This window comes from Podarcis liolepis (genome assembly GCF_965112155.1).
Source record: "Podarcis liolepis genome assembly, chromosome: 12".
Classification (NCBI taxonomy): domain Eukaryota; kingdom Metazoa; phylum Chordata; class Lepidosauria; order Squamata; family Lacertidae; genus Podarcis; species Podarcis liolepis.
Genome location: NC_139563.1, coordinates 27,398,521 through 27,542,699, shown reverse-complemented (window position 1 = coordinate 27,542,699; position 144,179 = coordinate 27,398,521). Strand labels below are relative to the sequence as shown.

The 144,179-nt window shown below is 42.3% G+C and overlaps 1 protein-coding gene across 4 annotated transcripts; it reads left to right on the top strand.

Moving 5' to 3' along the window:
- The first annotated feature begins 35,560 nt into the window (after positions 1 to 35,560).
- On the top strand, positions 35,561 to 143,534 carry CDK6 (cyclin dependent kinase 6). 4 transcript variants are annotated; one of them, XM_083467712.1, is made up of 9 exons: positions 35,561 to 36,727; positions 44,158 to 44,262; positions 46,253 to 46,747; positions 69,381 to 69,516; positions 84,396 to 84,563; positions 104,018 to 104,127; positions 123,405 to 123,455; positions 131,129 to 131,264; positions 131,909 to 143,534. In XM_083467712.1, the coding sequence occupies exons 3-9, from the start codon at positions 46,515 to 46,517 to the stop codon at positions 132,053 to 132,055; spliced, it is 981 nt and encodes a 326-aa protein (XP_083323838.1). In that variant the 5' UTR covers positions 35,561 to 36,727; positions 44,158 to 44,262; positions 46,253 to 46,514; the 3' UTR covers positions 132,056 to 143,534. The 4 variants fall into 4 exon arrangements, with proteins under 4 accessions (XP_083323838.1, XP_083323835.1, XP_083323837.1 ...); XM_083467709.1 differs by lacking the exon at positions 44,158 to 44,262; XM_083467711.1 differs by lacking the exons at positions 35,561 to 36,727; positions 44,158 to 44,262 and adding an exon at positions 37,717 to 37,959.
- Positions 143,535 to 144,179: the final 645 nt, after the last annotated feature.

Here is a 144,179-nt window from a genome sequence, read left to right as displayed (position 1 = left end):
ATAATCACGGCAACTAATAACTTTTGGCTTTAATATAATGGCTCTGTAGACTTCAAAATATTGGCAAACGTTCTGGAAGCCAGATTCAAATCGATTCTCATGAGTCTTATTTCCCCTAAATGAGCAACACTATAAATATGCTGGTGTCATCCAAAGATGGAACACATTGTTAAAAATTATTACTTCAGGAAATAAAGTAAGCATCAACAGCTTCAGCCCCTTTGCTGCTGCAAAGCCATTTGCTAAATACATCCCAAATTTCCTATACTACATATTATATCCATTCCAGTAGTTAAAAATAAATTTTCCTGGACAATGAGAAGAAATACATATATCCTGACAGTTAATGCTAGTCTCTGGTCTCGTAGATTTTCATGGATAGTGTCAGGAGTGGTTGGTGCAGCAGCAGCAGCAGCTCCCCACACATATTGTCAATCCTGCAGAGGTGAGCCAAGCAGACTGGGCAGGATAACCCCGCTGGAGAAGAAACTCTGTACAGTATCATAGGTCTGTAGGAATCTGCTTTAAACCAAGTCAGACCACTGGTCCATCTTACTCAGTACAGTGGTACCTCGGGTTACAGATATATCAGGTTGCAGATGCTTCAGGTTACAGACTCCGCTAACCCAGAAATAGTACCTTGGGTTAAAAACTTTGCTTCAGGATGAGAACAGAAATTGCACGCTGGCGGCGTAGCAGCAGTGGGAGGCCCCGTTAGCTAAAGTTGTACCTCAGGTTAAGAACAGTTTCAGGTTAAGAACGGACCTCTGGAACGAATTAAGTTCTTAACCCGAAGTACCACTGTATTGTCTACATGGACTTGCGTGAGGGAGCAGGTGGCGCTGTAGTCTCAACTACAGAGCCTCTTGGGCTTGCTGATTAGAAGGTCGATGGTTTGAATCCCCATGGTGGGGTGAGGTCCCGTTGCTCTGTCCCAGCTTCTGCCAACCTAGCAGTTTGAAAGCATGCCAGTGCAAGTAGATAAATAGGTACCGCTGGTGCAGGAAGGTAAACAGTGTTTCTGTGTGCTCTGGCTTCTGTCCGTTACGCCAGAAGTGGTTTAGTCAAGCTGGCCCCATGACCTGGAAAGCTGTCTGTGGACAAACACCGGCTCCCTCAGCCTGAAAGCTGAGATGAGCACCGCACCCCATAGTCGTCTTTGACTGGACTTTATCTTATCCTACCTTACCTCACATGGACTTGCGAGGCCTACCTGGAGAGGACCAGGATTGAACCTGGGGCCTTCTGCAGGCAAAGCAGATGATCTGCTGCTAAGCTATGGCCCTTCCCCAAAGGACAACCTTGACCAGCTGGAAGATGAGGGTGTGGTGGTGGCACATTTAGAGAAGAGCAAAAACGGAGGAGGAGTCACTGAAAAAGAAAAGAGCAAAGCGATGGGCAAGCCTTGACACAGCAATTTGGAACACCATGTGAAAGGAAGGGGAAAGGCAGCATTTCCGCAGCTAGCTGCCACAGTGGTGAGACAAGGTGGGACCATCTTGGCTGAGAGTCCTGGAAGACCTGCTTCCTGTCTTGCTGACCTTTTCTCCACCTGATCAGGGAGGGGCCCTGACTGACTCCACCTACAAAAACTGAGGCTGCTGAGCACACTCTTGGGTTCGAGTATTGTTTAGGAGGGTTGTTGCTGTTATTGATATTAATTTTTTGTGTCATCATTTTTAGATCCTATTGTGGTTTAGTATTTACGTGGAAATGGTTCCGTTTTGTTGTGTACTTTTGATGTGTTTCATTTACTGTTTATGACTACTTTTGTTATATTTGTAATTCTGTAAATCTTTCCGTATTGTAAGCCGCAATCCAAAAGAAGCATACAAATAAAATGAGGAGGAGGAATTAAAGGATTCATCAGGCTTCCTCAACCTCAGCCCTCCAGATGTTTTGAGACTACAATTCCCATTATCCCTGATCACTGGTCCTGCTAGCAAGGGATCATGGGTGTTGTAGCCAAAAACATCTGGAGGGCCGAGGTTGAGGAAGCCTGGATTAACTGAAGGAAGGAAGAGGCTACATGCACACCTGATGACAGAAGCAAGATGCTTAAGAAAACAGATCTCGAAAAGGGCTCTAGTGATGAGAAGAGTTCCGAATACATCCAAATAAAGAGCCCACCAAGGTTCTTGTTCTGAAGACAAGAGAAGCCCATAGCACTGAAGACCCTTTGAGTCCATAGTTGGAGGTTTGGAGATGTCACAGGTTTTTCTATAGAGTTTCTTTGTGTATAATGCACCTAATTATGCTGGATGAACCTCAAAAAACCTTGGAATCTAGGTAATAAAGACAGCCTGCTGCCATATGAACTTGCTTAGTTATATCTTCTTTGGAGGCCCTGCTAAAACAGCACCAGTTTAGGAATTAGGTGGCAACTAAAGCCAGGGCCTTTTCAATTGTGGCACCTCAGTTGTGGAATGCTCTCTGCCTAGGACCTTCCTTGATGGCCTTTTAGGCACCAGCTAAGCATGCAGCTCTTCACAGAATAGAACTTGGGACTTCCAGTGTTTTTCCTTCCTGGGTTTGGATGCATTTCTGCAAGTGTGCTTTGTTGTTGCTGTGTTTTGCTGCTGTTCAGTTACTATTTACGATATTGCAATGAACCACCTCAAAAACTCAGGTTGAGAAATGGGATAGGAAAAACAAACAAACAACATCGGTCAGTGATAAAGCGCTTTGGCTTTAAAATGACATCTGCCTGTGATGTTATTTCCTTCCTGAACTTGATAGCGTAATTGTAGACAATGGTCCATAAGAAGTGAGTGTTATGCAGAACCCAGTGCATGCAGAAACAGGGTCTTGTATGTGGCTCACTTCCCCTGCATTTGCAAGAGGCTATTGCAGGGGTAGCTATACTGAAATGACCTCCAATCAGGAATCTGCAGGTACAAACACAGTGTGCTTGTTATCGTCCTTCTGACTTGAACTTTCACAAAATACTGTGTGTCTATAGACCCATCCACGATTTCATTTGTCACAGGATTTCTAGTATTTTGAATTGATGCACTATTTTGTTTTTCTTCCTGCTGCTTCCCTGCCTACTGCAGAACTGAAGCAAAAGGGAATCTGCAGAAAACCCAAATACCCACCCCCACTTCTGAACCACTCCAAAAATAGCTCCTGAGTGGGATTTCAAGTGCATCTTCCTCCTCCCACCCAGCCTCACCAGGGCACTTCCTCTCTCTAGGCCTGGGGACCTCTAAGCGTAGACGTTGTAAGTACACATTCCATTTAACATTGGGGGATTGGCAACACTCCTTTGGGGGTGGGTGCACGCTGCAAGAAGTTCTCACAACTCCTTCATCATGACACACAGCAGCAGCACAGCAATCCACCTCTCCCTCACCAAGCCCAGGCACCTCCAGGCATGCACTTGTTGCAAGGATGGATTTCACTTTAATTGTGGGAACTGCGGGAACAGGCTCTGTGCACCCCGTACTTTGAGCTTCTGTTCTCTGTTCCTGCATGTTTCATAGCAGGGAAGTCGCCCTTTCCCCCCAGCCTCTGAGGCACATGTGCTGGTTCCATCCGTGGTGGCAGAAAGGGAGGTGGGGCAGGATGACATGTCTTCGGCCCCAGAAACATCAGTCGCCATATCCTCCAGCTTGGAGCAGGAGGGAGGAGTTCATTAGCACAATATAAAAGAAGACACTCAAGGTGTTTATCAATGAAATCGGAGTCGAGAGTGGATTTCATGCTCTTTATTCAGCTCATAGTGGTGAGGAGGAATGGAAGTTCCCCCAGGATGTCTGCTTTATATACATTATTTACACAATGGGCCCCACGTGATTAGCTAGTTCCGGGATTCACCTGTAGGCCAATCAGGTTGCGGATTCACTTCCATCTGGAGCTGGATTGGGTGGCTCCTGTGGAGCAATCAGACTGCTGCATTCTGGATCCTATTGTTCTAGGACCAATCAGACTGCTGCATTCTGAATCCTATTGTTCTAGGACCAATCAGACTGCTGCATTTTGGATCCTATTCAACTCAATGCATAACAATTAACTTCTGCATTCTTTAACTTCCACGTTCTTTGCATGCAGCGATGCTCACTGCACATGCCACACTGAGCCCATGCGGTCACACATCACCACACTTGGAGCGTGGGTTGGCCAGGGTTCAACTCACAGCTCGCTTTCCAAATCACAGGTAGAATTTTCTCATTGTAGGCGAAAATCAGGTCATGGCCTGCCCCAGAGAACACCTGTGCCCATGGTCCATCTTCAGCACCAGCACTTAAGGGTGGTGAATTGCCTTCTGGGATGCCTATCCTGTCTAGGCAGTCCAGGCTGAAGCTGAGGCATCAGAGCTGTAGCAGAGTTTACAGTTCTTTAACTGCCTCCTTTGGGGCAGGGTACTGGCAGGGTTGGAAGGAAAACGGGATCGGGGTCCAATTACCTTTGCTTTAAAATAAATGTTGAAAAATGCTCTCCACAATCATAAAAAAACACATGTTGCAGAGATCGTGTGAAACAGGCAAACTCGACCCTCCAGCTGTTTTGGGACTACAAATCCCATCGTCCCTAGCTAACAGGACCAGTGGTCAGGGAAGATGGGAATTGTAGTCCCAAAACAGCTGGAGGGCCAAGTTTGCCTATGGCTGGTCCAGATATTGGCTGCAGGGGTTCATGATTGTAAAAAGCAACTCGCAGTTTCAAAGAAAAGAAGCACACAGAACAAACTGAGTTTTTGCAGGGTGGATCTGAACAAGCTGTCGGTTGGCCTCCACTATGCTTTGCATTTATAATTAAAGCAAATGTTACAAAAACCACAAATTTGTCTCCAGTTCTATGTCAGTTTCCCAACCACTGTTCCGCGGCACACTAGTGTGCCGCGAGATGTTGCCTGGTGTGCCGCGGGAAAAATTAAAAAATTAAAAAGATTTTTTTTTTAAGTCAAATTTTCGATTGGGGCGCCGTCACTAGATGACCCCTGGGGTTCCCTCCCTCCCTCCCGCTCTGCGCCTCCCTCCTCCTCCTCCTCCTCCGGGGAGGCCCTTCCTGGCTCTCGGCCAAGGCTTGGCGGCTGCCACTCACTCACTCGCTCGCCCACCCGTCCCTCCATCCCTGCACCCGGCCTCTCCCCCTCCGTCCCCGGCGCGGGGGCTGCCGGGATCTGTAGTCCCCTCGCCCTTGGGCTCTGCGCCTGCGCGGGGTGCGCGAACTACGTTTCCCAGCGTGGCCTGGCGGGCCGGGCATTTTGTTTTGTTCTCCCGGCCATGGAATGAGCGCAGCGGCGGTGGCCGGGCGGGCAGGGGCTCTTTCGCGCAGACCCCGCGCAGCCTGCCTGCGCTCCCGCGGAGATCGGGCGGCAGGATGGAGCCCGGGGATCCCCGCGGAGGTGGAGCGGCGGAGGCGGAGGCTGCCCCCCAGGTAGGGCTGCGTCGGGGGGGTTTTATTTTTGCAATGCTGCATCCGCGCCGGAGGGGACGCATCGGACCGCAGGGAGACCGCTTGGCGGGCGTGCAAGGCAATGCATGCGTGCAGGCGTTGCATGGAGTGCAGTGCAATGCAATGGCAACGCGGCGCCCTGCATGCATGCATGCAACTTCCACCGGCGCTCCGGACTTGGCAGGTGAGGGGGGTCCCCAGTGGGCGGCAGAGAGAGCCGGGAGGGCGAAGGGGAGCCGGGGGGGGAGCAGCGCTGTTCCCCGAGCCAAGCCCGGGGGGAAACTTCGGCGTCGTTGCGCCGGGTGTTGGAAGCGGAGGCTGGCGGGGGCCCCTCACCTGCAAAACCTGGTCGCCTCTCATATATTTCGTGCATTGCATTCATCGCCCGCTTTCTCCTCCAAGGAGCTCCCGGGGGCGCGCGTGGTTCTCCCCGTGTTATCCTCGCAACAACAGCCCTGCGAGGTGGGTCAGGCGAGTGGCCCAAGGGAGCACCCAGGGATTGTCCTGGCCAGGTGGGGTGATTTGAACCCTGCTCTCTGCCCGGTCTTTGTCCTCATTTAGCCCCCACATGTGCATGACTGTGGTTTCCCCCCCTCGTCTTGGCTATGGTGTGAGTCTGTGCTGTTAATTAATGGGGTTCTGCCTTCGGAGAAGATGAGCCAGCCCTCAAGGAGGTGATTATGTAATTTGCTAGCAATTCATGTCCCTCCCGGCGTGACGCTGCGCGCTGACGTCACGGGGCTGTAATGGTGGTGTGCCTCGAGATTTTTTTCATGAAACAAGTGTGCCTTTGCCCAAAAAAGGTTGGGAAACACTGTTCTATGTCATCCAAAGGAACAAAACATCACAGAGCTGCCCCTCAGAACTTCTCATTGCAGTCCAGATGTTATACTACAACACCCGTCATCCCTGAACATTGGCCATGCTCGCTGGGGCTGATAGGAATTGGAGTCCAACAGCATCTGAATGACACTCCAAAAAGAACATCGGTTTACAAAACCTATGCGCTTCCATGGAAGGTGGGAATGCAGGTGGGGGAAGTTGGTGGGAGGTTTTATGATTGCTGTAGGTGGATGGGTGAGTTTTTACTCATTGGTCACTTTTCCCATGGGGCTGCTTCTGCAAGAAGCCAGCTGTTTGTGGCCAGTGTATTATAGAGTTTGCTCTACAAGATAGGCAGAGGAAGCTGGAGAGCACATCTGGGAATTGCCTCTTGCCTTGTGTCAATAATGGTTATGCCTGATCTGGACACTAGTAGAGTTGTCCGCCAACAGCTGTACAGAAATAGAGCTGCAAACTTGCGTTTCCCCCCACTTCCTGTAGGGGGCAGGGTGATAGTCTTTCACTGTAGGAAGGGGAACACCAACACACACACAAACACACAACCAGCAGTGCTGTGAAACAAGATTATTGCACCTCTATCCCTCTTCCCTTCCCTTAGCTGGAAGAAGGCTGCCTTCTTCAAGCTTCAATGGGTGTTGCTTTCCAAAAGTAACTGTGTGTGTGTGTGTGTGTCTGTGTGTGTGTGTGTGAGAGAGAGAGAGAGAGAGAGAGAGAGAGAGAGAGAGAGAGAGATGCCTAACTATCAAAAGCTTCCTATCATTAGCTCCCAATGGTGAAACATCAATTGATCATCCTGGGTTATTCGCTGGCAATCAGCCAAACAAACAGATGTTTAGCCAACAGGTGTAACAATATGGGATTGCTAAATAACTCCTGCATGGAGCTGGCACCCTAATTTCATTTTGTGACGACTCTCTCATGTTAAACCTAAACCTGGCTATTAAAATCTACCTTCTGCTTTCAACTCTGTACCACCTTACTGCGCTTTTTGGAACTTCCTACTCTAATACTGAAACCCAGTCATACTGTTTTGTCTATATATCCTCAGGTGAGTTGCCCTTCCCTGCTGCACCCTTTTAATGGAATTTCTCCTGTCAAGGCACAGCTTTCCTGCAGCGTCGCCTTATCGCAAAAGCATGATCAGATCTTTTAAATAAAAATAATGATAGTAATGATAACCCACTCTTCTACATTCGCACTCAGGGCAGTTTACAACAAAATACCAATAAATATACAGCAATAAGGCAATAAAATAATCCCATTAATGCTGCAAGCAGCAGTTCTAAACCCAAGGCAAACAAAATATGGAGGCAACTGCAGAATAATCAAACACTAAAACTCTGTCAAAATATGTTTTTATGACAGGTTTTATTGTCACTTTATCACAAAGCTCAGTCTGTGATTCTCAGGCAAAATCTTGCCATATCAAAACAATCCATGTTTCATGATTCCTCAATAAAACAATTTCATGATTTGTGTAATCTCCTGTGGTTGTTTACGTAACACTTTGTTACTAGGCTGATCCTTTTTCTCCTGCGGTGGCACCACTTCAAATTGCAGGTGAGGAAACTGTACATTTGCATGCCTACAAGACTAAGATCAGCTTGTCCTTGGTATGCCAGCTTTCCACAAGCAGGGATATTTTCAGAAGGGGAAACATTCAAAGATGCAACTGCGGCAGGTAGGTAGGGGTGGGTGGGTAGGTGCAGTGCTTTCTCTAAAAAAATGTTTAGGGGCAATCTCATTTTGACTCAAGAAAATCACCATTTTATAGTTCAAATTGGGGAAAATAACCACCACACATCCACATTCCACACTGCTTCACACATTAAACGCTCACTTCCGTCTGAGACTCAGGAAATACTGGGAAAGGAAATAAAGCCGCCATCAGAGGTGGTAACAACGAAACTGACCAATCACTGGGCTAGATTCCAATTCCTACTTCACACATTAAGCACTCGCTTCCGTTTGAGAGTCAGGAAACACCGTGACAGGAAATGAGGCCGCCATAGGGGGTAGCAATGGAATCGATGATTCACCATGCTATTCAACAGAACTGACAATTCGCCGTGCTAGAGAAGAAACTAAAATTTAAGTATTTTTTAGTTTCTTCACCTGTTAGATTCACAAAATGTTTAGGGGTATGCGTCCCCCCAGAAAAAAGCGCTGTGTGTGTGTGTGTAATTTAATTTTTCCTTAGATAACAATAACAAACAAAACAGAATGAATGGATACCATTTCAAGACCATCAGTCGTTCAAGAATATAAACTTTCTACATGAAATGGAGCAACACAGTCCTATCACTTAACAATGAAGAAAGTCAACTAAAAATGTCCTCACCATGTATTGATGTAGATTGCCAACCATGTTCTTCATGTGAAATCTATGCAATAAAGCAAAAGCAATATGGCTTAGGTCCAAGATATCTGAAATAACATATTCCCATATATGAACCTGCCCAGATTTTGAGATCTTGGGGGAGGTCCCACGACCCTCACAGGCATGCTTTGTGGGAACACAGAAGATGGCCTTCTTGGTAGCTGCTCTCAGACTCTGGAACTCCCTCCCCAGAGAAGCTAAACTGGCTCCCTCCTTGCTGTCCGTCTACCAGCAGATGAAGACTTTTTTGCTCTAACAGGCTTTTGGGAACTGACTGCTTCTAATTAAAGGGCTGGTGACGTGCTGTTTTTATTGTAATTATTTGTATTTTTTAAGCAGATTTTATATATGCAAATAGTTTTGACTTTACCAATGTCTAATTATTTTTTTAATGATGGGGTTTTTTCGTTTTTCGATGCTTCCTGTTTTTATCTGTAAGCTGCCTTGAGTCCTGTGAGGGGAAAAGACAGGTTATAAATAAACACATAATAATAATAATAACAATAATGCCAGCTTTCATTAAGAACAGTCTTGGACTGTCATTCAGTTTCTTCTGCTTTAATCATTTTTCCATTAGTGCAATTAGCCATAATTGTTGGTACCACTTCTCCATCAAGTTATTTAATGTTTACCAGTGGTTATTTTGGCTGCAACAAAGAAAAATTCCAAGAGTTCCTTATGCAAATCAGCTTTCCCTGCTCCAAAGATGGAGGATCTGGCTTAAGTGGTTGGCCAGTTATTTGTCCAATCTCACTGGTTCGAGAAACCTCTTTATTCCACCACAAGTGAAAATAGTACGTTTCTCCTCACATCCCCACTAACACATTGGACTGAATCCTGAAATCCTATTCAAGGTGCCAGAATTCAGTTAATACCTGTGAATTAATTTAAAACAATTTTATTTAATGTGACCGGTACAGAGTTGAATGAAACTTCATTTGCTAGCCCACCCCACTTAGTGGAATCAATGGTGGCATCTAGTTGTTCTCAAGTTGTTCTATCCAATCTTCTCAGTTTTTGTAGCAGCACCTTTCTGAAAGTGTTCATGATATATTTTTGTTGTATTATATTGTATTTTTGTTGTATTATACTTTCAAAACCTAGTCAATGGTCCAATAGCCTGCTTCTTGACTTTGGATATTGATAAGAAGTGCTGCATTTGGTGGGATTGTAGCCAAGTGTATCAGGTATTATTATTAAGCTTTTCCTGAATTTGAAGTTGAGTGTGCATTAATGGTGATGCTCCTGAATAGATATATTTTGCCATATAAACACCAAAGTCTTCCCACCGCCAAAATTTCTGAAATCTTGATAGTAGAAGTGCGAGCATATATTTTTTTTCAGAACACATGAGTCGGCTCCAAGAGTGGCCAGGCTCAGTTTCATTAACCACTTATTATTATTATTATTATTATTATTATTATTATTATTATTATCATCATCATCATCATCATCATCAAATTTGTATATCACCCTTCACCCAAAGATCTTGTGGCAGTTCACCATGCCTTTCCTCCAGTTCCCCATACAAAAGTACAGCTCCCATGTACCTGGCCATGTGCCACAGGGTAGGATGGGAGCCTTTGGCCCTTTCCATGTATATCTGTCCAGATGTCCTGGTGCCAGTCCCAGGAAATATTCTCTTCTGTACACAGCTGCCCCATGTGGTGAGCTAACATGCTCCAGCCCTGGACTGGCTCCACCCACCCAGGCTGGCTATTGGGCTCTCTGAGACATAGAAAAGGCTTCCTGTTTTGGCTGCGATGCTGGATGAGCAATAAGGCCTTCCTGGTTTTGGTGTGTTTCTTGGCTCTGCCTTTCTGTCGCAGTGCTTGCTTCACCTCTCACAACTTGGACAGTATCCACAATGAAGCTATCCATAATCTGAATGTTGCAGAGTGTTGGTTGGAGGGAGCGAGTTTATTGTGACCAGTTAATAGGTGGATTGTGGGCCTGTTGAAACCACTGTAGATTTTTTTTAAGGGCCTCTTTTCTTGCTTCCTAAGGTTGCAGTGATGGATCTTGTGCCAGCAAAGCAGTTTGAAGACCAGCGCCTCTGAGCATGAGTCATTATTTCCTCACTGATACCTATCTGGAAGTCTCATTACTTGTGCAGTATTATTTATACATACAGTCTTATTTTTCGTTGGAACCAAGGTAACTGCTTGCATGTTTGACCTGCTCTTTAAAAAAAGACACTGCTTTTGAAAAATATAAACTGTCCAGAAAGGTAGCTGTGTCAGTCACTTGCAGTAAAAACAACCAAAGAGGTTTGACGCACCTCAAGAGACAAATGCAGCCACGTTTTGAATACAGATATGTTGTTTTTCCAGTCACGTACACAAATCCATTCGCACAGTAACATTATAAAAAGTGAAAACTGGAGAGGGGGAAAAGGGCAGTTAGTTGTCACCCAGTATTACCACATCCTCACAGCTGTGACAATACAATACTGTGACAGTTGGAGTATCAGTTACTGCTGAAGTAATAAATGCCACACAGTGAATCCTGGACAAAAACCTGTTTTACTTGTTGATGTGTAAATTAAGGCTATGTTCCTTTTCATTCAAACACTTTTTTTTCCAGCCACAGAAATGCTTCACAGTTGACTAAGGAATGTTTGTCCAATTCCTTTAATAAGCCCTTTGATGTAGTGATGTAACAGTGAGTAGGCACTATTTAGGGACAACGGAAATACAAGGAGTCCTCATGGCAATCAAAGTGTGCTTGGGAAGGGCCATAGCTCAGTGGCAGAGCATCTGCTCTTCATGCAGAAGGTCCCAGGTTCAATCTTCAGCGTCTGGTAGATAAAGGCTGGTAGATACTCCCTACTTGGAACCTTGGAGAGCCTCTGCCAGTCAGTGTAGACAAAACCCTGAACTAGATTGATCAATGGTGTGGCTCATGGAATGCAAATTCCTATGGATGCAATGAATCTGAATCTGGAGTGCAGCAAGTAGGACAGGACCCTAGTCCAACACACTACATATTACACTATGCTGGCGTCCCAAGGCATTTGGGTGGGTGACTGCGTCATGGAACTGGATCCAGGCAGATACACACAGTTGTTCCTTCCTGGTATCAGTGTATATAAAGGTAAAGGGACCCCTGACCATTTAGGTCCAGTTGTGGCCGACTCTGGGGTTGCAGCGCTCATCTTTCTTTATTGGCCGAGGGAGCCGGTGTACAGCTTCCAGTCATGTGGCCAGCATGACTAAGCTGCTTCTGGTGAACCAGAGCAGCGCATGGAAATGCCGTTTACCTTCCCACTGGAGCAGTACCTATTTATCTACTTACACTTTGATGTGCTTTCAAACTGCTAGGTTGGCAGGAGCAGGGACCGAGCAACGGGAGCTCACCCCGTCGCGGGGATTCGAACCGCCGACCTTCTGATCAGCAAGTCCTAGGCTCTGTGGTTTAACCCACAGTGCCACCCGCGTCCCATATCAGTCTATACAGATTTTTTTTTTATTTGGAAATTTATTTCATGCCTTTCTGTTTCTAAAGAAACACTCCAGCGTAAAATGTAAAGACAATCAAACGTTTAGAAAATGATCTACGTAGACCACTTAAGATGGGAATCGCAGCAAAAATGTCACAGAAAACTCAGGAGGCATTAAGGGGACATCAACAGCTTGATGGGCCAAATGCCTGTCAAAATAACAAGATGGGTTGGTAAAAGCAAAACCATCCAAGGTAGGGGACAGGTCTCCCTAGGCAGGGATTTCCACAGCCTAGTCCAGGGGTCTGCAACCCGCGGCTCCGGAGCCGCATGTGGCTCTTTTACACCTTTGCCGCGGCTCCGGGGCGGATACTAGCGAGGGGAGGAGGCGCATTGTGCGCCCCGACACTCCCCACTGTGGCGGGCGCTGTACTGGCTGTGACGTCGCATGGGGGCAGTGCGTGTGTTAGTCACGCACCGTCCCGACATCACCTTCCCGCCCGCTGTCAGATTGCGGCTCCGGAGATATATTTGTTTTAAATGTCGCAATGGTTTTGCGGCTCCCAGTTTTTTTTTTTGCCTTCGGAAATGGGTCCAAGTGGCTCTTTTTGTCTTAAAGGTTGCAGACCCCTGGCCTAGTCTGAGCCAATGAGAAGGCTGTCTCCAGCATCCCAAGCAACAATAGTTCTGATGTTCAGAACCATAGGAATGCCTCTCCGATTGTTCTTCATTGGGCAGATTTACATGGGAAGAAGCAGTTCTTTAGAGCAGTGTTCTCTGACCATGGGTTCTCAGGTTAAGGTGGTTGGGGATGATGGGAGTTGTAGTCAAATGTTATTTGGAGATCAGAAGTTGAAGAGCACTACTTTGGAGAACCTAGTCTTCAGTACTGGGCATGAAACTATTCTCTGTACCTTGCCAGGAGCTGGATCATGTCCAACCCCCGAACCCCAAAGACCTTGCCTCTTAATCCAGAATTTTAAATAACCACAAACATAGAAGGGAACCTTTGTAAATACTTGGCCAAGAGGGTGCACTTATTGATTTTGCCTTCTAAGCAGAAATGGGTGGACATGGATGGTGGAGGATGCATATTAACGAATCAGAGATAAGAAAACAATGTGATACAGTATTCTGTGCCTGGGTGTGAACACGGCCACATCCCGGTGTTGCTGTTTTGAGGGGTTTTAATCGCAAAGTGTCTAATCAATTTAGAGTAAGTGGCAGGCATCTGGCCTAGTTCCCAGGGTCTGCTTTTCTCAGAGAAAAGAAAGGATTCTGCGAGACACAGACAAGAGGCATCATAGTGGCTTCTTGCATTCCAAGCATTGCATCAAAGATTAAGTTGGAATGGTTTTGCTGTTTGCTGAAATCTCCTAGGTGTTGCAGACTACATCCCCTTTTTGGGATGTGGCAATCCAGGTGGAGTTTCTTTACTCAAGGAGACCTTTGTGTACAGAATGGCATTCAGAGCCTGTGAAGGACTAGGTGGAGATGGTATGGAATAAAAGGACATTTTGACTGTTGATTTTGGAAGGCAAGTGGCCGGGCTGCAGGGAATTTTGCACTGGAGCCGGTCCTGAAGAACAGGGCCCACCCAAGAACCGTTTTACATGCATTCCAGAGGGGAAAAGCAAAGATAATCTACTTAGCCCGGACAAAACCTCTGCAGTTTGGGTGTCTAGAAATAACAAGCAGATAATTACATGTTATTTTTAGCCTTTCTTCCTTAATCAGGCTGTAATACATATAATGGCTTCGATCCAGAATTTAGAGAAGACCCATTGAAATCAATGGGGCTTAAGTTAATCATAACTGTCTTAAGTCCTGTTGATTTTCAGTGGGTCTACTCTAAATAGGACTCTAAGTCTAGAGCCAACCCACAGTATAAAATTTTAATACTTTGATAGTCAGCCTCTAGTCTTTGTCCTGAGTGCTAAGCTCGTGGCACAGATACTCAACACATTGACCCCTCTATTTACCGCATTGCTTCATTTACAAGGGAGTACACTCCATCCAACACAGTCAGGTCTACTTCTGAGTAAACATGCAGAGAATTGTGTTTGACAACTCTCTAAGGGGCTCACAATGTTTCACTAGGACCACACCAACATGCCAATGAAACACACACACACACACACGGGGGGGTGGATGTTTGGTTGGGTTTGGGGAATTTTTTTGATTTTGTTGCTTTTGTAATTTTTACAGTTTTTTGTTTGTATTGTTTTATTGGTTTTGTTTGTTTGTTTAAGGTGTTATTTTGTTCTTAAGGGGAGGGGTCAGGGCTGCCGGGGAGTGGGCCCCAGCCCACAAAATGGCTGGGGCATGTTCCACAGGGGGGGATGCACTGGGACAACCGATCTCAGTGATCACGGGTAGGAGGAGGAGTTACGCTAAGATTAGACCATGTCATTACAGAGGGGGCAGGTTTAGTCGTTGTCTGAGGACTATTCCTGCCTCCGGGTCTGGTCCTGACCGGATGGATACTAGAATCAGCAAGGGATACCCACATGACCTGAAGGTGCTGCTGTGCAATGCCAGGTCAATGATTCATAAGACCACTGCCATCCATGACTTGATCATGGATGGAGGATTTGACCTGGCATGTGTAACAGAGACTTGGTTGGATGAAGCAGATGGGCCTGTCCTTGCCGCTGCTTGTCCACCAGGTTTCTCTTACGCACAGCAACCCAGGTCATGTGGGCGGGGAGGGGGGGTTGCAGTGATTTTTAGGAAGTCATTAGTTTGCACCAGGCGTCCTATTGGGAAGACCCAGTTTTCCAAGTGCATGTTCTGGAAGTTGGGCAAAAGGGGCAGTACAGGATTCCTTTTAGTGTACCGACCTCCCCGCTGCACCAAGGATTCCCTGCCCAAGCTGCTTCAGGTCGTGGCGGATGTTCTCCTGGAGATACCTAGTTTGGTCGTCCTAGGGGATTTTAACATCCATGCCGACACGACCTTACAAGGGGCCGCTCAGGACTTTGTGGAAAGCATGGCCTCCATGGGGCTGTCCCTGAATAAGTCTGGCCCAACCCATAGCCGCGGACATGCCTTGGACCTGGTGTTTACCTCTATGGATGTTGGTGATCTGACACTAAGTAAAAGCGAGACGAAAGAAGTGCCATGGTCAGATCACTTCCTGGTGCAACTGGACTTCTCTGCGACCCATCCCCTCTGCAGGGAGGTGGGACCAATTCGGATGGTCCGCCCCCGCCACTTAATGGATCCAAATGGTTTCCAGAGAGTGGTAGGGGATGCTTTATCCCATGTTGATGGCCTTTCAGCTGATTCCCTGGTGGCCCGCTGGAATGCGGAGTTAACCAGGGCTATTGACTGTTTGGCTCTGAAGTACCCTCTCCGATTGCATGGAGCCCGGACAGCCCCGAGGTTTTCCACGGATCTGAGGGCAATTAAACAATCGTTGAGACGGCTAGAGCGCCGGTGGCGGATAACTCATTCAGAATCTGACCGGACACAGGTTAGAGCTCAACGTCGAGCCTACCAAGTGGCGATAGCGACGGCAAAGAAGAATTTCTTCACTGCCTCTATTGCATCTGCAGAAAACAGCAGCAGGAGACTTTTTCAGGTGGTTCACAATTTAGCAGAACCACCTGCAACATCGGGGCCTGGTACGGGCCACATGTTCTCCTGCAATGATTTTGCAAAGTTTTTTGCAGATAAAATTGCTCAGATTCGGGAAGAAGTAGACTCCACCGTGGGAGCAGGGCCGGGGTGGGAGAGTGCTAGAGACCTGTCTAGACAAGTTGCGTGGGATCAATTCCAATCTGTTACCTCCGAGGATGTGGACAGGCTGCTTGGACTAGTGAAGCCAACCACCTGTCTCCTGGATCCTTGCCCATCCTGGCTTATAAAAGCTAGCCGGGAAGGACTGGGCGATGGGCTTCGTGGGGTGGTGAATGCTTCCCTCCGTGAGGGAGCCTTCCCAGACCCGCTGAAAGAGGCAGTTATTAAACCGCTTCTTAAAAAACCATCTTTAGATGTGGCCACGATGGCCAACTATCGCCCAGTCTCAAATCTTCCATTCTTGGGCAAGGTGATTGAGCGAGCGGTTGCTGAACAACTCCAGGCACGCCTGGAAGAAGCGGACCATTTGGATCCCTTCCAGTCGGGATTCAGGCCTCATCATGGGTCTGAAACTGCCTTGGTCGCACTGGTTGATGATCTCCGGCGGGCTAGGGACAAAGGTGAGAGCTGTTTCCTAGTTCTGCTGGATCTCTCAGCGGTGTTTGATACCATCAACCATAACATCCTTCTGGACCGTCTTGAGGGGCTGGGAGCTGGGGGCACTGTCATACAGTGGTTCCGCTCCTTCCTCCTGGGTCGTGTTCAGAAAGTGGTGGGGGGGATGAGTGTTCAGACCCCTGGCTCTCACTTGTGGGGTGCCTCAGGGTTCTGTCCTCTCCCCCATGCTTTTCAACATTTACATGCAGCCGCTGGGAGAGATCATCAGGAGGTTTGGGCTGGGTGTTCATCAGTATGCAGATGATACCCAGCTCTACCTCTCTTTTAAATCAGAACCAGTGAAGGCGGTGAAGGTCCTGTGTGAGTGTCTGGAGCCGGTTGGAGGATGGATGGCGGCTAACAGATTGAGGTTGAATCCTGACAAGACAGAAGTACTGTTTTTGAGGGACAGGAGGCGGGCAGGTGTGGAGGATTCCCTGGTCCTGAATGGGGTAACTGTGCCCCTGAAGGACCAGGTGCGCAGCCTGGGAGTCATTTTGGACTCAGCTGTCCATGGAGGCACAGGTCAAATCTGTGTCCAGGGCAGCTGTTTACCAGCTCCATCTGGTACGTAGGCTGAGACCCTATCTGCCTGCGGACTGTCTCGCCAGAGTGGTGCATGCTCTGGTTATCTCCCGCTTGGACTACTGCAATGCACTCTACGTGGGGCTACCTTTGAAGGTGACTCGGAAACTACAACTAATCCAGAATGCGGCAGCTAGACTGGTGACTGGGGGCGGCTGCCGAGACCATATAACACTGGTCTTGAAAGACCTACATTGGCTCCCAGTACGTTTCCGAGCACAATTCAAAGTGTTGGTGCTGACCTTTAAAGCCCTAAATGGCCTCGGTCCAGTATACCTGAAGGAGCGTCTCCACTCCCATCGTTCTGCCCGGACGCTGAGGTCCAGCGCCGAGGGCCTTCTGGCGGTTCCCTCATTGCGAGAAGCAAAGCTACAGGGAACCAGGCAGAGGGCCTTCTCGGTAGTGGCGCCCACCCTGTGGTACGCCCTCCCACGAGATGTCAAAGCAATAAACAACTACTGACATTCAGAAGACATCTTAAGGCACCCCTGTTCAGGGAAGTTTTTAACATGTGATATTTTACTGTATTTTTGGTTTCTATGGAAGCCGCCCAGAGTGGCTGGGGAGGCCCAGCCAGATGGGCGGGGTATAAATAATAATAATAATAATAATAATTATTATTATTATTATTATTATTATTATTATTATTATTTGAATGACTTAGTGCCTGCCATGAACTGGCAAAATGAAGGGAAGAAGAAGATCCCGGCAAGGGGTGACTGGGACACACTGGGGCAAGTAGGGGATGAGGGAGGAAGTACTCACAGGGGTGACAGAGGATGGCGAAGTGATGGAAGTCAGTGCATAGGAACCAGAGCAGCAAGACCCATCTATATCAGGAAGGGTTGCTGTGATTCCTCTGCTGGAATAGGCTTGGAACAGGTGAGGGTCATGTTTCTCATCAAGCCCAGTTGCTGCAATCAGCAGGCAAAGTACAAAAGGGAAGCAGAGGTGAGGCACTGTGTCTGCTCACCTGACCATGTTGATGGGCCTTGGCTTGGATGCTCCTGGACCTCTATGGGACTGTGCTTTGGGTTTGACAGTACACTGTATCCTGACGGCTGGCCTTCAGACTTGGCTACTTGGATTGCGTTTCTTCACCTTTGGACTTTGCTTGTGTGGTTTGGCCCCTGGATTTGGACTTGACATACTGGCTTGCTGCCAGGTAGGCCAGGGGTTCTGAATAGTGCCCAACCATGTACTTGATGGAACCTCCTTTTATATCAACTGGCCTGGGCCCTGAAATTAGCTGGGGGGTGGTATTCAGCGGGTACAACTTGCTGTGTGGTGAAATGGAATAGGGTCTTCTCGGTAGTGATGCCCTTATCATGGAATTCCGCACCCCTTGGAGGTACAACTGGTCCCTCCTTGCAGTCTCAGGCTTCCAATACCTGGTCAAAATGCATTTTTTCACTGTCTTGGGTGAAAGTTGAGTGCTTGATTTAATATTTTTCCTATAATGTACTGCTGTTGTATTTTTCAGATTTGAAGTTTCAGTTCTATTGCTGTCTCAGTTTTAAAAATTTGTATATTGGTCTTTACTGATAGGCGATTTTTGACGTGATGTTTTGTGAACTGCCCTGTGATCTATTCAATGAAGGGCAGTCCATAAGATCGCAGTGAATACATCATATGTAGAATAAACCCTCAGCTGCTGGTGGTGTAATAACTTTACAAACCAGCTCCTAGAACCAACTGCCTGCCAGGAAGCTCCATTGCTGCTAAGCATGTAGGCATCAGATTTTGTGTTGACCTCCACGAGGTGGCTGGACAGCCCTCCTGCTGGTCACTGCTCTACCTACCAGCATATAACCATGATTGCTTGGTTGGGCTACTGCTCTCAGTTACATCTGGAAGACCAGGAACAGGACCGCCACTTCCATTCATTCAAACGTAGACACAGAACTGCCCCAACCCATACAACTTGAGGGTCTTGATTAGATGTTATAGAATTCCATTCAAATAAGCATTCAGAGATACTTGTGGCCTTTAACCGATCATTCCTAAGTGCATTGAATACAATGAGTTGTAAGTGCAGATGTAGGGAGAATGAGAGGAACTAAATTTAATATGACTTCTAAGAAGCAGGTCACACAGGAATGCAATAATGTCTGAAAATATATAATACTATAATAATAATTTATTATTTATACCCCGCCCATCTGGCTGGGTTTCCCCAGCCACTCTGGGTGGCTTCCAATGGAATATTAAAATACAATAGTCTATTAAACATTAAAAGCTTCCCTAAACAGGGCTGCCTTCAGATGTCTTCTAAGAGTCTGGTAGTTGTTTTTCTCTTTGACATCTGGTGGGAGGGCGTTCTACAGGGCGGGTGCCACTACCAAGAAGGCCCTCTGCCTGGTTCCCTGTAACTTCACTTCTCACAGTGAGGGATCTGCCAGAAGGCCCTCAGCACTGGACTGAGAGCCAGTGTGGTGTAGTGGTTAAGAGCGATAGACTCATAATCTGGGGAACCAGGTTCGCGTCTCCGCTCCTCCACATGCAGTTGCTGGGTGACCTTGGGCTAGTCACGCTTCTTTGAAGTCTCTCAGCCCCACTCACCTCACAGAGTGTTTGTTGTGGGGGAGGAAGGGAAAGGAGAATGTTAGCCGCTTTGGGACTCCTTTGGGTAGTGATAAAGCGGGATATCAAATCCAAACTCTTCTTCTTCTTCTTCTACCTCAAAAGATGTAACGTGCATGCAGCTGTACATGCATAGTACTTCTCCAGGTGATTTGAGAACCCTGAAAGAAAAAACTGATTTGCCAATCTCACAAAGTCCTATGCACATACATATAGTCAAATACATTGGAGTTAATTTCAGGGCTTATCATAAATGCATGAAGGCTGAGTGCATCCCGTGCTATTTCCACTCCTTCATTCTCCATCCACGTACTTATTACAGATAGGTAGCCGTGTTGGTCTGCCATAGTCAAAATAAAAAAATTCCTTCCAGTAGCACCTTAAAGACCAACTAAGTTAGTTCTTGGTATGAGCTTTCGTGTGCTCATACTTCTGTTTCAGTCTGCTTCAGTATCTGAAGAAGTGTGCATGCACACAAATGCTCATACCAAGAACTAACTTAGTTGGTCTTTAAGGTGCTACTGGAAGGAATTTTTTTATTTTCACGTACTTACGTAATGCCTGAAAGGGGCTTTCATCTCTCTGCAATTGATGACACATATCAACATGTAGGAACTTACTGAAAAGCATTGTGTGTGAAATTATGTGAAGGGTTATGAAAGTTCTGTCTGAAGTCTCATCTATGGTGGCTCATTTACACAATACAAGACACCACCCTGATATTTTAATTACTGACTAATGAACATGTTTGTGTGAACTCTAGTCAAGAAATGGCACATCAGTGAAACCTGAACAAAGACAGAATTCCTTTGCTGCATTTCCTTGTCACAGAAGTTTAGGACTGACTGCAGTCAGGGGTGGAGGAAGGGGGTGCGGTGGGGGCAAGCCGCGCCAGGTGTCACCCCTGAGGGGGATGACAAAATGCCGGGCAGCACTCACCACAGGGCCTGCAGCGCGCCCGAGCCTCTCTCCTGGGAGAGACGCGGTGGCTTGGGCGCAGGCAGGTTCTGCGCTGCCAAAACGGTCTGCCTCCTCCGCCTCGGCTGTAGGACAGCTGAGTGGGATGAGGCAGGCAGACTCTGGAGGCCCCGCCCTTGCCCCACTCCTATGGGCAGCTTGCCCCACCCCTGGACACGCCGCCTCAGGCACCCAAGCGGCTTCCTCTGCTGCTGACTGCAGTAGCCTGCAATCATATTCCCACTTACCTGGGAATAATACCCATTGAATTTAATGGAACTTACTTCTTAGTAGACATATATATAGCTTCCTTTTTTTTTTAAGGCCCATGAGGCCACTTTTTGTTAACAGGGGAGCTTCTAACAGTTGACACATATTCATTGTTTTGTATCATTTTATTTAAGCAATTTAAATACTGCTTAACTATAATAGTATTTAGCGGTTTTCAAAGATACAATGCAACAAATAAAAATCAGTTAAAACTATAAAAATCAAGCTTCAGTTGTTACATTGCTTGCTGGAGTTGAAAAGTCTGCAGTAGTCACCAGAAATTCAATAGGGGTCTGACCTGTCCAAACCATGCCTGAACCCAAATTGAAAGAGATCAAAATAATTTGTCTCCTCCAGGAATTCTGGTAACTGCTTGGCCACCACCCACTGCCCCACCTTACCCCCAAAAGGGGTACAGTGGAACCTCAATTTACGTACGGCTCTACTTACATACGATTCCAGTTATGACCTTCAGTAGGGTCCCCATACCACCCCCGAAGCTGTGGAAGAGGTGCTGCCTGCAAGAGGCACAGCAGGGCGCACTGCAGCCCCAAACCCCACCGAGGAACTAATCTGAGGAAGTCCAGAGAAGAACCTGGCCTGGCAAGGAAAGCAAGTGACCCTGGCCGAAGTGAATCAGCTCTTTACTGACCCTTGCCCCACCCCCAGCTTGCCCACCCACCCTCAGTGCACGTAAGGGAAAAAAAGTTAAATTTTTTCATCTACAATACTGTCTTATTTCTTTTATAGTACAGTACATTGATTATTGCCTTAAGTTTATGGATCTATGGTCTTGTTGGAGAGTAAAATCCACATTAAATTGCTGTTTTAGGGGGTGTTTTTCATCGTCTAGAACGGATCAATTCACTTTTCCATTACTTTCTATGGAAAATTGCACCTCTACTTATGTACGTTTCTTGTTATGACCAGACCTCCAGAACAGATTGTTTGTAAGTAGAGGTTTCACTGTATTTGAAACTGGGTGGTACTTATAAACTCTAGGATTCAGGTGTTGTTTTTTTCAGGAGTGGGCACACTACTGACTGCTTAAGTCAGGCATCACTCCATCACATAAAGATGCATATAATGACTCTCTAATTCCTTGTAATGTTTGATGCATTTACAGAACAGCAGCTGACAGCCCAAATAACACAGCATATATGGGTATAATATATATCTGCAATATTTTAAATTGTTAATTTCTACAAAACCAAACTGAGCAGCCAGAAATAATTGTATCCTTATTTTAACTCAAGCTACAGACATACATTTTAACATCTTATAGGGAGTTTTCAATTAAGTTTGTGGGGGTTAGCCCATAAAGTCTTACATTTCTCATGTCCCATGTCACAATTCACGTTTTCATGACAATCCATAAAATGTTGAAATAACACTAGTCTCAGAAACACGTGTTGCTTCTGCAAAGTGCAATGCAGTCAATTTCTTTCATTTTTGCTATGGTCAAAGTGCTTGGATGATTCAGTATAACCATTTCCTAAATGCTCAATACTTTAAAAAAATATTAAAAAGGAAACCAGCGATGATGTTTTGCTCATAAACTTTGTAATGAATGTGTTGGAAAATAACAGTTCTGGAATTATAGTGTTGGTATAATGACTCAGACTACATTAGTTAGTGCATCAGCTTTTTTTCAACCCATACCTATGAACCAAAAGCATTCTATTGATGCATCAGTGGTGAATATTTAGAAACAAGATGGCCTTATCAAAACTGTGCAATGCTCAGTATATTGGATTTCCAGCTATTCTCTCTGCTCAGCCAGCTCAGGCTTCTCTGGCACCTTTAACACAGCAGTGGATAACCTTTTTCAGCTGAAGAACCACATTCCCTTCTGGGAAAAGCCTCACAGGGGCCAGAAGCAAATGTGGGCAGAGAAATGAATGCTAACTTTACCTTTGCACTGTAGGCTCATTTCTACTCATGCCCCTCTCTATCCTCTATCCAGGTAAGCATGAAGCATTATCTCAGAAACACTGTTATTGTTTAGTTGTTTAGTCGAGTCCGACTCTTCGTGACCCCCTGGACCAGAGCACTCCAGGCACTCCTGTCTTCCACTGCCGCCCATAGTCCAGTCAGAGTCATGTTTGTAGCTTCGAGAACACTGTCCAACCATCTCGTCCTCTGTCGTCCCCTTCTCCTTGTGCCCTCCGTCTTTCTCAACATCAGGGTCTTTTCCAGGGAGTCTTCTCTTCTCATGAGGTGACCAAAGTACTGGAGCCTCAGCTTCAGGATCTGTCCTTCCAGTGAGCACTCAGGGCAGATTTCCTTCAGAATGGATACGTTTGATCTTCTTGCAGTCCATGGGACTCTCAAGAGTCTCCTCCAGCACCATAATTCAAAAGCATCAATTCTTCGGCAATCAGCCTTCTTTATGGTCCAGCTCTCACTTCCATACATCACTACTGGGAAAACCATGGCTTTAACTATACGGACCTTTGTTGGCAAGGTGATGTCTCTGCTTTTTAAGATGCTGTCTATGTTTGCCATCGCCTTTCTGCCAAGGAGCAGGTGTCTTTTAATTTCGTGACTGCTGTCTCCATCTGCAGTTATCATGGAGCCCAAGAAAGTAAAATCTCTCACTGCTTCCATTTCTTCCCCTTCTATTTGCCAGGAGGTGATGGGCCCAGTGGCCATGATCTTCGTTTTTTTGATGTTGAGCTTCAGACCATATTTTGCGCTCTCCTCTTTCACCCTCATTAAAAGGTTCTTTAATTCCTCCTCACTTTCTGCCATCAAGGTTGTGTCATCTGCATATCTGAGGTTGTTGATATTTCTTCCGGCGATCTTAATTCCGGCTTGGGATTCATCCAGCCCAGCCTTTCACATGATGAATTCTGCATATAAGTTAAATAACCAGGGAGACAATATACAGCCTTGCCATACTCCTTTCCCAATTTTGAACCAATCAGTTGTTCCATATCCAGTTCTAACTGTAGATTCTTGTCCCACACAGAGATTTCTCAAGAGACAGATGAGGTGATCAGGCACTCCCATTTCTTTAATAGTGTCAGAATGACCGCTCCCCGCTTAAAATGGGGGGGCGCCCTTTGCGTGAACGCGCGCAGCCCTAGATCTGGAGTGGCCCCATCAGCATAGGCTTGGCTTTGCCTTCCCTCAGGTGGGATACCTGGAGGTCTCCGCCTACCTCAGTCAGTTGTCCAATCCCACCTGGGGGGAAGCGTTGCCAAGGAGACCAGGCCAGGTAGGGGAGGGATTACCTGCCCACACAATAGAGGGAGGATCTTACCTGGGAATCCTCCCTTGGCTCCAGAGCTTCTCCCACCCTACCCACCCTCAGTTAATGTCTTCTTTTGCAGGTTTACTTTTCTTCATAGGTTTTGCAGGTTAACTTATCTTCACAGGTATGTGGGCGCTGCTACATTAAGGTCGCTGTTAAGGGCCGGAAAGGAATTTCCCTGCATTGGCAGGTTTCGCCTTTTCCGTAGCAAAACGTCACAACTTTGGCGGTATCAGGCCTTGGGTGGAATCCTTTAGTCCATCTTCCTCTTTGCGGCGGCGATACCAGGGTTCCCCGTTAAAGGGGTTTCTGAAGGGAGGCTTTGACCATACGCCGAAAGGTCGTCATTGCTCTCCCCTGCGGCGGCGGCGTAACGGGGGCAGCTATCTCTGCTTGAACATATGTTCTCCAGAGCCGGCCCATCCCCCCCCCCCCACACACACTGGATAACCCTGAAGCTCCCTAGGTCCCCGGCTGGGGACTGGGGAGGGAGAACGCCCAATGCCTGAGCCAAGGTGTACCCACATTTGAAATTTAATAAAGTTGTGGCCAATTTAATCCCATAGCACGTTGTCTTGAGTCGTTATTCCACATGACGGGGGGGGACCGCTCGGGATCTGGGGACTCCGCCTGTCCACGCAAACACTAGAGCCACACAAAAACACATGAGGGTGCAAACCAGAAGGTGTGACCTGGGAAAGTTTGTGTGTCTGGGAAGGGTATGGCCTGAGGAGAATCCCAAGGACAAGACAGCGAGGCCTGGAGGTCACATTTGCCTCCCAAGACTAAGATTCCACACCCCTGCTTGGTGAAAATTTGATCCACAGAAACTAGATGCATTTATCAGGTCATAATGGTAAATGGGATCATCTGGCAGTTGCCAACGTCCAGGGGCACCAATTTGGGCTCCAGATTGTGGGTGCCCAGCAGTGCCCACATGTTCTCTAGCTTTCCTGGATTCAAGAGTTTTGTGTGGCTCAAAATTTTGCATGCTTTCAAGCTAGCAGAAATCTGCCGAATAATAACGACCAAATATCACCTTACCTGTTATAAAGAGCTCATTCAGTGGTTTAGAAAATGCAATTGGTCTCTAAGGAAGCCATTTGAGCCTCGAAATGGGAGTAATTTATATAAAGAATCAAAGGTGCGCCTAACATATCATTAAACTAGCAGCTGTTCTGAAAACAGAAATTTGTCTGCAGTGAAAATACAACCTGATTTTTATTTATTTGTTTTGTATTTTAAAGGACACATGCAAGTTTTGGCACCGCCTAATCAGCCACCCTTAGCGCAGATGCAGGAAAACAGTTGAAAGTGCAATGAAACACCATCTAACTTGTAAAGATAAGGAGAAATGATAAAACAATAACTACAAAGCTGGCAGATATGATGCTTCTCTGGATTTACATGTGCTTTGAGCATATGATTAAAGAAATTAAGAAGCCAAGGAAATGCACAAAAGACGTATCTGTTCTAAACATTAATTAAAGGATTAAAAAAAAAATAGAAATCAGCAGGTGTTCCTAAAAGTAAACACAGATCCATTCTGGGATTGTACACCTGTTAGCTTTGAGAAAGAGTTATGGTTATTGCATTTATTGTTAGCAATCTGAAGGTGCATGTATTGTGGTAGATTTTCTTCCCTTATTTCTCTAAATATCATCAAATAGAAACTGGGGGGTAGGGAATGCCCACCATGCCTTCGCAAACGTTTATAATCCCCTAAAATGTTACCTAATTAGCAGAAATGGCCATGTGATAGCCAGAGTAATAAGATATGATCAAGCCTGTGAGATGTCAAACTGACTGAATGGGGGCACCTGGTTAACATCTTGCATTAGAAACCGCAAGAGACATCGAGGAATCTAATCAGCTTATGCAGAATTTGCTCATTAATTGGAAGGACATGGTCACATTGGGCATCAGAAAATCTCCTTTATTGCTGGCAGAGTTGCCGCTTTGAAATGATTTGTGGCAATATGTGACACATATGAAAAGTCTTAGGGCAGCTGCTTTGCATCCAGAAGGTCTCAGGTTCAGTCCCTGGCAGCTCCAGACAGGGCTGGAAATATCCCATCTGAAATCCTGGAGAGCTAGATGAACCAGTGGTCTGACCCAATGTAAGGCAGCTTCCAATGTTCCTGGAAATATACATGGGAAGACAGGCCAATTGCAAAAGGGAAACCTGAACGGTCCCTTTGTATATTTCCTGCTAGAATCAGAGTATTTGCTATGGTGTAGATAATAAACAAGAGGTTTTGGAGTGGGGTTCTTATGGCACGCACTTATTAGACCAATACAATGCTGGAATAATTAGTCAGGGTATAGAAAGAGCTTTGAATAATGGAACGCAAAGTGATATTTTGCGGTGTGGGGGAGGTAATAAGGCTCTTATCAACTGCAGGTGGGTCTTTACCCCCTCTTGAACTCCCTCCCAGTACATTGAACTCAGGAATATGCACATCTTAAAAGGAAAGAATAGTGGCTGACAACCATTTAATGCTCGGGAGAGACTCTCATTTAAACTGTAAGCATTTCCCCCTCCTCTATAGTGCATAGTTAGTTAGGCATTGGGGCCAGGATGGAGAAGGAGCTGAAGAGAGAGAAAAGTCCCTTTCAGTCTCTATTTCATGGTTTTCTCGGCAGAGAGGTAGCCCTCACGTTTTTGTCAACCAATGTCTCCTCTTGCCATCATTGTGTTTGGAATCCCCCCACTGGACTGACAGCATGGATTTCAGTTCCTCACAGCAGGAGACAAGCAGTCTGGAAGCCAACTAGTAGGATGTCTTTGTCGCCATTTGACAATTCAGAGGAGGACAAAAGTTCTCCTGCAGGTTAGGAAGATGGATTTGCTTACTATTTGACCAAAGCAGATTTTATCCCTAAGATCGCCTAGCAGCGCAAGATGGAAAAAAAACCCCAGACAGGATTTGCCGTCATATTTGCTCCCTAAAGAACATGGACTTGATTTTTCAGTTAAAACCACATTTGCCAGCTATTCAGATTATGCCCATTATTGACCTTCATCTGTTGTGTGGCAATTCCTTATTACATTTATATTCCCCTCTTTTTCCAATGAACTCAAGTCTCTCCGTTGGCTCAGCTGGGACCTACTGCCATTTGGCTCCTCCCTTCCCAGGATGCCTCTGCTGTGACCATTTCACCTAATCCTCGTGTTATTTTCTTTCTTCAACACCATGACAGGGTTTATATACCTGGATAGGATTCTGTTCCTTTTTCTTCCCAGTTCTGTTTTCCTTTGGAATCATGCCCCTTAAAACTGCAAACTTATTATAAAATGAAAGCTACCTCAAGTACTTTGGCAGAATATATTTAAGTGTAGTAAGGAAATGAATGAATATGTAAGTGAGAGGCATGCGCCCCTAAGCGGGGCCAGAAGAGTTCGTTCGCTGTTCTTCTGCTAACTGTATGAAAGAAGATTAGTGATGGCTGACAAGCTGGAACACTATATCCCATACCAGATTTTACCCTCATGGAACCTTGGTAAACCCTGAGAGGTCTGTGGAGCCCAGTTTGAAAAAACACAGAGATTGGTTTGGAACAGTTAAAGGCCATGATAGTAATTCCACCTCCACACCCTGCAAAGTTATAAGTTTCCATTGTATCCTAAGCAAGGAAAGCACGAGAGATGCAGGAACACCTGTCATTTAGCAGTTAACTGCAATGATATCATGTTCTAAGTGGCAGGTGTTAAAGTAGTATGGTTACTCATAAAGGCTAAGAGCGTTCAAGGACTGGGTTACTACAGATTAAAATGTCTGTTTGAGAGGGCAGCGTTCCAAGCTCTGCCCTTGCACACTGACATGTAAATCCTTTGGGAGCCCATATTTAATTTATGTTAATAAATTGGTTTGAGACTGAATTGTTCTTCGTGCCATTCCTCATTTTGATCTTCTATTTATTTTTGCAAACCAAAACCTTAGGAGAACCCTTTCAAAATAGAATGCTGAGGCCAAAGTGGGGTGACAACACTGAGGTCACATCTGCACTGTGCATTTAAAGCAGTATCAAACTAGTTTAAATAGTCATGGCTCCCCTCCATCCCCCAAAAAACCCTGGCAAGTGTAGTTGATTAAGGATGCTGGGAGTTGTTCGGAGACCCTTATTCCCCTCAGAAAGCTAAGGTTTGCAGAGTTGTTTAACAAACAATCCCTCTTCTCGGGGAGCTTTGAGAATTGTAGCTCTGTCAGAGGAATAGGGGTCTTCTAAAAACTCTCAGCACCCAAACTACATTTCCTGAGATACTTCAGAACTGTTCAAGTGGTATAATAGTACTTTAAATGTTGGTGTGGATGAAGCCTGAAGAAGAGCAAAAATCAGCCATTATTGTATTCCTTGGAAACTAGATAGAGGCTTGATTTACAGAGGTGCGATTTAATAATTTTAGATGCTACACAGTGGTTTTAGTCTCTCTCTCACACACCCCACTCTTTATAGAGTAATGTATATTGTTTCACTCACTTCAAAGCATTGTTAAATTGGGGGACCAACCTGTTCATTTTACTAAGTAGAACCCTTGATTTATGCTCCCATATCCTGCCCTCATGGTACCACTGCAAGGTGAGGGGGTTAATATTGTAAAGGGTCATTCAGATATTGCAAATGAGTTACTAGGCAATAGATTTTCCTTAAGAAATGTAAATTGGGATTAAATTGTGATGGCAGGATGTATGTCAGTATATGCTCTCCATATGTCCAAATAAGTATTCGGAAGTTGCTTTGAATAGTGTACTGGCTAGAGACAGGGGGGATTGGGTTCAGTTTACCCTTAAAAAAATTATACCTAATTCACAATTTTTGAAACAATATGTGAATCAAAGCAGGCATCTTTTGAAATTTGCCCTCTGAATTTCACAATGCAGTTCTCTCTCTCTCCCCCCCCCCATGCATATACTAAAGTGTACATAAGAATGCTTATATTTTTGGAACTAACATGAGCAGGTGAAATAGTAGGTGAAAGTACATGGCAAAAATGTGTATATTAAGCAAAATTGCATACACAAATGTGTATGGGGGGGGGAATAAACAAAAATGTGTATGAATTTTCATTAGGAGCTTTCTTTTTAATTGCAAACTAATGTGGAGAACTGGAAACTGGAAAGATAAGAAACTGAAATAGATAGATTCACCTACTCAAATGTAGAGAGGGCAGTAAGGGCTTCGGTTTATGGAATAACGGGGGACAGAGAGCTAAGTTTCCACCACTGAAGTTTTAAGTCTCTTCATCACTGAAGGTGATGCACCACGCTATTTGTGTTGCCTGCCTGTTCCAAAGAGCAGGAATATAATATATAAATGCATGGACATTCATGCCATGTGCATTTGATGTCTGTGGTTGTAGATAAGTAGCCCATAGATTAAGTCTAACATCTGACTGTAAAGATTTCTATATGTTAAATATATATTACCTTCCTGACATAAAATTCAGAAGATTGTCATCATATCATTAAACGCCTAGCATAAATAGCCTGTTTCATGCAGAATTTGAAAGTGGATTGAGACTGTGCTTTTGCTGTTGAGACATCTAATAAACCATACATTGAAGGAAAATTCTAAATATCTCCACCTCGTTTTTTCTAAAGGGGAGAACAACATCTCTTCCCTAAGAGTTATTCTCATTCCACCAGTTCATTACTAGACAATTATGCAAAAATAACAGAAAATTATTACAGGCAGCGAAGTAGGTGGCAGTTTGTTCATTCCATATATGTTTGGGTACTGTGGGTTTAGATGACAAAGTTTTCTTTTCCTCCCCTGCATGAAGAAGCAGAGAGGGAGGGATTCTTTCCAGGCTATGACAGTAAGAAAGTCAGCTATTTTCCAGGGACGTCCCTGATTTAGAAAAGCCATCCGGTCCCAATTTTCCTTCTGCTTTCATTGGAGAAATGTTGGAAGGTATGGAGTTATCCAACCCCTGAGCCATTTGAAGGCAATCCTGTATAGGGAAGGTTTTTTTTTAATGTTTTAATGTTTTATTATGTTTTTATATATCTTGGAAGCTGTCCAGAGTGCTGGGGCAACCCAGTAAGATGTGTGGGGTATAAATAGTAAAATTATCATTATGGAAAAGACGTCCCTATTTCCATCAGAGAAATGTTGGAGGGTATGGGATCCCAAAATAGACTGTTTAGCCACAAGGTTGCTTGAAAAGGAAGCCAGTAGTGCCTTCCCCTCCTCCTCCTCTGTTCCCCCTTGCCCCCCATTCAAGGTGAGCTTTGAGAGCCATCAGTTATAAATAACATTTATCTTGTAGCTTTTATGGTCCCACAAGACTCTTTGTTGATCTTGAACTCAGCCAGCAATTGTTGGTGAAATGGTCTACATCAGCGATTCCCAATTCTACATGGACTTCCCGTACTCCCTGCTACCCACAAGAAGAGATTTCCTGGACCATTGTTTTTGTTAATAATGATGATGGTTTTATTTATCACCCCTCCGCCTTCACCTTAAGGTCCCAGGGTGGGTCACAACTCTTAAAAATACAACAGTAAAAACAGTTTACACAACTTAATCACAAAAAATGAGCGGGTCCTAAAAATATAGTACGTCTCAGTTGTCAAAGGCCTGGGTAAAAAGCTGTATCATTCACTTTAAAACTACCAGTATAAAGTGAAAACACTTACGGAGGGAGGAGTTTCACTACTTCGGTGCTGCTACTAAGAATACTCTCCTGAGCCACCACCACCTTGAGCTTTTGAGGGCAGTTAGTCATCTGCTGATCTCTAAGGAAGGAGGCAGTCTTTTGGATATCTGGAGCCTAAATCGTTTAAAGCTTTATACACTAATGTGAGCACCTTGAATTGGCACCAGATGTGAACTGGCAACCAATGCAGCAATTTTAAAACATGGAGGATATGATATTTAAATGGAACCCCAGCCAGTAGTCTAGCTGCTGCATTTCAGATCTGTTGAAGTTTCTGAGTCATCTTCAAGGGCAGCCTCAGCACATCGTAATAAACCAATCTGGAAGCTGGCAGAGTACAGTGGCCAAGTCATTTCTGTCCAAAAGGGGTTGTAGCTGGTGAACCAGGTGTTGAATCCAGGAGTACCCTGAAGTCCTTGGTGCTGTAGCCTTAGCGTTTATGTTCTACCTAAGCTTCTATCCAACTCCACATTATGGATCTCATCCTGTCACCACCCCACCCCCCAAAAAGCTGGAGAACTAATAATAGGCTGGCCCTACTATTGGGCAAATTGAGGAAACTGCCCTTAAGCAACTGATTTGGGATGTCATGAAGTTATTTAATTTATTTCTATTTGCTTTTTACTCTCAGGGGAGGAGAGCTGTTTGTAGGTTGTTTGTTATTTTCCTTAGGTGCTATGATAACTTTAGCCTTATTACTATGCATCTTGGCTAGTGGGTTGGGGGCAGGCATTTCCTGCTCTGTCTCAAGCACTGAAATTACTTGGGCTGGTCCTGGAACCATTATATTGCCTTGTACTACAAGTGAGAAACTTCTGTAGGGTTCAACGACTGCTCCAAATGTCCAAGAACTTGCAAATGCAAACTCAGAAGGGCCACCCACCTACCTCAGCAATGCACAGTACATTTATTTTGAACTCAGAGGCAATGTCCAGAAGCTACTTCCAAACACAGTTGCAAACAGCATCCATCTTTGACCTCTCTGTCTACAGCTCAAGAGTTTGTGCAGATGGAACCACCTGTGTCTATTACATTTCAGTGCATCAGCATCTTTGAATCGGAACCCCCCTTTCTATGATTTGACAACATGAATTTCATTTCTTGACTGTGCTGTTGCCCTTTAGTGCGCTGTCAACTCTTATGATGGTGGTCTTCATAATGATGAACATCATTAATAGGTATTATATAATTACTGAATCACCCACCCAGATGGTCACAGGTTTTTATAGCATTCTATATATAATATATATTTTTGTACAATTTATTTTTGTACTTGGAATGCCTTTACAATTCGTTTCTGCACCCTCAGTTCTTTTTCCATAGATTCAGTTTTCACATATCTGCATTGCATTTACCAGATGGATTAAAAGGTATTAAAGAAAAGCCTTAAGGGATGTATTATTATCTCCATGCAAGGGAAAGTCGGCTGGTGTTAATGGGAGTTAGATGTCTATTGCCACATACAGGATGACAGTATACTCGCTGGAATGCAGATGGAAGGCTTTACATGTGGAAAACACACCTTCCTGTGCTCACAATGAACCTCTTTTTGTTTGGCAACTTGGCCAAAAGATTCTTAACTACTATTATTAAATAGGATTTAAGTCACGGGGACTTCCGAGAGCACTGCCTGCTGTTGACATGCTGGTTTGATTTAGAAGCATAATGCTACAAAACAGTTTATAGTTAGAGTACAGTAACACCCTATTTAAAAATAAATAAATTTAAAAGTATACAATAAATTACCCTTATAGACAACTATTAAATTAAGGATTGGGATGGAGGTTGATTGTGGGACATGGAAGGCTATAAGAAAAGGGACACATGACAGAAGATTCCTTGCTCCCCAGTGAAGTGTAGTGTTGAGCTGTGAGGCTCACATAGAACACTGGAGTGAAAATGAATTTTAAAAATTATGTGCGTGGTGCATACAGGACTGGAAATCATGCTTATGCAAGGAATGTGTTATGCACCTATGGCTGTGTTATGCAACAATGTGGGGATTAACTAAGGAAGCTACTATACTGAGTTAAATCACTGGTTTATGAAGCTCAGTACTGTTTGCAATGATTGGCAATAAACTTTCAGGATTTCAAAGAGGAGTCTTACCCAGCCCTTCCCAGTGATGCAGAGGGATTGAAACAGGGATCTTCTGTAGCAAAGCAGATGCTCTACCACTGAGCTATGGCCCCCTCCCCCAAATGATGCCCCTAGACCTTGTAAGAACATGAAAATGGTCATGCTGGATCCATTCTACTCTATCTTGTTTAGTATTTAAAAGTCTAGACTAGAATTTCAAAGCATTCCAGTGTCGTGGTTGTGCGCAGGGACCTCTCCCTCCCAGCTGCAGCAATGTGAGCATACCCACACCCACACCCACCCAAAGCTGGGCTTTCCCCAGAGCATCACCCAGTGGAACATGTCAAGGGAAATATCCCTGTGCATGTATGGAAGTGCTTTCTGCTTGCGCACAGAGGTGGATTCCAGCCTCTTGTTTCCTCTACCACTAGCCAAAGATGCCTCTGGGAGCTTATAAGCAACAACTGAAGGTTATAGTTGGCACGTCTGTTATCCAGTTAATTGCCTCCTCAAGGTGATTTTCCATAAATGAATTGCAAACATCATTTACCGAGTTAGGAGCCTAGGTAGCTGCCTTATACCAAATCCATCAGTCAAGCATTGTCTACATGGAGATGGGAAGCTGCCATGTATGCCATCTTGAACACCTTGGAGGAAATGTGAAATATAAAAGCAAAAATAAGTAAATAAAACCACCTGCTACCTGGTCCTTCTAACTAGAGATACCAAGGATTGAACGTGGACCTTCCACATATGTAGTATATTCTCTACCACTAAACCATGGTGGTTCTCAAGGGTCAGAACTGTAGTTTCACAAATCTTTGGGGCATCAGTGGATCATTGTCATTACACAGCCAAAGCTCACTTTATGCCTTAACAAGCAGCATAATTTTGCAAGAGCATCAGTCTATTTTTTATGAGGTTGGGGTTTTTTTGTTCAAATAAAACTACTGAAGTAGATTTTAATGTGTGACTGTTGGAGAGCTTGGGTTATTATTCTATATTCAGTTTTGGTTTTTTTCTGTACATTAATAACAAATTTAATATAATATCACCACCTCTGTCATTCAAAATGTTTATTTCTGGTTTTAAGAACTTGGCACAGTATAATTAGGGTTAGAGAATGTGATGTCATTCAGATGTTGTTGGACTCAACCTCTCACCAGCCATAACAACAATAATAATAGTATTTATATGCTGCCAATCTGATTGGGTTGCCCCATTGGCAGTTGGAGTCCAACAGCTTATGGTGGCCAGAGTTTCCTCATCCTTGTCTTAGCTACTATTTTGTACTTGGCTCTGGATGATGGCCCTTCGGGTTCTACCACCACCAACATATCTCCCACAATGCTTCAAAAATGATACAAAAACTTTAGCACATTATTATTATTTTTTGACATAATTGTAGGACATGCATTATGTCTTTAAGCATCTGCAGTGAATAACATCTGTGGCATTCTACAGCCACAGGACAGTTTTCCTACATGGGGAAATACTTTATGTATATATTGTAACATGAAAAAGTGCACATGGCTCTATTTGTTCTCATGTTGCAGCACCAAAACTCATTGTGCAATGTCACATGTTTTAAGTGCTGTTTTCCTGCATGGAACTTTATCTCTGTTTTTGCAGCTCTCCAAATAAGTTACATTAATTTCTTGGTTCCAAAAATCATTTTGGGAGAATCAGAAATGTTTGTATCGGCAGTTCAGAGCCTATTTAAATACAGAAATCCATGTTTTTTCTTTTTTAATTCTTATTATAACATGGTGAAAGACAGCAGGCAGGAATAGTTCATTTGCTTGCAAATTGTCGCTTCAAGAAACAAATTTCTTTCCTTTCCCCTTGCATGAACAAGCTGGCCATGAAAGAGTTCCTATTCCCCAGAACAGGAATATAAAAGCTACCTACCTGTTCCATTATTCAACTGGGAATAAAATATTTTCCAGATTGTATCCACATAATATTATGTTTTCCAATTTTATGCATGTTTATTTGAAAATATGCCTCATGGAGCTCATTGGGATTTACTCTTAAGTAAGTCAACAGGATTGCAACTATACAGCATGAGCCTATGCATGTTTACTCAGAAGAAAGTGCTACTGAGGGCATTAGGGCTTACTTCCAAATAAGTGTATACAATAGGATTGTTCTGTCTTTCTATGTCCCCCAGAATGGTAATTGTTGTGGTTACTATCAATACACTGGAGGCTGATTTATGGGGTGGATTATGTGCATCCGCAATAAAGAAAAAAATGAAATGCATTCATAGAGTTTCCACATACATTATTTCAGAAATCCTTACAGCAGCCATACATAGGTCAATATTAATTATCCCCATATTGCAGATTGGTGGAATCTGGGGCACCTAATGAGTTAATATCTGAGGTGAGATGTGAGTTGAGCCTGAAAGTCCCTGCTTCATAATAGCAAACTATTTTCACAGCAACCATGACCATCAAATTAATACTAAAGGAACCAAATTAATACTAGTGATGATTATAATATATGCTAACCATGACAGCAACAACAATCATTTATTTATTTTTGCATTTGTACCACACAGAGCACTCCGGAGCAGTAATGATAATAAATGTACAGCGCTGAGCACTTGGTAGCAATTATAATAAATGAATATTTTCACATTTGCTCCCACAAGCAATGATGATAATAATAATAAATATGTTTGCATTTGTACAGCCCTGAGCACTGGGGACTAGTAATACTAAGAGCAGCAATATTTGCAGAAGCAGCAAAAATAATATTTGTGCTGTACAGGGTACTTTGTAATAATAATATAATAATGTAATATAATAATAATAATGCATTATTATTAATTTTTTTCCGTTGTACAGCACTGAACACTCGGTAGTAATATTACTAATAATATAGCAGTAATAGCATGATCGCGCCTGTACAGCCCCGAGCACCAGGGAATAATACTGACAATAAATAACGTTTGTGTGTGTTTTTTTGCATTTGCGCAGCCCCGAGCACAGCGAGCAGCGCAAGCGTGTCGGGCTACCTCCGCCCGCGCTCCTCCCCGCGGCGGAGGGCTGCCTGCCTCCTCTTCCCCCCGGGCTGCCCCTGCCCCGGGGCGCCTGCTCCTGGCCGTTGCGCTGGCTGCTGCGACCCTTGCGGTATGTGACTGCTTTTGGCAGCGAGCACATGAAGGATTTCATTGAGTGTGAAGACAGAGAGCAGAGACAGAAAGCAGAAGGAGGCGGCCGCTGCCTTTGTAGTCGGGGAGGAATGCGGAAATGTTGAAGCACTATGTCAAACTTTTTTGAAACGGGGTCAAGTCACATTCAGCCAGCGTGGGAAACGGAGGGGGAAAAAAAGTGGAGGCGAGGTGGGGGGAAACTCTTCTACTCCTGCTGCTGCTGCTACTCCCAGACTGAGCACAGACTGAGCACAGGAGCAGAGAGAGAGAGAGAGAGAGAGAAGCGGCGGCAGGGAAAGAGTGGCAGCAGGCAGGCAGCGTGGAGAGCTGGTGTAAGAGCCCCGCACTCTCGGGAGACTGATCGCTGCAAGGCTTTGATCAGCCCCAGAATAGTTAGCACAAACCTCTCTCTCTCTCCTTCTTCTCCCCCCCCCCAAGGGAGGGGGGAGGAGGCGAGATCCTCTGTGCATTAAGGTGCAGCCTGCCCTACCGCTTGCAGGAAGATGCGAACTCAGGGCAGAGGCAGAGCCCCAGAGGAGACGCTGCGACTACCTGTGTGGCCCCGCCACGGTGCCTGCTGAGACCTGAGCCTGCAACCTCAGCCACCATCACCATGTGAACGCTTCGAATCCGGTTCGGTGCCGCTGCTTGGACCCATCATTCTTATGAGATGCTGGTTATTTAAGGAAAAAAGAGGGGGAGGGAAACCTCTCCCCCATCTTTTCTTGTTTTCTTTTCTTTTTCATTCTTTCACCCCCTCCCTTTTTCCTTTTTTTTTTTTTTAAAGCCCAGCTCTCCTGGAGATCACTTTAGGTGGGAGTTTTCCTCTGAAGACCGAGGCAGTTCCAGAGCAATATCAGGTACTTTGGAAAGTGCCCATGTGCTCTCCTGGGTAGACCCTGTAACTTAATGCTCCACCAATTTCCTATTTGGGGGTGGGGGGTGGAGAGAGAAGTGGGTGGGAACAGGAATCTTTTCCTCTCTCCCCCCCCCACCCCAAGATCTCGCTCTCCGCCTTTCAGACATTCCTTATTAATTTGCAGATTGTGCCGGATCGAGCCCACCCACCCATCCCGGAGAGAAAAAAAAAAATTATTCTGCCTTTCTCCCACTGCGTGCATGCTGTATAAGGGAGCTGCTTTGGGGTGGTCCTCGAGCACGTTTTCTATGAAATGCCACGAAGGGCGGGTGTGTGTGCGCGCATGCATGGATGTGGGTGGGTGAATGAGGACTCATGCGGGCATTCTGGAGTCGTCTTGATCCTGGTCTGAGTATTTTGGGGGGTGGGGGCTGCCCGCCCGCCCGCCTGGGGAGGCGTTGTTCTTGTGGAAATCGCTTACCACGCATACTCGGCCACCCCCACCCCTCCCGATTCCTCCAGTTTGGGGGGGGGGCGCGCGTTGCAGTGCGAAATGTTTAGGGAAGAGGGGCTCGCCCGCCTTTGCCGTGCAGTTGCAAGGCGGCCGGGCGAGCACGCAGGGCACCAGGCTCGCGCATGCATTCTTCATGTGACTTGGGAGGGGGGCAAGTTGCGGTGTTAACCGAGCTCGAAAAGGAGCTCGGAGGGAGGAAAGTAACAACCCCCCCCCCGACCCGCACCAGGATGTGCGTTTCTTATAAGAGACCGGTAACTTTCCACTGCCAACCGGCCCGTTTGCAGCCTCCGGTAGCGGCTTCTCGCGCACCTCCCTTGCAGCCAGTCTTCTCCGGGGCTTGCGGGCTCCCTCGCCTCAGGCAGGCGCGGCGGTGTAGCCGCAGGCCCCGCCCCCTGGCGACCCCCCACACGCAACTCCCTCCCCCCCCCCCGCTCTCCCCGCGCGCCCCGCGTTCCCGACCTCACACAGACACGCAGGCAGAGGCCGCCTGGTCGGTTGGGGGCGACCTCCATCCCAGAGGCACCCAGCGGCCCCGCCCTCCCCCGGGCCGTTCTCTCTTTCTATTGGCTGACGAGGCGCTTCCCTCAGAGGATCCTCTTCTTCGCTCGCTCGGGGGCACGTGGAGCTTTTCCCCTTCCCCTCCCCACCGGCCGCCTCTGCAGTCGCCACTTTTCGCTTTGCTGGGCGCGCGGCGCTATTCGTTTTGTCCACCTCAGGTTTTTTTATTTTATTTTATTTTATTTTAAAAAATGGTATATATATATCTATATATGTGTGTGTCTGTGCGTGTCAGAATGCCGGGACCTCAATTTCAAGCCCAGCAGGGCATGGTGTGAAGGTAAACGAGGCAGCAGCCAACCTTGCTTGGAAGCTATAAGGGTGTCCTCGATAGGAGGGAGCATGGAAAGTTCCGTAGTGGGAGGAAAAGTGGGATATAAATATAAATAAATAACTTGGGAATAACAGAGAGAGAGAGAGAGAGAGAGGCGTTTAACATGCACATGGGTCCCTGTGCCTCACTATAAAATAGCCACAATAGGCCAAAGGTTTATGGGATGGGTTGTCAAAATGTTACTGTTCAACAGGCTTTTTTCCCCTTTCTTTGGCATTCCCATCTGAAAATGGCGCAGGTGGTCATAGCAGTTACTTCCATAAATTGGAGGGGGAGGGATAATGTAAGCAGCCACTATGATCTGCCTTTGCTAGATGGTACATTGTTCACATGGCTGGACTTATTTCTCTGGGCAGTTACTAACTGGTTAGCTGGCCTCTATAATGCCTGAACTGGCTCAAGGAAGGCATAATGTGAAGTGTACACCTACCATTTCAAATTTAAGCTCTACTGCTGACAGTACTCAGTTATTTGTTGTTTCTGGCATATGCTCTAAAAATAATTTTCATATCTAAGTCTTGAGTTGGGGGTTTTTTGTTTGTTTTTTGTTTCTTGCACGTGTGATGCAGATGTAAAGTGTACTTTGGCAAGAATGTGCATTCAGGTTGAAAAAGGCTTCTGTTTTGCATCCACCTTAGAAACATGGATGCATTTAGACAAATAGCAAAATATAGGCTCAAAGGTGCTTTTACACATGCCGCATGTGAGATTGCTCTAAGGCTGCCATAGAGCAGTTACTCTAGAATAACTGTTGTCATTGTTACTCAGATGTTTCCAAAGCTCGGGTAATAGAACTCAGCCAGAGGTCGAACATATGCACGCGCACACAATTACATGGTCTTCGAATGTCATATAACTCATATGTTACTAAAAATGAAATTACATGCACGTGTGAAATGCAAGAAAACTATTTTCACAGAGGACCATAGCTCAGTGGTAGTGCACATGCTTTTCATGTGGAAAGTCCCAGATTCAATCTCTGGCGTCTCAAGTTTTAAAAAGAGGTACCAGGTGATGGGAAAGACTTCTGCTTGAGACTCTGGAAAGCTGCTGCCTGCCAAAGTAGACAATATTGGGCTAGTTGGACAAGTATTTTGACCTGGCATAAGGCAGCTTCATATCTCCCAAACAGAAGTGATAAAGTAGGGCTAAAATAATATGTCAAAATAAGAACTATATCACACAATTGGAGGTTTTAAAAAACTATGTCAAATAATTGCATTTCAGAACAGAAATAGAGTGTCTATAGTTACCACAGAAAAAGTCTTAATTTTGTATTGATCTGTTGTGGTCACCTGTGAAGACTAAAATTAGCATGCCATCCTTTTTACCACTATTTAAGCATTCCAAAGACCAGTTTTCAGAATAATAACAGTTTTGTTCCCAACACAATTTAAATCATGCTTGACTTCACTGCCAAGATGATGAGGAAGACAATTTATTTAATGTATGAATTGTTTCGCAAAGCAATTTACAACATAATGGAAATATATATGAAACAGATACATATATAAAAAGTTAAAACAATTGCATGTATGAAATCACACATACATACATACACACATACATTTTAAAACAACAGAACATACATAAAATCAATTCAATACAGGTACCAACTAGGATAAAGATCTCAGTTATTTCAATAAATGCATTTATGCTGTGTGCTGGTTCTCATCCATGTGTGAGAATTGGTGAGTAAATGCAAATATGAGTTTTCTAAATAAATCCAACCTGAATGTGATTGTTTTAGTTTGGATAAAAAAAGTTGGTGAAAGTGATTAGTAATTTTCTACTAAGTGGGCTTTTGAAATATAGAGAATATAGAGTATGCCTTCTTATGCTGTCGCTAACAGGTAAATGACATATAGATGAGCCATGCTCCAGACAGAACTATTACTACTCATCAATATTGTACTGGGAAGAGAGAAGGAAAATGTTGAAGTAAACACCTAAACATGAGGGTATTTTATGGTAATCATCCTGTCTTGCTAAGTGTTTTTGTTCACATTGATCTTTATGTCTGAGAGTAGACAGCAATTGGTAATTGTTACTTATCTCTTGTCTTTCTCGTATGGCATCTTCCTTGCCGCTGAATGGTCACAGCCATTTGGGTATAAGACTTTCAGACATTGACACCACTAACGTTATCACAAACATTTGTAAGCAAAATATTGTGAGCACCAGAAAGAAGCAATGTGGTTTCTCCGGAGATAATAGTTATCCCTACCACAAACCAATATGTGAACTAAAATGTGGGCACTGATAAGTGGCAACTGCCGTGCTGTTAGTGTTAATGGGAGAACTACCCAATAATTTGGTTCATTCAGTTGAGTTCTCTCATGAGCCTATATGTCCATTCTACAACATGTTAAACCACTGTTACATACATTCTGTGCCTTACTGGAGTTCTATAAGGAGTCCTGAACTGCTGGTTACTTAAGGCTCTATAACACACCATGATAAGATATAAATATCCATCTTTATGTGTTCTCTACTCATTTCACGATGTGTAGCATCTGCCTAGTTCTTAGAACTGTTTGCATCTTCATCTAGCTTCATGTCAATTAACATTGTTGTAGTTCTAGTAGGTGTCAACAGCTACTAGCCATGATGGCTATGTTCTGCATCCTCTGTCAGAGGCATCTTGCCTCTCAATACCAGTTGCTGAGAATGGAAGGTGGGCTGAGTGCTATTGCACTCATGTCTTATTTACAGGCTTCCCACAGGCATCTGATGGGCCATTTTGAGAACAGAAAGCCGGACTAGATGAGCCATTGGCTTGTCTAGTAGGCTCTTCTTATGTTCTTATTCTTAACCTTCCTTCACTTCACCAAGTTCCCTTTCATCTCATGGTACAGATGGATGCTTCATACAATTCGCAAAATGCTCTTAGCATGGCCTTGTGAAAATTTACCATATGCCTCACCCTGCTTTGGAATATATTTTGAAAAAGTAGTTGAACTGGACATGGCGAGCTCATCTTCTATGTTTCTGTCCCTGCCCAGTTTGTGACACTTGTAGCCCAATTCTATGCATGTTCACTCAGAAGCATCCCACTGTTTACATTAGGGTTAATTCTTAGATAAGAATATGTAGAATCACAGTTCTAGTTTTTCTCTTCCCCTTCTAGCACACTGATGACATCTCTATAGAACAAGGCATGACAGTGCATGTCCACATTATAAACTTGATCATTCTTATTTCCAAGAATTCTGGGAATTTTAGTTCAGTGAAGTTAGTGGAAGCCTAAAGACCTGTAACCAAAATCCTCAGACGCTCATAAAATTACAATTCCCAGAATTGTTTTTGGTAGAACATGTGGCATTTACACAGTAGGTGTCTACATACAACAAATGGAGGGTGGCAGGAGCTCCATATCATCAAAATTGGAAGGGATAATGAAACATCTATTCTGTTGATTAAAATAGAAGTGCCATGAATTTACTTGAAGTTAAAATCAGGACAGAGATATTTCAATGATATAAAATTGAGTGTTTTACCTAAAGTTCCAAAGAAGACACACTTGATTTTAACTTGATCCTCCTAATCAGCTAAAATGTGCCATTTAGCTATTGGATAAGCTGCTGTGGTGTCATGGACTCTTCATAAACCTTTGAATGGTTCAAGAAGTTGTCAGCAACAAAGTTCTGTCAGTTGATCTTAAAATATGGGAAATGAAAGCCTACATTGGGGGAAGGAAGACCACATCCATTACATGGAGGCAGGATCTTTTGGCAACTCATGGGTGCTAGGAGGGGAAGGTGAAAGGTGGGAAGGAAACAAAATGAGAAGAGAACCAATGATAGAAGAAGGCAAAAAGTCAGAGAGCCCAGAAGGTAGGGTAGACTAGATGGAGGATGTAGAAGGTTGAGGGAAGGAGAAACTTGTGTGAAATACAGACTTGCGAAGTCGTACAATACTTAAAAAGAAAGCACAAATGACAAAGGCAAGCAGATCTGCGAGGAAGGCTGTATGGAGAAAAGAGTGAAAACAAGATTAGAGGAAAAGTAGCTGAAGGACAAGGGACACACCAATTGTAGATCCAGAAGCAGAGAATTCTATTAGGGAGGTGAAAGGCAGGGCCAGTGTTGGGAAAAACCAGGGGGAAAGCTTACCCAGGATCTTAGAGGCTGGTGGGTTCTAAGTCCAGGAGCAAAACAGGAGAGGCAGATATACACTTGATGAAGAAAACTCAGCTGCATAACCCAAGAACATTGGAAAAGTAATGCTAAAGGCTTGCTGTATATATTTTTCTAAGTTGTGGTTTTATTGCCATCCTTCATTAGCTTTGTCTAATTTGTCTTCCAAAACTGACTGCTTTGATTTCTGTTTTTTAATTTATTTGTAAAATGTTGGCCAACAGTTTGAGAATTGCTACATTAAAAATGAATGCAAATAATTGTTTTTCAAAATGGCTCCTTCATGATAAGATTAAGATTGGCTGTTATGAATAATATTTGATACTTGGTTATGCTTTGGTTAATCATTAGTATTTGAAAATAAAGGAAAGTTGTGGACTGTAAGTAGGCAAATTTGTTGCTATTCATTACAGTGGTGCCCTGCAAGACGAATGCCTCGCAAGACGGAAAACTCGCTAGACGAAAGAGTTTTCTGTTTTGGAGGTGCTTCGCAAAACGAATCTCCTAAGGTATGGGCTTGCTTCGCAAGACGAAAATGTCTTGCGAGTTCCTGCGGGGTTTTTTCCCTCCCCCCCTTTTTCTAAGCTGCTAAGCCGCTTATCAGCTGATCCGATAAGCAGATAAGCCGCTAAAAGCGCTAATCCGCTAATCCGTCAATGGGCTTGCTTCGCAAGACGAAAAAACTGCTAGACGAAGAAAATCACAGAACGGATTCTTTTCGTCTTGCGAGGCACCACTGTACTTGAAAGATGGGTTTGCTGTAGCTAGTCATAATTAAGCATTGATCTTGCATAACAACTCTTAAATTAAGAGATAAGAGACTTGGCCTGCTGTTGCCACAGCTTTGCTGGATTACTTTGGTCAAGCAAAGTGACCTCTTGGTTTTCATTTTTCCTTCTTAATCTTAATTTGGTTGAGGGATGAGAAAGAACAGAAATCTATCTATCTGTACTACTGTCTGGCTTCCATAATTTTATCATATTTTTTCATTTAGAAATGATCCAGTCCTCATCCAAATATGCATTAACAAGTTTTGAAATGTATTTGTATAAAAAATATACCACTTAATATATAAAAAAATTTCTGAGTGGTTTACATAAAAACAATTTATTATTTTTTAGATGAATCCAGAGGAGGATCCAAAAAGTATTACTGAATGTTTATCATAATAGGGCAAGATACAGAATTAAAAGTCTTGCAGGCTGCAGTGGGAATGTTAAACACTCTGCCATGATTAAATTTCTCCCACTTAAAGCAGTAAGATTTAACTGTGCTTAACGTTGCTTGGATTGTGCTCCATTTTTAGCCACAAATGATAAAATTAACAAAATAGTATATTCAGTTTCAATCGAATAAATGGAACTACAGCGGTTATATATTACCTAATCTGAAAGAGCATAATATTAATGTAAAACTCAGGCTTTACTGGTACAGGCTTTTGTGAGATGGCTGTACCAGTAAATGGGATGAGGGGTTATATCAGCAATGAAAAATCAATTGCATGATTCAGAAAATGAAACTTTATATCCGCCTAGTTAATAATGCATGTTCAGAATTTAAGTACTCATGGTCATTGTGAGCCATGTGTCCTAAAGATTTTGTCAAGTACTGCCAGCTGTGCAAGCAGTTGCTGAAATGGTCTCAGACTAAACCTAAGCCCATCTCCTTTCTATTTAGTCTGAGTACATGTTGGTGGATCTGGACACTTGTCATGCATGTTATACCGACTTGCTGATGAGATTGCATGGGTCTACCCTTGAAGATGTTTCAGAAACTTTAGCTGGCATGAGGCACTAGACAGCTACCAATTTGTTTCTTAGCCCAATTTAAGGTGACGGTTTTGCCCTGTAAAGCCCTAAAACACAGTATTCTGATTATCCCAGGAAGTGTCTTATTCCGTGTGTTGTCCCTCGAGAATTGAAACCTGCAGATGAATCCATCCAGGTTCTGTCCATTCTGGATGGTAGGTTGTATTTCACAAGAAACAGGTTTGTTTTCTTTTTTCTGTAGTGACCCTGGACCTGAATTCCAAGAGGTCTTTCTCTTTGTTTGTTAAAGGCTAGGTGGACTTTTTAAAATTTTTATTTCATCAAACCTTTGGGGTTTTAGGGGTACAGCTTGTGCTGTTGTTTTTCCTGGTGTATTAAATATATTTTTGTATATTTATTGCTGATTTGTGTTTGTGACTTGGCTTAGATGGAGCAGGAAACCCACATTTTGGTTTCAACTTCCAGGCATATAATAGGCAAACCATGGTTTAGTGGTACTTGTCTGTTTAATTTTCTATCTGGTCAAAACTTGGGAGGTGTCCATTGGGAAAGACAGCAACACAGGTTGGTTGTTGCAGCACCACGGATAGCTCCTAGTGATCAACTCGCTCCAACAAGGGTTGGAAGCAGCAGTCCACTCCATCTTAGCTCAGGGCTTATCAACACTTAAAATTTTGCCCCACGCTTTCCAGGCACAGGCCCACGCTTTAAAGCTCTGTGTCTAAAGTACTCTTTTTTTTCACCCCAGAGCGTTCCTTGAAAAAATCTGCTTGGACACGGAGAGTGTGGATAAAAGGTCATTGTCGCCTTGTGGAAAACAGAGTCTCTTAAAGGGCCAACTCTAGCATAAAGACAGACACTTCTCCAGCTTTCCATGGCCTCCCACTTGGCATGTTTCTTAATATAAGAATGTTTTTGAACCAGCAAAAATATATTGCACCATTGGTCTTGTGTGATACTGTGGGGGGCACTTGGTTCCTCAGACCAGATGCTTTGGGGAGCTCTTTCAATGGGCACCTGTTTACCAGGTTTAATGATCTGATCACCAACATCTGGCTTAGGAACTTTGTATGGCTCCTTAGCTGGTAGCACTGTAGCCCCTGACTTGGTGTTCTGGTCATTGCTGGACAGTCCCCCTGAGGCAGATCAGTGACCCTAACTGTGCTTTGTTGGTTGTCTGTGAATTCAGTTATAACAGCAAACCCCAGTTAGCCTTGAACTTGTACATCATCGCTCCCCATCTAGATTTAGCTGCGTGGAGGAGGTTAGAAACATTTTCTTCCATTTTCAGCTAACCATGGTTTATCTTTATGGAACCAGGAACTACCGCTTATCCAGACAAGCATGTTTAGTTGCCTCCTAGCCATGCAATACTTTCTGTGCCATTCAGCCAACCCACAGGTTTAGGGCAAGGACGGGAATTTCTCCCTAGCATAGCATTGTACAACATGGAAAAACTTTTTTTAAAACTTACTTGCAAGAGAACAATTTGTTAGCAGGCAGTTGCATCTGCTGAAGCACAGAAATATGTCTAGGATTCTTTATGTCTTCTATTATCAGATGAAGACCTAATGAGACACACATACCTCCCCAAACCTGCCTAACACTACCAGTTGTTTTAAATAACATGCCAGTTTCTTGCTTGAGATCAGACAAGCAGGCACTCCTGACAGGGTGTTTTAATTGGTGCACCAAGACTGTGGAATAAATTCCTATGAAGATCTGTCAGGCTATCTCTCTTTTCATTATTTTTTTTTTGCTATCTATGGAATACTTGTTTGTTTCAATGTGCCTTTGATTTGTGAGTTTTCTGCCATTTTGCTGTGCTTGTGTTTTAATCTGCTGCTGCTTTACCTGCCATGTTTTTAATGATGGTTGTTTATTTCTGGAACCAGACTAAATTATTCTGAATGAACTGCAGAATGCACATTTCTTAATTTTTATAATAAAGTCCAAGTGTAACATTTAACTTAATTCAGTTCACAGAGCACAAATATTCTGTCCCCTTGATCTGCATCCCATCGCCTCTTGTAATTGCACTGTTGAAAGGGCTCATTTCACTTAAATGTGTGCAAGCCAGTTGTATTACATATGCCAACTAAATGTGCAGACAAAGTGTTTAATGGCAATATTCTATTATGGAAGCCGGTGGAGAGATACTCCTAATACTAATTATGTTCTCTTTGGTGGTTATTTTTTTGTCCCTTAGATCTCATTAGCTTTACAAAGATAATGATTCCAAAGACTACCATATAATTGCCACTGGCTAAGCAAGAAGGCTCACGTGGGCATTACTACTGTTCTGGAAGGGTGCAAGAACCATCCTGCAGGCTGGTCCATCTGTCAAAATATCTGGACACCCTGTTCCAATAACAACTAAGGACTGATTTGCACATAGGGAACAAGGGCAACAGCCACAGCACCTGAAACACCACAGAAAGAAACTGGGGAAGAAAGAAAGCGGTGTCACCATGGAGAAGGACAGCATGACCCTAGCTGATCAACAATATGAATGTGTAGCTGAGATTGGTGAAGGAGCCTATGGGAAGGTGTTCAAGGCCCGGGACCTGAAGAATGGTGGACGTTTTGTAGCACTGAAGAGGGTGCGGGTGCAGACAAGCGAAGAGGGGATGCCACTTTCCACCATACGTGAGGTGGCTGTATTGAAGCATCTGGAAACATTTGAGCATCCCAACGTGGTCAGGTGAGGAAGGTGCGGGGGGTGGGGGTGGCAAGGCATATGGCCAACTGTATCCCAGTTATACACTTTGGGTGTTCTGAGCATCATGTTTTGGGTATGTGGCTTGATTGAGCACTAGAATAGTTGTCTGAAATGAATTTGAAGTTTGCTCAAGTGTATGTTTTGCCAACCTGCCTAACCCACCTTTTCTTGAGCTCTGCCTCCCACGCATTCAAACATCCATCTCCAGAGGCATAGGTGTGTGACTTAAGTATTTGAGTGGATGGGCATGGAGCCACATGTAAGCTGTGGTCTTTTTCAGCACAAAAAAAGGAAGAATAGAAAGAGAGAAGCTCTTTTGTCCTGGGTATTAGTTGTGCCTAGTAAAAGCTGGTGCTATTTTAGCGCTACTAAACACTGCCTATGTGGCAATAAGAGTCTTTTATACTAGGCAGGAAAATTCTGCAGTTTTAGAAAGCTCAGAATTTGTTATTGGTTTCTAATGCTTAAAATGTTGAAAGTAATATGTAAAATTCAAAATGAACATGTAAATAAAAATATTAAAGGTTGAAATCTTGCTCAGCTGCAACCTTAATTCAGGCCACCAAAATCTCTGCCTGATTTTAGAAAAACATTTCCAAAAGATGCTCAGACTTGCCCTTCATGTCTCAGTGTGCCTAAGGTTCAGTCTAAAGCATACCTTAAAATCATGGTCGGTCATGGGATAGGTGGTGGTCTGGCAAGTATGTTGGACACAAGCCATCTAGTGAAACAGAACCTCAATTGATTGACAGATGGTATAGAACTCAGCTGTATGTGGCCTGGAAGTACATTACTTTTTAATTTTTTTAAATAAATTCATACTCCGTCCTTCTTCCCAAAGGAGCCATTACTTGTTAGTCCACAGTGGTAGTCCCATTTCTGTCAGCAATTCTTGTTCTTCATCACTCTGAAGTTTGTTGATTGTGGGAGAAGTCAGAAAATAGAACTGACTCATTTTCATTATTGCTGCTCTGATACATGACAACTTTAGTTTAGTTTTGTTCAAAACAGTGCAAGGCTGCCTGTCAGCAAGCAGACAGTCTTGTGTGTTCAAATCTACATTATTTTCATTGTGTTCTTGCTGGTAATTGTGATAGCTGGGGAACAGGACTCGTTGACCACTTTCATGGGTGTAGTCTCAGTACTTTTAATCATACATTTCTTCAGATGAGTAACATGTTAGATATGTGATAATGTGAGGTTCAAGTCTGAATGGTGATTAATCATAGAAAATCGTGCCCGTACATACCAAGAATCATGATAGAATTTGGAAAGAATCAGGCTTGGGAGTTTTTGTGACATCTTCTAAGCAACTCTCAAGTATATAATTAATCCATTATAAATCTTCACATTGAGTGTGTTATTTTGGAAACCATTAAGATAAACAGTAACATTTGTGTTTACAAAGTAATTTTATATGTGCAAAGTCAAGTAGGTTTGAAAACCCTTATTTTCTGCCTTTTTTAGATGCAGTGAAAGATCTGTCTTGTCATTAGGAAGACTGGGTAAACTGTAGTTTGTTTAAGATGGTGGATGGGATTATTTTGTGCAAAAGATAATTTCATCCCACCCAGTACTGCTGCTGATGATCAAACTCCATTTATTTCAGTAGAGTACAATCTAGTTAAAACCTGTTAATTATTACTTTCTGAGTGCAGTTTTCAACTAACTGTTCATCTACCTCATACTCATATATATCAAGCTTTTGTAGGAAGTTAAAAGTCTTGCTGAAATCCAAATACAATTAGGATCTTTTTCTACTAAACCACTTCTTTATTTAAATAAAGAAACTGCGTTGGTCTCATATGACTTCCTCCTAACAAACTCTGTTGGTTATTTGTAATACCATTTATTCTTAAACTACCCAGAAACTGTAAAATTGACATATTTAAAGGCCTTGTACAGTGACTGCATACAATTTATTTATAGTAATACCTTTGAATGACCAAAAATATTATAGTGGCATACAAAAAAATAATTGAAACATCTTAAAAAATAAAATAAAATCATAAAATACAAAATAAATGACCAACACTCAATCAAATTAATATTGTAACAGTTTAGAAGGCTGAATGTTTATTTCTTCTAAAACAAAGTTTAGAAGGCCCATCATCTTAAAACTAATTGATTATGAGGCCTATTTGTGAGGAGGTATCTCAGGGTTGTATCATTAATCTTCACTAACAATAAAATAAAGAAGAGAAAACATATTGCAACAACTTGTGTCATTCTCTATTACCCTCTATCTTCCATATCTTTAGATCAGGGTTTCCCAAACTTGGGTCTCCAGCTGTTATTTTGTACTACAGGTCCCATCATTCCTGGCCCTGCTAGCTAGGCATGATGGGAGTTGTAGTAAAAAAAACTGCTGGAGACCCAATTTTGGGCAACCCTGTTTGGTTCATATAGCATAGTATCCAACTAAGTTTTGGGTGTTCTCTTATTTTAGATAACTTTATAATCCTCTTATTTTGTTATATATCTTTTAGATTTTAGCCATTAACTTAAATACCAGATTGCCCTTTCAAATAATCAAATGAGGCCTGAGTCTCCATGTCCTTGCCATAATCCTCAATCTGATGGCCCTGCTAGGGTGAAAGTGCTGCATCCCCAGGTCCCTTTGCACATCATGGAGCTTTGGACTACAGATGTTAACTACATCAACAAGATCACTTCACCAAGATAAGGCACAGAACGAACACCCACGTTTTAATTCCTGGAAGAACCTCAGGTAGCAGGACTAATAGAGCTCTCTGCGCAGGATCTTGAAGAAATGCTCTTTCATATAGCTTTCCTAAATGCCAAACACTATCGTCTAGGTACGTGCAGAACATAAGCAGCCTTACGTAATCAATCTGACCCTAGAAACATTCGCAACAGAATCTGCAGTTTAGAGCACTATGAGCTCCCTTGGAAAGAATTGTCCGGGTGTAAATGTTCTGTGTTTCACCTTTCCCCTACATAGAAAACCAATCAGTCTTTTGTCTAAATGTCTGTTTGGCATACCATGGACATAAGCACATCTTACTGTGTTTTGTTTTTTAAGAATCTTGACATTTCAAATGTATTTAGTAAGATAAACTTAGTGTATCCAGCCCAGAGTTCAAATGAGAAGATGAAATGCTTAATTAGCCTTTATTGTGCACAGTAGATAAATCTGGCACAAATATGTCCACTAGTTATGTAAGTTACTGCTGCTCTGCTTGCGGAAAACATGAAGTATACGTAGACAAAGGAGAGACTTTGCCAGGAATAAATGACATATTGGATTCAGGAAATTCCTGTGTGTAAAATTAGGAGTATTTCCTGCTGTAATGCATCTGTAAGAATTCTTCTGATTATACTTGTTGCATTCAGCTCCATTAGCTTGCATATACTAGAATCTGCATTTATAGAATATGAGTCAGAACTGGGATATTTTAAGCTAAATTGCTACATTTTCAATGGAGAATTTATTTGTTTGGACCATAGGTCATAGCAAAAATCGTAATTTGCATTTCAATTAAAGGTAGTCACTGAAAGTTTAAAGCGTTCAGTGTCTTCAAGTTCTATAGGCAGATAATACCTATGTTTGCAGTTTCCCCTCCACTTGACTCTTGGAACTTTGTTTTCTCCTAGAAATATCGTGTTAAATGTTTTAAGGAGTTATTCTCTAAGCTTTGGGTACACAAAAAAGCCATACTAGAATGCAGTAATCTGAGCTCTGTGCTTGTTGCTTAGGAAGCAGCCCAAAATGCTGGTATATGTAGCTATTTCTAGTAAAATTAGTTATGTGTGATGGAAGCAGTGATTTCTAAGCTCACAAAAACACTTGGTGCACAATTTCTTTTTTGGGAAAACAACCTATCTTTTTCCTTTTTTGTTTGTTAACTCCCAAGGCACCAATTTCAGAAATTAGCTTCAGCTCCAAAATCATGAATCAAGACTACATGAGATATTGTATTACCATGTCTCCTAAAACATGGGAATACAACCTCTAGGGAGGCCAAAAAGTATTGCTCCTATTCTTTGTGCAACTTTCCAAAATAATAATAATAGCCACAGGAGCTGAAGAAAATGGTTTTACAGAGCTCTTGCGAACCATATTGTTTCCTGTCAGGTGTGCCAGCAACATGGTTGGACCTCCCCATCCAATGATGGCCTCTCAGTATCATCACCAACCACTTTACACGTGGTGTGATGACCATACAGAAGCTTTCACAACCTGAAGCTGAAAGGAGTTTCAGTCTAAACCATCTGGAGGGTGCCAGGTTGACAAAGCTGCCTTGCGGTATGGCTTTGTCTGAATGATGACACAACTTCTCTCACTGTTCCTGTCAAGCCACACCAGACTTCTGAAATAGGTGGGCAGGTCTTGGCATACATACTGGTTAAAGTTTTGCTTTGAGGTTGAGTGTTGCTGGTGCCTGATAGGTTAATGTGCCAAACCCCTCAGGACTCAATAGGTACCATTCGTTTCTGTCTTAAATACATGAAACGATAACACACACCCAAAAAATTACCCAAAAAAGGGACTGTTCAGGAGGCGCACTCAAAAGTGATGACCTTTGTGATGTAGATTGGCAGGGATTCTTGAAGACTCTCATTTGCTCCTTAGAGGATGTTCTGTGAAGAATCAGGTGCCAAACAATAAACAGAAAGAAAATTACATAAAGCATAATTGGAAGAGCACAGGAGACATGAAGATATGAAGATAAGTGTTTTCTCTGCCTCCCAAATATGTGTGTTTGGGTGTATTATTTATATATTTATGGAGAGCTAGAGAGAGATTTTCCTAAGTGCTCAAAGCAGTTCACATATAATTATCGCAACAACTCTGTATGGTCACCATAATTATTCCCTTACTGTAGACCGTCTGAGGCTAAGTCTAAGAGACAGCAGCTGAGCTGACATTTGCACTAGGGACTTCCAAGCTCATCATTTATATTCCTAACCAATATTTGACATCCCTTTTTAGATGGTAGTTAGCACCCTTGCTGTATGGGGAAGAATCTGACAGTATTTCTTCTTTCTGCCTGGAGCCTTGATCAGAATACCTTGAACGGCATATATAGCTGCTGTGGAAGTCTAGTTAGTTGAACAGTGTAAACAAACAAACAAACAAACAAACAGAATAACATTATTGACCTCTTAAAATTTAGCTATGATGGCTCCTTCTGGGATTGCCTTTTGTCTTTTAACATTAGGAGAAAGACATTTGTTGTGAGCATCTTAAGTGGCATGGCTGTTTTTTGTCTGCCCCTTTAATTATCTTCTAACTAATGTCTGCATTTTGTGGTGTTCTCTTTTTTGAAGTTAATTGTTACTGTGGTAGGTTTTCCTACCCCTGCCTGAACAGCTGTTGAACTTTGAATTCCTTATGGTTGCTGTTGTAGCACACGTGGACTGATTTTTATGCCAATTCAGTGTTGTTCATAAGACCCCATATCAAGGTTTCACTGTCATCTTGGATCCAAAGCAGTTCTTTCATGTGATCTTGTGCCTTTTGAAGACAACTGCTTTCATACAGTCAACATTTCTTCCACATGTTAAATGCACAGCAGTGAGCATGGGCATTTATATTATAATGATAATTCTATTGGGTTGTATCTAATGTAGCAGTAGGTAAAATGTTCCATTAGTGCAAGGATTTATGCTTGCGCAAAGAAACTTTTTCCCTACCTCAAGGATAGTTGTTGTGTCCTGCACACATGCAATAGCAGATGCCTGAATACATAGCTAGTTAACCCTATACTCCCTAAATAAGTTGCAACAAGGCAATGAGCCTCTTGCACGTTTGAATCCACACGATGGAGTGAGCTCCCGTTGTTCTGTCCCAGTTTCTGCCAACTTAGCAGTTTGAAAGCATGCCAGTGCAAGTAGATAAATAGGTACCGCTGTGGCAGGAAGGTAAACGGCATTTCTGTGCTCTCAGGCTTCCGTCACTGTGTCCCGTTGGCACCAGGAAAGACCAGGAAAGTTGTCTGTGGACAAACACCAGCTTCCTCGGCCTGAAAGCAAGATGAGCGCTGTACCCCATAGTTGCTTTTGACTGGACTTAACCATCCAGGGGTCCTTTACCTTTACCTTTTGCCTGTTTTACATTCCCATAATATATACAGGCAGTCGAGGACAGTAAATTCCTTGACATAGCCCAAGAAAGAGTAGCAAATCAGAGCCTTTTATCTTTTGGGGTTTAAGGGTATTTAGGATGGTCATTTACAGTAAAAGAAATTTGACACTGCTGTGTGCAGGAACATCTGTCTGTATCACTATAGGACTGTAGTGCCTCCCAAATGGCTAGCAAGCTTTCTTAGAATTAAGAAGGATCATTACTCTTGGTGCATTTTTTAGAACTCCATTTGTCAGCAAAACATATGTGTGCTTTACTTTGTGTTCTCTACGTAAACTCTACACATTTTGATGCAATGATGAACAAGTGGTTTTAAAATATTATACATATGGGCTTAGAAAGGCACAAGAGTCATATGTAATTAATATATAGCGTTTTCCTGAACCGAAAGAAGACATTCCTTTGCTTAGATAAATTATTCAATAAATATGTTCCATATTATAATAGCAATAATGTTGTAATGAAATAAGCATTGGTAACATTTTGAAGTGCTATACATTTGAGCTGAAAAGCACTTGCTATTTATAGGAAAAAATGTTTTGTCAGTTTCCATGGAGAATGGTGTGGTGTGGTTTTAAGTTTTCCCCTGAGAAAAAGGTTTTAAAAGGAAATATTCATATGGCCAAAACTCAAAATGCTTCTAAATTAACTGCCATAGTTCCTGACTTACAATAAGTTTTTTCATAAAAGTGGTAGACTGACATATTAGCTGCATACAAATAAATATAAATAACTACATTGATATTAAGATCATTTCTGCTATACAGCGTTTACAAGTGAATTGGTGCCAATGTCTTCATTGGTCCAGTTTGCATGTCAGGGTGAACCATACCTAATTGTTATTTGCTGTTAACACACCTTTCAAGGCTCTTTTGTCTCATCTTTGCTAGTGTGCAGAGGAAACAAAATACAATCCCTTGCTTAGCATTACAACTGAACCAGAGATTGTGGTTTGTTTTGCTCCAACAAAACATGATTAAGGCAAGAGCAAACCTTGGCTACAGATCCTGGTTCTTTGGGAGTAAAAGCAACCAGAAGCCTGGTTCAGACATAATGCTAAGCCAAGGGTCATGGTTTATTTTCTCTGAGCACGAGCATAGTATAATAGAATTGTAGAGTTGGAAGGCATCCAAAGGTCATCTCGTCCAACTCCCCGAAATGCAAGAATTTCAGCTAGACCATATATGAAAGATGGCCACCCAGCCTCTGTTTATAAACCTCAAAGCAAAGAGAGTCCACCACCTCTCATGGGAGTCTGTTCCATGGTAGAACAGTAGGATGGAAACAAGTGACCAAGAGCTAGGGATTCACAGTAAACTATATTAGTGTACGTGGCAACACACAAATATTTTTCTGGTTTTAGAAGAGAGAAATATATATTTCCCAAATTATCATACACCATCTTATGTTGGACTGTCAGATCTGTGCCAAGTAACAGAAGAGCACAAAATCCCATTTTTATCATGCCACGGAAAGTATAATTTCTGACAATTTCCAGGGACAGGATTTATCATGAGCCCTCTGCATGATAGTATGGCTGGGAGTTGGATTTTAGGGGATCAGGCCTAAACCGGAAGGGACCTAATCTCAGTGGCAGAGCAAAAGCTTTGCACGCAGAAGTTACCAGGATCAATACCTGGTTTATTCAGATGCAGTAATTAGGTAGCAGGTGATGGGGAAGAGACATGTGAGGCCTCTGGGACCCCAAAGGGCTACTCTGAGTGGACAGTGGATTATTTTTCTTACAATGAAGTGGTATATAAATTTTAGTAAATAAATGTTCACTTATCATTGTCAGTGAAGTTACCACAGCAGAAGTCATTTCTAATAAAAGTTAAAGGGCACACGTAGACCTTTAATTCTTGTAAACTCTTTTGTTGATCCTGGAGTTTCCACTGAAAAACTGAGTCAACTAATTTGGGAAGGAACCTGACTAATATAACCAAGTGTGCATGTAGGTTATGATCAGAAAGTCACACAGTTTTAAATAGTCATTTTTAGCTTTATAATACAATTTGATAATTCCTAGAGAAGGTGGGGCTGCTGAAAAGAGAACAATAGGAAAAGAAAACAGATTTTGGTGTGCCCATGTTGTTGTAGGCATTCCCCATGTTTGTTTATTGAAGATATAAAATGAGTCATTATCACTTTATTTGAATCTTGTTAATCTAACCTCAGCAGAATGAAAAGACTTGCTTTAAAATCGGATATATATATATTTTCTTGCCATGAAGTGTTGGGTAGTTTTAACATATGTAGATGAAACTCTACAGATGAAACTTGGGTAATGACTCAAAGTATCTGTTGCTGTTTAATATTTCTGAGGAATTCCCCTCTCAGAATTATCATGATATATACTGGCTGTGTCAGCTTTAATGTTTCCCAGACTAGCACATTTCTTCTCCAAGTGTTGTGTGAATGCATTTCCCTGCGCATGGGTTTTGTTTCTCTCAATCTTTCAAGCTAGACTTATAGTGTAAATGGGAGTTCTGGAAAGAGGGGGGAGGATTTTGCATCTTTATTCCCCCCCCCCCACATTTGATCTGGTAGTTTGCATACAGCTGCTGAGTAGACAGTTACCTTTGAAAGGAACATTTGGCTGGTTTAATTTGATTAGAGCAAGCCACCTCAATCATTTCTTAACTAATAGTGCTTTCATTTTTGCCTGGCAGTAGGAGTTGGGAAAGTACTTACTGGTAATAAGATATTGGGGGAAATTACAGAAAGTGACACAAATGAACTAAATGATAGAACAGTTTAAGTGGAGTTTTTATTTTATTTTAAGTCTACACTAAACCCTGCTTTAAAAAAAAAAACTTTTAGAAAGCAGATTAAGTTAACAAATGTACTTTCTCTTGGGCAGGAGGGGAACCCCAGCAAATTAAGATCAGTTTGAACGTTTCAACAAGAGCAGAGATATTTTGTAATGCTTCACTTCAAAATTTGAAATAAAAATTGTGGGAAGATAAACACACACACACACACACACACACACACACAGAGAGAGAGAGAGAACAAATTCACACTCTTTCCTACCTTTTTGTTGGATAGCCCAGTTGTCAAAGCACTGCATCAGAAATCTCACTTCAAAATTTACTTTTAAAAAGCAAGATTAAAAGGCAGTTTATTTTATTTTATCCCCATACATATGATTAACAATCAGAGTTATCAGAGAGAAGCTGCCTGATTTTATTTCCCAATGAAATGAACTTAGTGAACTGGAGGAGGAAGAGTTTGAGATTAAAGAAATTAATTATGGGAAATTAGGAAGCGCTATTTTTTAAAAAAGTCAACAAAAGATGCAGAGGGTGGACATACTGCACATTTGTGATTAAAATGGTTTATAATGTAGAAGTGATTTTAATACGTTTCAGAAAATTATCACAATTGCAAAAAAAGTAATTCTGTATTTGACGGCAAGGTTACAAAGTTGGGAGGGTATCATTATTTCTGCTGTAGCCTTGTTAGAGACTTTGAGTTATTAATTTATTGGATTTTTGGTCCGCCCAGGCAGTATAAATATGCAACATTAAAATCAGTTAAAACAATTACAATTGGGATAACAGGGTGTTTCCTAAAAATCTGCCAAGTTTTAAAGGACATGGTAAAGAGTTGCTTCTTCAGGATATTCAGAATGACACATTCATCATTGGAAGTTTCCTTATTTGACTCTATTTTACAAATTAAGTATTATCCTTTCTGTAGTTCAGTGCTTCCATAAGAAAAATAAATTATTTTATCAGTTAACAATGCAAAATAAATTTTATTCTTTTCACATTCTTCCAAGCAATGCTAGTGATTCTATGAAAAAGTTGTACAGTGGTGCCTCGCAAGACGAAATTAATTCGTTCCGCAAGTCTCTTCGTCTTGCGGTTTTTTCGTCTTGTGATGCACGGTTTCCCATAGGAATGCATTGAAAATCAATTAATGCGTTCCTAGGGAAACCGCCTTCAGACCAGGTCCGGGAACAGTCTGTCCCCGGACCTCTTCTGAAGGCTGGGGGGGGGGGGACAAGGGCTTTTCTTCCCACCCCCAGCATTTTAAAAAACCCCGGGACAGCGGAGGACTTCTCCGCTGTCCGGGCGATCTTAAAATGCTGGCGGGCGGCATTTTAAAATCGCCCCGGGACAGCGGAGGACTTCTCCGCTGTCCGGGGCGATTTAAAAGCCCCTGGGAAGGCAGGCAGGGGGGACAAAGACTTTTGCCCCCTGCCAGCCTTCAGAAGAGGTCCTGGACCTCTTCTGAAGGCGGGCGGGGGGCGAAAGTCTTTGCTCCCCCCGCCTGCCTTCAAAAGCCCTCCGGGACAGGCAGGCAGGGGGGAGCAAAGACTTTCGCCCCCCGCCTGCCTTCAGAAGGTGTTCCCTCCCCCCCGCCCGGCTTCGGAGCACTGGGAGAAGCGATCTCCCCGCAGCCCCTTGCTTCAAAAGAGGTCCGGGGGCAGCGGGGAAGAAGCGCTGCGCTTCCCGCTGCCCCCGGACCTCTTTTGAAGCAAGGGGCGGTGGGGAGAAGCGATCTCCCCGCAGCCCCTTGCTTCAAAAGAGGTCCGGGGACAGCGGGGAAGAAGCGCTGCGCTTCCCGCTGCCCCCGGACCTCTTTTGAAGCAAGGGGCGGTGGGGAGAAGCGATCTCCCCGCAGCCCCTTGCTTCAAAAGAGGTCCGGGGACAGCGGGGAAGAAGCGCTGTGCTTCCCACTGTCCCCGGACCTGGGGCTGCGGGGAGAAGATCGCTTCTCCCCGCCGCCCCTTGCTTCAAAAGAGAAGACCCGCTGTCCCCGGGGCAAGCTTCGTTTTGCGAAGCAAGCCCATAGGGAAATTTGTCTTGCGAGGCAACTCGAAAACAAAAAAACCTTTCGTTTTTCGTCTCGCAAGGCGTTCGTCTTGCGGGGTACCACTGTATTTTGATTACAGTACATAATCAAAAGCTGCCATAGAATTTAATTTTTCTTGTGCATTAATAATGCTTCTGGGACTAATTATTCCCTCATTAGCAACCATGGTTTTGCTCCTGCCCTTTGAGACAACATTTCATCACTTCACTAAGCCATGGCTTTTTGAAACAAGCTGCAAATTAAGCTCTCACTTAAGATACAGTAAAACTTGCTTGCCACTGTCAATCTTAAATAGGATGTAATGTTTATTGATATCAATTGATGTGTCTTCCATGTATGGAGGCTTTGCCTAGCTGCCTTATAGATGGTTGTGCCAGCCATAACTCATCTGTGAATATCAAAAGCCCTTCAGTGCATATCTTGCCCCATTTTCTTCATTCTTCCAACTCTACCCCCCTCAGTTACCTAAAGGTCTGCTGCGTTCAGTGAGACATGTCTACTCAGAAGTATGTCCCAGTTATTTCAGTGGGACTTACTTCCAGTTTCTGGTAAGTATGTATAGGACTGTAGTCTAATGACCCCACCCACTGTTCTTTGCAGGGGCTTATGCCTGGTTCCCAGAATTTCCCTGTAGTACCAACACTTTGTCCTCAAAACTCATCTTTCTTAAAGAAGTCATAACTCCAGGGGTGAGGAATCGCAGGCCGGGCAGGAAGGTTTCTCATTCTTCTCTTGAGACTCTCCCCAGTGAACTCAGCTGAACTTACTTTTGAGTTGAGAAATACAGAATTGCGCAGTGAATTTATCTTATCCCAAACTCAATATTTAAATATGTATGTACTGTATATTTTCCTCTCAAAACGAGTATTTAAATGTGTATTTTTATTAGTTTATAACTGCTGATAACATTTGGAGATGTATGAAATCTTTAGGGTAGCTAATTTCTGATCTATGCATTAACTGGGAAGCGTGGGTCGAGTCATTTCATATAACAATTTGCAAAGAACGAATTTCTCAGACATCCCTCAATTCACAGTTTGTGCCTGATCAATCAATTGAAGAAGACATCTGAGCAGAAAAGTAGATGCGTGCTGAAATTATTATTGTTCATTGAATAGGTCCAGCTGCCTCCTAGGATAAAGTGTTGGCTATAGTGACATCTCACTAGGCATGCTTCTCCTTAAACTATTAAAAAGAAAGAAAGAAATATACCTCCAGACAAAAATGATTAAGAAGGGTTGGCATGTCTGGGAAAGAGTGATGTACTGAAAAAGCAAGAAGGGAGGGATGGAAAGAACACATTATTGGGCGCTGTTTCCTTGATGCCTAACAATGAGACCTTTTACAGGGCTGGTGACATGGTGTGTTAATGAGGCACTGGCCTTTATAACTCTTGGGCACAAGCTGTGGAAGTGAAAATTAGTTTGGTGGTTTCAGCCTAGTCCCTACCAGACATTTGTCTCCATCCCCAAACCACGGTAGAATTTGGCAGTCAGGACAATGACACCTCAAAAAAAGTCTAGGGCTAGAGGAATCAGTACTGTGGAGATGCCCAAAGGCAAAACTGTGTACTGAAAGATTGCCCAGGCTGACCTTACTGGGTTGGCCTTGATCCTGAGCTGTTTACTTCATTTTCAAAAGAACTCGCTTGTGTGCACGCTTACATAGGAATAAAACAAAGAGTATAATCTGTCCAGACCTCATCCTATGAACCCTCTGCTGCCCAGTAAGATGCAATATAACAACTTCCTTGCTGGTGCAGTGCCATCACCTGTATATTACCTTGTTCACGCCTCCATGCATACCTATTGCGTTCTCATCATTTGATTAACCAGCAGTTGATGACTAGCAGCTGAATGTGTGAACGTGACACCACTGGGATATGTTGACACTGGATGGTCTGAAACTCCTGTCTGGTAAATAGACAATGATGGTTTGTTCATGGGTGCAAGTCATTTCTTGGTTCTGCAGGTAGGGTGATGAACATACATGTGAGAATTGGCTCTGAGCTGTTCTGCACATTACCAAGTTTCTGATACTGTTCTGTGTCAAGTGAGGTACTGCATGTTTAAATGGTCCACTAAATCAAGATTTTGCTGGCCATGCAAAAATACCCCAGACTTCCTCCTGATTTGCTTATATTCCATATACAGGAAGATTGGGGTTTTGTTTTGTTTTTTGTTTGTTTACATAGGGGGTATTCAGACAAGCAGTCCCTCATCTACAGTCTGAAGTAGTGCAGTCTCAAAACCACTGTGTGATCTGACTTACACGGGATGTACAGATCAGTTTCCTCAGAATATTGTTTTAGCTCAGTGGCATGCAAATAGTTTTGTCTCAAAAACAGGCACCAGTACCAAATGGAGTTGAAAAACAAGAGAGAGGAGGCCAGAAGCCTCTGGTCAGGTGGGATGGAGCTGGTATGCTAGTTTCCTGGCAGGTAGATTACTACTGCTTAATGGGAGGAAGCGGGGCACGAAAGGTCAGCACAGTGCAGACACACTGGCAGGAGTGCCAGACTGACTCCACCAATGCTTTTGCACTGCACCAACAGGCCCCCTACCTGTATCCCTCCCCGTAAGCAGCAGCTGCCCACCTGCTAGGAAATTGCCACAACTCTTCCTTACCTGCCTGATGAATTGTTTCTGGAACAGACTGGGTGCATTTTTGCACAGAGCCTTTCTTTCCCTCCAGAGATCTTTAGACTCCTAAAAACCTGAGGCCACAGGTGATGCCTTATTGGTAATGCTGATAATTCCTTGCCACTGCCAAGGAAATGGCAAAGGAGCAGGTAGAAAGGGAGAGAGGAAGAGGGACTGCAGCTGGGAACCCGACATTTCTCCTTGATGTTTCTCTTGCCTTTCTTAATTTTAATTGTTGTAAAGAATGAAAACATACAATAGGTTGTATTTACGGCATTCAGTAGGCAAATCTTGTATTAATTTGGATGCATTTCTCTTTATTATACCTGCACATAATGTAGCCTTTTGAAGCAAGTTTTTCACATGTTCTGGCTTGTTACAAAGTTATAATAAGCAGAAAATGGGTGGGTAGGAGGGGGAACCCAGAAGTACTTTTGAGTAACTCATTATTCTTAACATAGTAGGCAACTGTTATGGAAACACATCTGTAGGATTTTCACAGTGGATATAAAAAGGATACAGTTTGTAATAAAGAATTCTTACCCAAGCAAGAGGGTGTTTCTCATGGTGTTTTCTGCTTCTTCCAGAAATATTTGGCAGAGACATTGCTAGAAGTTGTTTTGTAGTATTAAGGCCTAATACATGTTCTACTTAAAGGTGCTCAGTTTAGATAGCATTTGTGGCTGCAGTTGTAGATATTTATGCTCAATTAGGGACAGAAGGGTAAAGGGTACTTGTTCAGTTTACTGTCTTCAAAATATTTCAAGATCTTCAGAATGTTCTTCCCACTATTGTTAGTTCAGAGGTGCTGACACTGGGTATACCTACTACAGTTTTAAACCAGTTTTAAACCTGGTATCTATCTCCCGGAGAATCCTAGCAAGTGTACTTTGGACAGAGTGTTGTGCTTAAAGATCCCTAGAACTACACATAAACTCCATCAGGAGTTCAGCTGAAAAAACCGCAAATTGTATTCTTAAATTCTTCAGAGCACAAGTGGGCTTCTTTGTCCCCGCAGCTCTAAAATTATACAAGGCCAAAACTTTGGCACAACTCCTGTATGGTTCCTTTTTGGGTCTGCCTTCCTCTGCTTTCTCCCCCCTTGAGAGAGTTCAATCTAGACTTCTTAGAGCTCTCCTCCAAGTCCCCAGATGTGTCTCAAACGCATGGGTGAGATTGGAAACTGGGATGATGAGAGTGGAGGCTTGCATTTGCTTAACATCAATATACAAATGGCTGACATTGAATCTGCTCCCCCGAGGGATAGCCCCACTGATCCTCTGCTACCAATTCTAGTCAGGCTGGCAGACTGCAGTTCTGAACACCCTCCAGAAACTGGGTTTTGCCCCTCAAGCCCTTCTAAGTCTGGGCTTGGACCAGGCAAAAGCCACGGTCAGGCAAAGAATATTAGATACTGAGAGACAACAGGACTGCGCAAGGTGCCCCGACTATAGAATTGGAGAAATCAAGAGATACATAGCCGCACCGGCAGCATATCTCTCCTTTCTCGTATCTAGAAATGCAAGAAGGGCCTTTACACTTGCCAGAAGCGCGGCTCTTCCCTCGCCGGTCCTGGATGGAGCCTTTAGAAAAGTCCCCTATGCCCAGAGACTTTGCACCTGTCCATTGGGAGAGATAGGAAGCCCAGAACACTTAGTCTTTAAATGTCCCTTTTACGAAGAGGCACGCAGTAAGTTCATTGATCCCCTACTGGTGAGGCTCGCCGACCTCCCGCAAAAGCAAAAACTTGACCTTTTGCTGTTAGGCAAAGACCAGAAGAAGACCTGGATGGTCGCCAGATTCTGTGTGCAAATCTGTAGACGCAGACCATCGCCCAACTCAGAATAGTCTGGCATGAAAATCCCCAAACCCGGTTCCATGGGTGACTCTGAGTCAACTCCCTGTTGCACAGTGTGTCTAAATTCATTGTTGTACATTGTTTTAATTGTCTGTTTTACTGAATGTTTTTATTTGTTTTTAGTTTTTATCTGTTTTAATTATCAGTTTTGTTTTTTATCCACTTAATATTCTATTCTCTGACTGACTGCTGGTCTATGACTGTAAAAAACTTATTACCGTATTTTTTTTGCTCTATAACACGCACCCGACCATAACACGCACGTAGTTTTTAGAGGAGGAAAATCCGTAGGCATGCCACCCGTAGGCATTTCCTCCATAACACGCACAGACATTTCCCCTTACTTTCTAGGAGGAAAAAAGTGAGTGTTATGGTGCAAAAAATACGGTAATTGATAATTGAATCCCTAGAACTATAGTTACTTGGGAGAGGGCATTCATGTTAATACAGCTAAATCCATAATATAGTCTTAGGATTGGGTACACATAGCTTCTTTGCACACAAATTATATACAATGGCTGCACGCACAGGTTGGCACTCCCATGGATAACCATATTGTGTGAACTGGTTAACCATGCATATTGGCATGTAACAACTCCCACTAATGCAGCTGCTAGAAGTGCTTCTATGTCTGTGGGAACAGTTGCTGGCTATATTTGTGATTGGCTAACCTACACCATATATTTGTCTTAGGGAACTAATGCCTGGGAGACAGACCGATGTGTTCCTAAAATGTGTTTTGTGAAGGAGTGAAACTTCAGGGTTTGTGTACATGTTGCCCTGTTGCTGTATGTAGAACCAACAACTCCATTTGTAATTAGGTAGCTACACACTTATTGCACACTCTCTAAGGAGAGGCTTGAAGTAACTGAGAACTCTGTTTTGCTGTGGACAGATGCTGATGGCTAGTACTCTGGAGTAAATGAGAACAAAAGCCTAATGTGTGCATAATTCCACAATGACAAGACCAATCTTTAATTGTTTTACCTTCCAATCTACATCCTGGTTGGGATTAAGTACTTTGATTTAAATGAACTTGTTGAATTCTATGAGACTAACAACCTGATGCACATTGCTCTCCATTGACCCACATTGTATTGCTGAGAAAGTGAGCATAGTGTTGCAGCTTAAACTGTATTAAAACAAATTATATAATTTTATCTTGGTTGTGGAACACTAGGTAGCCCTACTGGGAGTCTTTAAGCTCCACATAAGCCCTTTGTCAAGAAAAAGATATTCAGAAGATCTGCAGGTGTGCATTCCTTTGTCTTGAACAGAGGGAGTTAGGATTTTGAATATGTTACAATATTGTACACTGAATGCATGCACTTGGGAAGTGGAGTCACACCTGCTACCCCTCCCCTCTCCTCCCCATTCAGCATCGCTATTAAAAGAGCCTATTCATGTACAAACAAACTATACCTGCATATGCTCTGTATAAATGCAATTAGAAACCATGCTTTAGATAGGCATATCTAAAGTCTTCTAGATGTTGTTCTGAATGTATGTGGAGAACACATGTAGGTACATATGCAGAGGCATTATGACTCTGAATACCAGTTGGTGGGAATCACAGGTGGGCAGAGCCACTGTGAGAACAGGATGCTGGACTAGGTGGACTGTTGAACTGATCCAGCAGGCTTACCTTACGTTCTTCGGTTTTTAAAACACGTTCATTGGGCACCAGTGGAAATGATCCTGCTGCCCCCCCCCCCATTCAATGTACAGTCGTACCTTGGAAGTCGAATGGAATCCGTTCCGGAAGTCCGTTTGACTTACAAAATGTTTGAAAATCAAATTGCAGCTTCTGATTGGCTGCAGGAAGCTCCTGTAGCCAATCAGAAGCCGCAGAAGCGCTCTCGGAAGTTCGGGTTCCAAAAGAACGTTCGCAAACTGGAGCAATCACTTCCGTGTTTGCGATGTTTGGGAGCCAAAACGTTCGAGTTCCAGGGAGTTCAGGATCCAAGGTATGACTGTACACAATTATAACAGTCCTCTTGTACTCAGAACCTGACAGTTTGAATTGACAAACTTGTTCGAACAGATTCACATGTGGGTAGCTTTAAATGGTATTCCTAAGGCGTGGTATTGAATTATTTGGATCTCAAAATATCAAGGCAGATACCCACATTTTGTTTAAAAAGTATATTATACAGTTCAGTAAAAAAAAAGAAATTAAAATAAAGCAAATAGCTGTAATGGGAAGTTTTTATTGTTTGATGTTTTACTGTGGTTTTATACTTTGTTAGAAGCTGCCCAGAGTGGCTGGGGCAACCCAGGCAGATGGGCTGCATATAAATTATCAATAATAATAATAATCATCATCATTATCATCCCTGGATACCAATTGCTTGATATAATGAAATATTGATATGTATAATATTTGTGCTTTCAAAGTGTCTCATAGAATTTATGAACAAATTGTGGTTGCCATCATTCTGCAACCTGGTAGCATGGCTTGTCTGGTGGTAACTTTCTCCAGGGCAGTTTTGGAATCCCAGTCATGAATTCCCTCCCCACTGAATTGTGGCTGCTGCCACCTGGCCCCAATCACATTCTTTCCATGGACAGTGAAAAACATATTTATTTCTCTGAGACTTTGGGGAAAGTGGCCCATTATTTATTTCTGATGAATTGTGTATAGCGTGGATTAAAAATGTAACAAAACAAATAAAGTCCCTCCTCACACTTTCCAGAAAGTAAAATAGATATTTGGATTTCAAATAAGCTTTGTAACAACTCTTGAGTTCTACTCCATATTTGTTTGCTAGGTGCATACAAATATGCCGGGGAATTATCTCATGCAGATCTCATTGAAGTTCCTTAGCAGTGCTCTCTGTACTGGAGAGGACCCTGGTGGATTGTGCCCTTGGATTTTTAGCCTGTCCTACGCACTCAGATTCTGCAGTGAGTACTCAAAATACTCAGTTTGACAGGGAGGTTGATCAGTCACTAAAAGAACCCAGCCACAGAAACTTGGCCAGAACAAATCATCCTCCACTTGCTTGCCATGCACATGGGTAGAATAATAATAACAAGCCAAGTAACTTGGGCAAGATGTTAAAACATATTGTAGTTTAATGTTACTTGTTAATTAAACTTATACCACTTTTCCAGTTGTGTATTTCCCAAGATAATTCATCATGACAACATTATATGATGAAACAGAATGCACAACAAACATAAATGAATGAAAACAGTAACAATGCCACCAACCCCCAAATCACTAGCACTATACAGTCAGGAGCCAGAGGTGTAAAACCCTTTACAGCCAAGGGACCTGGCAGCCGTAAGCATTTGATTGACCTCTAGAAGAAATGTGCAGAATATTGATGGTGTTCACATTCTACACAGAGGAATCTTTTTTAAAATTCTGCATTAGGTGAAAGAGTAGCTTTGCCAATGTATTAAATACTTGGCAAAAAAGGTGTTTAAAAATTAAGTAAATGTTGTTTAACAGAAACATACAGTTGGAAATATTTTCCAATGTTTATGTTCAGATCTCATACCTGCCTGGCTCCTCTATGTTTGTTTACTGTGATACATGATTTATATAAATATATTGCAAATTATTAACTCCTGACAAATTTCAGGGAATTTAAATTTAACTAGTGACTTCAGCACATAGTGGTTCTGCTATGCAAAGGCACTCCGTCCATGTTCCTTACCTAACTGAATCTAAGAAGATCTCTGCAGGATCAGACAAAAGGCATGAGCACAGTAGCAGCCTCTTGCTCACGATCCCCAGCAAATAGTGTTCAGAGACATACTGCCTCTGATACCAGACATGGCACATAGCCATCATGACTCAAAGTCCTTTTTTCCTCCATGAATTTGCCTATTCTTATTTTGATCCTTGAAAACGGGCTGTTTTACCTATGTAGGAAAACGGCGCTGCAAGTACACAACTGGAACCTGTCCTTGTGTCTGAGGAAGGGTTTTGTTGCATGAAAGACTGATAAAGAAATAACTTTAAATTGGCATATTTATACTACGGGCAAGGACACAAGAATTGAAGCTGTTCTAGGCTACTTAGAATTTGTATAGATGTACCGATAGGATGAGGCAGAATGGGTTGGGTACCTTTATTTCTCAGTGTGTGGGGTTTTCTCTTTGCATGATGAGCCTACCACTTCTCAATTTCAAAGAGATACCTAATGTATTAGAATTTTTTAAAAATGGATTTGGTAAAGGCTTCATAATTCATTTTTTGTGACTGCAGCGGTAAACACATATCTACTTTTACTGCACTAGTTTCCAAGGCCAGATAATACATAAGCCATGGCAGAGAAGATGGAAAGGACCTTTCACATGGTGATGGTCACTGAGACTTGTAAACAGTTTCATGCTGGAAGGGAGAGTTCATGCATGGATTGTTTCTGCTCCACCACAGTTCCATGAGTCCCCTCCTCCAAAACTACGGTGAATTCACAAGTAGGCATTTTGCGTGAGCAGCTACATTCACAGGTAATCTAGCTACCGCTACATCTAGACAGACACACGGACAAACCCAGTATAATTGCAAGCCATTATTCTATACCAGTTCTTTTTCTGTACTTTTAAAATATATGTAGTGCAACTATGTTCCTGTCATTCTTCAAGCTACCTGAGCTAGCTTCGTTGAAGTCTAGCATATCTCACTGGATTTGCTAGAAGATACCATGTTATAAAGCATCATCTGTACAATAAAAATATAACATTGCTTTAAAAAATTAACAGATATTTAAATTCACCCTTTAGTTATTTCTCTGTTGACTCTTTGTCTACTGCAAGGTAGAAGTACTTCAGGAACTCATCTTCCAATTTTCCTTTAACTTGAAAATGAATGTGGCTGAAGCCTGTAAGCTAGTGCAAGCCCCATTCAGCTCTGGGTTAATTGGGGCTTCTTTGCTTAGCCCAGGTAATCTCTGAAATGGCAGATCAGAATCTTAACTGAAAGATTACTGTGCTTCCACTTACAGGTTGGTTCGGCTCTTTGTTCTTTGGGATATTAATGCTTACCCAATTTGCAAACTTCCTTTGATATCTGAAGATGAAAAAGTTCTAGACAAAGGCAAAGCATTTTTCTTAACTATATTTTTCTTAACTGCATTGTGACCTGTCTGGTATTATAGAATACACAACTTACTTACAAGGGACAGATGGTATCTTCAAGAGAGAAATTAAAGTTGGTAGGAAGCAGTTGAAAGTGGAGCCTAGAAAGAGTGCATGTCTAGGGCAGATTCAGCTGTGTAGTATGTACCGAGTTTGGAAAAGTAAATTGCTACTTTCACTGGATCTTCCCTTTCTCCATAGTTTATGCTTCTTGGAAAGGGTGATGATGGGGGCAAACTGCTTGATAAACCTCCCTTTCCCTTTGAACATACCAATAGCTGTACAGAGAAGCAAAGTGCTCAAGGACCTGGAGCAACAACTCCCCTATGAGGAAAGCCTACAGTATTTGGATGGGGGAGAAATTAGTAAAGAGGGGCATGATAAAAGTGCATAATATTATACATGATGTGGATAAAGTGGATGGATATAAGTTTATCTCCTCTTTTAATACTATTATGTGGGGTCATCCAATGAAACTGAATATTGGAAGATTCAGAACACACAAAAGTACTTCTTTACATAGCAGACAGTTAAACTATGTAATTGTCTCCTACAATATGTAGTGATGGCTGTTGTCTTGGATTGCGCTAAAAGGGGATTAGACAAATTCAGGGAGGATAAGACTCAGTGGCTGCTAGTCGCAATGGCTGTATACATCCAACTCTATTATTTTCATTGCCATGATCCTACACTTTGTCAAAGTGTCCCACCGGAGTAGAATTCATATATTGAACAGATGGAAAGCTCTTTAATCTGAGTAGGCTGAAAGCAAAGAGTAAGGTTACCGTAACTTCCGTCATAGAGCTTCAGTATGCTGATGACAATGTGAAGCTTTCGCAGAATCTTACAAAAAGCTTGGCCTACCACTCAACATCCAAAACACCAAAGTGCTGCACCAACAAGCACAAAACAACCCCTCTGCAGCACCACAAATCCAACTCATTGGTGTACCGTTGGAAAGTGTCAATCACTTCTCCTACCACAGCAATTATTTTTCCACAAGGGCCAACATTGATGTTGACATCTAGTATTGCCTGAGCTCTGCGAGTGCAGCTTTCTCCCAATTGAAGTGCAGAATGTTTGAGAACCAGAACATTCGCAGGGAAACCAAAAGGCTTGTTTACAAAGCTATTGTACTACCAAGCTTACTGTATGCCTGTGAAACATGGACGACTTATAAGCGCCATCTTCAACTCCTTGAAAGATTTCAGCAATGGTGTCTCCAAATTTTTTTTTTACCAATTATAACTTGGGAATGCAGGGGAACTTGCCTGATTATCATCTTCCAAAGCAACTACTCTATTCTGAACTTTAAAATGGAAAGCGCAATGCTGGTGGTCAACAAAAGAGGTTTAAAGACTCTCAAGGTAATTTGTGCTTCCACTGTGGAAGGACAAGTAGATACAGAATTGGCCTCCACAGTCACTTACAGACTCACTGTCAAGACCGTGTTCTTGGAAGACAATCTTACTCTGCTAAGAGTGATCACCAAAGAAGAAGATTCTGCTTCCAGAATCAGTGGCCGTATGCCTCAGAATACCTCTTGCTAGATATCTGTGTGTTTGGTACCCAGATTCAGCAGGATCTTTCTGCATGTCATGTTTCATAATAAATGAAAGTTATTTCAAAGGACTCCTTTGCAGTGTTCGAAACTCCCATTGTTCTAGGTGCATTTTGTGACCGGGAATCTCATTAGTGTGAGCAGCTTCTGAGCTCTGGGCACAGTACTGTGGCTAAGATTTCATATTTAAACTGCAGAGTTGAAGGATGAGAGGACCTTTTTCTGCCTTCCAACTTCCAGCTACTCCGAAGACTGGAGAAGAGACCCTCTTAAGAATATTAGGGGGTGGGCAGGGGAAGGACAAGACAATGTGAAAAATGAATATAATATTTTAGCTGCAGTTCATTCATTTTCAGCTTTGTATTATATAAAAAAAATTGCCTAGACATTTGGTTTTGTGTCCATAATCTAGGTTTAAGGTGCCATGTAGATCCTAGCTTTCATATCTCAGTTTCTAACACTAATCTTTTGCTGGTTTCCACCCATTTACTTAGCATTTATGTGTTTTTCCCCTTTCTTAGGTTGTTCGATGTATGCACAGCATCCCGAACAGACCGAGAGACGAAACTAACACTGGTGTTTGAACATGTTGATCAAGACTTGACCACTTATTTGAATAAAGTTCCAGAGCCTGGTGTGCCTAGCGAAACTATAAAGGTATCAAAGAAGGGTAGGGGAGGTTTGTACATAATTTTATGGAATAATATGCTAAAGACAAACATACAGCGGAAGCATTTTCAGGACAACTTCTATCTGATTTAGAGGAGATTAAATTAATTACTTCTCTCTCAAATTCAGAGGCATTGGTTCTTATAAAAATAATTTATAATTAATTATAAAAAATGCTCTTCATCATGGTTTCAGCTCCTGGGTTGAGAACAAGCGGTTTGAATAAACCAGTTTGCAGTGTTGAACTAAAATCACAAACTACAGTTAGTTGTAAATCAGAATCAGAAGCTTCTAGTCATCCCCCCCTTTTATCTAAAGGCTGGGTACATATGGGGAAAGAGGAGAAAAGTGTTTATGAGCCTGAGGCTCCCCATTGCTTGCGCTTGTACCAGCAAACCATGGTTCACATCTGAACTGGGCCTCTATTTATTATCAGCCTCTAGTAAAGAACCATAGCTCAGCAGTAGAGCTCATGTTTTGTAGCCAGAAGCCCAATGGCATCTCAGGTAGGTCCAGAAAGAGCAGGGAACTGCTTTTTGGAAAGTTGCTGCCAGTTGATTGGGGTAGCCAAAGTGCTATCATTCAAATGTTGGTGGTCTGCAATTTTCATCATACCAGATCTTTGGTCATGGTTGCAGAAGATGATAGGAACTGTAGTCCAGGAATATCCGGAGAGCACAGTGTTAGCTAATCCTATTTTACCCAGTAGTAAACTATATGGAGCAATGGTCTGACTCAACGTCAAGCAGCTTCATATATTTATATGATTTTGTTATTTATTTGCTATCCAGAATATTCCTGTGCTGTATTTTAGTGCATTCCACTATCATGTTCCTATGACTCGTGTTTATGTGTTTTTGATAAGTCTATTAGATAGTTGGAAGGCAGAAAGAGCCTGTCCAGTTTTGTCCAGTATAAGAGGCAGATAATAATAATAAATTTATTTTATTATTTATACCCCACCCATCTGGCTGGGTATAAAGGCTTGGGCAGGCATGGTTTTTTTATTTGATTCATATATTTTAAATATTTTGATCTTTCTGCAAAATGCTCATTGTGGCTTGCAGTTAATATAAGAAATACACTTAAAACGATGAATACACAAGAGCTGCCAGCAACAAATTATCACGTCCTTAACCAAAAGCTTGAGAGAAAAAACAGGCATCACTCAATGTCTAAATGATAAAAAGTAGGCACTAGGCAAATATTTATTCAGGGGGGCTCTCCATAGGAGGGGGTGCCACTACAAAAAAGGCCCTGCCCCAGGTACAACTCAGTCTCTGAAGATAAGAATGCTCAGGGTAGGACTTGAGATCTTAAAGAATGGGCATGTTCATATAGAAGAGAACATCCTCCAGACACTGATTATAGGTCACTTAGAACATCATAAGTCAAAGCCTAGGACCTTGAACTGTATTGGAAACAAACTGGAAATCCTTTGACATCTACAAGATATGGTCATTACATATACATCTGCTATAAAAAAAGTAAAGCCAGCATGGCATGTTTGAGCAATGGGTACTATCTTTAATGATATACTCAGTGGTGGATGCTGTGCTCCACTATAACTGTGCAATAGGGCACGGGACCAGGCTGCTAGTTATTGCCAGCTCTAAAGAATGCTTGCCATATTTTACCCCATTTCGGCAGCTGTCCATTGTGAGGTTTGCACAGTCTAAGTGGAATGGACTGCGCGTCTGTTGCCCATTCTGTATGCTTTGCATTTTCCATTCTGTCCATAAAACAGGCAACACATGACATCATTGCATGACAAAGAATCAATTACTGTGAAGATCTGGCTTCTCTGAGAATGTCAGTTTTCAGTGTTGAGGCAAGAGCCATTTGCCATCTGTCACTGATGCTCATAATCAGTTGATCATATTTGAGTATTGGCACAATGCACAAGGTGAAAAACTCCAGGACAGATATATATAATTAACAGTGAAATAAACAAAAGCTGAGGAACCCCAGAGTTTTAAAATCACGAGCGTTGCTAGAATTTAGCAAAAGGTGAAGTCGTTGTATGTAAATATAAAAATCATTATTTCCTGAAAAGTACATGGATATTTTACATTTGCCTATTTGAAAAACATAGTGAATGTGTTCTGTTACTAATTCTATTTTTACTTTTAATTCTACTGCTGCTTAATTAAGTGCCAACAATCTGGTAGACACTTTGCAGGAGCAACAAAGTCCTTTTCTGGCATGCTAAAGCTACAGTCTTGTGTAGTTTTAAGTGGAAATAAGCCCCACTGAAATGAATAAGACTTCATTCCAAGTACAGGCAGCCCCCAATTTACATGGGGGTTGCATTCTGGGTCATTGTGTGCTTGCATGAAATCAGAAAACCGCTGAAAAATCTTGCAAACGCCCCTTTCCACCCCCATTCTGCCCTTTTAGTGATGTTTCAGTGATGTCTTTATGACATTTCTGGTCACTTTGAGGTTCGTTGCTGTGTGCAATCACACGCATATTTCTCACACCTAAAATGGGAGTTGCCTGTAAACAGCATTGGATTGTTAGCATTCAATCCTACTTATAGGCTTAATTGGAAGTTAATTTTACTGAAATCAGTGATACTTAAGTTAATGAGATCAAATTGTCACCAACCTTCTCCAAGATGAGAGCCTGCACCAAACAGCCTTGCATAATTTAACCCACATAGTTGTGGCGATCATATGCTAATTTGAAAATACCTTCACCTACTGTCTGCAGGGGGTGCATGGGAAATCTCCACTTATATTCCATAGGTTTGTCAAATCAAAATTTCAGAATCAAGCACAAGACATCATTAAGGACCTGTGATAGCTATTTGCAGATTAGTAAGGAGCTATAGGATTCTGAAATCAAGGATACCATATTATGTAACTCATTTTTTGGGTCTTTGCAAAAAGCTTTAATGATCAGTCAGGAATAATGCCATTTCCATATGTGAAAAAAATGAAATCCTTGCACTTACAAAAAAAATAGCAATATCCTGGGACAGTTGTTGTTTCTTATCAAATCCATGCAAGCTCTTTTGGAGGCTATTGGGAAGAGACTAAGAAAACCCAAGCAAACATCTTTTCCAGTTATGAATTTTATCATTCCCCCCCCCCAAGTATATAAACAGTTCAGTAAAGAATATACTTAACTCTCCTATTGAAATCAGACAGATGTGGAGGTGCTTAACTTTGGTTCTCATTCTTTGAAGACGACAACACCAAAGAACCACATATACAGAACAGAGATTCTCCACTTTGTTTCTCCCTACGTTTGCACACATTTTCACAACTTTTCCCTCTCTCTTCGTCACCATTTCTGATAACCAGCGTGCCAGTCCAGTTTCTGGTTCCTCAGGTTTCAAATCAGTATACATAGAACTGCCTTTATTTTGTGAGTTTTCCCCATTTTTAAAATAAACTCAAACAAAGTACACATTATGGGAAAGTTAGAGTGTTGCTGCCAGCAAACAGAAAACTACGAATGAAGACATGAGTGAAATAACAGAGATGCACTGTTTGGGTGCTTAATCCTTTAGATACTTAACTGATAAGATTATTCTCACTTCAGTAAAGCAGATCTGATATTACAGAATCTAAGAGACATCCACACATTTGGGCAGGGGGAGCATATAGTATAGCCCTCCTGGAATTGCATTACTCCAGAAGGCAGGAAGGCCAGAGGCTAAATATTTCCCCTATATATTTAAACTCGGTACCAGAGCCATCCAAAGGGGTTTTTTGCTCCCTATGTCAAAGGGCAAGATAGTATCCCCCCCCAATTCCACATGCAGTGTACAGAAGGCAACCAGACTGGCTGTCAACTCTGACATTAACACTGGCAACACTGTCAATAGGACAATATTCATACTGCCTCTGAGGGCCGCGGGCCAATTTAGGGAAACCACACAGCTCTGCACACCTTACTGCCACTTCCCACCCCTACATCTGTCATCTGAGATAGCTTCTTCATTCTACCTAATGATAGGGCGAGCTCTCCAGACTACACACAGAGTCTTTCTTGTCATAATACTATTACATTGCAGGGAGTTGGACTAGATGACTCTGATTCTATGCATATTTCAGGGGCAGGGATTTTTAATCAAACATGCACTTGTCACATCTACCCTCTAAAGCGCTGTACTCTCAGGACCATAGAATCAAATGATGTTTCTGGAGATACAGATCTGCTGTTTGGGGGGTTTTTTTGGAGGGGAGGGGTTAGTGACAATGGATCAAGATCATTGTGATTTAAAATAAACTCTGGTTTGTTAAGCATGCCAGCTTCATAACCCATGATTTGAAGTTGGCTTGTTTTGCAGCTAAAAGGAGTTTATTGTAAACTGTGATTCCTGATTTATACATGATGAAAGTGAAACTGAATATTGTGGAAGGAAGAGGCTTTGCTCAGTCTCATACAGGCTTCTGCGCATAATGCTAAATCATTGTTTAGCATGAAAGGCATCTCCCTACTTACACAGACATTACGTTCCCAGACTCTGTGCATATATGGGAAATCACATAAAGTGGGGAAGGCACTGTTGAGAGAGGCTGGGAAGCGTACCTCTCTCGGCAGATCCCACCCATCCCACTTGCATTCCCGGGCAGTGATGTGCCCTTGCACATGTGCACCCACCTGCCCAGCCTGCCTCCAGTGATCAGAAAGTTGAATGGTGGGTCAGTGGCTCCCAGTGCCCATCACCACTGTGCAGCCTCTTGGGGCTCTCCCTGTTAGTCTTGGAAGTTTACGGAGACAGTTCCCTTATCTAGTTTCTCCCCCATCCCCAAGAAATAATGTGGCTGCATGCTTGTGGGGTGGCAAGGAAGAGGAACAAAACGGCCGCAAGCGAGGGAAGAATGGGCAGGTGGGTGGTCAGAGGCATGGAGTCCCCCCTCCATACTGGCAGGAAGAAAAAAGCCAAGGAGGGTGAGTGAGTGGGGGTGACAAGACACTTGGAACGACCACGCAAGCTGTTTCCCTCCAGTTCTCTCCTGCTCTTTTCGTGGCTCTCTTGGCACCATTTCCTGGTTGCATTTGGCAGCAACACACATAATGCTGTTGCACAGAAGTGGAATGCACACAAGTGGAGTGTTTGTGTGTCTGTATGTGCAATCCAGGCCAACGGGTATTGAGCTGAGATTTTAATTTAGCCAAACGACATGTCAACCTTGCCTTAGTTAAATTTCATCAGAAATCCAGTGCCCCCACTGTAATACTGAAGTAGCACAAAAATGCTTAGCTTTGTTAGCACTGTACCCCCCCACACAAAAAGGTAGTGGATTGGTGTTAAATGAACATTTTGATGGTATACAGGTAGATATGCTCGCATAAATGCATAGAATCAAGAATATTGTTAATATGTTCCAAGTATTTTATTTCACTTACTCCCGAAAAATTGCTCTTATTCCTTTTCACATGAAATGTGCCCTAGATTTACATTTTGACTAGCACTGAATGCCATTTTGACCAACATAGCTGATGCTATATGTAATCCATCTCAGCATACTTGGTGCAATAAATTCGGCAGACAAAATACATACCATTTGTTTTGCAGTAGGACAGTTCTGCTGTGCAGCTGCAATTTAGAAATCTCAAAAGGCTTCAGAATGTTATGTTACAGCCATTAATGGAGATTCCAAGGAGTTTTCCATCCATTTTTATTGCAGGAGGGAGGTGGGGGGGTGGAAGTGGGGGTCAGAGAGCTGTTGAAATGAGAGGGTGTGTGGGCTGAAGTATGAATCCACATAAAATATTATTTCGTTTGAAATTAACCCAAGACATCCCTGTTTGGATAAGCAAAGAATATATTGTGTTGTGTGTGTAAGAGAGAGATGGAGATCTATTCTAATAGCACTCCTCCCTCTGTGATACAAAGGAAATAGCTGCCGCCCAAGCCTGGACTCCACAGTTCAATAGAAAACATTCCAAAAGAATGCATAGGATGTTATAAATATAAAAAGGAGTTTAATGAAAGAGCATACAGATGTCTTTCATGTATTTTAAATTGGAAAGACTAATTCTGAAACTATAAGAAAAACAACAGTGAGCTACGAGCCATATGCTTCAGATTACTGAAGTATGACTTACACAGGCCTGTCATTCAATGAGAAGCAACACAGACTAAAACAGGAGATGTTGAAAGGAAAAAAAAGACTTGTGGGAAGTCTAACCATCTCTAAATATGTGTTTTATTATCTTCGGGTGTTCTTTGCTGAGTTACCACCATGATTAAAACCAATGCCCTGGCACCAGGAGGATGGGATTCCTTTAAGTTCCTCTTCCTTCCCCACATATCAAGGAAGGTACATAGCAGACTTGACTGCGTAGTGGTGCAGTTTCAGCAAAAGGGGAGCAGCAGATAGAGAGGCGGCTTTGCAGCCAGCAATGCCACATCCACATTTGAACTCATACTGTGCAAGGGTGTTAAAGATTGATTTGATACCAAGATTCTGCAAGGTGCTGTGCAAGGAACAGAAATCACATAGTTGTGGCCAGGGGGCTTTCCGTCAGCACTGAAGGGAAGATATTTGCAAGGAAGATTGGAATTGACAATGAGGAACAAGGGCAAGAACATCAAAAGGCAGTGCAAACACAGTAAGACCCAGTTCATATATTACCATCTGAGGCATGGCTGCTCTCATGCTGCCCTGGTAACACTGGAGCCTTCTCTGCACAGGTCTTCCATGGTGTAGGACTAATGTGAAAACAATGTAGCAGGGCTGTAGTGTGAAAAGAACTAGTGGATGTGGGTCATGGTGATAGGGCTAGGCACATGAATAATCCCCACACCAGTTTTGCTGGCCTGCAGGGGCATGGCCCCTGTCCACATGACACACTTCATACATTACTAAGATGGTATAGGTGGAGTCACACTGCTTTGGCTCTCTACCAGGGATGTAAGGATATGAATTGGGTCATAGGTTATAGTTGATCAGGGAAATCTAAAGTACAACATTATTTGAGAATCTTCTGAACCTCGCAACTCAGTTAAAAAGTGGATGTTCCTCCTCCCCTCCGTTTTTTACACACATCCAGCATTCCATGACCACAAAGCATGATCAGTCTCCATTGGCCTCTTTTGGGTTTCTTTTCTTTTTTAAAAAAGGATTTGTTGTACTTCTGCAAAACTTGGGGTTCCTGCAGGCCTGCACTGGGTTACCTCAACCACTCTGGGCAGCTTCCAACAAATTAAAACATCAAACACAACAAAGCATCAAACTCTTCAATGTCAGATGTCTTCTAAAAGTCAGATAGTTGTTTATTTCCTTAACATCTGACAGAAGGGCGTTCCACAGGACAGGCGCAACTACAGAGAAGGCTCTCTGCCTGGTTCCCTGTAACCTCACTTTTTACAATGAGGAAACCACCAGAAAGCCCTCAGAGCTGGATTTCAGTGTCTGGTCAAAGGTGGTGCCATTTTGGTTACCATAAGTATCAGCACTCAGTACCTAACAATTGGAAAGAAAGAGAATAATGATTTACATGCAAGATGCCCCAGGTTCAAACTCAGCATCGCCGTTAAAAAACCCTCAAGGCGTAGGACTGGGAAGGAGTTCAGGCCAGTTGATCTAGAGGTCCCAAAGATTGGATGCACAAATGTTCCAAACTTGACCTGTTAACGTGTAATCCTCCATCTCTGCCTGAGTCTCATAAGGCAGGTGGAGAGCAACTTGCTGTATGCCATCTTCTCAAATTTGTTAGTCAGCCAGGGTGGACTTGCACATCTTCCAGTTTATCTTGCAGCCTGAGAAAGCTTCAGGGAGCACAATGCCCTGAGAATTCCCTTGGGAAAGGCTAGTCCCGAGTAGCTTAGTTATGCAGACAACCAGCTCCAAACCAGACATGTTATTGGATATAGTCCTCAACACACATATATAGTACAGAATATTAGCCTGGAGGAAGATGGTTTGGCTGGGCTGATTTCCAAAGCTCTGAAACTGCTGTGCAAGGCACTTTTGCATTAATCCACAATGGCCAGTGCAGCTCTATTCATGTGTAAGTTCTGGTTCCAAAGTTCTCAAATCTGTTGGTATGAGCTTGCAAGGCAGCAGAGGAGATCAGGGGCAAAGGGCAGGACCAACAAGGCTAGACTCAGACCTCTCCCATCTCCAAAACCAGCCCACTCATATTGTCGCATTCACAGTGGGCTGGGTGATTACTACAGCTGTGTTGTAGTAATCCCTTCCAAAGCACACAAAGCAGTAAATTACGTTTTTGGATTATGATCCAAAGTTCTCCAGGCAAAGCAGTGCCAATTTTGGCCTGCAGTGGTGAATTGCATGGATTTTTCAAACTGGCCTCATTTTTTTCTGTACAATCATGGAACTTTTACTGATTTGATGTGCACAGGCCATAATGTACCTCTAGAAGAGCAAAGACGTCCTGTTGGCTGCAGTAAACAAAAACTGCAAAGGGTAGCATACTTCCCGGGAAGGTTGTAAAAAAAGCAAACCCAGTCTCTTTCTGGAGCATCCAAAAAATATCTGAACAGTCAGAAAGAAATTGTTAGTTCATGAGAACAGGTGGCAATTGTATTTTGAGTATTTTATCATTTTCTTCATTGGCTAACTTGCTTTCCTATCATGTGTTTTCTTACTTGTGCTTCTACTTTTAAGTTAATGGAAAGACTGTTGGTCAGTAGTAGAGCATCTGCTTTGCATGCAAAAGTTTCCAGGTTCAACCTCTGGCTGGGGAAGTCTCCTGCGTGAAATCCTGGAGCACCACTGACAGTTATTGTAGGCAGTTCTGAGCCAAGTGGACAATGAATATAATTACCCTGCTGGGTCAGACCCAGCATCACTGCCTCCGATGCAGAGGCAGAGCACAGCCATCGTGGCTAGTAGATGTTGATAGCCTTATCCTCCACAAATTTGTCCAAAGCCATCCAAGTTGGTAACCATGACTGCTTCCTCATAGAATAGAATAATAGAATCATAGAGTTGGAAGAGACCACAAGGGCCATCGAGTCCAACCCCCTGCCAAGCAGGAAACACCATCAGAGCACTCCTGACATATGGTTGTCAAGCCTCTGCTTAAAGACCTCCAAAGAAGGAGACTCCACCACACTCCTTGGCAGCAAATTCCACTGTCGAACAGCTCTTACTGTCAGGAAGTTCTTCCTAATGTTTAGGTGGAATCTTCTTTCTTGTAGTAGAGAAACTAGTTCCTGTGGGAACTAGTTCCTCTGTTAGCTGAGCGCTGCCTGAATAAGTGCTTCTTTTGTCTGTCCTGACTTCTAACTTCCAGATTCTTTGGGTGCCCAGGAGTTCTAGTCATATTGCCTCTTCCTCGCCTTTTGCCTAAAATGAAAAGCCTCAGATGTGGAAACCTTTCCAAATTGGGAAGTTTCTCCATCCCCTTGATCATTTTGAGTACTTTTTTATTTTCAGTTCCTGCATAGTGATTCCTAGCATGGAATTTGCTTTTTTCACTGCTGCCGCACAATGGGTCGGCATCTTCATTGAGCTATCCACTACAACCCAAGGTCTTGGTCCTGGCCAGTCACTGCCAGTTCAGACCCCATGAGCAAGCAAGCAACCATTTCATGTGGGGATTCTGTTCCCGGCCCCCACATAGTGCATATAAGCATGCCCTGTTTCATCCCCATTCTGTCTTCTTCCAGATCCAAAAGGACCCATGAATCAGTGATCACGTATGAATTGGACTTACCTAAATGGTCACCACCTATACATGAAATAAAGTCTTTTTTGCCCCTTCATGCATCAGTTTATACTTGTTCACATTTTCCTTCTTCAGAGCTAGCAAAGGGCATTTTTATTTTTGTTTTAAAGGAAGAGAGAGAAAATTATTCAGGATGGTGAATTGTACCACTTGCGCTTAGGCAGTACAATTGCAAAAGCACAGGTCCACATGGTCCCTGAATATGAGCTGTGCCGAGGTTTGTCAGCGCAGACACAGCTTGAGAAAAACTTGAAGCCACAAGCCTGCAATCAAAATTAAGTAAGTGGACCCTCATGCAACAAACCGGAGGCCTTAAATTTTATGGGTCCTCCCCACACACGAAACTGATGAAGGTGACCCTGATGAGCTATTTAGTGAAGTCATTCTGCATTGTGAACAGCAAACCAAGAGCATTTCTCCAGCAAGAACAAGAAAGACCCACCTCACAGTGATTGATGAGAATGTTATAAAAGTGCAATGAGCTGGAAAGTCATCATCTTGTCTTTTCCTTTTGCCACCGGAACGGCATAGCAGAGAGATCTCTTTTCTTCTGGTTCTGCATAAGGAGAGGTTACATGGCATGGAAATGTGTTACACCCAGCTGCTCACTAGTTTGCAGGGCACACAGTAAATAATACTGTTTAGTATATCTAAGGCACAAAAGAGAACAGCACTCTTTTGATGGTGATTCCTAGCCTCTTTCATTTGCTTTCCAGTTTGCTTCCAATTCATTGAGTGGCATTTTGCAACAGTGCATACTTTAGTGTGGTGGGTTCTCTGATTGGTGGGTTGTTGTTGGGGTCCCCCCCCCCTTAATTGGCATGAGTAAATGAAAGGTTACTTAGGCCCTGGTGTAGCAGAGGCACTTCAGTTTGTTTAAAGTTGTTTGCTGAACTGAGCAATATCTAAATTAACCCTCTGAATTCATTCTGTGTGAGCTTCATTGGTAGCGGGAGAAAGCCCCAATTGCTTACCACCATCAAGATTTCTTTGGCACAATGGTATTTTATTTTGAAAATAATACATTGTTTGAAAACTTGCTTTTTTCATCTTTTAAGGTTTCATTCTATTGATCAGTTCCTAGGGCAACCTCAAATTATTTTGCGCTTTTTTCTTCTGAATTTGAAAGTTGTGTTGAAAGTTGGTGCAGTATACCGACCTTAACACTTATTCTACGTCTGGAAATGTATTATTTATTTAATACATTTAATACATTTCTATACCGCCCTTCATCTGAGGATTACAGGGCAGTTTATATTTGCCACAACTTCCTCCTCACTTGAAAAAAAAACTTGCTAGTTGGATTCCTGTTCCTCTTACCAAGCTTACCCTTGACAAATTTACCCTCTATATTTCTTGGGGATGTCCCACAGTTCAGTGGGGCAGCATGCAGAAGGTCCCATGTGCATTCCTAGTTAGACTGGCAGAACTGTGAAAAATCTTTTAGATTTTTGATACAGTGAATATATCAACGTCATATAAAGTCAACTGCCTTATACCAAGCCAGACCTTTGGTCCAGTTAGCTCAGTATTGTCAACTCTACACTGACTGGCAGTGGCTCTTCTGGGTTTAAGACAGGTATGTTTAAGCCCTACCTAGAGATGCCGGATATTGAGCCTAGAACCTTCTCCATGAAAAGCAAGTGTTCTCCACTGAGCTCCACAAAGTATTCCAATGTGGCAGACTCCCTCTTCCCCTCTATGATGTTTCTTCCCCCATACTTTCCAAGGAGTTGATCCACAGAAAGAATTAGCTTTGCTCCTGTTTTCTGGCCCACCTGTTTTCCTCTCATAATGGGATGGGCAGAGGAAGAACAGAGAACTCTTCCTCTGGTCCATACATTGGGAGAAATGTACGGTGCCAGGGAGCAAAAAGTTACCAGAACGCATTTGTGGACAAAGGTTCATCTTCGCCCCTCCATCATGTGGCTTTAGCATGGACTCATGGGAAGTAGGTGTGGTTTTGTAGAAACAGTGGTTACTTAACTTCAACTCTATATTACTTTATTCAGGGACAGTGAAGAACAAGCTGTTTTATTGCATGACCTTTCTCAGTTTCCCAGGAACCTAATCCCTGAAAAAAATAAGTTCAGCCCAAGCCCAAGGGACCACCTCCCATCGTTATGGCCACAAATGTGTACTTACCCATAACAACCTATCTTGAATGTAACTGTCATAATAGTAGGGCAGCCCTAAGCAGATTCTTCTAGGTCTTAGATTGCAGAGTTTGGGAACCTCTGGTCTGAGCAAGTTAGACTTCACAGAAAGGTGTTCCATATAAGAAGCTTGTAAGGTTTGCACATGGGTAAGTACACTGTGACTATGATCAGTCCCCAAGTCTATTTTCATAATTCAAATGCCTCGTTGAATTTCTGCCGGAGTTGTCTTACGGAAATTGTGTTGCCCTAGTCCACCTGAATATGCAGAGTAAGGAGGTGGTGAAACATTCAGATGCTCTTATTTGAGTAAACTTGATCTCCTGATCTGAAGCTGCTTGCAAATGTTTTTCCCCCTCCCCCCTTGGTGCATTGTTTCAGCTTCCTAATCACTGACCAGCTGTCTTGTTAGTGAATAGAGCTGTGGGCCCCTTGCCATGTTTCATGTGAGGTCTTGGCTGGGTGGCCAAGCAGGCAGCCTGCAGCCACTGTCAAAGCAATTCAAGAGGTATTGGCACAGCAGTGCCACCATTAATTTCTGCTTGTCACATGCTGTCATGCAAGTTACACCAGAGAGGAAATGACCGTTGAAAAAAGGGTGCTTGTGGCACTTTGTCCCCTCTAGACATTATCCCTGAGGTTAAACAAGTGGATACAATTAGCTGCTGTCCACAAACAGCTGTTAGGAAAGAGAAACCCAGATCTGGGCCCCATAGCCATGTGTCTTTCCTGTTGGTGAGGAGAGCCTGCTATCAACATCTGCCATACTTTAACCCTTCATTGAGGTGTTAATTTCGGCTGTATAGAGCCAAATCGATGACTGACGGCAATCCTATGTGTATCTGTTCAGAACTAGTCCCATTAGTTCAGTGTGACTTACTCCTAGGTAAGTGTACGTAGGATTGCAGCCTGTGAGCTGAAGTTCTGAATCAGTAGACAGGATACAGAGTACTGAGTGGGTTAGCTCGAGATGCACGGCCAATAAAAACACACTACTCTGTATTTCATTCCCAGAAATGTGCCTGTTTGCAGTACTACTTAGTTCAGGAGCTTTAATAAATGTATAGTTCTCATGATCACATTTACTGGTTTAAAACAAGTATTTATTATTCAGGAAGACTTCTGGAAATGATAAGTAACTAGGAGATTCCTAAATTTCCTTTCAGCAGGCTTAAGAAAGATTCACTAAAATCTTTTGGTGAATGGCCTGGTAGTCATCTGGCAGGATGAAGATAGTATGTCATATCTTGGCTGATGCTCACATTCAATTTTGGCATGGTAAGAATATCACCATGTTCTCCTTTTTTTTTATCTCATCGGTTTCGAGTGGCCTGTATATTTTCCTGGAAAGAGTATCAAGGGTAAAGCTTGAGAACTAGCTCCTTAACATACCCTGTCAAGTGTCAAAAGTGAATTCATAAGAATTTTTCACTGTGTGAGATTGGTGAGCTTATATCACCATTCCCACAACAATTCATGTTGAAATAGAATATGTAGAAATTAGTATTCAGAATACCCTGGGATAGTTAACCTTTGTTTCGTACAACTCTCCGAGCTCTCATCTGGGAGCTTTCCTTTCTTCTCCCAGTCTCCTATCCTGGGATATCTTCCTTTCTCTGCCTCTCACACAGGGTCTTTTACCTGCCAACCATCACATTTTTAGTGTTATGAAAAGAAACTAAAATGTAGAATTGTAGATGGAGACTTATGGAATGGTACAGGTGACAAAACAGGTGCATTTCCCCCCATTTGTATGCATTTGAACATGTACAAGACAGAAGCAGTAAACATGATCACCAAATATCTGTGAATATTCTGTGTTGCTTTGGTTCAGATTTTAATATTTATTGGTCGTTATAGTGATCCGATTCATTTTTTTAAAAAAATGCTACAAAACTCAACCCTTCGGTTGAGCAATTAAATGTCGTGTGTGTAAATTATCATGTTGGATTAAAGCAGATGTGGGAATCCAGTGACTCCAGATGCTGGACTCCCATCAGCCCCAGCTGGCATGCTCAGTGGCCAGGGATGATTGGAGTTCTACTGCAACAGCATCTGAAAGACCGCAGGTTCCACACTCTTGGATTAGATAATGCATTTTGAATGTGAAATTGATTAAGGAGGCTCAAAAGCCTTGAGAGCTTGCAGGTCAAAGCTCTTGTGACTGTGCCAAACACCCCTGTCACCCTTGCATTTAAGTCTTGTGAACTCTGCAGGTGTGAATACAGGAGACGGCACCTTTTCAAGGCACTGCTCTCAAGAAATTTGCATCAGGTTTTTAATAAATCTTTTTGGTTTTATGATTCCTCATGTTAAAAAACTGTTCTGGGTGCTTTATGAGTAGAAGAATGGTGTATAAATAATATATTATTTACTAACTACATGCTTTTAATTGTCAAATGTTAATAGCCTATTTCTGTTGTGCAAATTCTAATAACATAGAGACTTGTGTTTATCAGCTTGCTCATAATCCACCCTATATGAAAAGTTAGTCTTACTAATGTAATTCCTGTTGATTTATGAGGTAGAGTGGGACTACGGGAGAGGAGGGGGAGCCCCTGGAGCTGCATGAGTCCTCTGGCCACTTCATGTGTTTACAGCAAATTTCTGCAGCAGGAAGCTTTGTGTATCTAGATGTTTCCCATATGAATGGGACTCTTGAACTTCCAGGGTCTTTATTCCGTGGAAAGCCTCCATGAATACACAAGGCTCCCCATTGCAGCACTTTCCTGCAAACATATAATAATAATAATAATTTATTATTTATTCCCCAGGCACTCTGGGCAGCTCCCAACAGAATTAATGATGTTGATGATGATAAAAATGTGCATTAAGAGGGCTGTTTGTATATCTAGGTACACAAGCAAAGGTACACTTATCATAACCATGTGCATGTTTATTCAGGAGTAAGGCTCACTACCTTAAATGGGGCTTACCTATTGTATATATATCCTAAGTGTATATATAGGGTGCCCTGTCTATATATTTAAGCTGTGCAAAAATGACATACTTTGTTTCTCATCAAAACTCTGAATTGCTTACCCTTAGGACATGATGTTTCAACTCCTACGAGGGCTTGATTTTCTGCATTCGCACAGAGTGGTCCACCGTGATCTGAAACCGCAAAACATTCTAGTCACCAGCAACGGGCAGATAAAATTAGCCGACTTTGGCCTTGCAAGGATCTACAGTTTTCAAATGGCTCTTACATCTGTGGTAAGTTTCAATGTGTTCTTTCTTTAAATCTAATTTCACGATTTAGTTTTGCATAGATGTTCTTTGGTCGTTATTTTAGAACAACTAAATAAAGCAAAAGATAGGTGTTACTATTTGAGAAGCATTACAGTTGAACTTTATCTGAAGCGATTGCCATTACTGCAGGGTGGTAAATTATTCCTACAAATTGCTGAATCTGACTGCTCAGTCCTGTACTTGTTTCCGTGGAAGTAAGTTCATGAAAAGTCCAGTGTACAAAGAATCAAAGCCTGATTGACATTCCAAGACGATATACAAAGGTGGACTTCCCTGAATATTATGCCTTTTTTATCTTTTCCTACTTCATTAAACTGTTTTAATATGCAGCGACTGCACATTACACAGGAGGTATAGTACAGTTGGCATTTTTCCTCCCCTTCTGAATCACATCTTGATAGTGCTTAGAAGGAGGCCTGCGAGTTTCTTAAAAGATAATGTAGCAGTTGCTGCTTTGCTCAGCAGGCAATGTGAGTAGAGTGCACAAGGGGGAGAAAAATAAAATATGGCACCATGGGCTTGTTTACATGACTATTTGTAACCTGGTTGTGCATCAATTAATTGCCATTTGTTTATGGCATTGGAGTAGGAAAAATGTGAGATGATCAGATATTATTTCCTTGGTCTTGTAGTGATATTTGGGTGATCATATTAGTCAAACAAGAATTTAAAAATAAAAACGGTCCACTATGTGTCCCATTTTCAGTTTTTTAAAAAAGATTGTGCTCTCCAAGCATGAGCAAAAAACCCCGCCTGCCTCTCAAGCAAACCTTGCCCTTCTAAAATGTGCAAGAGAATTTGTGGCAGATCTGAAGCTTAAGCTTCCTAGTAATCTTAAAGGGCAGCTCCAGAGGCACAAAGGAACATATGAAAGCTGCCCTATACTGAGTCACATCATTAGCCCATCTAACTCATTGGCAGTGGCTCTCCTGGATTTTAAACTGGGAGTCTCTTCTCACCCTACCTCATGCATGCAAAGGAGATGCTTCATCACTGAGCTACATTTCTTCCTGGACATCCCATATGGCAGGGTCTTATTACAGAAGTGGCCTTAACACTATATGCAAATGATAAAGAATACTCCTAGCTTAGAGCTACAGTCTGCTTCTTAAATAAACAAGGTCAGGTCCAGGTATATATGTTGGCATGTGGAGTTTGTCTGCTGCAGCAGAAGTTGACTTTAGTTAAATGAACCCTTGCTTGGAGCATACCTTTAGTTGAAAGGTATTCAGACTAAGGCTTTGGTATAAAATAAGAAAGCTTATGTTTACTAAAGGAAGTACACTCTTGATAGGAAAGCATTCTGTAGACCTAGCTGCCTATCTGGTTGGAGAAATGAAGAAAGCTATGCTTGTCCCTTTATTCTCAGAAGACAAATCCAAACTGACCGCTTGCCTCAAGGTCCAGAGAAAGTGTGTGGGGAAGAGCAGGAAACTGTAAACAGGATGCAACCTAAGACTTACTGGTCATCAAAGAGCTAAAGTGGTCTGCATAGAGATAAAGGTACAGAGATAGGAAGCTGGAGATCTTATCTCTCTTAACCCATGCAAACCTCTCTCAGCCAGCTGACTTGCATCCAGACTTCCAACAGCAGTTGGGAACAATGATATAGAACATTACACTGCTGACACTGCTCCAAACCTTACGAGGGCTCCTGTGTACCACATGGATCCTGTGGTTTAGTTGCACATTGACACAGCCGATGCCTTCAATCTCCATTCATAGTATAATAGAACTGTAGGTAGCACCTAATAGGTCATCTAGTCCAACCTCCTGCTCTAAATCATTATCATTTTCCAGCTAATGGTTCCCTTGCAGATATCTGTCCAAACTGTCCAAAGAAAATGACTTCACATTGCTGAGCTTATCTAAATCATCAGGAAGCTCTTCCTAATGTTTAACCTAAACTCTTCTCCCCAGAGTTTAGTCTTCGCTTCTGTTCTTCACCTTGAGAGTGAACAATTTGGGAGTCACTTAACAGATGTTTCTATACAGGACTGAGTACCTCATGTTCTAGGAGCTGTGCACATAATGAAGTTATAGAAAGTCCCCTGTCAGGGTTATCATTATGATCAGTCGACATGTGAACTCTCTGTCATTTCCTACAGCGGTGCAGTATATTGAGGCCAGATAAAGAATTATTTCTTGAAGTATCAGTTCTTTCCCAAGATACATCCTCATTCTCTGACTACAAAGGAACTCCTCTAGTGGAACAGAAAGAGCCGTGAAAGTAAGGCAGCATAAAGAACTGATCCAGCCTAGTTGACTGGGTGCTGCAAACCGATAACTTCAAAGTATTTTAGCTGCAATGATTACTTCCCAAATAGTAAAGCATTCTTTTGGCAGGTAAACCTTCTGGGCATATTTCTGTCATTTGTAATCCCTTGATGCTTCCTCTGATAAATGAATGGAAGCCTCAGAATAAATCGACACATGTTTATGTAGAGAATACCAGTCCCGGAGCTAGGAAATCGGAGCAATTGATAGACCTATGTTGAACATCTGGGCTTGTTCTCAGAAGCAGAACAGTGGGGACAAGTATTCAGTGTCATGTGGAGTTAAACTGTTCTGCAAGTGTTGGTGCTGGCTCTTGGGAAAGCTTTGATTAGAAGAGGCGGGAACTGTTTGAATCTTTGGAGAGCTTCTGCCAATTGGATTTGATTGTGCTACACAGGATAGACCGATGGCTTGACTTGATATGGTGCAAATGGACATGATAGGTTGCTTCATTCGGGGGGTATAGTAGAAATGGCACCAAAAATTGCAATGAATGCAGTGAGCTAAGTAATTTATTTATTTGGGGGGGGGGGTAAGGTACAGCCCAGTTTACCCAGATTATCTAAAGCTACAATGTTGATATAATCAGACGTTTGTTTCAATGACAGTTTAGTTTACATGCTATTTTATTCCAAGAATGGGGAGCCCTTGGCACTCCTGATATTGTTGAACTACAACTGACATCAGCCTCAGTCAGCCTGTCATGGAACAAGTACCTTGCCAGAAAGGGTCACCAACATAATTAAAGGGATAGCCTTTTATTTATTTATTTTTATACATTCATATTGTGCCTTTCTTCCATTGTGGAACTCGGTTGGGGGTGTATGTGGTTCCCAGGTTCTTAACCTATCCGAATACTGACCAGACCCTGTCTTGCATAGCTTCAACAAGGTGGTGGCCTCACGTGCCTTCAGGCCATACGCTGAACCATCTACATATTCTGCAAGTTTACTCTTACTAATAAATCAGAGAAGCTATGGCCCTCCAGATGTTGCTGGACTAAAACTATTTATCATCCCTGATCAGTGGTCATGCTGGCTGGGACAGTTGGGTGTTGGAGTCCAGTTATATTTGGAGGCTTCTCAGATTCCTAAGATCATCAGTATACAATCAGGTTCATATAATCAGCAGAACAGTTCATATATTAACATATATAGTTAATATATGTCTATTCAACTATATTTTTCATCTCATGTGTGATTTCACTCTCCTTTACTGAAGATATACCATTTGCTGTATTTGTATGGCACTGCTATGGTTAACGAATACCCAATCTGAAACTTCAGTGCAACAAAGGCATGGATAGTTTTAAACAATTTGTTTCATTACAAGCTATCTTTACCTTATGTAATTCGAACGGTAGAAATTTTAAATAAGTAGAGTCCCATCCATCGTATCAGTTCTTGTGGGAAAATATGCTTCAGTGACTTACTGGCACTGGCTATGGAATGTGGCATTTAAAAGTACCTTTTTACAGTGGGAAAGAATTTGGTCGAGAATAAACAGTCTGACCTTGTTAAATGGACCAAAGTCTGTACAGATCCCAGTTCCAGAAAGCTAGTTTCTACTAGACTGTGAAAGAAAGCTCAGTTTGCAATTAATGCCATTAGGAGTGGGAAGGCTTTGGAGAGTCCTGCGCACTGTGTAAAGCTAAATGTTTCACATCAAAAGTGTGGAATTAAAAAGCCATATATAGCATTATTGCCTTGATATAATCACGTTTGAGAGACGCGATTTATATTTATATTTGGAAATAGAAATAGAAAATTAATAATAATAATAATAATAATAATAATAATAATAATAATAATAATAATAATAATATTTTCCACCCCCTTTTGTGGAATGCTCTCCCCAAGGAAGTTCCGCTGGCCTTCATTATACACCTTTAGGCGCCAGGCAAAAACGTTCCTCTTTAACCAGGTCTTTGGCTGATTGACATCCAATGCCCTTTTAAATGTGCTGTGGAAGGGGGATCATTGGTATGTTTCTGTTCTTATTTTTATTATGCATTTTGTGTTTTTTATATTGTATGTTGTGAACTGCCCTGAGGTCTACCTGCATAGGGCAGTATGAAAATGTAATAAATAAATAAAAATATGAGAATCCGGACCATAGGAAGCAGCCTTATTTCAAGTCAGAGTACAGCTCTGTAGAGGTGGTTCAGGCAGGAGTCTTCCCCATCCCTACCTAGAGATACCAGGGATTGAACCTGCAAAATGTATGCTCTCTCACTGAAGCTGTGGTATACAGAAGTTCTTAGAAAAATACAAATCTACTTCATTTTGCAGCACTAGCAACAGAACTCTGAGACATCCCAAAGCCCTTCAGCTGTATAGATTAGGAGTCATATGATGCAAGAATCTGCAGAAATTAATTTACTGTTTCAGACAATTATCCTGAAGGGATCTTCCTAAGTAAACATTCTAAATATCAAAAGAGTGAGAAAATAAAATATATACTGAATACTTTGATAAATAGTTATTTCCCCTAATGAATATGTTAATTCACATTAAACTTCCACCCTACATCTTCTACATTGAAGACAGACACAAAGGATTCATTCAGCTTCTCTTCAGTCTCCTTTCCCCCCTTTTGGACACCTTTGACTCCCTTGTTGTCCAAAGGGCCAACTGCCTCCCTTAGCCGGTTTCCTGTTCCTAATATATTTAAAGAATTTTTTTATTGTTGGTCTTTTAGTTTTAGTCAAGAAAGTGAACTGTGATATATTAACATAAGGTGGTTTCAGCTCAGTACAAGTCAAGAGTTAGGGTAGAGTTTACCTTTGGCCAAGTTTAAAGGCCGTATTAAAACAAAACAAAACAAAACAGAAACAGCAGCAAAGAATGCTTCTTTTGAATCTCTGCATTGTTTCCAGATTTTTATAACCAGTGTAAACATTACCTGAACTTTATCTGAGCTTCCTGAATTGCCTTTCATTTTGTAACACCAGCATTTACCATTCAAAGGTTGACATAGTTGCCAAGAGCAAGCAAACCTGCCTCACCAAGCAAGCTTAGCATTGAACAGATTGTATATTTGCAACCATTCTCAATGGAGTAACTTTCTGAAAGCTACAAGCACAGTAGAAGACTGCAAACCAATAGCTTCTTGCCTTTCCCATCCTTTCTAAATGTGATTTGGGTTACTGTTGGACAACCAGAGTCATCATTTGACTTTGACTGGATATGGACATCTTACCTCAACTCCCCAATGCTTTCAGATCCCGGCGACTAAAGTTCTTTCCCCTACAAGGCCCTTTGCTATTTCTGATTTAAACTAATCAGATTGTAGAATCATCTTTCTACATAGGGATATCACCAGCTGGATTGAGATCTAGGAAAGTTCCCACTGGTTTTTTGTTGTTGTTGAAATCACTACAAATGACATTTACATATGCATAGCCTGACCTCCATAACTGCACCAGTGCTTAGGCATAGATTTGAATATACAGAGCATCTGGCCTCTCAGAAGAGAGGAGGAAGTGGTGCAGTTTTAAAAGGAAAACCTTAATAATCACAGGCACAAGAGGAGAAGGAATGGAGTATTGATTTGCAATGGTAGCCCTAAATTTAAATGTTTTGTTTCCTTGGATCTCTCTTTGGCATCCAGGTTCCCTTAGCCTAGGTGTGTGTGGGGGGGTGTATTCAGTTTCCTAATTGATCATAAGGCATTCGATTTTCTTTTTATATCCCTGCTGCTTGGTTTACTGCATAGCTGAAATTCTTTCCCAGTGAATATGTGAAATATTATAGCCTGGATTAGCAATTAATGTCACAGATGACATACCTTTGTTCTACGCATTACTGAAGGTAGGTGTCCAACAAGGAACTTTTCCATCTCAATGATTTTTTTTTTAAAGCCAACCACAAGACATTCCTAATAGGTAAAGACAAGTGGGAACCCGTGAAAAAATTTCCATTGTTTGTGCACTTTGCTCCTGTCTTTTACATTGATGTTGCTGCATTCCCATCCCCTTTCCGTGCATGTGTGAAATACGGGGTCTTCTTTTAGCTCTGTGATTTAGATCCCAAATTTCTGTTCATTGCATGAACAATTCTGGTGCTTTTGATGTATCTGAAATATATGAACTACATAAGATGGCACAGACAGTGGGAAGGGCTGTAGCTCAGTGGTAGAGTGCTTGCCTCGCATGCAAAAGGTTTCAGGTTCAATCCCTGGCATCTCCAGGTAGGGCAGGGAGAGACAAAAACAAAATAGGACTAATAAAATAATACTAGTTACTCTGACCTGGTTTGCAGGTCACATTAAAGCATAGTTAAAATAAACCATGGTTTAATGTGAGCAAGCAGCGGGCTGGTGGTGGATGTTACTGAAATATTGGACCACCACTGCTCCTTCTGCTACCGGGAAATGTGTAATGGTCTGGCTTGTCATGTTGCCTAAACCTAGGCTTGTGATTTGTTTCCTTCAAACTAGCCACATTCAGTAAGCCAAGAACAAACTTTATACGTATATTTTGTAGTAATACTACTAGCGTTATGCCCATATTGCATGGCCTTAACAGTGGGGGATTTGGAAACTACGGAAATTGCTCAAGTGTCCAGAAAATGGCGTGGGATTGTCATACTAACTGGTTTTACACATCAGTCATAGCTTAGTAGCAAGTGAAGCGAATGAAGAGTGAGCCTGGTTTGTTGTTGGATCCTGGGGGAGAGGGAATGGCTGTATGCGTCAGTAGATTAGCCGGCTGATTAAGAAGAGGAAGTATATGTTGTAATTGCATGTTGATGAAAAGAGTTTTTAATCTCCCATTGCTATTATATCTGGAGCATGGGGGAGGGGAAACATGGGGGGAGGGGTGGGGAATCTATTTAAAATACCAGACTAATTAATACATTCAAGAGAATGTTACAGACATATTTATAAGCCCTGGAATTTCCCCTACTGTTTAGCTCTGCTTGCAGCCATGCATAATGGCAATCTGTGGTCCATTCCGTATCCCAAAGAGCAAGCGGATGGAGGTGCAGGGTGGGGAGGGGGGCAGAGAGAGCTCCCTCAGTCCCCTCCCCTCTGGTCCTTTGCTGCTGGTGCTTTCCCCCCATGGCTTTTCATGTCAGGACTTCCATAATTAAAGGGAGGAAAGTAAATTAATTACATGAATATTAAAAGGTTACTCATCCGTTTTAACATTTGGTCACTAGTTGGCTAATGAAAAGGAACTCGGGGGGCTGGAGGCCTGCCATGCTGCTTCTCCGCTTTCTTTAGTAGGCCACATGCTGAAGCAATGATTGTGCGTGACAGATTCTGGAAACAAAGAGTCTGCGCGCAGCTCATCCAGACGGAGCATGCTTTGCTAAATTGCACCAATAGCAGGGTGGCCTACAGGCAAACAAAATGGTTAAACAATACATAATAAAAGTTTTTATTTGGTATTTCCTGTGAGGCCGTGCCAGTTGCCAAGGGGTGTTCTCTATTTCCACCTCTCTACACCCCCCACCCACCCCCCAAAAAACTTTGGTTGTATTAATTGTTGACCACAGCTGGCAAAGAACCAAACTAGCAGGGACAGATAAGGAAGGAGGGGAGGGGTGGGGTAATGGCATCTGGACATTGAAGAGCAGGGGGGGAGCACAAAAAATTACAGCATATATCTGGAATTTTCCAGCTAACGATGTGCGGATGTGGTAGTGCTAGAGAAAAAGAGCCAAACTGAGACTGCTTTGTTCGGTAAGAGAGAGGCCCCCTGTAACATTCCTTTTAGCTGTGTATATTTTGGCTTCAGTTGTGCAGTGTTAACTATATGCTGTGTATGGAGCACATCAGTTGTTAGCTGCATGTATATATAGAGATAGATAGATTTTGTTGCAATCGATAAAAGACCGTCTATGGCACATGAAAAATTTGGTAAAGGGACACCTGGAGCTGCTTGGGGTGTTTTGATATTTGTATAATATTAAGGGTTGGGGGCAGATGCAAAAAATGCAAGACTTCACAGCAACAGCTGCCTTTAGGGGACACACAGATGCAATGAATGCTGCCTTTTTAAAACCCATCAATGAAGTGAAAGAATTTAGAGCTAGCTGATGTAATGAAAAGACCAGTGACTTAACATAGTTGCTTGGGATAAAAATAGGAAGTGAAGAAACTGATATAACCTTTTCTGTTCTGTTCTTTATTCCTAATCATTAAGCAATTGACTCTTTCTTAAACAGGGAAGTTTTACAGTATGCTGAGTGATTATTCACAATAGCCCTATCACCACCACCCCTGGCAGTAATCATAGCAAGAAAACTGGGAGCCAAAATGATTTGCTGTTGTTGTGGGGAAGACGCTGAAGGAAACCACAACAACTAATTCGAAATACGCTCTTAAACTGCAAAAACAACAACAACAACAAAAAACACCAGAGAAATTGAAAGAACAGAAACCAAAGGTTAAGAGTCTTAAGGGTACCATATGAAATGCGTAGGCGTAAAGACGTCATTGACCTACGCCTCGGACTGCATGTTAAAGTTGCCAGATTTAGTAGCCTCCAGGAGTATCCGGCCCTCAGAAGTCAGGCTAGGATCCAAGGAGCTGCTTTCGGCATTGCCAAGGAGTTTCAGCATCCCTGTATAATTGTTGTAAACGCCGCCCTTTGAATGGGAGACTCCCATACTGTAACACATATTGCTTTTTGAGAGCCCCCTCCTTTTTATTCTGCTTGCCATGCTGCGTAGGGGGCTGCCTTTTAAGAACTACTGTTGGAGAATGTTTGTAGCTTAGTGGTGGAGCATCTGCCTTGCATTTAGAAAGTCCTAGGTTACAGCATCTACCAGGTAGAAGTGGGAGAGATTCCCATCTGAAACCCTGGAGAGTAGCTGCCTGTCTGTGTAGACAATACTGAGCAGGGATGGATCTAATGGTCTGAATCCATATAAACGACAGCTTCTTACGTTCCTACATTCCTTGAGTGCCTGTAGTTTCCTGTTTCCATCATAGTAGCAGTGAAAATCTACGCAGGTTTGCTCACAAGTAAGTAGATAAATAGGTACCGCTCCGGCAGGAAGGTAAACAGTGTTTCCGTGCGCTGCTCTGGTTTCACCAGAAGCGGCTTAGTCATGCTGGACACATGACCCAGAAAAACTGTCTGCGGACAAATGTCAGCTCCCTCGGCCAGTAAAGCGAGATGAGCGCTGCAACCCAGAGTTGTTTGTGATTGGACTTAACTGTCAGCGGTCCTTTACCTTTTTTTTAAGTCCTTCTATATTGAGAGGGGCTTACTGCATAGGATTGCTCTGCCAGCCTTTTCTGGTCTATTGCACCCAGTTCAGACACCTTAGATGATAGTTTGCCCAAATCAGAGCTGTCAAATCTTCTGATTTTCTCTCTCAGGATTGTGGGTATTTTCCTAAACCCTAATTGTAAAATGTTAAAACGCTTAACATTGCAGTGTACATAAAATTTAGAAAAAAGAAAAAATATAGAATTACTTACAGCCCAAAAGGCTTGTACAAAATAAAGCAGGGAGAAGGAAGAGAAAACAGGAACATAATATGCAAAGATGAGGTCAGCTCATTGTCCGCTCTGTGAAACGCTTCCGATGCTCCTGAGTCATTTCTGGTTATTTTGTTTATTATTATATTAATAGCCCACATTTCCTCCAGGGAGCTTAAGGTGGAATGTATGGTTCTCCTCCGCCCCTCCATTTTATCCTCACAGCATCCCTTTGGGGTAGGTTAGTCTGAGAGACTGTGACAGGCCCGGGACTACCCAGTGAGCTTCATGGTTGAGCGGGGATTTGAACTCTGGTCTCTCAGGTCCTAGTCCACACTCTGACTTCTACACCTCACCGGCTCTCTTTCCATATCAGCTCCCACTGAAGAAACATCAGCCACCTGAGCATTTAGCCAGCAACCTCCATAACAAAACTCTGGCTGTCACCAAGGAAAGGTAATGGGCAAAACATTTTGGAAAAGTAGGCTTCGTGATTATGAGATGTTACTTACTTGGGTGGTTGAAATCACACACAAGTATCACAAGGTGTTGGTCCTGTCCCATCTAGATTGCTGCAAGGAACGGCTGTTTTTGCAAGTGCTTGCCTGCTAAGCCTTTCATTTCATTTCATTTCTTCCTTTCATACTCCTGTGCTAACCTTGAATGATGAAACACCATTGGGAAAGTGTGCGATAGAAGTTGGGAAGGGGGAATGGGGAAGAGCCAAGCAGGGGTAAAGACTGCCAGTCTTTTCCTTGCAGGGCTTCAAATATCTTTAAGAGCAGCATGACAGGCAGGCATCTAACAGGTGAAGCTATAGCTGGCTTGGAAGTTTAAATTATAGGAAAACTCACTGCAGCCAAACATGGGCAACCCTTGCAGCCGTACATGCAGGGGGATTGTAGGGGCTGAGCAGGTGTGGGAGGAAGCCACAGCATGGAGACTGTAGAAGTTAGATTGCTTTATAAATTAATGTGCCCATCAAGTTTTGTAGTTGGGAAAGGTTGCAGAACATGCAGCAAGTTTGGTTAGCAAGTAAAATTTCGTAAACGTTTGAGGAAAGCAATCAGCAGATGTGTAAGGCAAACTGGGAATAGAAGGGTGACTTGTTTGCTCTGCTTTGCTTATCCAAAAAAGGAGAAACTGAAATCTGTGAGGTGCACCTAACTCCTCTCTGTGTTGAATCCTCCCTTTTTGCTTCAGTCTGTCTTTAATTTCAAGACCAATTCCTTTAGTGAGAATATGCCAGGAGGAGGAATCACCACCACCAGTTCCAGCAGTGCTCATTGGCTAGGCAGGAAGAAAGCATTTCTTCCTAAATTGGATGCTTCCTTCTCTCCTGCAGACTCAGTATGCTGTTTCACAACCCTGTAATCTAAAGTCCATTGTTTGCTCTTGGGAGAACCTTCACGCTTTGTGGCAAACAGAGGGGGGGAAAGAGGGAGTGTGTTGCCCGTCTACCTCTGGCTCGAGTGACCTTTTGGGAGGAGAGAAAGGGAGCTCTCTCCTGTGACCCTGATAGTCTGCTGGGAGTCTACTCTTATCCCAGCATTCCACGGCTGCCACAGCCTGACAGGTTTATGCCCGGAAGGGGGCAACTGTGCTTCCATGGGAAGGCATTTCCTTCCTAAAGCTCTTGTGCCCACAGTCTCCAAAGGGTTAACAAGGGAGCTACTTTGAAAACAGAGGCAGAAGGTCATTGGCGGCAACAGCAAAGGCTTGTGGAGCCTGCCATCGAGAGCCTTTGACCCTGCATTTCCCACCCAGGGGATTGTAAACATTGGCTTGCAGCCAGTGCACTCTAAAGAACTCCTCTGTCCTACATGGTTACAGGTTTTAGTGGAAACTGCAACACACCAGAGTTATTTCTGCATGTCCCGAGAACACTTCTGTTCCAGGGGAAGAGATGGGGTTGTGGGGGAAAGGGAGAGAAATGTGCCATCGCTATGCTGGAATTTGAAAGCACAGAGATAGGCTTGTTTCGTGGTGCTTCGCATGTAACATAGCTGCCTTTCTCGAAAACTTCCTCAACTTGGAGGAATGTGTAGAATGCTGTCACTTTATCAGTAGCCATAAGAGCCCTTTTTATCTGGTGTTTGTTAGTAACTAGCAATATCATTCTTATCTTGCTGCCCTTTAGCTGGATGTTATGCTCTCGGACATGAGAACTAGAAACATGAAAGCGCTTATTACCTTGAACATTCTTTGGCATTGCCTTTTTGTCATTGACCCTTCAGCATGTGAAGAGAAGGTGCTTTTCCGAAATGCATAATAAACAAGCCTGCTCCGGACATAGCTAAACAGGTTTTAATTTCAAGTACAATGGTTGCAACTTGAATTTTAGACATATCAGAAGCTGTGATGGGAAATTTCTTCAGGATTTTAATTAGAAGGAAGGCCAGATGTGGCCTGGCCCCTTACTTTCTGTTACTGTTTTTACTTTTTTGCCTATTAATTTTTATTCATTTTCCAAATTTATAGCACATCAATGCCAAATTAAAACTAATTTAATCCATTTTTTGTCTGTTACTGTTTTTAAAAGACTAGAGGGAAGCTATGATTTGACTAAAATTTGGGGAGTCAGGAAGTGAAGCTTGTGGGTTTTTAAATTTTAGGATTCCAACTTTTCCCTCATAATTTGTTCATTGTCTTTGTTGATCTGTTAATTTTAAAACTTGTTTGTTTGTTTGTAAATGAATAGTGTGGTTTGATAGTTTATATGGCTGTGCATGACTCCTCAGTTGTTCTTCTCAATCTTGGGAACCATTCTGCTAAATTTGGCAACTGTTGGTTCAGTTTGGAACTTTTAGGTCTATCATCTTGATTCAAAATGGTGTTAAACAGTATTCAAACATAGGCAAAAACCAACTCTTCCATCTTGGGAACTGTCATGCCACATATGCTGATAATATCTCAAGAAGCATCTGGATGGACAGACAGACAAACCACTTTCCAAAATGCTTAGAAGATCAACCAATAAGGTCTCTAAGGCATGCTTGGAATTAGTATGTGGTATCTAACAGTTGGCTGTGGGTGTTACAGCTTCAGATAGGCTTGACAGCGGACCAGAAATAAATGTGTTGGCCTGCTTCTGTGGCTTTAGATAGAATGCATTATCATCTACCAATGTCTGTAGATCAGTCCACTGTTAAAGCACAAGAGTATGGGTTTTTTAAAAAAGAAAAGGAAAAGGAAAATCTAGCTGAAGATGCAGAAGATGGTGATTAAATTTGATTAGATTTATATCCTGCCTTTCCTTCCAAAGGAGCACATGGCATCAAACACACAAGCGATCAAACATCTAACAACAATTTCAATGCAGAACATGTCTATTTTAAAAGTCCTGTCTTCAGTATGTGTTGAAAAGGCAACAGAGATGGGATCTCTCAGAAATGAAGCTTGTGTGGTCAAGAATAAACATGAGGGAGTGAGGCCTAGCTATGCTTTGGCCAACCAGTGTACTTGATCCTATCTGCTTGCTCGCTCTTGGTTCTAGCAAGAGAAATCTTTGGTGACCAGTGCCATGTGGGCTTTAGGGTGGCCAGATGCAAAAATAGAGCAGGGCACCTGCCCTTGGCTACTTGTGTAAAATAGGGAATGCCGTCTCCTGTTTTACATCTGGCCACCCCCAACTTCACTATCTTGTGACCTGCACCAGTTCATCATCTAGATGAAGTCCGTATTACTAACCTAATACTATCCATTGCACCGCATACCACTGATTGCAAGGAATGCCAAGGTAAATATACTTGCCTCATGCAGAGTAAACTGTGAAAGCTATTTGAATGCATACTTCTCCCCTCAAATTTCCCGTAGGGTGCCCTTTCTCATGAAGACCTCAAGAAGTAACCTCTCTGCTAGGAAGAGTTATCATGGTAATTCCACACCACAGAAAAGAAAGAAACGTGAATGAACTATATATAGTTGCTTAATGGGCTTTCTCATATATATATATCCATTCCTATTAAAAATGGTTAGATTTTCTATAAATGAGTGCAAAACAATCTTTGAAATATACTGGTAGTCTTACTTATGTAATCAGGGCTTGGTTAGAAAATTTAAACTGCAGTTCTGTCTAGTAATAATTGCATACACGTGCGTAATGCATGAGACTTGATGAAAAAAATCACTATATCGAGATGAAGTGCCTTCCGCTAGTGTTTATATATACACATGTTCATGTGCATTGAGATACCTAGAAATACTTTAGAACAGCACCAACATTCTAGGGATGTGGTTCTTCCTAGAAATATAGCATAAAGTTCTGATTAGTGTTTTGGTTAAACCATCAAAGGAAACAAACAGTTCTTATATTTAACTCTCATAGCTTTTCAATTTTTCTTTCCTTTTCAAGATTCAGATGTTCTAATGCAGCACATAAAACTGTGCTTATTAAATTGGAAGTGCTGTGGAAGACAATAAGAAAATACTGTTGAAAAAATAATTCTCACACACTGAACCGTAAAAGTAATTTATGCCCCATAGAATCAAGAGTAGTGTCAGGGGTGGGATTGCCTTCACAAACTAATAATTAGAAAATATGATTTCCTTTCTAATAACATTGTTTGAAGTGAAAGTTACCAAGTTCAGAAACAATTATTTTAGTTTTGTTAAAAAGTCCTAGAACTTAGTTGCTGTGGTGAAGATGGTGCAAGGAACAGTTAGGGAAATATACAGGTTTTCCATATCCCAGAGAGGTGAGAAAAGCAAACTGTCAAGTATAGTAATTTTAGTCTTATTAGTGAAAATCTGAACATAGTTGTTCAGATAAATACTGCTGAGTTTAATGGTACTTCCCCCCTAGTAAGAATATTTAGGATTGCTGTCTTACAAACCCTTGCAAATTATCTAGGATTGCTGTCTTACAAACCCTTGCAAATTAGAAGTATAATTGAACTTGAGATTAGCAAGATGCCAGGTGTTTATTGATGCTGATGTGCCCCCATCCACTATTATCATTGACCATTGGGCATACTGACTAGGCTGATGAGACCCTTAATCCTACAACATCTGAAGAGCCACAGGTTCCCTGCAGGCACAGCATTGGACTAGAGTCTACTTTATGTACAAGGCTATCTTTATGAATGAATTCATTCTTCAAAGAGCCCCGAACCATATAGACTAACTGCATGAATGCACTATCCTCCCTAAAGGTCAAGAGCAGTTGACAAGACACAAAATGTTCCTTTTGAGCATACAAAGTCTTACAGTGCTGGCTATCTTCTCATAACATGAAATCAGGTACAGCATTAACAGACACATCAGTGAAGGAAGAAGCGTAAACCAAGAAAGAATCCACACCTCTGTTCTTTGTTTTGGTCTTTTTCTTTGTATAGAGCCCTTTCATTTGTTAAAAAAAAACCAGCAAGATAATTGCATCATAGAGGAATCATAAAGAATTATAGAATTGCAGAGTTGGAAGGGACACTTAGAATCATCTAGTCTAAACCTCTGCAGGGCAGGAATATGCAGCTGTCCCATACAGGATCAGACCTGAAACCTTGGTGTTATCAGCACCATGATCCTGATTTGGTAGATCAGTTATTGATTAGCAGTTGTGGAACAACTGGATAACTGTATGTGGAAATCCTTTTGATTTGCTTTTATTTTTTATGTTTGTGATATATGAAATTGCCGTACATTAAATGGAGGTATTCCCCAAATACTCTTTTCAGTGCCAAATGCCTGGTGTCACACTTTTGCATTATTCTCTCTCTAATCTAACCATGAATTAAATGGAATCATGTGATGAATTAAACATGCTAACCAGGTACATCAACACTCGGTTTTGGGTAATGTTAAAGCCTAAAGCTTTGGGTTTATGTTACAATGCAAACTCGTACCACAGAGAGAAGGCACAGAAAAAAATTGATTAACCATTTTGATTGCAGCTGAGATCCTAAGAAGCTAATAAGGGAGTTTCTACTGACTCCAGCAGAACTAGATTGCACCTTTAGGCTGCTATACTAAACACCCCTACTTAGGGAATAAGCTCCATTGAGCATCTAGGTATAGGATTGTGCTATTGTCAACCTTGCCATTTGGCTCTGCATTACCTATATAGTTAAGTCTGTACAGTCATACCTTGGAAGTCGAATGAAATCCATTCCGGAAGTCTGTTCCACTTCCAAAATGTTCGAAAACCAAAGCGCAGCTTTTGATTTGCTGCAGGAACCTCCTGCAGCCAATTGGAAGCCACGGAAGCCCCATTGGACGTTCGGCTTCCAAAAATTGTTCGAAAACCGGAACACTCACTTCCGGGTTTCGATCGTTGGGGAGCCGATTTGTTCGGGAGCCAAGGCATTCAAGATCCAAGGTACAACTGTATTACTATTTAAAAACAGATCTTATTCTTAGGAGGGGACCTGGTTTGTCCTTCCTTCAGCATGTCCTAGCACTCAGGGGCACTTCTACATACCCATAATGATGCAATGCCATTGTTTTCTTTTAGAGATGAAACATCCCTCTTTTCTGGCTTACCTAAGCAAACACTTTTGTAAGTGAAAAATAGAAATAAAACCAATGCAGAAGAGGAAGTTCTGCTCTGGTGTTGAGCTCACCATATCCTGCCTTCAGAATAATTTCCATTTCTGCTTATCTGTTTCTGTGAATGGAATGTCCGCAAATATTTATTTGGTTTCTCTGGTGAAAAAGGGATGAGGCAGAGGGAAATGATCTTCATGAATCAGTCACTGCAGATTCACTGCATCTCTCGGAGTTGTTTGGGTTTGTTTTTTTTAAGTGAGAAAAATATCCTGTGGTTATTCTTTGCATGCAAGTTCCTTGAAGGCAAGCGGAAACATTTTACCATTCTTAACATACAGATTACACACCCTGAGAGACCCCTCCACACTGAAAAATTACACTGAAGCACGGCAAATCTGATGATTGAAATGCAACCTGCTCTTTCCCTGTAAAAATTGTGTGCAATTTCTAAATTAAAAAATTTTGCCTCCCCTCTTCTCTAATCCATTACCCACCTTATAACATGTATTTAAATATATAAAATACAAGGAAGAGCAAGCTTGCAATGCAAGGCCTTTCCAGGGTTTTATCTCTTTTGAGGTAATGCTTCTAAAAGAAAGGAAATTACATATCCTGACATTCAAATTACAGCACTGGTTTCTGGGAAATGCTCTCTCCCCCCCCCCCCGCAAAGTTTCATGCTGGCAACAGGAATTGCTGTGTGGAATGAAGGTGTGCAAATGTCTTTGGCATCTTAAGGCTGGTGCCCATGACATCACTGGTGAAAAACTACACAACTTTTCCGTTCACATCCCGTTTTGTGAGCTGTTTTAAAATTATCACAGTTCAAGGATGCATTCCACCCAGCCAGAACTGAGGATGTGAAACAGGACCAGTGAGTGGTGCATTCTGGGAATATGGCCTGAGGAGGTAGAGGGGAGGTGCCTAGGTAGAGCCTATTTAGCTCTCAGGAATCTACCTAGTCTGCTAGAGAGCCACACTCAGCTTGTGGGCCTGAGGGCCCCCAAACTTGCTTTTTAGTGTTTTTCTTCTTCAGTACTGTGAACATTATCATGGCTGCTCTCTGCAGCAAGACACACACACCCCTCCCATGGAATCTGTTTGCATAGATGGAATACTATACAACTGGGACTTGGTTGTAGCTCACATGAGTGTTGTGACAATAACGAGGGAAGACTGTAGAAACAGAAATCACAGCTGCACCTTCCCCCCTTTTCTTTAAAAAGAAGCACATTCGAAAATACATACAGTGATACCTTGGTTTTAGAACAGAATGCGTCCTGGAAGTCCATTCGACTTTCAAAACTTTCGGGAACCAAGGCGCGGCTTCCAATGGGCTCCCGATTGTGCAGGCGCGCCGGAAGCAATAGCGGAAGCCACATCGGACGTTCAGCTTTCCAAAGAACCTTCGAAAACCGGAACACTCACTTCCGGGTTTCGATTGTTCAGGAGCCGGAATGTACGAGTGCCAAGGTGTTCGACAACCAAGGTACGACTGTATATGCTAACAAGAAGAAAGTACTCGAAGTGTAACTGCTTACTGTGAACTTCCTCCCACAGAAAAGGGGTGCAGCATGACTGTCACAAAAGTTTGTGATACATCAACTAGTATAACTTTCATTCCACCATTTTTTTCTGCTTCTTCCCTGAAAACAATAAAGGGAATAAGCAAACCATAAGGGATAAGCAAATCTGTGGGTTTTGGTTCCTCCCAGTTTTTTGTTTTTCCAGTCTGAAGTTCAATTCTCCAGATTTCCACATCAGCTTGTGATTTATTTTAAGCAAAATTCCTCTTGGAACTTCAGCATTTCAGTGTTCCCCCCCCCCCCCATACACATTTTTATGCAATTTTGCTAATACAGTATAATGCATTTTTGTATTTTGTATTTCATGAATATATGCATTTTTATATGGAATAAAACCCTAGTATATGGGGTTTTGTACACATTGCTAAGCTGGAGAAGTACATTGCAAAATTTGGAGAAGTGTGAATTTTGGAATGGCTGCCTTTTGGTTTGCATTTTGTTTGAGTGGGGGCAAATTAGGTAGGTGTGCATGTAAAAGTGAACTGGGCTGAATTTCTCTCCCATCCCTAGTGTGAACCAGTTGTGGGCATAGGCCACTGTGTAACACCACTTGAGTCATGTGACAAAAGCTGAATGCTGTGGCTCAGTGGCCGTGTGCCTGCTCAGAGAGCTAACACAAGTTTACCAAGGAGCCTCATGCATGAAAGAGTCATTTGAATCATCCTAAAGAATCACTAATTTAACACCTTCCAAGCTCAGAAAGTGAATGGGATTATAGTTACACCATCCTGCTGTTGCAACACCAGTTTAGATGGTCATTTATGTCAAAAGTTCAACAGTCTCAGCTTTCTTTTGCCCTTAATTTATTGAATTGTTCCTAAAACAGATGTTGTAAGATCAAAGTGCTGAAAGGGCTTTTAACCAATTTGACCACTTGTGTAAATATCCTTGAACTCCCCTAATTTATCCCTTCAACATGTCCATTTTATATATGTTCTGTATGTTTATTCTGATTTCAGGTGGGTCTGACCGCAAATTAAGCTGATGTGGGTGAGAGGAGGAGTCTTCCAGAAAGCTCATATCATTATTATAATAAGAAGGCTGCTTTTAGCATTCATTTCTAAATCTTAGCAGTACATTCTCTAAAGCTCCGATAATAGTTTCCTTTTCACCCTAGTAGCTTTAAGTGTTGGTATATCTCACATAACAAACTTTATTTCCAAGTTTTTCCATTTATAAATTTATAACAATGTTGTTTTAATTTTAACTGCCCAGAAAACTAAAAACATATCTGTTCACCCAAGTCTGTCCTCACCAATATTAACTTGTCTGTCACGTGGCAGATGGTATTTTCATTTAAATTTTGTAATTACTGTATAGTTTTGTTTTGCTGGTTTTATATGTTTTTATATTTGTAAACGGCTTTGGATACATGCAATATAAAGCAGTATATAAATGTTTTTTGAAATATATAAAATAAATAAACAGCACCTAGAACTCAGCACTTATAAAAATGAAAGGGCTACGAGCCACTGAAAGTCTCCAGTCCAGCAATGCATTTTTGTTTTAGCCAGTAAGTAGCCCAGCACGGTAAAGCAAAGGAGTCTTTGCCTTCTCCTGGTAATTATCACACATATTCTTTCAGATATATTCATTTTGCTGAATCCCACTCTGCTTTTTGTTTTGCAGGTTGTCACTCTATGGTACAGAGCTCCTGAAGTTTTGCTTCAATCCAGTTATGCAACGCCAGTCGATCTTTGGAGCGTTGGCTGCATATTCGCAGAAATGTTCCGTCGAAAGTAAGAAATGATTTAATTTTTTTAACTGTGGTGGGACAAATGCTAAGGATTTGCCACAGCTGTTGCTGGCATCCCATTTTAAAATCTTTACATTTGTAAAGGCCCATTTGTAAAGAGATGTGCTGGGTTAGGCTGCTACGGCCATGTCTGTCTTCCTCATATTCAATGCCTGTGGCCCCGGACCTGACAAGCACATGTTGGAAATAAAGAAAATGGTGGTGAATGCAGCCATGAGGGTTTCAGGCAGTGGACTAGCTTACCGTATTTTTCACTCTATAAGATACACTTTTTCCCTCCTAAAAAGTAAGGGAGAATGTGTGTGCGTCTTACGGAGCGAGTGCAGGCTGCGCAGATATCCCAGAAGCCAGAACAGCAAGAGGCTATCCCAGAAGCCAGATCCCTCTTACTGTTCTGGCTTCTGGGATTCAGAATAATTTTTTTCTTGTTTTCCTCCTCCAAAAACTAGGTGCTTATCGTCTGGTGCGTCTTATAGAGCGAAAAATACGGTAACTCATGATACTTGGCCAGTTCTCATTACTGCTGCTCCCTGTCCACCTGCTCATTGTGGCTCCATGCCTTGCTTTAGTGTCTATAAAGGAGGGCTAAAGGGTGTTTTATCAGAGTGAGACATTCTGGGCGAGGTGGTCAGGAGAGTGGTTTGCTGCAATGGCTAGAAAGGTTGTTAGAACTAAGCTTTTTCTAATCTTAAACATTTCTAGCCTCGACCACGGCACAGAAACTCTCCAGGCTGCTTCACCCAGGATGCCTGCAAGGCAGGGAGGAGGGAGAGAAAACACAGTTGCAGCTGACTCAAATATGGCAGCAAAACAAGGCGGGGAAGTTGAAGTGGAGGGGGGGAGGCAAGACGTGTGGTAGTGGCAGGGGGAATAGGTGGGGCAGTGGGCAGTGGCAGCAGCAAAGCGGGGGGCCCACTGCCCTATCAAACCTGGTTCCAGCCCTGAGTTTTGAAGATCTGTTTTAAAGTTTTCGTTCTGTTATAGCATTGTTCCTGCCCATTGTTTTGTTCTTGGTATATGTAAATCCAGATTACTGAGATGTTGATAAAGGGGACCTTTGTAGAACTCTAGAAAGAATATTGAAGGTGCCACAACTGGCTTTAGGAGATCGTTTTTCCCTGCATGGAACAAAATTTTTAATATCTTGAAAAAGAAATGGCAGGACTCTCTTTCAATTGGAAACCCCAACTTTTGATTAGGCAATATTCCCTTTTTAAAAATATATAGTGGCTCTTTAATTACTCTGTAGTGGAAGAAATACACTGTGCATCTGCTTGGGGAAACTTTCATCTGTTCTTACTACAAATCTGCTAGGATTAAGCCCACTGAAAACAACTGCCAGCCAAGTCTGTGCACAGTGCAGTCTAGCACAAGTAAAGTCCTTTCCACAAATGCTACATAACACCTCACAGGTGATAGTGATCATTGACCATATGTTGCATGTGAATAAAACTGTAATTTTTGGGGAGGAATCCTTTTTTATTGTTTGCTGCAGCAGGTACTGTCTTAAAAGGAGCATTCACTCATTTGAGTGAGAGGAGGGTAAATGTTTCTTGGTTGCTGCCATCTGTACTTTTTAAAAGCTTTATATTAAAAATAATGATCATCATTTTTTAAAAAAAATATGTTATCTGATTAATTGATGGTACCTCTTTAGTTGATCAAAATATTTTTGGTGAATCAATCTGATTAACTCAATAATTGATTCAACATTTGTAAGGTTAATTTAGGGATAGTCTGCTTTCCTTTTAAAAAAAATAAAGTAAAACTTTCTGATTTCAAAGTAGGCTTCAGTGCAAATGTTTGTATGTGAAACAGAGTTAGATAAAAATAGGCTATCTTCTGGAGCTTCCAGAAATAGTTTTACAATCCTGGTCTTAAAACCAAGGAGAAAATGGTTGAAATAAATAGAAGTGCAGTTGACTGGGCAGCTACCAACCACGTTCATACCCTGGTAATCTACAACTTCATTGTTAACTATTTGATATACAGACATTGTCACAGTACCGCATTGAATATTTTCAACTCGGATTGTTGTATTTATATAGTTTTGCAATAGCTATGGCCTAAGATGTGTTATTTCTCTAAAGGCACGTTGCAGGAAAACAAAAACGAAAAGCTGGCAATAGTATAGTCTTAGTATCAAAAGACTGTGAAGTTTTGCAAACACCCATGGATTGTTTCTGAAGTGGCTATTTAAATGCAACTCTTGCTTCTGTTAGCTTTATCGTGAGCTGCTTTTGACTAGTTTTTTTAGGATGGAAGTTTGCCTGTTGGGTCAACATTGAAACAAACTGAATTTGTTTGTTTTATTATCATGGTGACTTATACTTCCTTTTTCTCATCTCCTCATTGTACACATTATTTAAAGGATTTCAGGTGTGGCTTTGTTCTTCTGTACTTTCCCACTGTTTGGTATGCTGCTGTTGAAGCCATTTTGGTGGGAAAAGAATTTCTGTAGAACTACGTATTCTCAAGAGGGCCAGTGCATGAGGGGCTTTGCTGTATTGCCACATTTTGCAAGCCATTTTAATGTTCTCTTAATGCTAAATGCTTAAACTCTGGAACTGCATTGTGTCCACCTCAGGCAAAAAAGACCACTTTTTTAAAAAAAAAATGGTCTAGGCGAGGAAATGGGGCTGCATTTCCATCTGAGTAGTCGTCTAGAGGTCACATGTCTGTGGTGGGCGGGGCCTGAGGCAAAAGTGGATAAAGCAACAAATACCTCTAGCCAGACAGGCATAAACACTGAAGGAAGGTGTGAAGTATACCTGGTGACTGGTGTATCTGAGGAGAGGGTGTGGCCTGGGGACAGTCCTGAGGGCCAGATAGAGAGGCCTTGAGGGCCACCAGGCCAGTGGCACCACGCCCCTGGTTTTCGGGAATGTAGGGCCAATGAGGAGAGAGAACTGGCAGAGCTAAAAAGCAGGTTGCCAAGAAGGCAATTCAGAAGCAGGAATGGGAATGAGGCAAAGAGAAGCTTGATATGAGAAGAGACTGGAGGGGAGGAGAAGGCAAAGGTATGCAGGGAGAATTAGAAACTGGGGAAGGAAATACAGTCATGCCTCATGTTGCGTCCGCTCCAGGCTACATCTTTTCAAGTTGCGTCCTGCGGCAACCCAGAAGTACCAGAATGGGTTACTTCTGGGTTCGCCGCTCGCACATGCTCAGAAGCACTAAATCGCACCGTGCGCAGACGCGGCACTTCTGGATGCGAACGATTCGAGTTGCAGACGTGCCTCTGGGATGGATTACGTCCACAACTCGAGGTTCTACTGTACTCCATTGACTAGGCATTGAACAAAAGGTCAGGGTCTTGGTATTTATGCCTTGCTCAGCCAATCAGGAAGGCCCATGCTGCTTTTCTTTAGTGAGATGACTACCACATGAACTGAAAGAATGCATGATAAGGTGGTGTGGCCTCAGCCCACAACTGGCACATGTTGCTGACGTGCCCCCCAATCTGTCCGCATGTCTGTAGAGCTTCTCCAGGTGAAGCCAGGTGTGCAGGCCTCCTCCTTACACATAGGTGGGCTGCTGTAGATGTTACTTTTAGCATACACCATGACAGAAATACTCTAGCGTAGCAAGCTTGCGCTCCCAATTTCTCAGAGCCTAATTTCCCAGAGTCGTTTATTTACCATAACTTTAAAAGTAGGAGCTTGGTGACCGGCTGAGAGTAGTCACTCTCATAGCAATAACAAAGGAACCTCATATATGCTTTTATATGAAGCCAACGCTATTTTGATATATTGGATGCTAAAGGACAAGTGTGTCTCCTAAGCTATCCAGAACGCATTAAATTTCTGCTGCATTCAAATTATATTCTGAAGTTGAAAACCTTGCTTTTAGCTCTGTTTGTGTATCCTGGGGCAAATACTTGGAATAAAAAATATCGCTTTTCAGCAGACCTGTATGCCTTGCTGCCCTTTTGTCTGGTAGGGAAGCATGATTCAAGCTGTCATTGTTATTCTGTTACATTGAGAGGTCACTGGGTTAAATTAGAGGCCTGTGTTCATTCAGCCTTGATGGTATGAGTCCAAGACTCCAGAAGAAAAGCTGAAATAACCAATCTAATAGGCTGGCCACCTGTCCAGTGGTGAATTAAAATTCAGACCAGGACTAGCTTGAAAGTACTAGAAGCCTCCAATGCATCTATATGCCCATGAAAGATAGAACAAAGGGTTGGGGGGGTGAGCTTAAATGCAGAAAAAAATAAAATCTAGATGTTTCTCAAGAGAAGGGTTGCTCTTCTAGTGTAGATAATCTATACTGTAGTGAACGTTTGGAAACATCTCTTGGTTAAATTTTTCTTACTTTTACTAAAATAGTTTTGAAAATGGATAGCACCAGGTCCAACTCAGTTACAAGAGATTTTGGGTCAGTAGTAGCAAAATGAGATCTGAAGTTGGTATAGATACTGATTTAGAATATTAAAATGGCTACTTTTTCTCTGAATTAATAGGGAAATGGTGGGATCCCCTTGTATTTACATTTTTCTGCTATGCATATTTTACAAAAACCAACCAGATAAATTGGGACATTATTTTGTTCTTTTTCTTAGCTCCAGGAATGATAATGGTAATATGTTATTATTTATATGCCACACATCTGACTGGGTTGCCCCAGCTACTCTGGGCAGCTCCCAACAAAAAAAGAGTAAAAACACAGTACAACTTTTGTCTTGTGTTTCACTATAAAAATTTTACCTCACACCTGAGTGCATTTAACTTAGGTTACATTGGTGCTTTCTTTGTGGGGCTACCCATAAGGTTGTCCCAGAAACTGCAGCTAGTGCAAAATGCAGTGGCTCATCTACTCACTGGGGCAGAATGTCACCATCAGGTTCTGTCATTGCTGAAAAACTTGAAATGCCTGTCAATTAACTACCAAGCTAAATTCACCCTTATGCAGCTTGGATCCAGGATACCTAAAATACTGTCCTATCCCTTCTATATCAAATCAATTCCTGTGCTCTGCAGAAGAGGGTCTCCTACAGATACCACCTCATCATGAAGGCCATTCCATAAAATGTTGAAACTGGACTTTTAGTGTGGCAGCGCCTGTCCTTTAGACCTTTCTCACACCGTATACCAGAGGGACACTGTCTTTATTTTTATTTTTTATTTTTTGGCTGCCTATTGAAGATCATTCTCTTTCAAGTGAGGGATTGTCTCGTTTAAGTGAAGATCTTTTAGCCTGCTCTCTAATCTGCAGTTGCCTACAAACTGTGTTTTTATATGTTTCACTGTTGATGATTTTATTGTTAAATTACTTCAGGATGGTTTATGGGAAGTGCTTCATAAATGAAATAGATAAATATATAAACTTAAGTAAGCTGCAGTGAAATCATTGGGATGAAGGGGCAGTTTCAGCTGAAACGTTTGGTGTTGGCTGAGGTGGTGAAGGCACCATGAGAGTTGTGTCTTGGTCGTGTTTACTTTTCATGTGAATACTCTGGCACAGCACATGGCTCAGCTTTAGTTTGCCACCTCATAAAACGTGGGGTGGTGAACAAACAGGTGGTAAACCTCTTGTCATATGTCTGTGATGGGTCAAACAGTCATCTTCCCAAATAAATCATCCCATGGGGCTTAATCTCTTCAACTGTTTGTTTGAATCTGTCCTATTTCCATTTGAGCATGTTTGGGAAAAGTGCGCCCTTTTGTCTTTTGTTATTTTTGCTTCAACTCATTGGTCTACTCTTGTTCTTCCTTCAGAATTGCACGTCTGACATGTCTGCGGGATATGCTCTCATTCATAGCAATAAACATTTAAATACAATTAGATTGGATTATGATTGTTGCTGTCTTGGTGTTTAACTGGTGCTTCCCTCAGCAAATCTGTTATGTGTGGACAATGTTACCTTCTAAACAGCTTAGTTCAACAAGGTTTCTTAGATGCAGGTGAATGGGTGATTAAAGATACGTGTACGCATATATATGATGTCCACATTTTATGTATTTGCAGGAAACACTAACACTTCCTATAGCTGTCATAATGTGTGGTGTTCCCCTGAGGAACCAGATCTATTCTGTGAAACATTTAGGAGTTAGAAAAGAGTTCCATGAGGCTAATAATTCCATTTCATTATATAAACAACTGAAAAATATTTCGTATTAGTTTCCTTCTTCCTTCTGTTTTTTGGCTTGTTATCTTCCCAAGGGCCTACAGTTGAGCTGATTGATAACCGTTAGTCAAATCCAGTAACTGTATCTGTCTGTGGTTGGAGAGGGGTGTTGAAGTGGATGCCAGACTTATTCAGTTGTGGTTTTTTTCTTCAAGCTCCCAATCATGCCAGGCTTTGTCACAATAGTAGATATGATGGGCAAAGGAAACCGTTGATAAACCATAGAAACCAAAAACTGTTACTTGCCCTAACAAAAGCAAAGAGGGGAGGGGGAACGCCAGCTTGGCAGACAGGATTTTTTTTATTTTTTATTTTTTTGAGAGAGAGATATTTTAAACAAACGGCAAAGCAGTGACAGAAATCAGTTGTGTTGCTAAGCACAAAGGCAGCATTTGCTAGAAATAATGCAGCATCAAACCTTTTGTGAGAGCAGGAGAGTTGTAACATACATACATACATACATACATACATAAATAAATAAATAAATGTGTTTGCGAGAAGTGGTGAGCAAAGGGGGGTTATTCATTTGTTTTTGGTCATGTTCTTTTTATGTATTTTGTTAATTTTAGCTTGTATTTTTATGTTGTGAACTACCCTGAAATCTGTGGATGAAGGGCAGTATACAAATTTAATGAATAAACAAACAAACAAACAAACAAAATCCTCAACCGATAGCCTTGATCTTTGTAAATAAGAGTTGTTGTTTTCAAAGCTCCAATTGGTTGTTTGTTAAGTATAAATTTAAGGCAATCCGCTAGGAAGTTACTCTGCACAAATTCTATTGGAATGGACGGCAGCTTCATGGGAAAATGGCCATTTCACCCATTGAGTTCAGTTCCTTTATATGTGCAATCTTATACCCACTCACCTGGTAGGGCGTCCCAAGGAATTCAGTGGAACTTACATTTGAGTAAATGTGTGTAGGATTGCACTGTTAGATTCTATTAAGATCTTTTGAGAAAGCCTACCTTTCTGAAGAGATAAATTTGTTGTGTACATTAAGAGCTGTTGTTTTGTTGAAGGAAGTTATATTGAAAATAACAAATGAAAATAAGTCTGCTGTCTTAACTACACTTGCTTAGAATCTGCAAACTTCACTAAAATCAATGAGGCTTACTTCCATGTGAATGTGCTTAGGTTTGGAGTGAAATCTAACCTACTTAAAAAGATAAAGCTTTGTATATTTTGACACTTTGTATGTCATGCTGACATCTGAGACTGTTTGAAGATGAAATCTAAAAGGTCAGAGACCCAGCTCTTAGGAAAATAATTTTGTCCATCATATCTATATCTATATAGATCTATATATGCTAGTTTGAGCTGATTAAGAAACATCTTACTTTATCCAATATAGTAATGAAAATGTATATATGGTTCTCCAGTTTACAAGAAGCTGCCAACAAAATAGTTTCAAATTCCAGACAGGAGTGCAGAATATTCTTCCCACTTTGGGATCATTTAATTCAAACTGAAGATATTTCAAAATGCACCTTTGTGTTTAGTTTTTCTAAACAAAAAAGTAGTTTACATGGGTTAAAGGAGGCAATTTTATATTTATAGGTATAAATCTACTAGTTTGCCCCCCCCCTTTTATCAGATTTGTCTTAGCAACTCCCTCATCAAGCCTTTTTGTTTTATTCATTTTAAAATTATTTTAAAGCATAAGGTTAATAGACATTCAGGCATGTGGAAAATCAAATAGATATCTGAAAAAGGATAGGACAGCGGGACATTGACAGCCGAGGCAAAAACATAACACAACTCTGAAATATTTTGCCATCTTGTACCAAGTAATTACAATCCTGAGCCAGATTTGCTCAAAGGGAATGAGAAGGAGCACAGTGTGGGATCTGATGCTGTTTAGACATTTAAAGAATTATATATTTTTTCCAGTTCATAAGCACATCACAGCTCCTTTGATACTGGCTACCTCTGTAGACGCCACATCGTTTCAGCCAGAGAGACTGTGAGAACATTTTATAGCCTGTAGATCGGTGTTATTGCGGACCATTTTGCGGAATCTAGGAGTAACTCACAATATTCCAAGGCGGGTGGTGGGGAAAAGAGGACTGAAATGGAATGTTTCAGAAGAGTGATATAGAAAGCTCCCTTTTACTGAGTCAAACTATTGATCCATCTATCACAGTACGTATTATCTACCCTTACTGGCAGTGTTTCTCCAGGAACTCAGGCATGGAGACTTTTCCCTGAAAATGCCAGTTATTTACATGTGCTCTTCTACTGAGCTATAACCTTTCCCCATAAGGTATATGTTTTGTTCTCTGCTGGTCCTTAGTTCATGACTAGATATGTGGACTTAAGTTCATCATTCTATGGGCTTAAGCTACTAGCCATGATGGCTGTGTTCTGCGTCTGGCAATCACAAGTTGGGAGCGTGCTGTTGCACTCACGTCCTGCTTCTGGGCTTCCCGTAGACATTGGGTTGGCCACTATGAGAGCAGGACTAGATGGGCCATTGGCCTAATCCAGAGGACTCGTTTAACCTTCTTATAGGGTAGATTGATTGAACCTTAGGAGAAATTTATTGATGGCAAGAGCAGTTCAAGAATGGAACCAATTACATTGAGGGGTGTTGGGCTCACCTTCACTCAAGGTCCTCATCGAGAGGCTGGACACATTGGGGCTTCTCTGGTTCAGAATTTCTTGCATTGACCAATTATCTTACCATGGTGTACTTGAGCTCCATGATAATAGAATATTATCCAGACATAGCTGTCTGGAGCAGTTTTTTTCCTTTTTCCATGACAGCAAGCTGGTCATCATGACCAGGTCAGAATGTATGTTAATGCTCAGCGACGAGCTATTCTTATCTTGCGGTGCGTCTCGCAAATAAAACTGCCTATATATTGAGATCATCATTATGCATTACTTTCAGAGTGCCTGACACATTAGTTAACACTCATAACAATGCCTTGTGCTCAGGCTTAAAAGAAAAGCAACAGCCAGCAGATCGAAGGCATGTGGAAAAGAGAATGGGAAGGATGAAGTAGCATCTTGAAAACAGGTGGCTCCTATTTAGCCCTTAGATGAAAATCACTTGGCTTTTCAAATACATATAGAGGCATGTAAATAACTTAACATTATTTCCCCCCTTTAACTCATTATTTCTTGAGGCACTTCAGGTATATTTAAGGAGTATTTTTAAAAACACGTACAAGCGGCCGTGACCATTTTGCATGGGGTTCCATTCCTCCCCGCCTGCCCCCGCCCCCCGTCGATGGAGCATGCATAAGCCTGCCCTGTTCTGCCCCCTTCCGGGTCCCACAGGATGTGTGCAAAATGGTCACTGCCTGTATTCATGTTTCAATATAAGACAAGATCAAAGTACTTCATAATTTTGATGTGAAATCAGACTCCATGTAATTTTGTCAAACAAACTTATTTATTTAAATTGGAGCAGCCAAACTGGATGAACTCAACACATTTGCCTAGTCCTTCCTGCTGAATACTGTATATTGTATTGTTTTGAGCTCAAATCACTATGGTATATACTATGAACAAAATATCAATTTTCTGTCTGCTGTCACGAGAGCTCTTAATTTCTTCTGCACGTGTTTAGTAAGCTTTGATAAGGCAAAGCAGCTGCTCCAAATTATATATTTTACCTCATCTTGCTTTCATGGCTTTTATGCCAAAACCCAGACAGCTGGTATAAAAGTTGAAATTTCACCTTGTGCTGCATAATAGCATGGTATTTAGTGTTGTAACGGTTTCCGATGCTTTTATTGTTTTGAAAGTCTAACCTTCTTCTGAAGCCCTTTGCTAATCGTCCATATTCCATTACATATAATTTCAAACGTTTGCTTTATCTAGTTTTTAACTATAAGTGCAGGCCACACTGTGAGCCATTAATTATCACTTGATATAAGCCACAGAGGTGGTACCAAGTATACCTTGATCAACAAGCTGGGCAAATTAAAAACGTACATGAGTGGAAAACCAAATCCGGCATTCACACTGTTACTCAAGCGATGCCTGTTTAAATTAGGTTACATTATTTTTGTTTCGTGGCAAAATTCATATATTTTTTAAAGGAAGTGGTAGAGAATAAGGAAAGATCGATGCTGTTGATGGAGGATGCTACCCCATTACCAGCATACAATTAAGATTCTGTTGCCAGACCAGTTGGATTCTGTGTGTTTCAGGCAGCAAAAGGCATTCTCAACCCCCTTAATAAAAAGTACAGTAGACAAATCCAAGAGACCATTTTGGTTTTTTAAGGGTTACGTGGACAACATCTGACTTTAAAGGGGAAGAACCATAGCGCAGTGGTAGAGCATCTGCTTTTCATGCTGAAGGTCCCAGGTTCAATCCCAGGCATCTCTGAGTAGGGCTAGGAATGCCCTGGGGAGTTTGAAACCTTTCCCCAAAGATTCTGTGTTGTATTGTCCCAGCATGTGTGGCTTAATCCATGATTCATTGCTGCTTATAAAGCATTTAGCACAGTTTTTAATTCTATTTTTCAAAAACCGGTGTTTTAGTGATAGAAACAGAAGATGGTGTTAATTGTTCTTCTACGAGGTACTTGTAACATTTGAGGTAACCAATAAGTTGACTGCTTTTGTTTCTTTCTTTTTTCTATTTGCTTTTTGCTCTGGTGTTAGAAAGGCCTCAAGTAGGTAAGAGTTAACTTCCTTCATGCTTTCATTCATGTGTGCAAAGGCTTTCAGCTGATACAAGTAGGAGTATGTTTGGTTAAGCAAAGTTTATTCCATGAGAAACTGACCTACTGGCATTAAACATTTGCTGTTCAAAGGTTTCCCATCATAGCAGTCTGATTAGAAATATTTTCAGTTGGTGAGGCCCAAAGCAAATATGTCTCAAACTTGGAAGGTAGAACTAGGTGTTTTTAAATAAAAAACATTCTAGTATGTTAGAAAGGAATGGTCTTAATATACAACTGGTGGGACTATACATCACTCTGACAGCCTCCTATTCAACTACCCCTCCATAGTAAATTGGCACCCCCTCTTCTGCTGTGACAAGTATGTTTTGATCAGTGAACTGATCAGTGGTTGAAGACTTAAATTTATGAAATGGTCATTCCAGATCCCTTTCCACAAATGACCATTCGGATAACCTGAATACTGTCCCATTGCCAGTTTTGAAATAACATTGGCCTTTGCGCATGGAACGGGAGGCACCTTCATGCCCTTTGCATTATGTAGCAAAATGTCTTGGACTGGCCCTGTTTTCAAAAGAAGCAGTTCACATGGTTATCTGAGAATCATTGGGTGATGTACAGCACATTTTCCAAGTGAAAGAGGAAAACAGCTGTCATCATATTCACTTAATGCTGATGTTAAATGGTCCTTACCCATGATCAGATTGCAAGTGAAATAGGAGAACCCAAATATAAGATAGTAGTTTCTTGGGCTAACACGAGTTATAGTCCACAACATCTGGTGAGTAGCCACATTGGCTAACATATTGAATTAGAATGGAGGTCATATTTTGATCATCTGTAGAATTTTACATTACGTTTCATTTCTGAATTGTTTCTGTTTTAATTGTGCTTCTTTTTCCTCTAACCATCCAAAAGGAACCTCTAATGTTGTTGTTGTTTCCAGCCAATTCTTAGAATTCTGGACTTCTCTGACCAGCCAGAGTTTGTGGAGTGTCAGCTGGTAAAAGAAGCGCTACATAGTAAAGTGAAGTTCTTCTTTGTGAAAAGTTCCAAACCTTTAAAATTTTGCTCATCTCTGTAAGGCCAAAAGAACAAACAGTCCTAACTAATGTAGGGATCAACACAGTTTGGCACAAACTGCTCATCAAGACTCTTAGTTGCTTTGCTGCGACAGAGTAGCACAGTTAAGCACTCTGTGACTTGGATAGGGGACCTGCGGGCTTCCACATGTTGTTGGAGTCCAGCCAGTAGGGCCAGTGGTCACGGATGAGGGGAGCTGGGGTTCAGCAACATCCAGAGAACCACATGTTCCCCATCCCTTCCCAATGAGGTCGCAATGCAGAAGAGTCACTGCATACTTGTAAGGGAACCACAGGTGCATATTCTTTTCCATCTTACCTGGTGAAAAGGCAAACAAGATTTGAAAACCGAATCACAGCTTTTTGCATCGGCCTCCAGGAGCTGCACCAGTAAAACTACAAAGCAAGTTTCAGCTTTACAAGATTCCTTATCGCGCATGTAAATAGCTCATTTGGATAATGGCCAAGGTGTGTAATCTCACTCTTTGATTTTATTTTTTTTTTAAAGTTTTTCCCCCTTAGAAGGGAAGCGGAATCTAAGCAGACTTGACTATAATCTTCATGGATTCCTTATCTTGTTTCAAGGTTCATTACCTACTGAAAGGGTTGACATAAAAATACAGTGTCTGTATTCTTTGTCACCTCCCAGCTTCCCACACTGATCTCTCTAGAACAAATCATATGACCCTTTGCAAATGGCAGAATGAGAGCTAAGAACCCCAATGTTTCCTTATAAAATGGATGCCCGGTAAAGCCGTCGTTTGATTGCTCCATTAGCTTCTCCACTTACCAGTCAGCATGTAGCGAGGTTTGTACATTTTCTAGCACACCAGAGTATAAATTGAACTAAGAACAAGCCAAACAAAACACTGGAGTGACCCAGTGAGACGGATTTGATTCACATCTGACCATGTGAATCAACCTTTCTGTCTGTCTGTCTCTATTTTTTTTTATAAGCCACTTTTTTCAACAGCTCAGAGTGCTCAAGAAAGAATACAAACTATATGCATGAGAACAGTATAAATCAAAGAGCAAAACTAAAATTAAATAGAACACAGCTGAGCCAGAATAGCCACTAAGAATCACAGTCAGTCACTTGTCTGTTGACATAAAAATGTATTGCACCCTTTCCAAAATCTTGCAAAAAACGGGCTTTCTTACCTAGTGCATTCCAGGGTCTGACACTCCACATAGAAAAAGCCTTTCCCCCTGCTACAGTTGTAATGATCAGACAGTGCTCAGGGCTACCACCCCCATCTTAATAGATGTATAGCCTCATATGGAGCATGTGTGGCAAGACAGTCCTTTGAGTATGTGGATCTCATGAAGAGGTTTAATCTTGAAACCAGAGCCTTTGCAGATCTGCAGCTTTTTAAAATTTGTCCAGGTGTAACTAGGGGGCTCATCCACACCCACAATTGCCCCACCACTTTCCCCGGAGAAAACCTGTGGTTTAGTGCTGAATCGAAACAAACAGCAATTGAGTTTTCACCAGATTGCTGTTGGTTCTGATTTAGCGCTAAAGAGCAGGTTTCTTGGGGGAAGGCAGTGGGAGAAGGGAAAAACCACTTGGAACCATGCTTAGAAAGCATGGGACAAGTGGTTCTAGGCACAGGACAAGCAGAAGCATGGACGAGTCCTAACATGGTGCCCTCCAGAGGCTATGGAACTCCACCTCTCATCAGCTCCAGGCAGCATGGTTCCATCCCTGATTTGGAATGTATCTTCCAACCACCTCCCTTTATTAAATGGCTCCAATATCTGTTTTTCTATGGAAATAACTCAGTAATAACTCGGCTTTACACCCCAGTGAGTCTTGTATTTCTTGAGCTTGAAGCTGTTCTGTAGTCCTCTCTTGAAACTCACAGGGAAGGATCAAGAATCCCACTGGATACTTCCAAGCTTTTTTACATATGGCTGAGGTAGCTTTCTGGACTATGCATTATGTTGTTATTATTTATAAATCATGCTTCTGAAAGAGATTGTGCATGTATGCCTCATGGGTATGTATCAACATTCACTTTATTCTGGATAATAGTATCTCAGACAACTCTTTCCTGTTCCAGCAACAGCTCATCTGGTTATAAACTCTACTTCCGCTTATACATGTATATGTAGGGGGAAAGGCAAACATAAAGTGTATATCTTAACAGTGAATGTTTTTAAATGTTTGCAGTAACATGTGAAGGCTGTAGCCAATCGCAAAGGAAGGGTGACCATTGTTCATGCATCTGTTGAATGTCCAAAAGTGCAGACCTACACTAGGCTGTGTGGAGTCCATAATTTCAGACATTCTCCAGATGCAAATGGGATCATAGACAGTTTCTGCTGTTTGGACATTTATCTGTAACAGATATATAATACTTCATTTCTGGGTGATAACATAATGTTCCACAATCTATAAGAAGGGTCCTGGCATTGAGAAGGTTGTTTTGGCTGTTTACCTATACTTTTACGCCTTACAGCCAGGGTTGTGCCAATAGCCATGTCTGCCAAGGAAATTTACCTACTGGGATTTGGTTAGCAGGCCTTGTTCATTTGACTTTTGGAAGCACATCACTGAAAACATAACCAAAACCAAAAATCTTTAAAGACATTAGAAGCAAGAAACCAGCTTGGGAGGTGGTGGAGTGGTGAACTTCATTAGTGGTTTTTAAACAGAGGTTGAATGACCACCTGCCAGGGATTCTTCAGTTGTGATTCCTGCATTGCAAAGGGTTGTATCCTTGGGGGTCTCTTCTAACCGTAATTCTATGATACAGTGGTACCCCGCAAGACGAATGCCTCGCAAGACGGAAAACCCGCAAGACGAAAGGGTTTTCTGTTTTGGAGGCGCTTCGCAAGACGAATTTCCCTATGGGCTTGCATCGCAAGACGAAAGCCCATAGGGAAATGCTGGCGGTCGGGAGCAAAGACTTTCGCCCACAGCCGGCCTTCAGAAGAGGACCTCTTCTGAAGGCCGGCGGGGGGCAAAAGTCTTTGCTCCCCCCCGCCTGCCTTCCCCCCGCCTGCCCCGGGCGATCTTAAAATGCTGGCGGGCGGGAGCGAAGCGTTTGCTGCCGACCCCCAGCATTTTAAAATCTCCCCGTGTCCCGGGAAGGTTTTAAAATGCTGGGGGTCGGGAGCAAAGCGCTGCCGACCCCCAGCATTTTAAAATCTCCCCGTGTCCCGGTAAGGTTTTAAAATGCTGGGGGTCGGGAACGAAGCGCTGCCGACCCCCAGCATTTTAAAATCTCCCCGTGTCCCGTGCTTGGGGGAGATGTCAGCAAGCCTTGCGCGCAAGGCTTGGGGCGGCAGCCTGCATCCCGAAGCAGGGGGTGAGCTGCGGAGCCCGCCCCCTGCTTGGGGGAGATGCCGGCAAGCCTTGCGCGCAAGGCTTGGGGCGGCAGCCTGCATCCCGAAGCAGGGGTTGAGCTGCGGAGCCCGCCCCCTGCCTGGGGGAGATGTTGGCAAGCCTTGCGTGCAAGGCTTGGGGCGGCAGCCTGCATCCCGAAGCAGGGGGTGAGCTGCGGAGCCCGCCCCCTGCTTGGCGGAGATGTCAGCAAGCCTTGCGCGCAAGGCTTGGGGCGGCAGCCTGCATCCCGAAGCAGGGGGTGAGCTGCGGAGCCCGCCCCCTGCTTGGGGGAGATGCCGGCAAGCCTTGCGCGCAAGGCTTGGGGCGGCAGCCTGCATCCCGAAGCAGGGGGTGAGCTGCGGAGCCCGCCCCCTGCTTGGGGGAGATGCCGGCAAGCCTTGCGCGCAAGGCTTGGGGCGGCAGCCTGCATCCCGAAGCAGGGGGTGAGCTGCGGAGCCCGCCCCCTGCTTGGGGGAGATGCCGGCAAGCCTTGCGCGCAAGGCTTGGGGCAGCAGCCTGCATCCCGAAGCAGGGGGTGAGCTGCGGAGCCCGCCCCCTGCTTCAGGCAGATGTCGGCAAGCCTCGCATGCCCGGCGGGAGGTCCCGCTTAGCCCGCTGTTCCGAAGCGGGGAGGGGGGGCGGGAAGACCTGCCCCAGCCGCCCCACTTCGGAACGCTGTTCCGAAGCGGGGCGGGGGGCGGGAACACCTTCTGAAGGCGGGCAGGGGGCGAAAGTCTTTGTCCCCCCTGCCTGCCTTCCCAGGGGCTTTTAAATCGCCCTGGACAGCGGAGAAGTCCTCCGCTGTCCGGGGCGATTTTAAAATGCCGCCCGCCAGCATTTTAAGATCGCCCCGGACAGCGGAGAAGTCCTCCGCTGTCCCAGGGTTTTTTAAAATGCTGGGGGTGGGAAGAAAAGCCCTTGTCCCGTCCCCCCCAGCCTTCAGAAGAGGTCCGGGGACAGACTGTCCCCGGATCTGGTCTGAAGGCGGTTTCCCTAGGAACGCATTAATTGATTTTCAGTGCATTCCTATGGGAAACCGTGCATCGCAAGACGAAAAAACCGCAAGACGAAGAGACTTGCGGAACGAATTAATTTCGTCTTGCGAGGCACCACTGTACTTTCCAGCTTTGTGCCCTACTGCAATTGGACTTGGTCACATTGGGCTCAGATGCAAACTTAACACTATCAGATTCCTGCCATTTCAGTGTGCTGGATGTTGTGGTAATTTTTTTGTGCCATTTCAGATTAAACTCATATTGACAGCTACAAAATGGTAGGCCTATTTCTAGAAGTAAGCACACATTCAATAGAAATTCCCCCCCATCTAGCTGTGGCCGAGTCATTCTTTTTTATTTTTGGTAAGGAAATAACGTTTGCTTGTAATCATGCTTAATAGCGACATTCAGATGAACTTCCTTCTGCACTGTGTCTCACATCCACTTGCACAGACATAGTAACTGATAGGAAAGAAGAGGAAGAAGTATCTGACCACACTGAGAAGTTTCATGCTCACAGAGAGACAGCCTGGAGCCAAGCAGAGCTCATTACAGGAGCTTGCATTTGACTAGAAGTAACTCAGAGTGGGTCCAAATTATGCAGTGCTGTCAGCTGTGGCTTGTGAAAAATTTTCCCCATGGTTGGTTCAGAGCTGTAAAAACGAGGCTGTATCTCAAGATCCTGAAAATATTGAGGATTTTCAAAGCAATCCCTCACATTTCAACCAATTATTGTTTACAGGTATTCTGCAGGGTGCTTTCCAATTTTTGCATTTTTGGCATTTTTGTGTACAGCACAAAAACAGAACTGAGGAGAGCCCAAGCAACATTAGAGAGGGATTTTGTGAGATTATCTCACTTTGGGGCTGTGACATCTGCTAGTTCCTTGCCTGCCATTTGGACTCCCTGGGGTCAAAACACAAAGACCTTCTACTGGAAAGCAAACTAGGGTATTTGACATTGTGCTGTCATTATTTAATTTTGTGGAAGATCCAGACACCCGCATTCAGTAAGCGTGTCAGTTCTAGGGAAATCACATGTTCCCAGGATATAAGCTGCAGTTTGCTGGGAAAATATGGTTTCCCCTTGTCTGGTACATCTGTTTCTGCTTGGTGGTTCCTCCCCATAATGGGAGGTTTCAGTTTTAAATATTCAATTTTAACATTGTTTTTATGGAGGCTAGACTAATCCAGTAGAGAGGGGCCATAGCTCAATGGTAGAGCCCATGCTTTGCATGCAGAATGTTCCAGGTTCAATTCTAGGCATTACCAGTTTAAGGTCAGGTAGCAGCTGATCCCAAAGATGTCTTCCTCAGAGCTAGTTAAGAAAACTGTGTTGTGTTGTTTTGTTTTGTTTTGTTTTGTTTTGTTTTGTTTTGTTTTGTTTTGTTTCAGATGTCATATTACCATCATTCCTCATTGTGTTGCTGTTGGTTTCCACAGTTCAGGAAGGTTGAGCTTGGAGCTGTTGCTTCAGTAATAAACCTGTTCAGACTGAGAGCTTATCAGAGGAGCTGGAGGTTCCACCCCTTCCTGGTTCTTTGTCAGGACTTGACTTACACATGCTTCTCCCATCTCTCAAGTAGCTAGTTGAGCACTTTGCTGGTGGCATTGAAGCTCCTGCCTGGAGTGTCACCTCCTCTCATCCTGTGGCCCTGGGGGGTGATTGGCAGGGTGTCTGACGGTGGGGCAGGAACCAAGGCAAGTAGTATTGAGACCTCTGGTCCTGGGGTGAGAATGTCTGGATCAGACGGCTGTTCACGGAGGGAGGGGGAAATAAAAATAGAGAAAAGCCAACCCCACTGCTGCCTGTCTAATTCACCCTCTTCGTAACCTGGAATTTTTTTTTTACAGACCACAGAATAGAACCACACACATCTTGGCAAATGAAAGCAGTTGTTCCTCAATAAAAATGTTATAAATTCTTCCATCTTACAATTCTGTAGTGAGTTGCTTACATAGTCATTGGACTGTGGTGGGTTTAAAAAAAAAGAATGCTGTTATGGAGTTCCTGTCATTTCCTTGAAGGTGACAAAAATATTGGAAAGTTGACAACCACAAGCAGACATTTTAATTGGGTGATATGAGTGAATTTGCAACGCTCTTTCGAAAATATTTGATGCTGGATTGTGGAGAAAGTAAGAACATCACGAGAGGCAGCTACCATCTTAGCTGGCTATACTGTACTAACAATGACAGAATCCAGATATTTGTGTTTGGAAGTTATTTCTCTTGGTTTTCATCTCTGGCTTCCAGCCCAGAATTTGAGGCTGCTGTCTTGGCAGTTCTAGAGGGTCCCACGTGGCTCTCCGTAGTGTATTTGGATTAGAAATGGGAGGTCTTGTTTTTCTCCTAAACACTAGTTTCCCTTTCCTATTGTACATACTTGGTGGATTTTGTCATGCTGTGAGGTGGTTTCCAATGAGTTAATCTGTTGAAAATGCTTTGATACTCATGCCTGGCTCAGGATGAGTCATTCTTAAGGAACTAAGTATAAGGCTTGCAAAAATAGGCTTTCTACCTTTAATGCATGTGGCTTCCTTGTTGCAGAAGACATAAATAGGTTCCTCATATTCACAATTAATTTTGTTTCTATTGTTTGGATAAGGAATAGCCCTGACATTGGCTTGTACATAGAATGTAGCTCTACTCATTTCAAACGCACAACTTATGGAGTTGCTGTCAGTGGCACTATTAAACCCAAAGCATTTGTTTTAGTCTTATGAGACACGCATAGAGCTTCTTTTTAAAAAGACTTTTCAGCTCTCACTTGGGAGAAAAATATTATGTTGGAAATGGTTTGGGAAGAGTGGATTCTAACAACCAGCTTTTTCTCTCTCAGTGAGCATTGATTTTTACAGTCTCCAAGTGGTGGGAAGCAACTGAACTGTCAGAAGGGTCCAACAAACCCCGCAGCTAGCATATGTTGGATGGATTTCAAAATGTATTCTTTTGGTTGGTCAGACACTGAAGAAGCTAAAGCAGCCAAGACTGGGAAATACATAGGAAAGCTAGATGAAGGATGTTTAAAAAAATTACTTCAATTACAGAAGGTGTTTCTGTTTTTCTTTTCAGGGCACTTTTTCGTGGAAACTCGGATGTTGATCAGCTAGGAAAAATCTTTGAGTAAGTAATAGCTTCCTGCATTTTTTTCACATAATTAATTTTTAGTGCAATAAGTGCACAGGAATCATTCATCTGTTGCTGAGTCCAGATACTGCCCTTCTAAATAAAACTTCTATCTTACTTTCCAAGCACTAGATATGCCTTTTTTATAGGAGGGGCAAATCCCTTTCTTCAGATTGACTGCTCTATAGAATGTCACTACAGGAATGTCACCAGCGTCTGTTGCCTATTGTCTTTAATGATGTTGGTGACAGCAATGCAAATCCCCCTCCCCACTTAGTGAAATTCTATTATTTCATTTTTTTAAGAACAAACATGTTAGCAGTCTCTTCCATGTCTGTGTTCCATGAAAAGTGCCACAATTCTGGAATCAAATGTTCATCCTACAATTGTATTGAGTCTTCTTGCTTTTTAATTTCATAAAGTGGCAAGGCTTCCCCCTAGTGCCTTACAATTTCAGGAATTTTGTACAGTGTATTTCCTTTCTAGGTGTACCCTAACCTGCTATGCTTTTGTTTCATACTATGGCATAGCTGTGATGTGGTCTCCTTTCTCTTCCTTTCCCATCCATTCTCCTTACTTTATGTTCCTTGCCTTTTTAGATTGTAAGCCTGAAGGCAATTCCCCCATCTCCGCACTTAAATTGATGTGAGCCAATTGGCCTGCAAAGATGGGTAGATGGGTAGCTGTATACTGGCTGGTCCTTCATCCCTTGTAGCCAGGCCGTCTCCTGTGCATACATTATATAAGGGATGAGAAACTTCTGGCCATCCAGAAGTTGCTGGACTCCAGTTCCTATCAGTCCTAGCCAGCCTCACCACCAGTCAGGGGTTGGGAAAGTGAAGAGTCCGAGTACATCTGGAAGGCTACAGGTTCCCCATCACTGCTTTATGTGCAGATAATAGTTTGTACCACTGCAGCAACTGGCACTGGAGTACCCAGTCTTGGGACAGTTTACGGAGGATTGCGTCTATTGAATAATAGAAATTCTGGGCTCCTTTGGGAGAAAGTTACAATTTTAATAATTAAATTAAATTAAATTAATCCCCTTTGGCACTGCAGTGGTCCGCTGCTTGATACCATTGTAGTCAAAATGGGACTTTATTTTATGATACATATTTTAAAATCCTAATTCTATTTGTTTCCCCTAGTTAAGTCAGTATAGTGTTTTAAAAATTGGGATTGAATGGCAAGTAGCTTCTGCTCTAGTCTGCTACTTAGAGTTCTCCGTTGTTTGGCACAACAACCTGCAGAAATGAAAAGAAAGACTTCCCGATGCCTTTTTAACACACTTTTTAGGAAACCCTTTCTTCAGCTGTGGAAGAATGACCAAGCTATGGATAGCATAGGTCATCAGTCTTGAAGAGCGGCTGCATGCATGAATTGCAGACATGAATGGTAGAGAAGTGATGCTCGGCAAACTCAGGATGGAGAATAGAAACAAACACTGTATTAACAGGGAGCTTAAGCTTCTGCTAGGCATTAGTGTGCAAGCCTCTAAGCACTGACTTCTTCGTTCTCTCCTTTCTGTTTCTTATGCTCATTTTTATGTAGTCTTTCTTACTAGAATGTGCACCAGCCCAGGCAACATGACCAATGGTTGTTTTTAAGCATTAAGCAAGGAAGCCTGGGTTGTTGGGGATTGTTTGTTTGTTATTAAATTTATATCCCACCTTTCCTCCCAAAAGAGCCCAGGGTGGCGATATATCACTGGAAATCTTTAAAAATAAAAAAGAGTGGCCCATACATAACATAAACACAGGATATTTTAAAAGTTAAAACATATATGCTCCAGATCCACACATGCAGCAGACTTCTACAGCATGCATCAGATGGGTAGATGCCCACTGAATGCATTGAAGAAAGAGGGTGAAAGGGAGAAAAAGCTCCTGCTCTTTACTGTGCTCATATTCTTCCCAACCTCAGTTTTACATTTTTTATTTCTTACTGTTGACAGTTTAGTAACATTTTTATTTAAGCGCTATTCTGTATATTCTGTCAGCAATATTCCAGTATGTTGAGAAGGCTACAGTATGTTGGGGCACTTTAGTTTAGAGAAAGGTAAGTAAAGGGGGACATAATAGGAGATATCTGAATTTATTGATTATTTATTTAGTATAAAACAATGCATGGTATTGAGTAATTGGATAGAGAGCTCATAATAGTAGAACCAGGGGTCCATTCAACAAAACTGAATGTTAGAACATTCAAGACAGATAAAAGGACATTCTTTTCATCTAGTACATGGCTAAACTATGGAAAGCAGCTGCTGCAAGATATAGTGACAGTAACTGGCTTGAATGGCTTCAGATTTGCAGGGGGATAAGGCTACTAATGGATGCGGATGGTGCTGTGGTCTAAACCACAGACCACTTGCGGATCAGAAGGTCGGCAGTTCGAATCCCCGCAACAGGGCGAGCTCCCGTTGTTCAGTCCCAGCTCCTGCCCACCTAGCAGTTCGAAAGCACATCAAGTTCAAGTAGATAAATAGGTACCGCTCCGGTGGGAAGGTAAACAGCATTTCCGTGCGCTGCTCTGGTTCACCAGAAGCGGCTTACTCATGCTGGCCACATGACCCAGAAGCTGTCTGCGGACAAATGCTGGCTCCCTCGGCCTATAGAACGAGATGAGTGCACAACCCCAGAGTCATCCGCGACTGGACCTAATGGTCAGGGGTACCTCTACCTTTTAAGGCTAGCAATGGCTGCTGGTCATGATGGCTAGATTTTACCTCCAGTACCATAGGCAGCATGCTTCTGGATGCTTGTTGCTGGAGTATACAAATGGAAGAATGCTGGGACACTTGTGGCCTTTTGTTGTTGGCTTTTTGGCTTCCCATGGGCATATGGTTGGGCAGCTTAATTACAACTTCCATCAGCCCTAGGCAAGCATGGCCAATAGCCAGGGGTGATGGGAGTTGTAATTCAGAAACATCTAGCGAGCCAAAGGTTCCCTACACCTTTGGAAGATCACGGCAAGGAAAGGAAATCTTATTTTCTCCAGACTAATTTATTCAGTTCTGAAAAGCCACTTTTTCAAAGAGCTTTTTAGAAAAGAGTCAAACAGTGCTTTTGCCAAACTTATCACTGTCCAATTTTAAAACTGTATCATATCTGTTTCTGGAGATTTTTATTTTGGACAACACAATTTCAATAGCTGGTTTTTGTCTTTACCAAGTTGGCTTCCATTTCCTGTGTGCTCTGCCCCACTGTATATGACTCATCAGCATGGCTAATTTGTCATGCCCCTGAATAGCTTTTCCTGCGCAGTCTAGAAAAAGTCAGCCCTCAGCGGTTTGGTCTTTTTGGCGCTGGGAATGATCCCTTCAGTTCATTTATATATGGCTTTACTAGATAAAGAATGCTTTGATATGTGCACTGTGCGTTTTTTCATGGCATAAGAAGCATGGCTGCAATCCTTTTTTAAAAAAAATAAAGAATACAAATTATTTATGACATTTCTGGTGGGGGAAATGAGCCAGGACATGGCTGAGCAGCCAGAAAACAGCTTTTTCTATTTGTTTCTAGTGGGTGCAATTACCTGTGTGGAAAAGAATTTCCCCATGAATCCGAAAGAGAAAATGCTATGCCAACTTGAGCAGCCACAAGACATTCATTATTGCAAGTCTTCTTGCAGCGGCAGGGAAATGGCCAAGTCTCTGTTCCAGCTGTACTTTACTATTTCTAGCATTTCTCTTGCTTCAGAATAAGCTTAGTAGCACTTTCCTGTTTCCACAACTGGCAGTCCCAAAAATCTAATTGATAGCACAAAGATGCTGCTTGCATCTCCGAGTGGGCACATACATCACGATTTGTTTTCTGCGGACTGGAGTAGGACCAGGAATGGGCAGAAGATAGATCAGGCTCTAAGTGGGAGATCTCTGGGTGCTTTGAAGTATGTTGACAAGGGTTCCTGAATCAGAGCTGTTTAACAAATATTGATGTTGATGTTTTAATGTTATATTGATTTATATAACCTAGGTTTGATTATGCATTCCTTTTATATTGCACCTCACTCTGGGATCATTTTAATCAAGGGCAGTGCAGAAACCTTTTAAATAAGTAAATAGTAATGGCGACAACAAAATTAGCACTCCCAGCTTTCTAAAGGGGGGGGGGGCAGGAATAGAATTCTGTACAGAAGGACTGTGCCCTTGGTTCAGTTCTGGTGCTCAAAACAAATTTCTGGACTCCAAATAATTTAATTCTAAGTGCTTTTAGCACTCGAGTCCGGTTGGGATTTGGGGGGGGAGTAGATTCTGCAAGTCTAAAGCCTGCCCATCCCTGGAGTATGTTATCCATGGAAATACTAAGCTTACACAGGTGCAATGCATAAAAAGAGATAAAGCAAAGCATAAGGTAAGAAGCAGCTCCTTTCTCTTTGCAATGAGATATGTGAGAGGAAACAGAGCTTCCATTTTGGTTGTATATATCCACCTCCTCGAGACAAACTGTTGTGTAATTCTTTCTGTGCTGTTTCAACTCCTTGCCCTACAGTTTCCTGCAACGTTTTAAGCGAGAGCCATTTCTGCCTCGCCTCTCATTGCTCTTTTTGTGATGTTGCTTATAGAACCAAGGGAAGTGCACCAAGTAGTTCAAGAGGCAGCAAGTAGGAGTGGTCGCTGTAATTCCCAGGGTAATTGTAAAGTTCATTTGGGATTATAGAATCCTAGGGCTGGGCTGGACCAAAAGGCTATCTGACCCAACTTCCTGCTGTGATGAAGGGCCATCCCTCCACCCATCTGCTGCTTTCCCATACCTTTTGCTTATTTTTCTCATACATGGGCAGAAGGGCAGCTGAACAACCAAATGCGTTGAGCACCTAGGAGAAGCGTTGTAAAAATACCAGGGCTGCGGTCCTGAGCACATTCGAGTGGAAGCAATTTCCATTGCAATCGGTGTTGACATCATCAGTGATGTTGGTTTTCTGGGAAAATTTGAGTGGGAAATTACAATGCACATTAGGATAATTTGTATAGGGAAATTTGCATGGGAAAATGTTCAGTTTGCATCAGAAAAAATTATCAGATCCCCTAGAGTGCATTCTGATTTAGTATGTTGACGTTACTTGCATTTAGTAAGTGTAGCAAAATAATTAGAAATGGCCAACCTCACTTTATACTGTATTTGCATTTGACAGCCATTCATTGTGACTAATGAACTTATGAAACATGGAATTTTTCTGTGGAGAAATAAGCACTGGAAAGGTGTCCTGCCCACATCACTGGTCATCACTATTTACTGCTATATTTTTTATTTATTTGTAGCTAGTTCTCAAGGTGTTGATTCATACATATTTACATGAATTGCGGTTAGGTCATGTGTTTTGTGTATCTGTAAAAAGCTTTACAGCATGCTATCTATATGTTGACTGCATAATCTTGTATTGCCCCACACTTCGGGGATACATGCATGTAGCTGCCATCATGTATGTCAGTCCTGGGAGTGTGATAATGAAAAACAGCAGTTGTGGGAAGCTGAAGTAACTCACCGTCAGTCACCTAAAAAAATACATGATGAATACATGCTATTAATAATAAGTATTCTTATTATTAGGCACTTACTATATGTGTGTGTGTGTGTGAGAGAGAGAGAGAGAGAGAGAGAGAGAGAGAGAGAGAGAATGAATGAATGAATGATAGGACAGTCCCCGTCCAAAAACTTAAATCTTAATAGGAATGTGAAATACAATACAAAAGAAGAATGGAGAGGGAAGAAGAAAACAAATAATAAATAATGGCATCACTAGGCGTCCACAGTTAATGTATATGCAAATACTTAAGCCTTTATATTCTAAACCTGCTCAACCTCTACTGTAAATTAAAATAATAAACTGATAAAGTATTAGGGTTGTATTCAATTAAGTTTTATTCAGAGAATATTTTTTTCTGTAAACTGCCCTGACACCTGCAGGTATAGGGTGGTATATAAATTCAATAAATAAAATAATGAAATATCTACTGGAATTAATGACCCTGTTAGCTGTGCCTATGGATTTTAAAGGATCTACTCTGAGTAGGACCATTGCAAACTATTTGTGACATTTCTGGTGGGGCAAATGCATTGAATACAACCTTTCCTCTCTCATTAATTGTGGTTATAGTTTTGTTTCATTTCCTATTGATTTCATTTTTAGTTATTTTCACTTATATCCTGTTCAAAACCTCCCAGCAGTTCACCTGGGCCTCCCAGGCAGCCTCTCTCCTCCGGGCTGGGCTTTAATAAGATACCAGCATCTAGTGTGTTTTGTATTCTCTGGTTTTTTCCTGTGCTTCTTTTGCCTCTCAGCTAATCCTGTTATAAGGACATTCAGTTGATGTTATGTTTTTTTATATTACATTGTGGAGCCATTTTAAATATCACGGGGGAAATTCTGCATTAGTGTTGGTTTGGATTTTTTTTAAAAACCTGACATAAATAAAGCCGCTATGATAAAGACAGTTGCAACAGAGGAAGTTGAAAGCTATATATTTTTATTTCTGACTGTACGTTTAATTTGCTAGTAAACCATGCATACAGGACTCATGAGTTTGCACAACGGTCACAACAAAATCAACCTGCTCATGGGTGGTCTTCAACACTAGGAGGGATCTGCAAGGTTATCCTGTGCCTTGTGGTTATTGGGTAGCCAAAATCAGCACTCCTGACACCTGCAGAATCCTCCACCTTGAGATACAGTAAGAGCTTCACTAGACATGCTCACTAAAAGAACGGTTCCTGGGAAACTAGAGCAGTGCTGCCGCCTTGTGGCGCAACACAAACCTTTCCTTCTTGTTTCCCAGCCTTCCACGTGGCTTTGTGCCTCAAAGGAATACTAAACTCAGTTGCAAATGCCAGTTTTGCTTATAATCTGGTATGAAATGAAAGCTGAATATCTCAATGAGGCGTCCATCAGGGACCCCTGCTTCCCTTGCTTTCTGCCTGCAGCCCTGTTTTTTAAACCTTCTGCCTTGTCCACTTAATTCCCAGCTGCAAACAAACTTTTAGGTACAGTATGTATAGCTTCATTTGCCTACATTCCCAGGCAGGGATCTCCCATTCTTCTCTCTCTCAGTTGTTTTTCAACATTGTCTGTTTTGGATTCTAATCTCTTTAGGTACAGACACCTGTACATTTCCCCTTATGTGGCCATAAGCTGCAATGCCACTGAAAAATAAGAACAGTGATAATAAGTAAACTCTGATATATCCTGATACATTGAGGTTTTTCTGGTTGTAGTCCTAACCCACTAGCCTTGGAGTGATCCCCATTGAATTCTAATTGGCTTTTGCTTTTTTAACTTTGGGGGTGGAGGGGTGGAGGATTTGGGGGGGGGCATGGTTGGCTCAGCCACTAGGCAGACTGAATCAGCTGCTTCAGGCAGCAGAAGCCCCCAAGGCAACAGCCCTGCGGACACCCGACCTGCTCCATCACAGAAGCGGTGCCGGCGTCAGCTGAAATCGTGTGAGGTCTTGCTGAGTGTGCAAGATCTCACATGATTAGCATCAGCTGCAGCAGCGATGGCACCAGTTTGGGGGAAGTGTGCTTTAGAGGGATAGTGCCAGGGTGTGGCACAAAGTGCATTTTTCAAGTGGGTGAGATATGTCATCAGCGCAGGGGTGTGAATGAAGCAGTAAGTAGTGGTGCTTTTCTTGGAGTTAAATGCCTGATTCTTTCTTCCTTTCTTCCTTGCAGTGCAATTGGGCTTCCCAAAGAAGAGGACTGGCCCAGTGACGTTGCCCTCCCAAGGAATGCTTTTCCTGCTAGAGATCCACAGCCCATTGAGCTTTTCGTAACAGATATTGATGAACTAGGCAAAGACTTGCTGCTTGTAAGTGTCTGCTCCACTGAAGCTTTAGAAACTAGCTGCTGCCAGTATCACGTGACCCAAACAAAAAGCAATATGCTTTATGCCTAGGGTTAAGAACTTAATTCGTTCTGGAGGTCCATTCTTAACCTGAAACTGTTCTTAACCTAAGGTACCACTTTAGCTAATGGGGCCTCCAGCTGCCGCCACGCCACCAGAGCATGATTTCTGTTCTCATCCTGAAGCAAAGTTCTTAACCTGAGGTACTATTTCTGGGTTAGCGGAGTCTGTAACCTGAAGCGTCTTTAACCCGAGGTACCACTGTATGTGAAATTAATAGGAGTAGTGATGATGGGTGAAAATGTCAGAACCTCTGATTATATCTTTTAGAAAATATCCATAAATGAAGTGTGTCAAAATCTTTTCTGCTCGTTTTGGATATTAATAATTATAGTGTTTTCTCTCTCCCTCATGGTGTATTGTGGCTGGGCTGGAAGCAAGGACACAAAACCTCAGTTTTCCCATTATTTTCCTTTAATCGGAATAAAGGAACTGCTGCCATTCTTTGCTAAGCTTTTAAGGGACAGTATCATAAGATGAGCCTTGCTGTTGTCTCAGACTCCACAGTGCCTTCTAATTTATAATTGTCTCATTTTCCCTACATACAGAAATGTTTGGCATTCAACCCCACAAAGAGAATATCAGCTTACGATGCCTTATCTCACCCTTATTTTCATGATCTGGAGAAATGCAAGGAGAATACAGACTCTGATTTGTCATCCCTTCAAAACTCCACTGAGATGACTACACCATAAGGCTGCTTGAGGTCCAACTTACAGATGAACAAAATGTAGATGATAAGGTCACCATTGAGGGTAAAAAACCCATAGCTGTCTGACTGAAGGTTATTCCCCAGAGGCTTTATGGTCTGAGTGCTTCTTCGGGATGATGACCTGCTTCTCCTCGGAAAATGACCAAGTTGCCTTCATCAAAGCAAATGCAAGAGTCAAGGTTTCCAATGACTCCCTCTGTGGCTTGATGTTTGTTTAGTTGACCTGAGGATCACCAGGTGAAGAGAAGCTGCTGACCAGTTTTTTGCTGCCATTTTCTTCTTCCTTACATTGAATGGTGCCGTCGTGGATTAGAGAAATCCAGTCTCACTACCAAAACCTGACTTAACCTCGGTGTCTAGGTGCTGAAGTCTGATTCGGTACTCCTTTGGAGTTAACGGTGATAGTCTGTTTGCTTTGCTTAAAAAAATGATTTCAGAAAATTACTTCCTTAAAAGCAATATTTAAAAGAATGACATTGAAAATACTGAACCTCTATACAGCCTGCAGTTAAGAGAAATGTGTACAAACACATCTGGCTATTGTAATCACACAGGAATGTCCTTCCCTGATAGGAAACATGAGATGATAATTACAGCATTTTGTTGCTACTCATAATAACTTGTGTCTCTAGCTTAATGCACAAGGGTATTATTAACAAGATTGTGCACATATGGAAAAGGGAAAAGGTGGAGTTTCTTTTTTTTAAAAAAAGAATGTAAGGATCACTTCTCTAGTCTGCTGATGTTATTATGTCAGTCATCGCAAAGTGTAACCTCTTTATTCATCCTTTCATGATACTGCTGTACATCTTCAGCAGTGATACATTTCCGACATCTATCATGCCCAGTTAACGTGTTTAAATGGGTATATGAAAAACCAAGTGTTCCTTTAGTATTACCTCCATATTATTTTCAGTGAACAATGAAAAGCACGTGCTGAAATGTTTTCCCTGTCTTCGGAGAACAAATCTGACTTCACAATCCTATTGTCACTTACCTGGAAGTAAGATTCATTGAACTCAGTGGGACTTACTTTTGAACTGACAGGTATAGGGTTATAGTGCAAGAATGCAATCCTGTGTGCTTTTTCCTGGGAGTAAGCTACATTGAGTACAATGGGACTGACTTCCGAGGAAGCATGCATAGGATTGTGTTGTTAGGAGGCAAGTGCTCGCTACAGCATTGCTTAACATACAAACACTGAACGCCTTACCCACAATAAACCTCAGGCACTGGAGTGCACGAATTGTCCCTGCATATCAACCTCAGATCCTTTACATTTCATATAATTTAGGATATTTTATTTTTCTACACCGTGAAGCAGGAGGAGCCCTTCTGAATCACCGTTTAGATTGATCGCTTTGCTATGCTTTCTCTGCCAAACATGCCAGCCAGCTTTATTCATTAATTCACCTAGCTGCCTTATCACAAATACTTTAAATGTTACATTAAATTTTGTATATATTTTAGTTTTAAGGGTTTTTGGGTTTTTTTTAAAAAAAATAGAATTTTAAAAAGAAAATTTATTTTTGTAGTATGGTTTTGATGAAATATTTTTAATCCACGAGAGAAAGATGTACTCCTAGCCTGGTTCTACTGTAGTGATCCAGATGTAACTCTAGGGAAATACTGCCCAAATGTGTTACAGCTGTAACAACAGCAACAACCAGAGGGATAGGTGCTGTTGGAAATAACTGATGGCTAGTACTGTTAACACATACAATAATTATTGCTGTGCTAACCCATCCTTTTGTTTTTGTTTTTGTCGTTTCAATTTACTGGGGGCCGAAATCTATGGGACAATTGAGTAGTTCTGTCCTTGGGTGCAGTTTTCTCCCAGGGGACAAGCTGACCAGTATTAGACCCCTCCAGCATGGGGACAGGTGGCTTTAACCCTTTGCATTACCAAACAGGATTGGGGCTCTCCCCCCCAAAAAATCTGTTAAAATGGGACCTTTCTTTGCAATGCAAATTACAAGTGCAGGGAAGCCCGATCCAGATCAGAATGAGAGCACATAGGGTTAAAGCCCACTAGCCCCATGCTTGGTTGCCAATCAGAATAGGGAGGCCAGCACTGGAAATGAGGACCTATACTCAAGGGCAGAACTATGCTGGTAAGGTCACTTGTAATTTGGCCCTGAACTGTATCAGCCACTCTCTTCTGTCCTTGCATGTTCACTTGTAGGAGATTCCTCCAACATTTTCTGGTGCATTCTCCATGCAGCAGCAGGGAAATGGAAGGATGTTGGTGTGCAAAAGTTCTCCAACACAGTGGACTTTCCCCCCAGGTGCTGCTGCTCATCCTTTGCCCTAAAGCCTCAACTGAAGTGTAGCGAAAGCTTTCTTTTGGGTGTGCCCTGAGCATCGCATGGCACAAAAGGTTTGCTTTAGGTGCAGTGTGTAGCTTCACTTTGCATGCTTAATTTTCCTAGTCTTTAAGTAGTGGGCACGTAGATGCCCAGTCAGAGCAAGGGGAGGGGATGACCCTTTTCTACCACCAAAATCCCATGGTGTGATCCTGACTAAAATTGCCCTCCCAGCCCCCGTTGCTTTTTCGGGCACAAGGGAAGGTGCTATTGGCACAAACAACAACTGTGTGGTGGGGTTTTGATTTTACTCAATATCACATTGCAAGAGTAAAGGAGTTAAAAAAAAATTCCCACTGTAGGCCTGATCACTCCCTGCCCCATACAGATGGCATTCAGAACTATAAAAAATTAAGCTCACAGGACCAAACTATGCTTTCATATGCCCCTCTGATGCAATTGGCGAAGTGTGAAATTATTCTGAGTGCTGCCACTAGGTGGTGCACATTTCCAGAATTTTGAAGGAAGCATCCCTTTTTTATGTTCCTATAAGCCAAAGGTCTAAGATCAAAACACCTTTTACAAAAATCAATCAGTGTATGTAGCCATGATTGCCACTATCTCTATGATACTGTTTTTCTTATCTCTGAAAGAAGATACATACAGCCCAAATTAGCACTTTCCAGGACCTGTAATTTTTCCATAATCGAAGTACACCTGCATCTGGGAAGGACTATTGGGGGTGCACTGTAAAAAAATAAGAATGCTATGCTATGGAAGTTTTCTGCCACTTAACAACACATCTAAAAGTTAATTTCCAGAAGCTGAAATCATCCATTTGTCATAGTATGCATAACAGCATGTCACTAAAACTTAACGTGCTGATAGTTGATTTATGGTAGTCACGGGGCATAGCAACGTCATGACTTTAGGTCATGCCAAGTCCCAACATCTCACAGTTCATAGATGCAAAAGCACCTTGCGTGACCAGTCGCGAACCTCAGTCTCTTTCTAGTCTACCCAAATTGCTGCCATGTTTGAGGTGTAACCAAGCTGCCCAAGAGAGGATTGGGGAGACACCACAGCTCAGAGCACGATCTTTCCGTATGGAGAGTCTCTGGTTCAGTCTCTGGCAACTATGGAGAACACTGCCAGCCAACATAGATGGGAGCAGGCTAAATAGACAAATATCCTGACCTGGTATAAAGCTGTTTCCTGGGTCCCTGATTAGAGAAGGAACCTTTCCGTACTTCCCAGTGTACCCCCGGTTACTGGCATATTAATCCTGTCATTCAGCTGCTTATATTTTTGTTTGACTATCCCCTTTAAAAATGTGTTCCCCACCCCCCAACACCAGGTGCCACAAAATGTAAGTTATAGACCTCCGTAAGCTTTAGGATATGTATCTTTGTGAATATCTGTTCATTCAGCACAGGAATGGAATTATAAATGCTTAGGGCACCTCTGCATAGGAAGCTCTCCTGCCTCCAGGTAAAATCTTTGGCCCCAATCCAGAGAGCCCCTCTAGAACGCACAAGGGCTTGGGGTGACCAGTGGGACTCCTTGCTTTTTCCACTTCTGGCAGCAGTTCCTTATGCTGCACTGGAAGGTTTCCTGGTGTCTGAGGATCAGTTTTTCAGGCAGTTGTGATGAGATGCAAAGGAATCAGCCCTTGCTGTACACGCCAAGCCCACCAAACACAGCTCTCTGGATTGGGATCTATAGCACCAAACCGGGTGTTCAGGAGGAGTCTTCTGTGGGAAAAGAAAAATATTTTGCAGGATAGGACATCCCTGTGAACCCAGACAGTTCAATGAATTTTGTGGGATATTGCATCAGCTACATGGTTCTTGCCATTTGCCATGCAGGTGGGATAGGTCAACACAGGCTCTGACTACTTAAGCATGTGCAGTGTGCAATCCGAGGCATAAAGCCCTAGGATATGTTGTACTGTACACCAACATCCTCTGCCCCATTGGAAGGTAATACCCTGAAGCTCTCATATCATTTAGTTCAGCTGCTTGGGTTAGCAGAAGTCACAGACTGGCCCTTTGCTTTGTTTGGTATCATAGATCAGCCTTGTTTGGATTGTCCACCTGCATTTTCATTTGCCAAAATCTATTGTCGTGTTGCCTAATGTATTGTGCTCCGTTTCTATATTTATATGAGATACTTGTTTTAGAATAATGTTTTATTTGTACAAAGGACAAATCTCTTGGCTGCTAGAAACAATGCCTATTTTAAAAGTTGGAATAATTAGATATGCTGTGATAGTTTTCTAGTTAAAAGATAATGTCTCCCTGCAAACTTACAAACATTATCAGGACTTCTATATAGATACATACCGGTCATAAAATGTACATTATGCTTTAAAAGGTCAGGCATTTTAACTGTGTTTGCTGTGTTAAATGAAAGTGAATACAAAAGCATGCAGTGCTTTTGCGGTGTCTGCTATGTGAAACCTTTCTAATTAGTATAGTTCTGTTTGAACTGAAGTTTGGATGAGATTCGCTAGTACAATATGTGGATTAGAAATTCTCTACCAGTACTTTCTGTCAGATGTTCTCTCATATTCTGCTTTTGGACAGGGTGTTAATTAGTTCCATCCCACCCCACTCAATTTCATTGACTGGTATTGGGACATAATTTCAGGTATTCTATATCTGTAGAGATACAATGTTGAGACCAGAGCTTTGGAAGGCAGTGGACATTGTCCGCAGTAGGTATACCTAGAGAATGGGTGAGTACCTTAGTCATAATAAGATTTTAGCACATAACTCTGTGCTTGTGTTGCTCGTTCCCTCTGCATTCTGCCCAATGTTGCCAACTTCCCTTGTTCATAATATTGTTCAGCACATTGCCACAAATGCTTGCAAATGTGTGGTTCAGTGAGAATCAGCAGTTCAGTGAGGTTCAGCAGTTTCCTAGCATATAACATTCCAAACTTTCATTGTCAGCAAAGGGCTCTTCGCAAAATGGCTACTTCTGTCCAACCCATTTTTATCAAAATGTAGGGGAAAGACTATTCTTGGGGTACCCTACGATTACAGGTTCTTGTCCATGAATGCTTAAGTTGCAAATTCCCAGCAATGTACCTTTTTGCTATTTTTATTCATTTGCTCTGAACCAGTTGTGTTCAGACAATTGCAAAAGTCCTCTTTTATGAATCAATGAGAACTGCTGGCTTTGTCATGACTTCAGGAGAGGTAAATCCTCACACTTTTTTGAGATTTTGCTCTGTAGTGGTCACTTGCTATTCCTGCTACTGAATTTGGTCAAGCACTTTAATCCTAAGCACAACTACAACCCACTGAAACCCCTCCAAGTACTGTGCTTAGGATCAGGGTGTTTCAAAAAATGTTCTCACACTAGCATGAAGCTACGCCTCTTAGTATTTATATTATGAACAACATAATGTAGAAAAGTGCATGGAGGTCGTGCAGGGAAATTATATAACCTGTTTATGCAAAAACAGTATTGTGCATGTCCTGTTAGTACTGAGCTATGGGTAGCCAAGCATGTGGGCAAATGAAAGCAGAAGTCCCATCATGACCGAGGCTAGAGTTATGATGGTGCACTGGGGCAAATCCCATAGGAGGGCCTAGGCAGAATGTAGAAAGCAAGAGCCATAGAAATGTAGCACAGCAGAGGTATAGCTGAGCATAGTTTGGGGAACAGTTCACCTGAAGAAGACTGGGCAAGATTGGGTAGGAGCAACAAGTAAAAAGAAAGGCAGGCAGATGAGGAAGCTAGAAGACTGGCAGGCAGAGAGACCCAAGAATAGTGACAAAAATTGCCTTAGGAGGAGAGCTACAAAGCCACATAGCAGAGCCAGAATTTGGTTGTTGTCAAATCAAAGAGAGCCCTGACGAGGAAGCAACTGAAAGCAATGAGGGTCAGGAGGAACTGATGGGCTGCCTGCAAGGACCCATGCTGGAACCTTGGAAGAGAAAAATTGACTCACCACAAGAGCAAGGAAAGGAGGGTCGCCAGCATGGACAGCTGCCTTATTCTGAGTCAGACCATTGGTGCATCCAGCTCTGTATTGCCTACACTGACTCAGCAGTGCCTTTATGCATTTCAGACAATGGTCTGTTCCAGCCATCCTTGGGAGACGCTGGAGACTGGAACAAAGCAGACTCCACCACTGAGCTATAGCTCTTCCCCAAGTACAATAATGAGAAACACACAAGGTATTGTGCAGACAAGCTGCATTTATTACTTAATCACTTGTTCCCAATGCATTTGGGTTGCTTTTCCTCTAGGGGATTTATCCAGTAGTTAGCTCGATACATACGGCACCTCTTGCATGCAGCGGCGTGCTATTGTCTCCAAACATGATTTCTATCACTTCCAATGGGTCGCCACAAGGGGCACCAGTGCACACTTTGGGAAATTAGTTCAGTTAATTCTTGACAATTAGCAGAAGAGGTAAAGTAGGAGTGAGGGGAGCCATGCATGTCCAAGCAAGCATACAAGAACTCCCGGATTGTGGTCATTGACCTAGATGTAAATAGAACTTTGGAGGAACTCATTTATAAAAACTTAAAAATAGCCAAGTAAGCAAAAACCTTGGGTAAACCTTCATTAGGGTAGAGCAGGATTTTAGTAAGTTTTGAAAGCTAATGATTAACAGATGCTAAGGCTATGGGAAATTGTGGTGCTAAGGGAAAAAAGACTGTACTTCTGTACTGCATGCAGAAGGTCCCAAATTCAGTCTTGGGTATCTTCATTTGAAAGAATCGTAGGTGGTTGAACAAGGAAAGAGTCTGCCTAAGAACCTGCAGAGCAGCTGTATTTCTAAGGCAATAAATGCAAAAACCATATGACTGAATCGATGGGCATGACTTGTTCAAACTATTTTTTTATATAAGCTCTGGATCTAGTAACAAAAGTAATTCCATAGCAATTTACCTTTCTTGCACGGTGTGACATGATAACTTTAAAAGTATTTCACAAAATGGAATCAAAACCCAGGGACACTGCCATATTAATACAACTTGTGTGTTGGAACTTTCATACAGAGGGGTTCGTCTTTCCTCGCTGTAAAAGCATAATGGCATACTAGATCAAGGCTGCAGTTCTAGCCCTCCCTCACCTGGGAGTAAGCATGATTAGGCTCACCTGTAGGTTATGTTTTTAAACCTACTTGCACTGTACTGTGTCTAGCACAATGTATAAGTTAATGGAAGGTACTAATGAATAGTCTTGACTGGTGCTGTTCAGCATTTCAAGCGTTTTCATTAGGCACTTTAGAATGAGCTTGTCCAAAGCCATTTCAGGTCAGACCTGAAACTCATAAGGTGTTCAGTTCTCTCATTAACCTGGTTTTTGCATTTGCAGGAGGAAATCCTGTTTTCCCTGGAGCGAGGGAAAGGAACCTGTCACCCTCCAGATGTTGCTTTCCTAACTATTGGCCATGCTGGCTGGGACTGATTGGAGTTCAAGTGCAACAATATCTGGAGGGCCACAGCCTCCCACCCCTTCCCACCTTGTTCAGAGCCCAGATGCTAACAGTATACCCTGGTAGGTTCTGATATACAGCAAAATGAGTATTGGTGCAGCAGTAGAGGCAACACGTTGCATGCAGAAGGTCTCAAATTCAGTCTCGGGTATCTTCATTTGAAAGAACCGTAGGTGGTTGAACAAGAAAGAGTCTGCCTAAGAACCTGTAGAGCAGCTGCCTTCCAGAGTAGACCATCCTGGGCTAGATGGGCTAATGGTCTGAAGCAGAATAAGGCACCTTTGTAAGTTCCTAACGAATTGTTCTCCTAGCTAAAAAGGAAAGCACTTAAAGCCCTGCCTAAGCCTTGGAGACCCACTTTGACGGTGGAGTCAGCAGCAGAGAGGCCAGGGCCCTGACTCGCCACCCTGCAAAGTGGCCTCCTTACAAATCCTGTTGCCACTGACTGGTAATCACATAGTACCATTCAGGAGGGCTGAATTTATATGGCGGGGGGCTTGCATTTTTAAATAATAATGATTTATCCCATGCTCTTTAGATCTACTAGGACAGGGGTTGCTCTCCAGATGTTGTCAGGCTCCAACTCGTATTTGTCCAGCAACATGTTGTGGAATGTCACAGTTTTTCCACATTTTATTCTTCTGATCCAGTACTGCTTTTTATTTTTGAATGATGTGTTCACCTTAGCAAGATCAAATACCAGCTGAGGTCCCCATTTTCTCCACATATTCAGCATGGCCTTCCTGAAGAGCCATCAGTAATAATCTGTTCTCCTTGACTCTGCATCTCATGCTGTGTCCCTCAGTGCCATATTGTAGTAGTCTACCTAAAATGCCTTCCCCTTCAGCCATTACACCTTTGCTTTTGCCACATATTGATGACAGAATAGCGTATATGGTGGGGAACACCTGCATTCCACCTCAGCCGCCTGCTGTTTAGACCCTGTTATAATATCCCCCCTCCTGCTAAAGAGAGTTGTGTGAAAGGCTGTGTGTCTGTGGGTTCACTGTGTAAACACAGAAGGTTGGTGCCTGGGGCAGAATTTGCCCTGAGAACCTGAGTATTCATATAATATTATATATATATGTAAAAATCATCGCTTCAAAGACCTGTTTTATAACTTGAAATCCAGAATGTGGGGAATATGGTGCATTCTCTTAGAATCAGAACATGTTTTCATTTGTACATGTGCCATTGAGTAGTTTTTATTATTATTATTATATAGTCATGTATTTTTATTTCCTCACAAGTTAATATTCCTTCAGTCCTAGGGCCTGAACATGCAAATATACAAAAGCGGTATAATTGGTCGCCTGCAATTAAGCGAAATGCTTCAGTTGGTTTCAGCTGTGGTCCCAAGTACAGCTCCATCGTAATCGTAATTCTATGCAATAGCCTTAATCCAATGGTTCTAATGGAAGTCTAGAACTTCATGGTCATGGAGTTTCACATCTAAGCACAAGGAGATCACTCTGTACACGACAAGAATCTCCTGTCCATGCATGGATCCCTTCATGGAAGAGAACGGGAAGGTTCTGCACACGCCGGTCTTTAGATTATGGACTGTGTCCCCTGGTTCTAAACTCTGGGTGCTCAGATGTGTAAGCAGAGCTCCCATGTAAATGGATCTCCCCATTCACTTAAATAGATGGGAGCAGCACTGGGCTATCCTATTAAGGCGAACTGATAAGAGTCTGTGTGCATGTAGAGTTCCCATGCTTCAGTTAGACTAATGGAGTGATCCTAAAACTTACTTACCCAAATAAATGTTGTTGATTGAGCATCCCAAGTACCATGATACAAAATGCAGCTGTATTCATTTTTGGCAGACAGATATGCCAGTGCAAATATTGGTGACGGGGCTACAAATCATCCTACTAAAGTCAATTCCTCTGGCTCAGCTGGCTTGGGCTGTTACAGGAATAGAATAAAATCTCAATCCTCAACCCATTTATCCCCGAGTAGTTTCATTTACATTTCTTGAAGTCAACTGACTTTTCTACAGGATCATTACAGTGCAAGTCATTTCAAGACGACAGTTTCAGGGTCTCGACCCTAAGCATAGTTGCTCTTCAACATCTTCCATTGAAACCAATGAGATTTACTTGGGAATAAGTGTGTTTACAATTGCAAGGGAGTATTTGCAGTCTCAGGTTCCTGGTTCGTAACTGACTGATGCAGTGAGGACACATGGTTAGTAACAGCACTTGGACCCAATTGTTGGGGTCAACATTTGTTGAAAAGATGGACATTTATATCCGAGTTATTTTATCTGCAATGTAAATGATTGCTATTTTAATTGATGTGTGCTTTTCTTTACTAAAACGGATACTACTATTGGCTTCTCAGAGTTAAAAACAAGTGTAGTATATTACTAGCCTTTTTAGGGAACGTGTCAGTAGCTGCAAGTGTAGAAGGTCTGTGCTTTTACAATATAGGTTGCCTTAAAATGTTTTAGATATGCAAGCTGCTAATCTGATTGTAGGGACTAAATGTTAGACAGGATATAAAGTACATAATCTGAGTGAGCCGCATAGTATAATATTTGCATTTTGCAACTGAAGAGAGAAAGCTTATTGGACGTAGTATTTTTTAGGTCTCATTTGTTTGTTTGTGTTTTTTTAAAATGTATGTAAACTTGAAAGTTTTGGTAAAGCGAAATGTACACGTAGAACAGTAGAGTGGAAAAGGATCGTGCTGGAAATTAAAATTAGAAGAAAAGAGCTTGATTTATTTTCTGTGTTTTGGTTTGACATTGTCACTAGAAACTAGTCAGTGACGGATACCTAAAGCCGTTTCACTGATTTCTTGTCATTAGAGTAAGCCTTAGGTATCATTGTGCATAAAGGTTTTTGTAACAGAAGGAGAGAGGGCCGTTGTGCTTGGATCTTGCTTACAGGCTTCCCACAGGCACCTGTGGGAAAAGGATGCTGGACTAAATGGGCCACTGGCCTGATCCACCAGGCTCTTGTTATGTTCTCTTAACTATGACTTACAAAGCATTCTGTGTTTATTGGTAGGATTGCCAGCTTACCACAAAAGCTTTGACTAGCCTGCTCCCGTTTCTTTATTAGTGGCATGATTTGCTGAAATCAGCAAATGACCCCTTTCTCAGCACTGAGATGAACATTATCACTGGCTAATGCTTGTAGATCAAGCCGCTGGTTAAAATGCTGGCAACCAAATTGTTGAACCATAAATGAAAGCCACGGAGCTAGAAGTAAATATTGGCATCTGGATATAAAAGTCTGTATTTCAAAAGTACCATTTTCATGGTTTAGGCTTAGTTGCAAGAGTTCATGCCTACCAAAATACTGATTCATTATGTGTATCCTTGTATAGGCGAATGGTTGGGGGAACATATTATGGTGAGTTTTGCTGTTAAATGGTTTTATCTTTATTTTTGTGATATTCTTTACCAAGATACTAATCATTGTAAATTAAGGGGGGGTGTTAAACTAGCAAGTGTCAAATTGGGAGTTTTGGGGTCATTCTCAAACAAATATTAAGTGTACTTTGAACTTGATGCCCTGAATAATTTCCTGTAACTCTGCAATGCAGCAGGGACTCATCATATTCTGAGAGACATCTTTTTGTAAGGGATGCTGTTTTAAAATCTGAAATACCTGTGAATTTATAAAAGCCTTGGTGTACAATGTTATGGTGTTTTTAAAAAAAACAGATTAACATCATCTGGTTCCTGTGATTTATTATTATTGTTATTTTTCACTAGTAGATGCTCCCTATCAACTTTAGTGCAATCTGTCTAAACTAAAAGCAATGTATTAAATGTGGTCTTCAACATGGTATCTCTTAAAATAAATCAGAGAAATTTCCTGACAGCTGGGGGGGGGGGGGACACCAGAATCTAGATGCAAGTATGATGAACTTGCCGGACTCCAACTCCCATCAGCCTCAGCCAGCATGCCTGATGGTCAGGGATGATGGGAGCCATAGTCCACCAAAATAGAATGTCATAGAATTGTACAATTGGAAGCGACCCAAAGGGTCATTTAGCCAACTCCCTGCAATGCAGGAATCTCAACTGAAGCATCCATGACAGATGGCCATCCTACCTCCACTTGAAAACATCTGGAGAACCACAGGTTCCCTGGCCCTCACCTAGATAATTTTAGAATATGATCTGAACAAGGGTGAGCACCAGTTTAAAAATTGTGAGCCTGGTGCTCATCTTGTGTAAACAAATGAAGTGAGTGACCCTATGAGCCTCAGCAGTGCATGGGATACAATGGGGAGGTCACAGAGCCGGCATGTGTCTACTTGTGAGAGATATTCACAGCCTCCTGAGAAAAATCTTAAAGATGGAAAGGTTAAAC

Excerpts from the sequence above, each read along its gene's own strand:
- CDK6 (XM_083467709.1), top strand. The coding sequence starts at position 46,515 with ATGGAGAAGGACAGCATGACCCTAGCTGATCAACAATATGAATGTGTA. Across the intron at positions 69,517-84,395 it reads TGCCTAGCGAAACTATAAAG|GACATGATGTTTCAACTCCT; the intron begins GTATCAAAGAAG and ends GCTTACCCTTAG. Across the intron at positions 84,564-104,017 it reads AAATGGCTCTTACATCTGTG|GTTGTCACTCTATGGTACAG; the intron begins GTAAGTTTCAAT and ends TTTGTTTTGCAG.